This window comes from Dipodomys merriami, unplaced genomic scaffold, assembly GCF_024711535.1.
Source record: "Dipodomys merriami isolate MVZ:Mamm:240054 unplaced genomic scaffold, mDipMer1.0.p SCAF_16, whole genome shotgun sequence".
Classification (NCBI taxonomy): domain Eukaryota; kingdom Metazoa; phylum Chordata; class Mammalia; order Rodentia; family Heteromyidae; genus Dipodomys; species Dipodomys merriami.
In genome coordinates, this window is record NW_027202937.1 from 12,070,488 (window position 1) to 12,209,082 (window position 138,595).

Here is a 138,595-nt window from a genome sequence, read left to right on the forward strand (position 1 = left end):
GCGCACTACCACTTTCAGCACAGCACTACTCCTGGTTTAATGATAGTTAATTGGAAATAAGTCTCATGAACTCCTGCCCAGGCTGGCTTTGAACTTTGACCTTCAGATTTCAGCCTCCTGAATAGACCAAATTACAGGCATGAGACATCAATACCCAGCTTTTATAATCTTTTCTAAGCACAAAAAAATGGTTACCATGCAAACCACAAAAGTACAAATGTAATCCTAGCTATACTACAAGTGAGGCAGAGATTGGGAAGAGCAAGGTCTGAGACCAGCCTAGACAAAGTTTGCCAAATTCCATCGCAAGCATTCAAAGCTGGGCAAGGTATGGTGGTGGTACATGCCAATCGTCCCAGTTAAGTGGATGTGTAAATGCAGTGATTTTGGTCTGTGATAATCTAGAAATAATTTGAGATCTTCACCACAAAATAACTAAGGCATAAAGGACTCAGATTGTGTTTCAAGTTATAAACCTGTGTAGTAAGGACGAGCCCTTGAGTTCAAAACCCATTATTGCAAAAATTTAAAAAAATTTGAAAAGCAAATGAATGCTGGGTGCTGGTGGCTCACCCCTGTAATCCTAGCTATTCAGGAGGCTGAGATCTGAGGTTTGAGGTTCAAAGCCAGCCCAGGCAGGAAAGTCCATGAGACTCTCATTCCAATTAACCACCTGAAAACTGGAAGAGGCATGGCAGCTCAAGTGGTAGAATACTTGCCTTGAGCTGAAAAGCTGAGGGACAGCGCCAGGCCCAGAGTTCAAGCCCTACGATTGACCAAAAAAGAAAAAGAAAAGAAAAAAAGCAAATGAATTCTCTTAGAATGATGACTTTTTCCCCCTGGGGCTTGAACTCAGGGCCTGTCCTTGAATTTCTTTTGCTCAAGGCTAGCACTCTACTTGAGCCACAGTGCTACTTCTGGCTTTTTCTGTTTATGTGGTACTGAGGAATCAGTATGCATGCTAGTATGCATGCACTCTATCAGTAAGCCACATTCCTAGCCCTGTAACTTTCACCTTATTATATTCTTTCCTCCTACATAAGATCAAGAAGGCTAATCATAGAATCATTCTGCTTTTTAAATTTTATTTGGGACAGGGTCTCACTATATAGCCTAATTTGGCCTTGAACTTACTATCCTGCTTGTCTCCCAAGTGCTAGGATTAAAGCATGCTCCACCATGCCTGGTTGCTCATGCTTGACAGCATACTCTTTGAAATCACATGGTTCCCAAAGAACTAGTTATTAGCCACAGTAAAATACAAGTCAGACTGGGAAGGTGGCTCAGTGGTAGAGCGCTTGCCTTGCATGCATAAGGCCCTGGGTTCAATTCCTCAGCACCACATAAGCAAAAAAAGAAAAAAGCCAGAAGTGGCGCTGTGGCTCAAGTGGTAGAGTGCTAGCTTGAGCTGAAGAGATGAGGGACAGCGCCCAGGCCCAGAGTTCAGGCCCCACGACCGGACCCAAAAAAAAAAGTTAAAAATACAGCTACATTTCTGGGGCTGGGAAGGTGGCTCAGTGGTAGAGTGCTTACCTTGCATGCATGCCATAGGCTAACTTTTGAGGAAAGTTCCTCAAAAGTTTTTCTGCCCTTTATCCAGTCTTTGAAATAGAGGAGGAACTAGAGCTTTACTTTGGACCATGAATAAGTTTATGGTCTGGGTTATAGACTACAAAACACAAAGCTGGGGTTAGTGTTTAGAATGCCTGAGGACCTTGTGATGACTGTCACATGACTTCTTTGACTGTCTACTTCTTTTTATTGTTGTTGGTTGTGGGGCTTGAACTCTAGGCCTGGGCGCTGTCCCTGCGCGAGCATTCTACCACTTGAGCCACACCACCACTTCCGGTTTCTAGGGGCTTATTGGAGATAAGAGTCTCACAGAGTTTCCTGCCCGGGTTGGCTTTGAACCGTGATCCTCAGATCTCAGCCTCATGAGTAGCTAGGATTACAGAAGTGAGCCACCGGTGCCCAGCTGCCTACTTTTTAAATTGTAACTATGTTAAGACTTTTTTTTTTTGGTACCAATTCTGGTACCCTACAGGTCTTAGGGCTTAGGCATTGTCCCATAGCTTTTTTTTTTTGGTCCGGTCGTGGGTCCTGAACTCTGGGCCTGAGCACTGTCCCTCAGCTCGTCAGCTCAAGGCAAGCACTCTACCACTTGAGCCACAGTGCCACTTCCGGCTTTTTTCTTTTTGCTTATGTGGTGCTGAGGAATCGAACCTAGGGCCTCAGGCATGCAAGGCAAGCACTCTACCACTGAGCCACCTTCCCAGCCCTCCCTTAGCTTTTACACTCAAGGCTGGCACTCTTACCAATCTGAGCCACAGCTCTATTTCTGGCCTTCTGGTGATTATTTAGAGATTAAGTCTCACAGACTTTCTTGTCCAGGCCAGCTTCAAACCATGATCTTCAGATCTTAGCCTTCTGAGTAGCTAGGATTACAGGTGTGAGCCACCAGCACCCAGCTTCCCCACAGTCTTTTTTTTTTTTTTCTTTTTCTGTTGGTTATGGGGCTTGAACTCTGTCCCTCAGCTCTTCAACTCAAGACTAGCACTCTACTGCTTGAGTCACAGCACTACTTCTGGTGTTTTAGTGGTTAATTGGAGATGAGTCTCATAGACTTTCCTGCCCAGGCTGGCTTCGAACCGTGATTTTCAGATCTCAGCCTCCTGAATAGCTAGGAGTACAGGTGTGAGCCATTGGCGTCCAGCTTCTTCAAAGTCTTAAGAGCCAGGCCATGGTAGTCTATGCCTATAATTGTAGCTACTCAAAAGGCTGAAATTTGAGGATTATGGTTTGAAGCCAGCCTGGACAGTAAAGTCTGAGACTCTTATCTTCAATAAATCATGCAGAAAAAGCCAGAAGTGGTGTTGTGGCTCAAGTGGTATAGTGCTAGCCTTGAGCCAATAGAAACTCAGGGACAGAGCCCAGGTGAGTTCAAGGCACAGGACTGGGAAAAGAAAAAAACTTTGGGAAGTCTTTTTTTGTTTTTGGTTGGTTGTGAGGCTTGAACTCTGGGCTTGGGCGCTGTCCCTATGCTCTTCAGCTCAAGGCGAGCACTCTACAGCTTGAGTCACAGTGCCACTTCTGGTTTTCTAGTGGTTTATTGGAGATAAGAGTCACACAGACTTTCCTGCCCAGGCTGGCTTTGAACCGAGATCCTCAGATCTCAGCCTCCTGAGTAGCTAGGATTACAGGTGTGAGCCACCAGCGCCCAGCTTTGGGAAGTCTTTTGCTCCCATTTCTGGTGTGGGAAAATGTTTCTCTTCTTCATTTCTTCTTATTATAACAGTATGATATACTAAAAACAAATCCTTGTTAAAAAACAAAACAACCACACACAAAAAATGTATCTCTAGTAGTAGAGCACTAGCCTTGAGTACAAATAGGCTCAAGGATAGCACCCAAGCTCCGAGTTCAAGCCCCACAACCAACAACAAAAAGCTGGGAGCAGGGCGTCAGGGGCTCACACTTGTAATCCTAGCTACTCAGGAGGCTGAGATCTGAGGATCATGTTCAAAGCTAGCCCCAGCAGGAAACCTTGTGACTCTTTATCTCCAATATTCTCCTTAGAAAAAGCCAGAAGTGGTGCTGTGGCTCAAGTGGTAGTGCTAACCTTGAGCAAAGAGAGGTTCAGGGACACTGCCCAGCCCAAGTTGAAACCCCAGGCTTTTTTACTTAAAAATAAAAAACAAGCTGGTTTTGTTATGACTACTTAAAATTGACAATCTGGGATGACAAGTGCTTAATATGAAGATAAATAACAAATGTCAGTGAATATCAAAACTTGCATATCCAACTCACAGATCCACTTCCAGCTTTTTCTGGTGGTTCACTGGAGATGTCTCTTGGCCTTTCCTGCCCGTTCTGGCTTTGAACTGTGATCCTCAGATCTAAGCCTCCTGAGTAGCTAACATTACAGGCATGAGCCAGTGCTGCCTGCCTTAAGCACATTTCTCTATTGACAAATGAGACCTGACTCATTCTCTCAAGATGAGAATGGACTTAAGCATCGCATTTTACATCAGTATTGTGCATGAACTAAAAACATCTGCACTTTCAGAGGGCTGGAATACAGAGATGAAAGAAAATGCTTGTTTCCACTGTGTTTATTACTAATATAAAAAAATGTTAAAAAGAAAAAAAAATCATTCTCAGTTCTCCAACAGCACTCATCCTTCCCTCTTGCCTACACAACTCCTGACCCATTTCCTCAGGGCCAGTTCAGAACTGAACCTGTTCACTGCCGTTTTCACAGAAAACAACCAGTATCAGGGATGTGAGGGAAGAGGGGGACAGGTTCCATCCAAAGACAGGCCAGGTAGAGATTCACAGAATTCAAATGAAAGGGCTGGTGGCCTCACAATGACAGAGCCTAACTAAAATAGGCTGGAGAGGAAGGCTTGTTGTCTGAGGCCTTACAAGACATTACTGGCCCATGTCAGACTCAGAACAACCAACACCAAAATGGGGAGGACCAGGCTGGGGGAAATTTCACAATTCTTCCATGTTGGGAGATAGGGAAAGGCTAGAAGGTACTAAGAAAAAACTTATTCTAGTGTTGGGAAGTCACAAAAATGCCACGGACACTGAGAAAGGCTACAGGGGGATGCACAGTTTCACAAAGCACAGTGATCACAGACCATAGTGGTGGGGATCATGCTACTGACAGAAACTACAAAATCCAAAAGTAGGGGGATGGCTGTTCAGGAAGTAACTGTGGGTCGGCCAGATAACCTGGCAAGTTTCCCAAGCAGCTGAAAACACTGGGGTGTCACGTAAAGAGGACAACCAGCTAGAGAGGATAGCAAACTGCTCCAGGGCTCTCAGGAATCGAGGGCAATACTGGGGAACAGGTGGACAGATGCACAAGAAAGAGCACCAAAGGTTTCCTGTTAAGCAGTCACTTGGCGAAGGAGAAGATCCGAGTGAAGGGAACAAGATGGGGTCCTGAAGGTGAGTCTCTGGAGCCTGTATCAGAGCCAGTGCGCACTGTGCGCTGGTGATGAATGGGTCACTTGACTGAGGGTACTGGGTGGAAGAGCCTCGGAGTAGCTGTCACTAGGCCACAGGGAAATACATGGCCATTAGGTTAGAGGACTCTTTCCAGTCTGGATGGGAAGGCACAGTCTCACAGAGGAGGTCCATTGACGCCTGGATGGTAGAAGGCACAGAGGTCTTCATATCGACAGTGACCCTTTTTGGAAAAGTGTCGGCAGACAGGGCGGCTGGATTTGTCTGTGGACAAGTGATAATTGAGTGGTTTAAAAATCCGAGTAACAAAAAAAACAGAAATGGAGTGGAAAGCAGAAATAAAAGTCCAATTTCCTACCCCCTACCACTTCCAGGTATTCTGGCTTCAGGCATACTAAATACAATGCACACTGACCTTTATTTTTAACACCTCCAGGTACTATGGAATAGTACTCTTTCTTCTGGGGGAAAAAACAATCAGGGCTGTCTTACTTCATAAGATAGCTGGGAGATTAGCCTTAGGTTCAATCCCTTGCACTGCAGCTCAGGGTCACAGGTATCCTGGGAATTAGGCCACTATGGGAGTGATGGGTATGAAATGTGTATAGGCATCACAACATGGACCTCACCTTCCATAACCTGGGGGCCATCCTTAGGTGGGCAGGTATTCTTGATAAGAGACCAGCTTTTGAGCCTTCGAGGGTTTCTCTGCTCTTTGTGAAAGCTTTCCCTGGAGGGACCCCCATGGCCCGGCCCCGGAAAAGGAGGTTCAGCATTAATTCCCCACCATCCACGACCATATGGACCAGACCTGGGGCCTAGGCCTCCCCGAATTGGGCCTCTGCCCCGGGGAGGAGGAGGGAGGCTCAGCAGTGGTGGAATCATTGGTCCCCTTGATCCTGGAGGGCCTCTGTGAAGAGCTGGAGAAAGACACAGAACAGTCACCAAATGAGCATGACAACCTAGTCTTGAAACAGAAGCCCTTATTTGCCCCCATCTTTATTGAAGTAGAACATATAAAGACACATCAATTTTAAGTGCTTAATTACCACAAAATAACCATTTGTGTTTCCACCACCTAGGTGAAGAGATAGAGCCTTATCCGTACTTCAAAAGACCCTTCCAGGTGCCCCTCCTTCCTCCCCTGTCTTCTAACATCATAGATTATTAATCTTTGCCTGTTTTTGAACTTTGGCTCCTTTCGCTCAACGTGTTTGCGAGATTCATTCAGGTTGCCTGTAGCAGTGTTCGTTCATTTTCATTGCAGCGTGGTATCCCATTGCATGCACACGCAACAACTGATTTATCCACTCTACTGATGATGAACATGTGGGTGGTTTCCAGTTTGGGGCTATAAGGAAAAATGCTGCTATGAACATTTTTATACATGTTTTTATTACACTTATGAATGCATTTCTCTTGAGTATATATGTAGTCTAGGAATCCTTGGTAAAAGAGTCCATGTATGTTCAAGTTTAATAATGTTAAGTTTTGTTTCAAAGTTGTAACCAATTTATACTCCTAGCCAGCTGTTCCCTGGCTAAACAACACTTGCTATCCTGTCTTTTTCTTTGTCATTATTTTGAGTGGTGGGTTTTGTTTTTGTGGTTAAAAAAAAAAAAACAAAACATAAAAATTTGTCATTTAGGGCTGGGAAGGTGGCTCAGTGGTAGAGCGCTTGCCTTGCATGCATGAGGTCCTGGGTTCGATTCCTCAGCACCACATAAGCAAAAAGAAAAAAGCCGGAAGTGGCGCTGTGGCTCAAGTGGTAGAGCCCTAGTCTTGAGCTGAAGAGCTGAGGGACAGCGCCCGGGCCCAGAGTTCAGGCCCCACAACCGGACCCCCCCTCCAAAAAAAAAATTGTTATTTAGCCAGATTTTTTCTTTTGTTTCTTTTTTTGGGGGTCTTGTTTCTTTAGTTCTGGGTCTTGAACTTAGGGCCTAGGCACTCTCCTTGAGCTCGTATAGAACTCCAAAACTTGAGCCAGAGCTTCCAGTTCTGGCCTTTTGGTGGTTAAATGGAGATGAGAATCTCATGGAGGGCTAGAAGGTGGCTCATTGGTATAGTGTTTGCCTTGCATACATGAAGCCCTGGGTTCAATTCCTCAACACCACATAAACAGAAAAAGCCGGAAGTGGTGCTGTGGCTCAAATGGTAGAGTGCTAGCCTTGAGACAGTGTCTAGGCCCAGACAGGCCCCACGACTGACCAAAAAAAACAAACAAAAAAACCCCCTCAATCTCATGGACTTTCTTGCCTGAAGTGGCTTCAAACTGTGAGTCTCAAGTATCAGCCTCCTGAGTAGCTAGAATTATAGGCAAAAGCCACTGCTTCCCCCTCCTCCTCACTTAGTCAGTTTTAAGTCTACAAAGCGTTAAGTATATTCATGCTGTGAAATATATCCCCTGAACTTTACTTTATAAAACTGAAACACTGTAACCATTAAACTCTCTTTCCTCCTTTTCTTCACTAGTAATCATCATTCTATTATTTCTCTCTCTTTTATTTTTGGGGGGAGGGGGTGGTCAGTCATGGGGCTTGAACTCAGGGCTTGAGTGCTGTCCCTGAGCTTTTTCACTCAAGGCTAGAGTTCTACCATGTCTAGCCATAGCACCACTTCTAAGGTTCTGGTGGTTAATTGGCAGTAACAGGCTCACAGACTTTCCTGCCCAAGCTAGCTCTGAACTGTAATCCTCAGATCTCAGCCTCCTGAGTAGCTAAGGATTATAGGTGTGAGCCACCAGAGGCTGGCTATGTATTGATTTTAGACAGTTCATGTGAAGGGAACTTACAGCAATTATTTCAGTTTATGTCACTTAGCATAATGTACTCAAGGTTCATCTATGTTATATAGAATCTAAGGGCACTTTTCTTCCTTTACAAGGTCAAGCAAGTCTGCTGAATGTATACACATTTTGCTTAACTATTCTTCTGTCAATGGACATTGGATTCCTTCTATCTAACTCTTAAGTATTGTGAATGTGCTGCTATCTATGAATGAGTGTGCAAATCTTGTTTTCTTCTGGATATATACCTAGCTGGGATCTGTTGAATCATATAGCACTTTTTTTGATAAATTTTCAAACTGTTTAACATAGTGGTTACAGTCTTTTTAATGAGTTGTCTGGAGAAATTATTTTATTCATTTTCTAAATTTGGGTGCTGGTACTGAGATTTGAACTTAGCTTTTTTTGCTCAAGGCTGGTACACCTCTACTTCCATCTTTTTGCTGGTTAACTGGAAATAAGTCTCTCATATATGTATGTTTTTATACCTTGATAGGCAGATCTCAGCCTCCCAAGTAGCTAGGATTATAAGTTTGAGCCACTGGAACCTGACCCCGAAGAAACTCCTTATATAGTTCTAGATATGACACCGGGTGCCAGGGGCTCATGCCTAAGCTGAGGGGCAATGCTAAAGCCACGAGTTCAAGCCCCATAACTGACCAAAAAAAAAAAAAATTCTAGATATGAACCTGTTTATTGTTATTGAAAATATCTTCTATGCTATGTTTCCTGTTCATTTCTTTATGAGTGTATGTGTGTTGGCCCTGGGGTTTGAACTCAGGGCCTAGGAGCTGTTTCTGTGCTTTTATGCTCAAGACTAGCACTCTACCACCTGAGCCACAGCACTAGTTCTAGCTTTTTGGTGGTTAATAGGAAACAAGAGTTTTACAGACTTTCCTGCCCCAGCTGGATTTGAACCATGATCCTCTTTTGAGTGAGGTGTGAGCCACTGGCACTCAGCTCCTGTTAAAGTTTCTAGTGTTATCTGACTAATATAAATTTATACTATCTGATGCAGTTCAATATATCAATCTTCCTTTTAACTTTAGAGTAAGCATGTGTATTTCTTTATATATTTACTTTTTAGAGAATGATTCTTCTGCTTTTTACATGTGTGAAATTGATGTTATCAATGAGAATAAGAGGTCAAATTTCATTTTTTCCCCAAAAATGTCCAGCACCATTCATTGAAAAGAAGACCACTTCCTCAGTTCTGTTTCCACATTCAAGTGTCACTACATCTGTGGGCCTTTTATTAGACTCTATAAGCTGACTTATACATCTATATGTGTCCAAACTAGTGTCATAACTACTGTGGTGTTGTAGCGTCCTGATGTTCAGAATAAAGCCTCCCCTTTTTAAGAATGTCTTGCCAGTCTCTACCCAGAGCTTCTGCATTTGTATATAATGAGGTAAAATGCTTACTTTCACACAAACATTATAGGGATTGATTGGGAATGTATTGAACATATGGGACAATTTGGGAAATATTTTGTAACACTGTGTTTTCAAACTTATCAACATACAATTTCTCTTCATTTACTTAGGTACAAATGCCTAACCTTTTGATTTTTGTTTGTTTTTGTTTTTTGGCCAGTTCTGAGGCTTGAACTCGGGGCCTGGACACTGTCCCTGAACTTTTTTGCTCAAGGCCAGCATTCTACCACTTAAGCTCAGTACCACTTCTGGCCTTTTCTGTTTATGTGGTACTGAGGAATAGAACCCAGGGCTTCATACACGCTAGGCACGCACTCTACAGCTAAGCCACATTCCCAGCCCGAACCTTCTGATTTTTAAATCTCCATTGGTTTTACTCTCTCCTCTAGGACAAAAAAAAACCAAGAATTCAGAGTCCTTACTCCTCACCTGACTTGGGTTCACCAGGCTTTCCATTGGCCATGGGGGGAGGGCCCAGAAGGCTGGGTGGTCCTAAGAACAGATACAAAAGTATGGTCATTAGGATAGACTAAGGGGGTGACAATCCTGTTCTCAGGCTATTTTGTTCTGCTACTCATTTTTAAGACGCAACCAGAAGTCAAGTATGTTTTCAGCGTTATTATAAGTCTTCGTTTCATCTTTCCGCCCTTTCCACTGCAAAGCTGTTTCAGGCTTGACAGAAAGTGGAGACTCCAACAAAGGGGCGATACAAGATATTGACAACTTTTTTTCCCCTCATGATGCCATTAACACAATCCCATACCTTAACCGCTGGCCTTTCTCTCTCTCTCTCCCACCCCTTTCTCCTTACTTCTGAAAAGTCTACACGTCCACCTTCGCAGTGAAGTATGGTCACAAATTGTCATCCCAGCCATCACAATCTGTCACATCCCTTACAGTCTCTCTCCCCTGCCATTCTGCGGCTGCGCACAAGAGCTCTTTATCCTCACCTCCTCCGCCTTCTCTAGAAAGGTTTTTGGGGGTTAGAATAAGTTGGAAGGGTTAAGTCAGAGAACTCCTCGATGAAAGGTTCCTTCCAGAGCAGACCTCTCCCACCTTCGCCCCAGCGCCTGTGCCCCCTCTTCCTTCCGCCTGAGCCCCTCTCCCCGCACTACCAGCTTCTCGCTCCTCGCCCTGACCAGGCTGACAAGCGTGTGCCCACCCTTCTCCAGCCCCTCACCGATGGGACTCTCATCTTCCTCATCTCCAGTCTCATCCCGCTCAGACAGTGGAGGCTGTTGGGGCGGCGGCGGCTGCTGCTGCTGCTGATTCTGCTTCTTTCGTTTCGGCATCGTGGCTGCGGCAATGGCTGCAGAGGGATTTGGAGGGCAGTGGGGAAGGGGCACACTGGGATTCTGTTTCCGTTTCCGGGGGCGGGGGTCCGTGAGACCGAGGCTCCCACCGTCCCACTTCCGGAAGGCTGCGGGGAATCTTGGCTTCGGCCGCGTTCTCATGTAAACTGCCTTCGCCGGTCTCTGCCAGGCGTGGCGGCAAGCTCGGGCCGTCCCTTGGCTGCGTTTCTAAAAGTGGCTAATTTTTTCTCCGCTTTTCTCCTCATGCTGAAAAGCACCACAACCCGCAACTTACGGCGTGCCATAGAGTCGACGGGCTTTTCGAGGGGCCTGAAGGCCTGAGACGAGAAGGCTCGTCGCATCCTAAAATCGCCACATCCGGTCCCCTGGTTACTATGGTAACAGCTGCAGGCACAACTTGGTGCCCTCTGACCTCTCTCCAAAGTCCTTGTCCCGCCTGGGTTTTTCTTCTCGTGCGGGCTTGCACTTAGGAGCTCCTGTAAGCCCGGTTCTTCTCGTCGTTCCCACGAGGGACTCGGGTCACAGCAGGTTGGCACTCAGGACTCTTCCGACCTGTGATCGTGCCCCCCGCCTAGCCAGGCAGAGCGGCTTCATCCCCCGGGGCCTGGCAGCTGGGGCTTGGCACTGAGGTTGGACCGCGGGCCCGCGCCCCGCTCTGGTCCAGGTGGTAGGGCCCGCCCTCCGCCGCTCCGCCCCCTCCAGGTGAGTGGTAGCTTCCCCCGGGAGCGCAAGCTAGTGATGACACGCACACCCCCTCCTCCAGGCGCCAGTTGGTAGCGCCCGTGACGGAGTTAGCCCGGTCCTCCCACGCGCGCCTCCTTCCCCTCAGCCGCCGCGCTTGTCGGTCCCACTGGCTCTCCCGTGCCGGTAGCTCACCCCCGCATCACCCCCTCGCCCGGTTCCTGGAGGGAAGTGACTCCGTTCCCCTCCCACCCCCACCCCTGTCCGCCTTTTCCTTTCAGGCAGCCGCGGCACCTCGGTCGGGCCCGCCCGCTGACGTCACCTAGCCCCGCCTCCTCCAGGGTCCCGGGCCCTTGCGGCGGGGGCTGCCCCGGGGGGAGTCAGTTGAGGCGGCGGGAGCTCGGCGGAGGGCGGGCCAGGTTGACTGGTCCGGGCCATGCCGAGGAAGAAGCCCTTCAGCGTGAAGCAGAAGAAGAAGCAGTTGCAGGATAAGCGGGAGCGGAAGCGAGGTCAGTGCGGGAGGAGGGGGCGGGGCTCGGGCTCCCGCACCTCTGGAAGGAGGGGTGTGCCCGCCGCACCTCTGGAAGGGGGGAGCGTGGGAGGGGTGGTCGGCCGGTGAGGATCTGCGTGGGAGACCGCAGAGGGGATTCCCCGACTCCAGTCCCCTGCACCTCGGGAAGGAGTGGGAAGGAGTTGGGGGAGGGGGGGTCCCTCCTAGCTCCAACGGGGCGCCATCCTCCAAGTTCCCCGGCGGAGTGACTACCCGCCCCCCTCCAGCATCCCGGGAGGGTCCGCCCGGGAAGGGAGCTGGGAGGTCTGAGGCCCAAGAGAAGTTGGGTAGGCTGGAGACCTGGCTGGCCGGGTTGGGGGTCCTTCAGTCCCTGAAGAGTGGGCCAGCACTGGCGTCACCGGCCCCTCCCCGCAGGGCTTCAAGATGGGCTACGCTCCAGTTCCAACAGCCGCAGCGGGAGCCGGGAGCGGCGGGAGGAGCAGACCGACACCTCGGACGGGGAATCTGTGACCCATCATATCCGTAGGCTCAACCAGCAGCCTTCCCAGGGCCTGGGGTCGAGAGGCTACGATCCAAATCGGTGAGGGAGGGAATGGGGCGCCCACCTGGAAATCGGAGTGTGGGCAGGAAAGGTGGCTGCTTCTGCTACTGCTACTGTTACTGCTACTACTACTGCTACTGCTTCTACTGGAGGCTCGAAAGAGGAGACAGTGGGGTTCTTTCTGGAGCAGCCTATAATCCTCCCTTCTAGAGGGGCTGCAGAGTTTTGCTTTTAAAAGTGGTTGAAAGGATCTTTTTTGACAGACAGACTAGTGGGTAGTGGGGGGGGAGGCGGTGTGTTAGGCCTACAGAAAGAGACTTGAACAGGTTGAGATTGGAAGGTTTATGAAGTTGCCCGACAAGGGAGAAAACTGGGAGTGTGTGGCTGCATGTGTGGTCCCTGTTCTTCTAGGTACCGACTGCATTTTGAAAGGGACAGTCGGGAAGAGGTGGAGAGAAGAAAGAGAGCAGCCAGAGAACAAGTACTAACTCCTGTCAGTGCGGAAGTGCTGGAGCTGGATATCCGAGAAGTCTATCAGCCAGGCTCAGGTAAGTGAGAGCAAGGCATCTGGATGTTTCTCATCAGCAGTGCTCTTGGGGAAGAGTAAGAGCTGTCTCATATCTGCTTGGACTTTTTCCTAATTTCCTAGTCTTGGACTTTCCCCGACGTCCTCCTTGGAACTATGAGATGTCCAAGGACCAACTAATGAGCCAAGAGGAACGGAGCTTCCAGGAATATCTTGGGAAGATACATGGAGCTTACACTTCTGAGAAGCTCAGCTACTTTGAACACAACCTGGAGGTGACAGTGGAGTGGGGTCCAGCAGTTGGGGCATTATGAGCCTGGAAAAATAGCCTGGGGTCAGTTTGGACAGGACTCTAGGTTAGATTCTCTTCCATTGGTCTTGTCTTTTTAGACATGGAGGCAGCTGTGGCGGGTGTTAGAGATGTCTGACATTGTCCTGCTCATCACTGATATCCGGCATCCAGTGAGTACTTGGTTTGAGAGTGGGCAAAGGGGAAGAGGGAGGAAAGTTCTTGTAGGGGAAGGTGAGCGGCAGGAATCAGAACATGGAGAGGTACCTTTTCCTAGTCATTCATTTTTGTTTTTTTCTTTCAGTACTGGGATTTGTACTCAGCTTGGTGCTTGCTAGGCAAGTACTTTACCACATAAGCCATATCCTAAGCCTTTTTGCTTTAGTTTCAGATGAGGTTTTGTATTTTTTGTCTTGGGTCAGCTTTAGACTGAGATCCTTCTACATATACTTCTCTCATTATTAGCCCCAGCTTGTTTTTTGAGATATGGTCTCACTGTTTCTGCCCAGGCTGGCCTCAGTCCATGATCTTCTTATCTCTGCTTCCCGCAAAACTGGGGCCTCCTTTGTTTTTCCAGCTTCCTTTAATGTCTACAATCAGGAATTTAGTCCCATTCAACCCCAGGTGTGTTGTGCCGGTACCAGGGTTTAAATTCATGCTTTCAGTTACCTTTTTCCACTCAAGGCTGACATTCTACCACTTAAGCCACAACTCCACTTTCAAAGTGCTCATTTTGTTTTTGTTGTTTTGTTTTTGTTTTTGTCCTAGTACTGGAGCTTGAAATTGGCCTGGGTGCTTTCCCTTAAGTTTTTTGCTCAAGGCTGCCTGATATTCTGCTAGTTGTGTCACAGCTCTACTTACAGCTTTTTGGTAGTTAATTGGAGATAAGAATCTTAGTCTTCCCATGTAATTGTAACTCCTCTGTATGGTATTTTCACAATAAAAAAATAAAAATAAAAAACAATCACAAATAAAAAAAGAATCTTAGTCTTTTGAACTGCATTCCTCAGATCTTAGCTTCCTGAGTATCTAGGATTATAGGCATGAGCCACTAATGCCTGGCTGGAAACTCAGTTTTTTTTTTTTTTTGGGGGGGGGTCTAGTCGTGGGGCCTGAAATCTGGGCCTGGGTGCTGTCCCTCAGCTCTTCAGCTCAAGGCTAGCACTCTACCACTTGAGCCACAGCGCCACTTCTGGCTTTTTTCTTTTTGTTTATGTGGTGCTGAGGAATCGAACCCAGGGCCTCAGGCATGCAAGCCAAGCACTCTACCACTGAGCCACCTTCCCAGCCCGGAACTCAGTTTTTTATTCATCTCTTGTCATATCCTTTCACTTCTCCCCTGTCCCGATGACTTTCTTTTGTACTTCCCTTGATGAAAAACTGCATGTCCTGTCTTCTATTCTACCAGAACTAGACCAACAGAAAATTCCAGGGATTCTGTGGAGGCAGCTGGGGACTTCCCCTGCCCATCCCAAAGATGCCCTTTCTTCCTTATCTCATTTCTCTAGTGCGGCCACATCAACTGCTACAGAATCCACCTGGAATGCTAGGGTAGTGGTTAAGGCCATAGACTGCTGCTGTGAATCCTGACTCTGCCACTTCATTGTTGTCCTTCAGTAGAAAGAGGAAGGTCTGTGGAGGACATTTTAGGTTGGAGTTTATAAATGAACCTACACGCACATACAAATACACGTGTGCATGTGTACATCCATATACACAAGCACATTCACACACTCATGTTCACAGTCATTCATACTGAGCACATCACACGTGCACATACCTGCATGCATGCTTGTATGCATGTCTACCCACTTGTACAGATTTTTGCACACAAAAACAGGTATTACTTTCTACCTCAACTTCCATTCCTGTTTTGATCCTAGCCTTTATCTCAGTATGCTAGGTGCTGCTATTTCCTTTTCATATCTTTCATTGATTTTTATATTTAATCATGATCTCTAGGAAGCTCCATGAGACTTGCACAGGTATTACTAACCCCTGCTTCGTCTTTTTCGTTCAGTTTGGCTGGTTTACTGTTTTTACTCCAGAATCTGCTACTGCCAGGGTCTTGTCTGGGAGCTGTGCCTTGTGATTGGGGAGCTGGAGGCAGAGATCTCTGGGTGGATCTCTCTTCACCCTATTCCCTTAACTACTTTGTCCTAGGTTGTGAATTTCCCACCAGCACTTTATGAATATGTGACTGGAGAACTTGGGTTGGCCTTGGTGCTGGTCTTGAACAAGGTGGATCTGGCCCCACCAGCTCTCGTGGTTGCCTGGAAGCATTATTTCCACCAACACTATCCCCAGCTCCACATCGTCCTTTTCACTTCTTTCCCTCGGGACCCTCGAACTCCGCAAGAGCCTAGTAGTGGTGAGTGGGCAAGGAGGAATATATCATGGAAGAAATGGGTGGCAGGAGATAAAGGGAAGAGGAGAGAAACATACTGGCCAGGGGTAATTTGATCTTGGGCCCAAAGGAGGTGGGAGAGATGGGCTGTAGAAGCCCATTTGCTAATCCTCCGGTGCCATCTCATCTCAGTCTTGAAGAAGAGTCGGAGGCGGGGAAGAGGATGGACTCGAGCCTTGGGGCCAGAGCAATTGCTGAGAGCCTGTGAAGCCATCACTGTGGGAAAAGGTATGTGCTTGTTGGAGTGGGGATGGCGGGGGAGGTGGGAGCTCACAGGCGAGACCTGAGGCTTGGAGTCATTTTGCTCATCTTTCTGGAAGTCAGTCTCTATTATAGATATGCAGAGGGATGAAATAAGGAGCAAACAGGCACAAGGTAAGCAGGAGCCACATTGCCTTTGTTACCTTACATCTTCCATGAACTCTTTAGAAACTCAGACAAAAATGCACATGATTCCAGAGTGGGGTCAAATGAAGGCTGGAATTCTCTGGCTTGAAGTTGTACAGGTTGGCACTCTATGATTCCAGAGGATGCTAGTGATGTCAGCTGTGCAGGGCACAGTTTGTCCCACCCTCCACAGTGACTTTAGTGGACCTCTTTTATTTCTTTCTCTGAGCAGTGGACTTGAGCAGCTGGCGGGAGAAGATTGCTCGGGATGTGGCTGGGGCCACCTGGGGCAATGGCTCTGGGGAGGAGGAGGAAGAAGAAGATGGGCCTGCAGTCCTGGTGGAACAGCAGACTGACTCAGCAATGGAGCCCACTGGCCCAACTCGGGAACGCTACAAGGATGGTGTGGTGACCATCGGCTGTGTGGGTAAGGACAGGATAACCTGTGTCCAGTGGCCTACAGGAGGCACTGTGTTTGAGTACAAAGAAGGCCTTCAGATCTCTTGAGAGTAGCCTCTACTAATAGTCCTCACAAGGCTGACAAGGTGATATGTTGGAGTTAAATTCCACCTTTTCTCAACTGGATAATTGTGAACGAGTCCTTTAACTACTGAGTCTTACTTTTTTTGATTATAAAAATGAAAAGGTTGGGCTGAAGGTGTAACTCAAGTGATAGAGTACCTGCCTGGCAAGCACCAGGCCCTGAGTTCAGACACCAATACTGCCAGAAATAAATACATGAAAACAGTCATGCCATACTGAGTGTCAGTAGCTCATGCCTGTAATCCTAGCTACTCAAGAGGCTGAGATCTGAGGATCAAGGTTCAAAGCAAGCCCAGACAGGAAAGTTGGTGAGATTCTTATCTCCAATTAACTACGAAAAAAAAAAAAAAAAAAAAAAAAGCTAGAAATGGAGCTGTGGCTCAAAGTGGTAGAACACTAGCCTTGAGCAAAAAAAGCAAAACCAAAAACAAACATGTTTATACCCAGTTCAAGAAAATGGATGTGAGGAATGAAGGAAATGGTATTGAAAGAGTGTGACAATGATTGGCAGGTAGTGATAACAGTAATAATGGTTATTAATTTAACTGATTGTTAAATTTTTACCATTTATGTGGTACATAACCACATGCCAACCATGTTCTGAGGTGATAAGTGAATATTCATTGTCCCATTGTGGTTCTTATTTCCTAGTGCAGGGATCGCTGTCATAGCAGGAACGCAGCAAGTATTAGTTCCCTTCTGGATCTGAGCCCTTTCAGTCTGGTCAGAGACAGTCTCCCCTTGACTAAGGGCTTTGTCTCAGCTCCCATTGTGGGCAGAGGCTGTTTGATTTAGTTCCAGGGTCCCCTTACATTGTGGATGGGAGAGGTGACAAGACCTTGGCAAAGTTGTGGTGTCAGATGCTTTTGGAACCAAGAAGAGCCCATGCCAGAAAAATAGTAGGGATGCCAGATAGACGCCTCCTTTTCACTGTCTTTTTTTGTTTTGTTGAAAACCTCCCTGCCTGGTGGGCAGTTGCTTCTCTTCCCGGCCATTTCACCCTGGCTTTCCATCTTCCCATTTCTGACATACACCGTCTTTCCCAGGGGCCTCTGCTGTCCCTCTCAGGGGCCTCTGTGCTAACTTGGTGTTGTGAAAGGAAGAGTGTTTGCTATGGTACAGGCAGCCCTGAGTTGGGATTTCTCTCAATTCTCATTCATTTATTCATTGAGTAAATACTTTATTAAGCACCTACAGGTGCCAGATGCCATTCTAGGGATGGAAAATGCCTCTGTGAAGATGGCAAAAAGGTCCCTACACTTATGGAGCATGTTTCTTTGTGAGTAAGTAGATGTGTGAACTGAAGTCAGACTAGGAGCAATGAAGTAAAGCCCTGAAGAAGGAAAGAGTACTTAGAGGGGAGGGGTCCCCAGGGTAGACACCTGGTAAGGATATGAAGTTCTGGGAAAAGGATCTTGAGAGCCAGAAGGCCAGTGAGTGACAGGGTCTTGAGGTGGGAGTAAGCTTGGTGATTCTGGTTAGCAAGACTTGCGGGATGTGGAGGATGGAGGATGGAGACAGGAAAATGAGGGAAGATGGTCACAAGGGGCCACATCATTTTGGGTCTCATGGTTGTGGACTTTAGTCTCAGTATCATGAGAAGCCCATGGTAGATTTAGAACAAGGAGTGACAGTATTTGATTTCCTTTTTCAGAAGTTCCTTTTGCCTACTAAATGGAGTATGAATGGTAGAAGATGAGCAAGAAAGGAAGCTGAGAGAGCAGTCAGAGACTTCCTCATTAGTCTAGAGCAGAAATGAGAGCTGCTCATAGCAGTTGGTAATGGGTAGACAAGGTCAAAAACATATTTTGAAGGTGGAGAGAAAAAGATTGTTGATGGCTTATATTTCATACATAAGAGAAAGCAAGGAATAAAGAACTTCCAGCCTGGCACTGGTGGCTCAAATCTGTAATCCTGACTACTCAGGAGACTAAAGATCAAGGATTTTGGTTTGAAGCCCAGTGGGGTCAGGAAAGTCCATGAGACTTTTAGTTCCAGTTACTCATCACAAAAGCTGAAAATGGAACTGTGGCTCAAATGGTAGAAAACTAGACTTGAGCAAAAAAGTTCAGGGACAGTGCCTAGGTCCTGAGTTCAAGTCCTGAGTTCAAACAAAAAAAACCCCACAAAACTGAACTGGGAGGACTAGGGAAGGGAATAATCTTTGAGAGTGAAGTATAAGCAGTGAGGACCAAAGTGCTGGACTAGAGATCTGGGTAGGCCCCGGACTTGGCTAGAAAGATGGAAGAGGAGTAGTGAGTCTCAAGGGGTGCTAGGTTTCTCATTATACAGGTCATGATATTATTATGAGATGCTAGGACTGAGATAGGATGTATCTGTTCTGTGAAAAGAAGAAACAGGCTTGAAAAGTTCAGTATATTGCCTTGAGATCACAGAGCTGCAAGTGAAAGGCTAAGATTCATTGTTGGCGGCCAAATCCTTATTCATAGTTTGCAGTGTTACATCACTTCCTTATTTTCTAAGCCTTGGTTCCTCTTCATCTACAGCAGGGATGGGATTTTTTTTTTTTTTTTTTTGGTCGTGAGGCCTGAACTCTGAGCTTGGGCACTGTCTCTCAACTCTTCAGCTCAAGGCTAGTGGTCTACCACTTGAGCCACAGCACCACTTCCAGGTTTTTCTCCTTATGTGGTACTGAGGAATTGTACCCAGGGCCTCATGCATGCCAGGCAGGCTTTGTACCACTGAGCCACCTTCATAGCCCGAGATGGGACTTTTTTTCCTGCCAAGGACCATTTAGACATTTATGACATGATTTTCAGGTGATACAAAATTACCTGGTGGCAGATAGGACTGGGCAACAAAGGAACAGAGCTGCTGGGCACCGGTGGCTCACATCTGTAATCCTAGCTACTCAGGAGGCTGAGATCTGAGGATCTGAGGATCACAGTTCAGAGCCAGCCTGGCAGGAAAGTCCATGAGACTCTTATCTTCAATTAGCCACTAGAAAACCAGAAGTGGAGCTGTGGCTTAAGTGGTAGAGTGCTTGCCTTGAGCTGAAGAGCTCAGGGACAGTGCCCAGGCCCAGAGTTCAAGCCCCACCATCAACCAAAAAAAAAAAAAAAAAAGGAACAGAGCATGTGTCTGTGCTATCATGTACCAAATGATTTTACAGGTCTTACACAGTTGTCAGGACAGTCTTCTGATCTCCAGCCTCGCTACAGCGCTACTTGCCAGAGCAAGGGCCTGACAGACACTGGTTTCCTTTCATTTCTCAGGTTTCCCCAATGTTGGGAAGTCCTCGCTGATCAATGGACTGGTGGGGAGGAAGGTCGTGAGCGTCTCCAGAACCCCCGGCCATACCCGATATTTTCAGACCTACTTCCTTACCCCCTCTGTGAAGCTCTGTGACTGTCCCGGCCTCATCTTCCCCTCTCTGCTGCCTAGGCAGCTGCAGGTATGTGGCAGAAGGGTGGGAGGAGGCTGAGAAGGTGTCCACTGTAGAAGGCACTGAGTGCTGTTCCCGCAGGTTCTTGCTGGGATTTACCCCATCGCCCAGATTCAAGAGCCCTACACTGCTGTAGGCTATCTGGCCTCCAGGATCCCTGTGCAGGCAATCCTCCACCTACGCCACCCAGAGGCTGAGGATCCCTCTGCTGAGCACCCCTGGTGTGCCTGGGACATCTGTGAAGGTGAGTTCCCCACCTGGCCTGGCTGCTGTGACCTTGCTTCCCTGTCCCTTTCTCGTGTCCTCCTCCAGATTTTGCACTTAATGAAGCCTTTGTTCACTCACTTGTAGATTTTTGTTTTTTTGGGGGGGTTGTGCCAGTCCGCGGGTTTGAACTCAGGGCCTGGATGCTATCCCTTAGCATTTTTGTTCAAAGCTAGTGCTCTACCACTTGAGCCACAGCCCTACTTTTGACCTTTTTGGTAGCTAATTGGAAATAAGAGTGTCATGGACTTTGCTGCCTGGTCTGGCTTTGAACTGTGATCCTCAGATCTCAGCTTCCTGAGAAGCTAAGATTATAAGCATGAGCCTCCAGCACCTGCTCCTTTCAGGTTTTTGTTTTTGTTTTTTGTTTTGCTAGTTTTAATTAGAGATAACTGAGTCTCAAGGTTTGTCTGCTTGGGTGGGTTTTGAACCTTAATCTTCAGGATTCAGCTTCCTGAGTAGTTAGGACTACAGGTGTAAGCCACTGGGGTCTGGCCACTGGCCTGGAATGTTTTGAGGAAAACTGGTAGGACTTTGATGGGAGTGACTGGAGCCTGATGCACATGTTTCTCTCCTTTCTCCTTGCAGCCTGGGCAGAGAAACGTGGGTACAAGACAGCCAAAGCAGCTCGCAACGATGTATACAGAGCGGCTAACAGCCTCCTGAGGCTTGCAGTGGATGGTCGCCTCAGCTTATGTTTCTATCCCCCGGGCTACAGCGAACAGAAAGGTCAGAACCCAGATATTCTCCCCATCCCCTGCTACAGGATAGGCAAAAGAATGTGGGCTTTGGTGACCAGACAAGAGAGGGTTAAATGTGGGTCTGTATCTGCTGGCCAGCTGTGTTTATTAACATCACTCAGATGTTTTCCAGATTTACACTCCTACCTAAAGGTGGTTGTGAGGTTTAGTATGAACAAGCTTCCACTCAGTGCTCTTCACGTGAGGTTGGATGAATGAATGAATTGAATGAATGAATGCCAGCTACAAGAATCATTGTTTTTTGCAGTCTTTGCCTTTTCCTCATCTTTCTCTGGTTTTAATCCCTTGGTCAAAAATCTCCATTTTCTCTTCTTTATGTTCCCCAGGCACCTGGGAGTCTCATCCAGAGACCACGGAGCTGGTGGTTTTACAGGGCAGGGTGGGGCCAGCTGGTGACGAGGAAGAGGAGGAGGAGGAAGAGCTGAGCAGCTCCTGTGAGGAGGAAGGAGAGGAGGACCGAGATGCTGATGAGGAGGGAGAAGGGGATGAAGACACCCCAACCTCAGCTCCAGGGTCCTGCCTGGCTGCCCGAAACCCTTATGCCCTGCTGGGTGAGGATGAGTGCTGAGTCCCCATCTAGAGCCATCTTTCCTCCCAATATCTTTGCTTTTGGACTGATCTGGAGGCATCTCCCGTCTGCCACCCCGATTGTGAATAAAGATTGTCTGCTTTGTAGCCCCTTCCCAAGGTGACGTGAGCTTGACAGCGGCTGTTTTGGGCTGACAGCTATGGGAGGTTTCTCTCCTCTTCTCCCTTCTTTTCTCGTGCCTTCTCTTTTCAAGGCAAGTTCTTAATTCATTGAGTTTTTAGCCACTCTCCGCTGCGCACCCCATCCATGAGGACAGGAGGCCTCAATCCAAACCTCCTGTGTAGTTTGTGTCCTCCACTCTGATTTGAGTAGTAGCCCTTTGTGCCCCCTGCTGGCACACCTGGGATATACCAGGATCTTCTGGAAGGAGTCTTCAGAGCTGAGGTCCAAATGAAGTTTTTTGGTTTTTTTTGGGGGGGTCGTTCGTGGGGCTTGAACTCTGGGCTTGGGCGCTGTCCCTGCGCTGTTCAGCTCAAGGCGAGCACTCTACTGCTTAAGTCACAGCACCACTTCCAGTTTTCAAGTGGTTTAATGGAGATAAGAATCTCCAGAACTTTCCTGTCCAGGCTGGCTTTGAACCGCGATCTTCAGATCTCAGCCTCCTGAGTAGCTAGGATTACAGGTGTGAGCCACCAGCACCCGGCTCAAATGAAGTTTCTGTAGGAAATTATCAAATTCAACGAATATTCATTGAGAGTCTTACTATGTGCCTAGAAGGTGATAAACACTGAATGTGTAAAGATGCACAAGCAAGGCTTGGCCAAAGCTTATAGTCAAGACCCCAAAGGGCACCCAAGGTGAGGTATAATGTTTTCTATGTCCAGAGTCTCATACAATATAATTCTAGGACTTCCTATTTATATAAAGTTTTAGTTAAGACCCACCTGCTTATAAGAATATTAAATGTGCATGAGTAGAGACTTAATAGCTAGCACACAACTTGTGTGAACATTTATGATTTGCACAGAACAGCCCTTTAAGGGTTCTGTTAAGTTTCATTATTTACAGGTCTTGGAGCTAGTGGACAGCACAGAACCAACTTCCTATGACCTATTTAGTCTGGTCTGGAAATAGAGCAAAGATGGCCCACTGTAGAATCTGAGCCAGAGTTGGCAGGTAGCACCACCTTAGAGAGGCATCTGTCTTTCAGCAAAGATCTCCCTTGTGAAGCAACCAAAGCTAGACATTTAGGTTGAATTCCTGGAGAAAGAGGAAAATGGACTTTGTAGTATTGATTGTCACGGCATTGTCTAGGTTGGCTGGTAGCAAAAAGCATAGCTTGACAGGTTGACTGTTGAGGAGAGGCAAGATGGAGAGGGAGTACTACTAGATTCCTTTTTCACTTTACCTGTATCACTGGGAAGTTTCTCTAATGCCCGCAGAAACCTTGTCAACCAAAGAACAAAGGAAACTACATTAAAGACAGGCTGAGGTATTTTAGCCATTCCTTCCTGCACCTTCCTGCTCCTGTTAGTGCCGGTGAGGACTTAAGTACTGGAATTTACACTCCAGTGGAAAGTTTAAATACTGCTAGTCTGTGAATGTGCTTGAAGGTTACTCAGAATGTGCTAGAAAAAAAGGTCTGGTTGGAAAAAGTTGAGTTGCATTGGGACTCTAGCCTCACAGATGAAGGCCAGCTGAGCTTCCCTTGAGAGTTCATGATGTTCAGAGGTGCTCAGGGATTTCTCTGTTGCAGGCGTGGATATTATGTTCACGTCTTCAAGGGAAGAAAGGAAAAGCAGGATTGTTGGTACTCCTGCTTCCTCCTCAGCTGCTTCTCACTTGTGTATTATCTTCTGCTCTTGTTTTACCAGGGGAGGACATGGGAGGGGCTGAGGCTAAGGATGGAGAGACCAGGTGCTGGATGGGCATGGGGAGCTAGAGACAGGACAAAAGGTAGTCCCATCAGATGAACTTCCAGGCGCTATCCGTGACTTGGACTTGACAGGAAAGTAATGTGAGGAAAAGCACCATGTGAAGAGACAATCAGGAAGGGGTGGGAGACATGATGCAACAAGTGCCAGAAGCTTCTGTTGAAACTGAAAGGCCAAGAGAAACCAGGGTTCAGTTGCCCATGCCAGCTGAGCTTCCTTGCCTGGGTCAGTCATGTCTACTATGTGGATACTTAGCCAGTGAGGTCTGGAGAACTCCAGCCCAGAGAAGACAGGGCTTCTCTTCCTATGCTAGAACTTCATTGAAACCATCCCATTCCCTTTTGCCAGACTAGGTTCCATTCTTGGTTCTGGAGCTGGTAGTTATGTATGTTCCAGGGCAGTTTAATCATCTAAGCTTCTGGATTTTTTTTTTTGTCAGTTGTGGGGCTTCCAGATTTTTGAGTGGTTAATTATAGATAAGCACCTCATGGGAACTTTTTCTGCCCAGGCTGGCTTCCAACAGTAATCCTCAGATCTCAGCCTCCTGAGTAGCTGGGATTACAGATGGAAGCCAGCACCCAGCTGGTGGTTGTTTTTGTTTTCTTTTTAAAATCAGTATGGTCAACACAAGTTTGTTGGAAACAGTATATGCCAAATGTTAAATTCTGGGACAATAGAAATTGAACAAAGTTCCTACTCTCAAGGACTGGAACAGCCAGATACTACTAATACAATAGAGAAAGATTCTGTAGCCCTAGGTAAGTTACACATTGTCGTATTGCGCTGTTGTAACCAAGGTAGATGGATATACTATAATCAAGTATTCGTTCACCCTTTGAACATGTTGGGCATTGAGCATTTGTTGCCAATCACTGCTAAATGGCAAGGATAGAATGCGTCCTTTGTGGAGCTTGTTATTGGAGAATGAGAACAAATTGGTAATTATCAGAGTGCCATGAGGAGAGTGGTGGAGACCTCATAAGTGGTAGTTCCATATGGAGAAAATTTGGGATACTGGTGGGAAAGAAATGGGGGTAGGGGGTAGACATCAGGGCTGAGTTAAATTCCAGGACTGCCCCCCCCCCAAAAAAAAATCCTTGGGGGAAGAGTAAGAGTATGCATCCCTCAGCTGTCTCCAGTGGAGACTATCTGAATCCTTATCAGAGACCACAGTTACTGAGAGGGTAACATTTTGCTTTTCACAAGGTACCTTAGGATCTTTTTTCTTTTTTCTAACTTTGCTCATATAATTGTAAAAAAAGCCATTCCATTTGCTAGGTGCTGGTGGCTCACACATGTAAACCTAGCTACTCAGGAGGCTGAGATCTGAGAATTGTGTAAAATCCAGCCCTGGTAGGAAAGTCCTTGGTGAGTCTTATCTCCAGTTAACCACCATAAAACCAGAAGTGGCACTGTAACTCAAAGTGGTAAATCACTACCCTGAGCAAGAGATTTGGGACAGTGGCCAGGTCCTGAGTTCAAGCCCCACAACTGACAAAGAACTCATTCTATTGGATTATCCTTGGATTTCCTACTGGATGTGCCATTTGACTACTGCTGATACCTTGACAGGTACAGTATTTTGGACCAGATCCTCATTGGATTAGGTTACTAATACATGCTTGAGAAGAGGGGCCAGGTAGTATCACTATGAACTTGACAGGGGACACTGGTAATCTACAGCATGGCAGGCAGGGCCCAGCAAGGAAAACATCCAAGTTACCAACAGTGATGGCTTGGAATGAGGTGCAAGGCATTGGGAGATCAACACACCACCCTGGGAGGTGTGACTTGGAAAGATCAAGATTGTAAAATGGGTAACAAACTTGAAGGAGGAAGGATTTCTTGGAAATGTGTGGGAACAAATGCATTCATGATTCCCCAAATGTCCACTAGAGGGCAACCACGGGGCTGGAAAAGATGGTTATCCCCAGTCACCCTTTATCTAGCTGCTCCTGGGCTTGTTCAAGAAGTTCATGTTGGAAGAATCAGTCCATGGCTGAGAAAACAGACCAGGTGCAGGAAGAGAAGTCAGGAGCACCTGATGTCCCAGAAAGGAGGAGGAGAGGCAGGAACAAGCATACATCTCAGTCCCATGCAATGAAGTCATTTCTCACTGAAGGAGAGATCAGTCACTGAGACACATTCTGAGCAGGCCACCTAACACCCCAGTCCTTACACCCTGCAACCATGACACAGCCTTCCCTATGCCTCAGCCTTGCCTCTCACTTAGAGTGTAGAATGCTTGCCTAGCATGCATGAAGCCCTGGCTTTGATTCCTCAGTACCACATAAACAGAAAAGGCCAGAAGTGGTGCAGTGGCTCAAGTGGTAGAGTGCTAGCCTTGAGTGAAAGAAGCTCAGGGACAGTGCCCAGGCTCTGAGTTCAAGCCCCAGAATTACTGTGTTGCAGTATCCTGGGCTTCTCCAGGAACATATGTGCCTCTCAGTGCCGCACAAAGCAGCTGTATCTCATTGTAGAAAAAATTCAGATCAGTCACATCAGGACACACCCTGAGCAGGCCACCTAACACCCCAATCCATAGGACCTACAACCATAACAGTCTTCCCTGTGCCTCAGCCCTGCCCCCCACTTTGGGTCATCAGGTTGTCACCTTTTTTAGCTCTGAGGGAAGCATCAGAACCCTGGTCACTGTCGTCTCCTGTGGTGGAAGAGAGGAACTGGTTAAAGAACACAGGCATCACTGGAGGAATTCCGGGGTGCATGAGCTCCCACAGGTCCTGTCTGCACCACAACAAAGGTCACCTCCTCCCCCATGGCACTCAGTTGCAGCCTTATCATAGCCTTCTCTCTTGTCACCTGTAGGAGAAACACCATGTGAGAGGCAGGACACAAGCAGTGCCATGAGGGCCTGGATGAACCTCTAGCCTTGACCTCATGGGAAGTTTCTAGAAATGTGACCATAGAACCAAGGAAGCATCAGGAGAGAGGAGTCCAACAGTTGGGAAGAGAGACCCCAGGACCTCCTGGAGTGTGACCTCAGTGGGCACCTGAGTCCCTGTGGGCCTGAGTGCTGCAATCAGTTCCCATCACCACCCTCAGGAGGGGGAATTTTGTGTCCTTCGTTTTGCAGGTGATTTACAGAAGAGGAGCTGTCAGGCTGGGGAAGGCCCTGAGTGTGCTGCAACTTCCCATTAGGAGTGCAGCTCACCCTTCTGCCTGGGGCCTGAAACCCACAAGTGGCCCAGGAACTCAGACCTCCACCTTCCTACCTCCAGTCCTCTTCCTCCACAGCACAAAAACCACCACAGCTATAATAACCAGTACTGCAAAGATGCCCAAGACAATGAAAATTACAGTGTTGGCAATGGCGGGCTGAGCAGGCGGCTCTGGGAAGAGAAGGGAAAGGAGGATGAGCGCTGTGAGCCCAGCTCTCAGTCCTTACCTGATGAGAGCTGCACATGCCTCCTGCTGTCTCTGAGCACAGCTGTGCTCTGTGCCCTCAGCCCTGCTTACCCCATGTCAGGCTGAGGGGCTCAGGCAGCCCCTCATGCTGCACATGGCATGTGTATCTCTGCTCCTCCCCAGAAGGCACCACCACAGCTGCCCACTTCTGGAAGCTTCCATCTCCTGCAGGCCTGGTCTCCACCAGCTCCATTTCCTGGGTCTGTTCCTCTCCATCCCGCAGCCAGGTCAGGGTGATCTCCGCAGGGTAGAAGCCCAGCGCCCAGCACCTCAGGGTCATCTTATGTTCAGAGGTGGGATGGAGGGTGATGTGTGCCTTTGGGGGATCTGAGAAGAACCCAGAAATTCAGATGCATCTCCTTGCCTCCCATGGACCACCGTGCAGGTCAGTTGACCATGATGAGGATACACAGCACAGCTGGTGGGGGCAGGGATGGATAATCCAGGCTGGAACTAGGCTTCTGGAATCATCTTCTAAACCTTGCAGAGTCCTAGACTCAGTTGAGATCACCATGGGCAGAAGCCCCTGATCTCTCAAGAGTTACTTTGCTCTGTCCTGGGTGGAGATAAGAGAGACTTTCCCCACAAATGTGGAAGAGACTTCTAGCCACAATGGGTCCTGGTTGAGGACAAATGCTGAGAGCCTCCTGGTGCTGCCCAGGGCCACTGTCAGTGTGGAAGGGGCCAGCTGCACACTTGTTTCAGGACAGGCTTCCCCTCTATGCATGGAGAGATGGGGAGAGGGAAGAGAGGAAGATGGGGAGACAGAGAGAGAGAGGAGAGAGAGAGAGAGAGAGAGAGAGAGAGAGAGAGAGAGAGAGAGAGAGAGAGAGAGAAAGTGTGTGTCTTTCAGTGTCTTGAGGTCAGGGTGGATTCCAGAGCCACTGTGTGACACAGCATGTAAAAGGCAGGGGCTCATGGTCCTCTGGGCAGGGGAAGGGGTGTGGTGGGCTGGGTCCCTTTTCCTCTCTGGCTGTGGGAGTGGAGGGGGACTTCCACAGGAGATGGAGGAGTCCCCGGGCCCTGGTACCTGTGCGCTGCAGCGTCTCCTTGCCGTGCTCCAGGTATCTGCGCAGCCACTCCACGCACCTGCCCTCCAGGTAGGCCCTCCTGAGCTCTGCCACACCGGCCTCCTCCCACTTGCGCCTGGTGATCTGAGCCGCCATGTCGGCCGCGGTCCAGGAGCTCAAGTCCTCGTTCAGGGCGATGTAGTCCTGGCCATCGTAGGCTTCCTGGTGGTACCCGCGGAGGAGACGGCCGTCTGCGCTCACGTCGCAGCCAAACATGGTCTGGATGGTGTGAGAAGCTGCCCCGCCCCCACGGTCAGCCCGCGCCCCGCGGGGACTTTGTCCGACACGGAGAGGACACCGGCCCCACCCCGCGGCTCTTTCCCGGGGTGCCGGTCCCCCCGCAGCGCCCGCAGCCTGGGCTGAGCCTCAGTCCTGAGACCCCGGGGGCTCGGGCTGGTCAGCGGGAGGCGGGGAGGGGTCGTGACCTCCGACCCGGCGGCGTCGCTCACCGTCCGCGCTCTGGTTGTAGTAGCGGAGCGCGGTCTGCAGGTTCACTCGGTTAATCTGTGTATAGTCCTTGCACCTCACTGTCTCCCGCTCCCAGTACTCGGGCGGCTCCCGCTCCACCCACGGCGCCCGCGGCTCCATCCTGGGGTTCGCGGCGTCGCTGTCGAAGCGCACGAACTGCGTGTCGTCCACGTAGCCGACTTCGATGTAGCGGGGCTCCCCGAGGCCGGGCCGGGACATGGCGGTTTCGAAAAACCGCAGGGAGTGGGGGCCTGCGGGCGGGCGCGGGTGAGAGCCGGGAGCGCGGCGGGAGCGGAGAAGGGGTTCGGCACGCGAGAGAGGCAAAGGGGGTCCGAATGACCCCGGCGGCGCCCAGCGAGGGCCCCCGAGGACGGGTCAGGCGGAGGGGACGGGGACGCGGCTGCCCGGGCCCTGCCCCCCGACGGCGCCCTCACCTCACCGCCACCCCTCGCTCTACCCTGCAGACTCGTGTTGCCCACGGGTCCCAGACTCACCCGCCCAGGTCCCGGCCAGCGCCAGCACCCACGACAGCAGCCGCAGGACGGATCCGGGCGCCATGAGCACAGCCTCAGAATCTGGGGAGAATCTGAGTGCGGGTAGCTCCGCTGGGGACTTTAGAACCCGGAACCCCAGTGACACTGATTGGCTTCTCTAGAACGCCACAGCCAATAGAAGCGATAGGAGTGGCCGCGTCACTAGTGTCCGGGCAGAAGCGGCCGACACAGGTTGGAGAAGAAGTGAAACTGGGGAGACCGGGAATCCCCAGTGCTGAGCTTCCCCACCCAGAGCAGCTCTGGCTCTATGATGACATCTAGGTCCGTGCACCTTGGGTTTCGTCCTAGTCCCTGACCCCCGCACCAGCACTCTGTCCCAGCCACTTAAGGTTTGGCCTGAGGGCCAAGTCAGAGATTCTCAGAGACTTTGCTTCTATGATCTCTGCACACATTGATGTCTACCCCTAAGGTATTTGTATCATATGGGTTCTGTCACTATTCACTGTTAGGGCTGGGCATGTGCTTAGTAGTAGAGTGCTTACCTCACATGTTTGAAACTGGGGATCCATTTCTCAGCACCACATATACAAGAATGCCAGAAGTGGTGCTGTGGCTCAAGTGTTAGAGTGCTAACTACCTTGAGGAAAAGAAGCTCAGGGACAGTGCCCAGGACCTGAATTCAAGGCCCAGAACTGGCCAAAAAATAATAATAATAACTTCTAGATATGAAACAGTCTTTAAACCTAATGGCTCATGTCCTTTTTCCTAGCTACTTGGGAAGCAAAAATATGAGGACAGAGGTTCAAAGCCAGCCAGAACAAGAAAGTCCCTGAGACTCATATCTCCAATTAACTACCAGAAACTCAGAAGTGGTGCTGGGTTCTAAGTGCTGGAGTGCTAGCTTTGAGTATACAAGCTCAGGGACAGCACCCAGGTCTGAGCTCAATCCCCCTTGACCAAAACAACAAGAGGCCTTCACAGTACTTGGCTTGGGGCTGGGATTGTAGATTAGGGGAAGAGTGCTTGCCTAGCATGCATGAAGCCCTGGGTTCAATTTCTCAGCACTACATAAAAAGCCAGAAGTGGCACTATGGATCAAGTAGTAGAATGCAAACCTTGAGCAAAAAGAAGTTCAGGGACAGAATCCAGCCCATCTCAGCCATACTGCACCATCTTCAGGATTACAGAGATTGTGGCCTTGGTGTTGACTAGGGAGTACTGGTCTTGTTTTGTTTTGTTTTCTGTTTTGTGTGGTTGTGGTGCTTCAACTGTGGGCCTGAGTGCTGTCTCTGAGCTCTTCAGCTCAAGGCAAGCACTCTAAGACTTGAGCCATAGTTTCATTTCCGGTTTTCTGGTGGTTTATTGGAGAAAAGAGTCTCAGGGACTTTCCTGCCCAGGCTGGCCTTGAACCATGATCTTCCGACCTTGCCTCCGTGGTAGCTAGGATTACAGATGTGAGCCACTGGTCCCAATTTTTTTTTTCTTTTCTAGACCTGAGGCTTGAATTGAGGGCTTGGGCTCTGTCCCTGAGCCTCTTTTTTTACTCAAGGCCAGCACTCTTCCACTTCAGCCACAGTGCCATTTCTGGCTTTTTCTGTTTATGTGGTACTGTATTGAACCAAGGCTTCATGCAAGCACTCTACCACTAAGCAACATTCAAAGCCCCAAACTTTTTTTAATATTAAAATACCTACCAAGGGGCTGGGAAGGTAGCTCAGTGGTAGAGTGCTTGCCTTGCACGCCTGAGGCCCTGGGTTCTATTTCTCAGCACCACATAAGCAAAAAGAAAAAAGCTGGAAGTGGCGCTGTGGCTCAAGTGGTAGAGCACTAGCCTTGAGCTGAAGAGCTGAGGGACAGCTCCCAGGCCCAGAGTTCAGACCCCATGACCGGACCCAAATAAAAAAAAAAATAAATAAAGTACCTACCAATAAGCCTCTACCATGAAACTTACACAACACCAAAGAAATTGATAGTACAGACCTCCCATGTTCATGAATGGGCAGAGTTAAAACTGTTGAGCTGCTTGGAATATGTGGGTTTTTAGGAAGAGAAGGGCAGGAAGTGGCGCCGTGACACAAAATGATAGAGCACTAGCCTTGAGTACAAAAGCTCAGAGACAGTGTCCAGACAGTCAGTTCAAGTCCAGGACAACATCCAGCCATCAAAATGGGGGGGAAAAAGAATGAAAGAAAGAAAAGAAAAGAAAGGAAAAAAAAAAGGAAGAGAAGGAAAAGGAACCGGTTGGAATCAGCCTGTGTGAATCCTCTGTAGCTCTCAGGGTTAAGGAGCCTTTAGTTGGCTGCTCTTTGGCCCTGAGGCAAGTAGGGTCTCAGCAATTGAATCAGGTGGGTTGGATAATTTGCATATCAAAGGTGCTCACTGGAGATTGTATTACTTTCTTTTTTTCTTTTTCTTTTTGTCCTTGTGGGGCTTGAACTCTGGACTTTGGCACTGTCCCTCAGCTCTTCAGCTCAAGGCTAGCGCTCTACCATTTGAGCTACAACGCCACTTAGAGTTTCTCCAACTTTCTTGCCCAGGCTGGCTTTGAACCGTGATCCTCAGATCTCAGCCTTCAGAGTAGCTAGGATTACAGCCGTGAGCCACTGGTGCCCGGTTGTTCTTTTGGTTGCTAAAGTTTCTTGCCTACTTTGCTAGGTTTTGAAGTCAAACTATCAGTGCAGTTAAAGCACTCTAACCCAAACATTTCAAGGTTAGCTTGGTGCAGGCCAGGCCTCTGGGAGGGCAGGGCTTTAGTCCCTGCACTTCCTTGTTCCACATTGCTTAGATTACACTCCTCCTCCTCCCACCCCCAGCCAGGAATGTGTCAGTATGAAGCCCAGGCTGGCTTTGAACTCATTCCTCCTGCCTCCACCTCCCCAGTACTGGGATTACAGGCATGTGTCCTCACACCTGCTGGCCCACACTGCTTCAGGGGCTGCCCTGAGTCTGGGTTGAAGTTCTGCCAGGCCCAGAGCCAGCTAAGTAATGCTGCCCCTGCTTCCATGCTGACATCTCACAGCATGATGTCTACTCAAGGCAGCAAAGGCTGACACATTTCACTAAAACAGGAGGTAAGCAGGAGATCTTGTACTTATCTCTATCACTCTGTCACTGTCTCTTTGTCTTTCTCAGTCTCTCTCTCCCTCTTCTCTCCTCTCTCCATCTGTCTGGAACCTAGGCCTTCTTACAAACTGAGCTTGCTTGCCTAGCTGGCACTCTACCACTAGAGCCACAAGTTGAGCCCAGCCATTTTACTGGTTACTTGAAGATGAAATCTCTCAGATTTTACTGCCCAGGCTGGCTTTGAACTATGATCCTCACATCTCAGCCTCCTCAGTAGCTATGATTACAAGAGTGAGCCAGCAGTGCCTAGCCAGTGCATAGTTTTCTTAGTAATCTCAGTAAGATATACTTCACATAAAACAACCATTTTAATCCCTCAGCATTAACTAATTCACAGTATTATAAAATAAATCATATTATATTTCATTTAAAAGGTATTAATATAGTGTAACTTGTACTATTTCATTTACATTACTATATATTTTCTCCTTCCTGGGGCTTGAACTGAGGGCCTTGGCACTGTGCCTGAGCTTCTTTGGCTCAAGGCTAGGTTAGCAGTCTACACTTACACCACAGTCCACTTCAGCTTTTTCTAGTACTTTTTTGGAGATAAGAGTCTCATAGACTTTCTTTTCAGGGCTGGCTTTGAATCACCAACCTCAGATCTGAACCTCCTGAGTGCCTAGGATGACAGCTGTGAGCCACCAGCCCCTGGCTGATTGTCATGATTATAAAGCTAACTACTCAGGAGGCTGAGTGCAGAAGTATCAAGGCTTGAGACCAGCCTGACCAGAAAAGTTGAAGAGACTGTTTCTCAGAAACTACCTGAAGGGGCTGGGAAGGTGACTCAGTGGTAGAGCGCTTGGTAGAGCGCTGGCCTCGCATGCATGAGGCCCTGAGTTTGATTCCTCAGCACCAAATAAGCAAAAAGAAAAAATCTGGAAGTGGTGCTGTGGCTCAAGTGCTAGAGTGCTAGCCTTGAGCTGAAGAGCTCAGGGACAGTGCCAGGCCCAGAGTTCAGCCCCCATGACAGGATCTCCCCCTCCCTCCCCAAAATGTAAAAACTTACACGAAGATATAATAGGACTCCACGTGAGTGTCAAGACTCCACGTGAGTGTCAAGGGGGAGCGCACCAGCCTAGCAAGCTGGACACCTGAGTTCCAGCTCCAGAAACACCGCCCCTCCGCGGCCCGGCCTTAAGAGGGCGGGTGGCGCCCTCTAGCGTCGCGGCTCCCGCACAGCCCTGGTTGCCAGCTTTGCAGAGCTGTTGAGAGGCAGATGCCAGCTTCACTTTCACTAAGGCCCCTGTAGCCTTCCTCCTCCTCCAGGCCTGCAGGTCGGTTCCCGCTGACTCCAGCCGCCCACGGCCCCTGCCCTCGCCTCCCTGCCGAGCAAGCCCGCTCAAGTGGCTGGGTTGCGCCGTGCCCTCCCTGCTGCCTCCCGCCCAGCCCGCAGCTGCTGTCCACACCCCAAGCCAATGCTGCTCCTTGTGGGTTCCAAGCTGCCTGGCTGGTGGCCTTCACTCCAGGCAGCTGGACATGGGGCGGGGACGGACTCCAGCAGGGAAGGAAAATCTCTGCCAACACCACAGGTCTTTTAGAGGAAAGAAACTTTCAGCTTGGGGCTTGCTATGGCCTAGCAGGATCCATGCTCCAACAGACCTTAACAGTGCTCCAACAAAGCTCCACTCTGCCTGTGCTCCCGGGCGCGGGGTCCCTGCTTCTGCTTCTGGAGCTGGCGCTGCTGGTGTTGGTGGGGATGGTGGTGGGGGTGGAATCCCGGGGTCTGGCTAGAACATGGGTGAGGGTTATGTGTCCATAGAGACCATGTGAGGATGAGCAGGTGTCAGGCATGGATTGTTAGGAAGCAGATCATCATCATCCACCTGCCTTGCTGGGCTAGTCCTGCTTGCTGCCTCTTAAAGCACTTGTCCACACAGGCAGCGCTGAAGCTGTTCTCAGAGTTCTGCCTTCTTTTGCAAAATATACTGTATCGTGTCATTGCTGGGGTTTTTTGTTTCTTTGTTGTTGTTGTTGTTTACACATTCTGGCACTTTTCTTGTTCTCTCTGCATGTTAAGCACAGAACATCATTAGATTTCCTCTCTCAGCTGCTGTACTCAGGTTCTGCTCTTTCTTCCTGTCTCATTGCTTAAGGATTGGGAAGCATTTCCCTAGGGCACAGGGAATCTCCTTCAGATCAGAGCTCAGTGTAAATGACTGCATTAGGTGAGCCAAACCCTAGAGACTGATGGGGTCATAACATACACTTCCAGAGGGGATTTTCTTCTACTTTCATTTTTATAAGGCTGGGATTTGTACCCAGAGCCTAGCACAAGTCTTCTTCCACTGAGCTGCATCCACAGCCCTTGGTTATTCACCGAGGCACTGGTGCCTCATAGCTGTATTCCTAGCTACTCAGGAGGCTGAGATTTGAGGATTGAAGTTTGAGGCTTACCTGAACAAGAAATCTGTGACTATTACCTTCAATTACCTACCAACAAATCCAGAAGTGCAACTGTGACTCTAGTTACAGAGTGCTAGCCTTGAGAGAGAGAGAGAGAGAGAGAGAGAGAGAGAGAGAGAGAGAGAGAGAGAGAGAGAGAGAGAAAAGAATCAGGGACAGTGCCTAGGCCCTGAGGTAAAGACCCAGGTCAGCCACAAAATAGTGTTTTGTTTGTTCATTTGTTTTTAAATTACTCAGCCTTGTGGCACCGACTGGCCTTGAACTTGCTATGCAGCTCATGCTGGCCTCTGATCATACTTGTCCCACCTGGTATTACAGGCAGGCCTCACCACATTGGCACCAGAAGAATGTGTTTTGCTGAAATGAATGATGCTAATGTGTTATGAGTTTGATAATGCTACAAGTGCAAATTCCGGGTTGACTCTGGGAATGCTGAGACTTATTACTCACCCAGAGCTGGGAAGCATTTGGAAATTCCTTTCCTGGGCAGCTACCCGAATTTGTGTGTGACACTGCAAATATGTTTCTAGAACAGAAGTTCCAACCTATCAAAGAGAACTTTGCAAAGCCAGACAAACTGGGGCTGATGGGGTCAGGTGGCCAGGATAGTGAGAACTAGGGAGACAGCAGGAGAGTGCACTGAGCCCAAGAGACCACAGCTGCTCAGGGGTTCCAAGGGGAGAATGAACCACAAGCTGACCTGCACAGGGCTGCAGCACAGCAGGGAGCAGCCTGCAGGTGGCAGGCCTGTCCCTGGACACTGGCCCAGCTAGATGTGGACAGAGAGGTCTCCTTGACAGAAGGGGTTTCCTGTATTCTGTGCAGTGCAGCCCAGGGGTTGGCAGGCAGAGGACACTTCATCAATGTTAGTTGCTGGAAGGAAGGAGTTCTGTTGTCTGCATTGCAAAGTGGAGAAAATGACAACCCCAAGACCTTCTAGCTCTCCTTCCAGTTGCGCAGATTCTTCTCTTGCCTTTCCTTGCACTTCTCAACATCCCTGAGAACTCTTGTACATTCTGAACTGCTTGAGATTTATTACATTCTGTGTGTGTGTGTGTGTGTGTGTGTCTGTGTGTGTGTGTGAGTGTGTGTGCTGATCCTGAGACTTGAACTCAGGGCCCTGAGTCTTTTTACTGTAGGCTAGTCCTCTACCACTTGACTCACAAGATCACTTTCAGGTTTTGGGGGTTTAACTGGGGATGGAAGTCGTCAGGACTTCCCTACCTAGGCTGATGCCAAACCACAATCTTCAAATCTCAGCCTCCTAGGTGACTAGAATTAGTAATGTGAGCCACCAGCACTTAGCTCAGACCTGAATGTTTTAGTTCTATCCATAAATTAGATGTCAAGAAAGGCTTTAAATAATGATTTTACCACCCACGGTGCCACTGCACCTGTTGAGAGTATAAATTGGAATTGACCACAATGGCATCCAAACCACTTACTGAGAAAAAGTGAACAGGGGTCATGAATTTGTTACTTGCTGTGTGAATATTCTGGGAAGCACAATGCAGCCTCATACCTCCAAATTGGGATAAGGCCAACAGACCCAAAGACTTAACACAGATTTTAATGGATGAGATAAACTGAGTGTAATACCAGCCATGTACAAAGCAACAGAGGCCTGTGCCTCCAAAGGGCTGTATTTACCCAAAGGTTTCCAAGCACCAAAGTTGACATCTCCCTGCCTACTCAGTACTATGGGGGAGGGGTTGTGTTTGTTTGTTTTTGGGGTGTTTTTTACATCTGTTCTGAGTCTTGAACTCAGAGCTCTTTTGCTCAAGGCTAGTTTTAGCCACAGCAGTTCCTTGGGTTTTCTTATGGCTCATTGGAAATGTGTCTCATGGACTTCTCTGCCTGGGTTGGCTTTGAATAGGAATTCTTAGATCTCAGCCTCCTGAGTGTGTAGGATACTGGGCATAATCCACCAGAGTCAGGTTTCAGCACTTATTTATATGGTTCTACATTGATAAAAAACAAAACAAAACAAAACAAACCAACAACGAAAAAGCTGGACTTGGGTCTGGGAAGACTTGGACTTGGCTCAGTGGTAGAGCGCTTGCTTTGTATGCATGAGGCCCTGGTTTTGAATCCTCAACACCACATAAGCAAAGTGAAAAAAAGCCGGAAGTTGCGCTGTGGCTCTAGAGGTAGAGCGCTAGCCTTGAGCTGAAGAGCTGAGGGACAGTGCCCAGAACCAGAGACCAGGCCCCAGGACTAAACAAAAAAAAGAAAGAAAGAAAGAAAAAAAGGCCTGACTTATATCGCCATCGTGTAGTCACATTTGGAAACTACAGGCCCGGATAGATTAAACCTATACTCTGGGACATTTGTATGTCTACCGTTTTTTTTTCTTCTTCAGTAAACATCTTCTTCGACTTAAAAAAAAATATATATATATATATCAGAGATAAAAAAAAATATATATCAGAGATTGAAAATGTGGCTTAGTGGTAGAATGCTTGCCAACATGCATGAAGCCCTGGCTTTGATTCCTCCAACCACATGGAAAAGGCTGGAAGTGGCAGTATGGTTAAAAAGGTGGACTTCTAGCTTTGAACAAAGGAAGCTCAGGGACAGTGCCCAGGCCCTGAGTTCAAGCCCCAGAACTGAAAATAAATAAATATATCTCAACTGAGAGCAAGTGGCTCATGCCAGAAGTGATGTTGTGGCTCAAATTGGTAGAGTATTAACTTTGAGTGATAAAAGCTTTGAGTGCCCAAGCCCTGAGTTCAAGCCCCAAGGAATGACACAAAAAGAAAATCACTATCAAAGTCAGGTAGTGTGGACCCTGCTATACTCCTACCTACTCAGGAGGCAGACTTCTCCCATTCATGGCTTGACACCAGCACTGATAGGAAAGTCTGGGGAATTCTTATTTCCCAAAAGCAGGAAGGGAATCTGTGACTCAAACAGCACAGTAACCTTGACCAAGAACAAGCTGAGGGACAGCACACAAGCCATGAGTTCAAGCCCCAGGACTAGCACATACACACAAAGAAAAATCCCTCAAGTGAGAATCTTGTCTTCAGGTCTCTTCTCAAAAGCTCAACTCAGCAACAGCTCTGCACAGTCCACAGAAGAGGTAAGGACTTTGTACAAGGAGATCCTCCAGTTTACCAACACGTTCTCTAGATATCTTTTGGTGAATTTCACAACTCAGAAAATTTCCCTCCAGGTCATGATGAACACCTAGTACCACAGTCAGCTCTGTCCCCACGCCCACACCATGTCACCTGTCCTGCAGCACTGCCTTCCTCCTGCATGTCATGGTCCTTCCTTGCTCTCTTACACACCTGCCACCTGTCTCTTCTGCTAGCACACATGCTGCACAAGCATGACAGTTCTGACCTCCTTTGACTTTCTGAGCGATTCCAAATTCAATCTGCAGAACAAGCCAAAGGCCTAAGAACCACATTGTTAAGGAGTCAGAGCACAGGCCCTGCTGTCTGGCAGGCGATTCCTGTCTTAATTTCTTTCTGAGAATGAAGCTGAGCTTAGTGTTTTGGTCAGGGTTGAAAGGACCAAGTCAGCCTTAGAGGGAAGGCAGGGCACAGCAGGAAGCACAGCGCCTCTCATGGCAGCAGGAGGCAGAGCAGGGCAGTAACAGGGTCCAGAGAAAAACACAATCCCCAAGGAACCATACACACCGTGGAGTCCTAACTACCACAGTGCACTAGCTTCCAGGACTCTGTTCAGGTTTACAATCTACCACCTAATAACATTCTCTGTAGGTCAGAGCCCTCATGACCCATTCTCCTTGAAATGCCCCGACACTCACATGTGGACATGAACTCCACTAAGTTCCAGATCCTCTCAGCCAATCAAGATGGGGATCATAATCCCTTCCTGACTCTGCTCTTCAATCCAGGAATTTGGGTGGGAGCAGAGCTGGGACTAACCAGAGCTGAGGGCAGGTGGAGGGAAGGTGGGCAGAGCAGATGCAGAGCATCAGGAAGGGAGCTCACAGGAGAAACCTGACATCCCTCCTCTCTGCTCTTCCCACAGGTGGCTCCCTTGAGGGCACTGGGGACAGCACAGACCCACACTGGAGGCAGCAGTGCTAGCAGGAAAGCAAGCTGCTCACATTGCCTTTCTCCTCACCACACACACCCTGTGCAAGGCTGCCTGGTGCTTTGGGAGGCAGTGACAGGAACACACCCCTGCTGCTGTCACAGGGACACCCAGAAGGCCAACAAGACACCAGCTCATGCAGGATGACAAGAAGGGACAGAAGTATGGAGGAACAACTGATGGTGCCTTAGTAGAGGACTCAGGCCTGAGCCTAGTCTCACCTGCACAGTCTGTGCTGTGTCCTAGACAAAGGAAAAGCCCCTCTGATCATAGGTGCCCATGGAGAAGGTTCTAGGCAAACAACACAACTGAGGAGCAGGAAAGACAACCCAGGTGAGGACTGAATACATGACAGTCCAGAATGGACTGAGCTCCTATCCACACCTGCCTGTTCTCAGGCTAACCCTGGCCCCGCCCACAACACAGCTCAGCATACATGATGATTCTGGAATTTAATCATCTTTTATTTTCTATCTCAATTTTGGGACTCATTCATTGAATTATTCAATCTTTTTCCATGACAATTTGAAACACAGACCCACATCCACATTCTCTTTATCAGTGGGGAAGCAAGCAGCTGCAGCTCAGAGCAAGGGAAAGTGAAGTCAGGGATGGGGAAGCCCTGGCCCCGCCTCTGCTGGAGCAGCAGGTGGAGGGGAAAGAGACCCAGGTCAGTGTGGGGAGGGTCCTGGTGCTCAGGGCTGGGCTGGCTCCTCAGTTCCTCACAGGAGGCTGACAGCACACAGAAGCCTGGACACGGTCAGAACCCAGGTACAGGAAGAGAAGTCAGGAGCTCATGATGTCCCAGGAGGGAGGAGGAGAGGCAGGAACAAATGCTGTGCCTCTCAGACCACACAAAGCAGCTGTGTCACACTGCAGGAGAAAAGAACACGCACAACAATGCAGATCAGTCACTGTTAGCCACACACTCTGAGCAGGCCACTAACACCCAATGCACAGACCCTGCAACTACAACACAGCCCTCCCTGGGCCTCAGCCCTGCCCCCCATTTAGGGTCTCCAGGTTGTCACCTTTTTCAGCTCTGAGGGAAGCATCAGAACCCTGGTCACTGTCGTCTCCTGTGGTGGAAGAAAGGAACTGGTTAGAGAACAGAGGCGTCACTGGAGGAATTCCGGGGTGCATGAGCTCCCACAGGTCCTGTCTGCACCACAACAAAGGTCACCTCCTCCCCCATGGCACTCACTTGCAGCCTTATCATAGCCTTCTCTCTTGTCACCTGTAGGAGAAACACCATGTGAGAGGCAGGACACGAGCAGTGCCATGAGGGCCTGGATGAAGCCCTAGCCTTGACCTCATGGGAAGTTTCTAGAAATGTGACCATAGAACCAAGGAAGTATCAGGAGAGAGGAGTGCAACAGTTGGGAAGAGAGACCCCAGGACCTCCTGGAGTGTGACTCAGTGGGCACCTGAGTCCCTGTGGGCCTGAGTGCTGCAATCAGTTCCCATCACCACCCTCAGGAGGGGGAATTTTGTGACCTTCGTTTTGCAGGTGATTTACAGAAGAGGAGCTGTCAGGCTGGGGAAGGCCCTGAGTGTGCTGCAACTTCCCATTAGGAGTGCAGCTCACACTTCTGCCTGGGGCCTGAAACCCACAAGTGGCCCAGGAACTCAGACCTCCACCTTCCTACCTCCAGTCTTCTTCCTCCACAGCACAAAAACCACCACAGCTACAATAGCCAGAACTGCAAAGATGCCCAAGACAATGAAAATTACAGTCTTGGGACTAGTGGGCTGAGCAGGCGGCTCTGGGAAGAGAAGGGAAAGGAGGATGAGCGCTGTGAGCCCAGCTCTCAGTCCTTACCTGCTTAGAGCTGCACATGCCTCCTGCTGTCTCTGAGCACAGCTGTGCTCTGTGCCCTCAGCCCTGCTTACCCCATGTCAGGCTGAGGGGCTCAGGCAGCCCCTCATGCTGCACATGGCATGTGTATCTCTGCTCCTCCCCAGAAGGCACCACCACAGCTGCCCACTTCTGGAAGCTTCCATCTCCTGCAGGCCTGGTCTCCACCAGCTCCATTTCCTGGGTCTGTTCCTCTCCATCCCGCAGCCAGGTCAGGGTGATCTCCGCAGGGTAGAAGCCCAGCGCCCAGCACCTCAGGGTCATCTTATGTTCAAAGGCGGGGTGGAGGGTGATGTGTGCCTTTGGGGGATCTGAGAAGAACCCAGAAATTCAGATGCATATCCTTGCGTCCCTTGGACCACCGTGCAGGTCAGTTGACCATGCTGAGGATATGCAGCACAGTGAGTGGGGACAGGGATGGATGATCCAGGGTGGAACTAGGCTTCTGGAATCATCTCCTAAACCTTGCAGAGTTGAGATCACCATGGCCAGAAGCCCCTGATCTCTCAAGAGTTACTTTGCTCTGTTCTGGGTGGAGATACGAGACACTTTCTCCAAAAATGTGGAAGAGAGTTTTAGCCACAATGGGTCCTGGTTGAGGACAAATGCTGAGAGCCTCCTGGTGCTGCCCAGGACCACTGCCAGAGTGGAAGGGACCAGCTGCACACTTGTTTCAGGACAGGCTTCCCCTCCATGCATGGAGAAATGGGGAGAGGGAAGAGAGGAAGATGGGAAGAAAGAGAGAGAGAGAGAGAGAGAGAGAGAAAGAGAGAGAGAGAGAGAGAGAGAGAGAGAGAGAGAGAGAGAGAGAGAGAGAGAGAGAGAGAGAGAGAGTGTGACTTTCACTGTTGTGAGGTCAAGGTGGATTCCAGAGCCACTGTGTGACACAGCATGTGAAAGGCAGGGGCTCATGGTTCTCTGGGCAGGGGAAGGGGTGTGGTGGGCTGGGTCCCTTTTCCTCTCTGGCTGTGGGAGTGGAGGGGGACTTCCACAGGAGATGGAGGAGTCCCCGGGCCCTGGTACCTGTGCGCTGCAGCGTCTCCTTGCCGTGCTCCAGGTATCTGCGCAGCCACTCCACGCACGTGTGCTCCAGGTAGGCCCTGTGGCGCTCTGCATCACCGGCCTCCTCCCACTTGCGCCTGGTGATCTGAGCCGCCATGTCGGCCGCGGTCCAGGAGCTCAAGTCCTCGTTCAGGGCGATGTAGTCCTGGCCATCGTAGGCGTGCTGTTCGTACCCGCGGAGGAGACGGCCGTCTGCGCTCACGTAGCAGCCATACATTCTCTGTACTGTGTGAGAAGCTGCCCCGCCCCCACGGTCAGCCCGCGCCCCGCGGGGACTTTGGCCTACACGGAGAGGACACCGGCCCCACCCCGCGGCTCTTTCCCGGGGTACCGGTCCCCCCGCAGCTCCCGCAGCCTGGGCTGAACCTCAGTCCTGAGACCCCGGGGGCTCGGGCTGGTCAGCGGGAGGCGGGGAGGGGTCGTGACCTCCGACCCGGCGGCGTCGCTCACCGTCAGCGCTCTGGTTGTAGTAGCCGAGCAGCGTCTGCAGGTTCACTCGGTTAATCTGTGCGTTGTTCTTGCACCTCCCTGTCTCCCGCTCCCAGTACTCGGGCGGCTCCCGCTCCACCCACGGCGCCCGCGGCTCCATCCTGGGGTTCGCGGCGTCGCTGTCGAAGCGCACGAACTGCGCGTCGTCCACGTAGCCGACGGAGATGAAGCGGGGCTCCCCGAGGCCGGGCCGGGACACGGCGGTGTAGAAATACCGCAGGGAGTGGGGGCCTGCGGGCGGGCGCGGGTGAGAGCCGGGAGAGCGGCGGGAGCGGGGAAGGGGTTCGAGACGCAAAGGGGGTCCGAATGACCCCGGCGGCGCCCAGCGAGGGCCCCCGAGGACGGGTCAGGCGGAGGGGACGGGGACGCGGCTGCCCGGGCCCTGCCCCCCGACGGCGCCCTCACCCCACCGCCACCCCTCGCTCTACCCTGCGGACTCGTGTTGCCCACGGGTCCCAGACTCACCCGCCCAGGTCCCGGTCAGCGCCAGCACCCACGACAGCAGCCGCAGGACGGATCCGGGCGCCATGAGCCCTACCCCAGAATCCGGGGAGAATCTGAGTGCAGGTAGCTCGGCGGGGGACTTTAGAACCCGGAACCCCAGTGACACTGATTGGCTTCTCTAGAACCCGACAGCCAATAGCAGCGAGAGCTCATGCCACTTCACCAGTGTCCGGGCAGGAGCGGCCGACACAGGTTGGAGAAGAAGTGAAACTGGGGAGACTGGGAATCCCCAGTGCTGAGCTGCCCCACCCAGAGCAGCTCTGGCTCTGAGATGATGACATCTAGGTCCGTGCACCTTGGGTTTCGTCCTAGTCCCTGACCCCCGCACCAGCACTCTGTCCCAGCCACTTAAGGTTTTGCCTGAGGGCCAAGTCAGAGATTCTGAGAGCGTTTGCTTCTATGATCTCTGCACACATTCATGTCGACCCCAAAGGTATTTGTATCATATGGGTTCTGTCACTATTCACTGTTAGGGCTGGGAATGTGCTTAGTAGTAGAGTTCTTGCCTTGCATGTTTGAAACTGGGGATCCATTTCTCAGCACCACATATACAAGATTGCCAGAAGTGGGGCTGTGGCTCAAGTGTTAGAGTACTAACTAACTTGAGCAAAAGAAGCTCAGGGACAATGCCCAGGACCTGAATTCAAGGCCCAGAACAGGCCAAAAAAAAAAAAAAGTAACTTCTAGATATGAAACAGTCTTTAAACCTAATGGTTCATGTCCTATAATCCTAGCTACTTGGGAAGCAAAGATATGAGGATAGAGGTTCAAAGCCAGCCAGGACAGGAAAGTCCCTGAGACTCTCATCTCCAATTAATTACCAAAAACTCAGAAGTGGTGCTGGGGTTCTAAGTGCTGGAGTGCTAGCTTTGAGTATCAAAACACAAGGAGAGCACCCAGGTCTGAGCTCAATCCCCCTTGACCAAAACAACAAGAGGTCTTCACAGTACTTGACTTGGGGCTGGGAATGTGGCTTAGGGGTAGAGTACTTGCCTAGCATGCATGAAGTCCTGGGTTCAATTCCTGAGTACTACATAAAAAGAAAAAGCCAGAAGTGGCGCTATGGATCAAATAGTAGAATGCTAACCTTGAGCAAAAAGAAGTTCATGGACAGAATCCAGCCCATCTCAGCCATACTGAACCATCTTCATGATTATAGAGATTGTGGCCTTGGTGTTGAATAGGGTGTACTGATCTTGTTTTGTGTTTTGTTTGGTTGTGGTGATTCAACTGTGGGCCTGAGTGCTGTCTCTGAGCTCTTCAGCTCAAGGCAAGCACTGTAAGACTTGAGCCACAGATTCATTTCTGGTTTTCTGGTGGTTAATTGGAGAAAAGAGTCTCAGGGACTTTACTGCGCAGGATGGCCTTGAACCATGATCCTCAGACCTTACCTCCTGAGTACCTAAGAGTACAGGAGTGAGCTACTGGCCCCCAACTTTTTTTTTCTTTGCTATTCCTGAGGCTTGAATTCAGGGCTTGGGCTCTGTCCCTCAGCTTCTTTTTTTACTCAAGGCTAGCACTCTACCACTTCAGCCACAGTGCCACTTTTGATTTTTTCTGTTTATGTGGTACTGTACTGAACCAAGGCTTCATGCATGCCAGACAAGCACTCTACCACTAAGCAACAATCACAGCCCCAAACGTTTTTTTAATATTAAAATACCTACCAATAAACCTAACCAAGAAGAATAAAGACCTTTACCATGAAACTTCTACAACACCAAAGGAATTGATAGGACAGACCTCCCATCTTCATGAATGGGCAGAGATAAAACTGTTGAGCTGCTTGGAATGTGTGGGTTTTTTGGAAGAGAAGGCCAGGAAGTGGCGCTGTGACAAAAAATGGTAGAGCGCTAGCCTTGAGTACAAAAGCTCAGAGAGAGCCTCCAGAGACAGCGTCCAGGCCCTCAGTTCAAGTGCAGGACAACCTCCAGCTATCAAAATGGGGGGAAAAATGAAAGAAAGAAAAGCAAAGAAAGGGGGAAAAAAAGGAAGAGAAGGAAAAGAACTGGTTGGAATCAGCCTGTGTGAATCCTCTGTAGCTGTCAGGGTTAAGGAGCCTTTTGTTGGCTGCTCTTTGGCCCTGAGGCAAGTAGAGTCTCAGCAATTGAATCAGGTGGGTTGGATGATTTGCATAGCAAAGGTGCTCACTGGAGATTGTATTACTTTCTTTTTCTTTTTCTTTTTTTTTGTCCTTGTGGTGCTTGAACTCTGGGCTTGGGTGCTGTGCCTTAGCTCTTCAGCTCAAGACTAGGTCTTGAGCTGGGAAGTTGGCTCAGTGGTAGAGTGCTTGCCTTGCATGACTTAGGCCCTGGGTTAGATTTCTCAGCACCACATAAGCAAAAAAGAAAAGAAAAAAATCCGGAAGTGGCGCTGTGGCTCAAGTGGTAGGGCACTAGCCTTGAGCTGAAGAGCTAAGGGACAGTGCTCAGGCCCAGAGTTCAGGCCCCACAACAGGACCAAAAAAAAAGGCTAGGCCACTTCCGGTTTTCGAGTGGATTTTTTTTTCCAGATAAGAGTTTCTCCAACATTCTTGCCCAGGCTGGCTTTGAACCGTGATCCTCAGATCTCAGCCTCAGGAGTAGCTAGGATTACAGCCATGAGCCACTGGTGTCCGGCTGTTCTTTTGGTTGCTAAACACGGGAGGAATATTTCTTGCCTAGTTTGCTAGGTTCTGAAGTCAAACTATCAGTGCAGTTAAAGCACTCTAACCCAAACATTCCAAGGTTGGCTTGGTGCAGGCCAGGTCTCTTGGAGGGCAGGGGTCTAGTCCCTGCTCTTCCTTGTTCCACATTGCTTAGATTACACTCCTCCCCCTCCCACCCTCAGCCAGGAATGTGTCAGTATGAAGCCCAGGCTGGCTTTGAACTCATTCCTCCTGCCTCCACCTCCCCAGTCCTGGGATTACAAACATATGTCATCACACCTGCTGGCCCACACTGCATCAGGATCTGCCCTGAGTCTGGGTGGAAGTTCTGCCAAGCCAAGAGCCAGCTGCTTCCATGCTGACATCTCACAGCATGATGTCTACTCAAGGCAGCAAAGGCTGACACATTTCACTAAAACAGGAGGTAAGCAGGAGATCTTTTACTTATCTCTATCACTCTGTCACTGTCTCTTTCTCTTTCTCTGTCTCTCTCTCCCTCCTCTCTCCTCTCTCCATCTGCCTGGAACCTAGGCCTTCTTACAAACTGAGCTTGCTTGCCTTGCTGGCACTCTACCACTAGAGCCACAAGTCGAGCCCAGCTTTTTATTGGTTACTTGAAGATGAAATCTCTCAGATTTTACTGCCCAGGCTGGCTTTGAACTATAACCCTCACATCTCAGCCTCCTCACTAGCTAGGATTCCAAGTGTGAGCCAGCAGTGCCTAGCTGGTGCAGTTTTCTTAGTAATCTCAGTAAGATATACTTCACATAAAACAACCATTTTAATCCCTCAGCATTAACTAATTCACAGTATTATAAAAACAAATAATATCATATTTCACTCAAGCTGTATTAATATAGTGTAACTTGTACTATTTCATTTACATTACTATATATTTTTGCTTTTGTGAAGCTTGAACTGAGGGCCTTGGCACTGTCCCTGATCTTCTTTGGCTGAAGAATAGGCTAGCAGTCTACCACTTACACACCACAGTCCACCTCAGCTTTCTGAGTACTTTATTGGAGGTCAGAGTCTCATAGACTCTTTTTTTTTTTTTTTTTTTGCCAGTCATGGTGCCTGAACTCTGGACCTGGGTACTGTCCTTCAGCTCCTAGCACAAGGCTAGTGCTCTACCACTTGAGCCCCAGCACCACTTCCACCTTTTTCTGTTTATGTGCTGCTGAGGAATCGAACCCAGGGCCTCGTGCATGCAAGGCAAGCACTCTACCACTGAGCCACCTTCCCAACCCCTAGACTTTTTTTTTTTCATGGCTGCCTTTGAATCACAAACCTCAGATCTGAACCTCCTGAATGCCTAGGATGACAGCTGTGAGCCACCAGCCCCTGGCTGATTGTCATGATTATAAAGCTAACTACTCAGGAGGCTGAGTGCAGAAGTATCAAGGTTTGAGACCAGCCTGACCAGAAAAGTTGAAGAGACTCTTTCTCAGCAATTACACGAAGATATAATAGGACTGCACGTGAGTGTCAAGGGGGAGAGCACCAGCCTAGCAAGCTGGACACCTGAGTTCCAGCTCCAGAAACACCGCCCCTCCGCGCCCGGCCTTCAAATTGCGGGTGGCGCCCTCTAGCGTCGCGGCTCCCGCACAGCCCTGGTTGCCAGCTTTGCAGAGCTGTTGAGAGGCAGATGCCAGCTTCACTTTCCCTATGGCCACTGATGCCTTCCTCCTCCTCCAGGCCTGCAGGTCGGTTCCTGCTGACTCCAGCCGCCCACGGCCCCGCCCTCGCCTCCCCGCCGAGCAAGCCTGCTCCTGTGGCTGCGATGCGCTGTGCCTTCCAGGCTGCCTCCTGCCCCGCCCGCAGCTGCTGTCCACACCTCAAGCCAATGCTGCTCCTTGTGGGTTCCAAGCTGCCTGGCTGGCGGCCTTCACTCCACGCAGCTGGACATGGGGCGGGGACGGACTCCAGCAGGGAAGGAAAATCTCTGCCAACACCACAGCACGTTTAGAGGAAGGAAACTTTCAGCTCCGGGCTTGCCAAGGCCTAGCAGGAACCATGCTCCAACAGACCTTAACAGTGCTCCAACAATGCTCCACTCTGCCTGTGCTCCCGGGCGCGGGGTCCCTGCTTCTGCTTCTGGAGCTGGCGCTGCTGGTGTTGGTGGGGATGGTGGTGGGGGTGGAATCCCGGGGTCTGGCTAGGACATGGGTGAGGGTCATGTGTCCATTGGGCCCATGTGAGGATGAGCAGGTGTCAGGCATGGATTGTTAAGGAAGCAGATCATCATCATCCACCTGCCTTGCTGGGCTAGTCCTGCTTGCTGCCTCTTAAAGCAGCGCTGAAGCTGTTCTCAGAGATCTCCCTTCTTTTGCAAAAAATAATGCATCCTGTCATGCTGGGGTTTTTGTTTCTTTGTTGTTGTTGTTATTTACGCATTCTGGCACTTTTCTTGTTCTATCTGCATGTTAAGCACAGAACTGATGGCTGGATGCTGCACTCAGGTTGTGTCCTTTCTTCCTGTCTCATTGCTTAAGGATGGGGAAGTATTTCCCTAGAGCACAGGGAATCTCCTTCAGATCAGGGCTGAGTGTAAATGATTGCATTAGGTGAGCCAAACCCTAGAGACTGATGGGGTCATAACATCCATTTCCAGACGGGATTTCATTCTACTTTTATTTTTCTAGGGCTGGGGATTTGTACCCAGAGCTTAGCACAAGTCTTCTTCAAATGAGCTACATCCAGAGCCCTTGGTTATTCACTGGACATGGTGGCTCACACCTGTAATCCTAGCTACTCAGGAGGCTGAGATTTGAGGATTGCAGTTTGAGGCTAACCTGAGAAGAAAGTCTGTGACTATTACCTCCAATTACCTACTAAAAAATCCAGAAGAGCAACTGTGATTCTAGTGGTAGAGTGCTATCCTTGAGAGAAAGAAAAAACAATCAAGGACAGTGCCCAGTCCCTGAGGACAAGACCCAGGACAGCCACAAAATAGTTTTTTGTTTATTTGTTTGTTTTTAAATTTCTCAGCGATGTGGCACTGGCTGGCCTTGAACTTGCTATGCGGTCATGCATACTTCTCCCACCTGGTGTTACAGGCAGGCCCCTCCACATTGGCACCAGAAGAATCTGTTTTGCTGAAATGAATGATGCTAATGTGTTGTGAGTTTGATGATGCTACAAGTGCAAATTCCTGGTTGACTGTGGGAATGCTGAGACTTATTACTCACCCAGAGCTGGGAAGCATTTGGAAATTCCTTTCCTGGGTAGCCACCCGTGTTTGTGTGTGACACTGCAAATATGTTTCTAGAGCAGAAGTTCCAACCTATCAGAGAGGACTTTGAGTAGCCAAAGAAACTGGGGCTGATGGGGTCAGGTGGCCAGGATAGTGCGAACTAGGGAGACAGCAGGAGAGTGCACTGAGTCCCAAGAGACCGCAGCTGCTCATGGGTTTCCAGGGGAGAATGAACCACAAGCTGACCTGCACAGGGCTGCAGCACAGCAGGGAGCAGCCTGCAGGTGGCAGGCCTGTCCCTGGACACTGGCCCAGCTAGATGTGGACAGAGAGGTCTCCTTGAGGGAAGGGGTTCCCTGCGTTCTGTGCAGTGCAGCCCAGGGTTGGCAGGCAGAGGACACTTCATCAATGTTAGTTGCTGGAAGGAAGGAGCCCTGTTGTCTGCATTGCAAAGAAGAGAAAATGACAACGCCAAGCCCTTCTAGCTCTCCTTCCAGTTGCTCAGATTCTTCTCTTGCCTTTCCTTGCACTTCTCAGCATCCCTGAGAACTCTTGTACATTCTGAACTGCTTCAGATTTATTACATTCTCTCTCTCTCTCTCTCTCTCTCTCTCTCTCTCTCTCTGTGTGTGTGTGTGTGTGTGTGTGTGTGTGTGTGTGTGTGTGTGTGTGTGTGTGTGCTGATTCTGGGACTTGAACTCAGGACCTGTCCCTGAGCTTTTTTGCTTTAGACTAGTTCTCTACCACTTGACTCACAAGTCCACTTCCAGCTTTTGGGGGGTTAATTGGGGATAGAGGTCTTCAGGACTTCCTTACTTGGGCTGATGCTCAACCACAATCTTCAAATCTCAGCCTCCTAGGTGACTAGAATTAGTGTTGTCAGCCACCAGCACTTAGCTCAGACCTGAATATTTACTCCTATCAGTAAATTAGATGTCAAGAAAGGCTTTAAAGAATGATTTTACCACACTCGGCGCCACTGCACCTATTGAGAGTATAAACTGGAGTTGACCAGATGGGATCCAAACCACTTCCTGAGAATAAGTGAAGAGGGGTCATGAATTTGTTACTTGCTGTGTGAATTTTCTGGGGAAGCACAATGCACCCTTATACCCCAAATTGGGATAAGGCCAACAGACACAAAAACTTACACAAATTTTAATAGATGAGATAAACTGAGGTATTAGTAGCCATGTACAAAGCAATACATGCCTATGCCTAAAAAGGGCTGTATTTACCCAAAGGTTTCCAAGTACCAAAGTTGACATCTTCCTGCCTACTCAGTATTATTGGGGAGGGAGGGGTTGTGTTTGTTTGGTTTTGGGGTGTTTTTTTCATCTGTTCTGAGTCTTGAACTTTGAGCTCTTTTGCTCAAGGCTAGTGTTGTACCACTTTGAGCCACAGCAATACCTTGGGTTTTGGTATGGTTCATTGGAGATGTGTCTCATGGACTTCTCTGCCTGGGCTGGCTTTGAATGGCGATTCTCAGATCTCAGCCTCCTGAGTAGTTAGGATACTGGGCATGATCCACCAGAGCCAGGCTTTAGCACTTATTTATATGGTTCTACACTGATAACAGAAACCAAGAATAAAAAGTTGGACTTATATCACCATCATGTAGTCAAATTTGGAAACTACAGGCCTGGATATATTAAATCTAAACTCTGGGACATTTGTATGTCTACCCATTTTTTCCCCTCTTCATTAAGCATCATCTTTGACTTAAAAAATATTTCAGAGATTGGAAATGTGACTTAGTGGTAGAATGCTTGCCAACATGCATGAAGACCTGGTTTTAATTCCTCCAACCACATACAAAATGCTGGAAGTGGCACTATGGTAAAAAGAGTGGAGTTCTAGCCTTGAACAAAGGAAGCTCAGGCACAATGTCCAGGCCCTCAGTTCAAGCCCCAGAACTGGCGAGTGACTCATGCCAGAAGTGGTGTTGTGGCTTAAATTCGTAGAGTACTAGCTTTGAGTGATAAAGCTCAGAGACAGTGCCCAAGCCCTGAGTTCAAGCCCCAAGGAATGACACAAAAAGAAAATCACTATCAGCATTAGATAGTGTGGATCCTGCTATACTCCTACCTACTCAGGAGACTTAAGTCCCAGCATCATGACTTGAAACCAGCACTGACAGGAAAGTCTATGGCCTTCTTATATAGCACTCTAATCTTGACCAAGAACAAGCTGAGAGGTAGCACAGAAGCCATAAGTACAAGACTAGCACATATACAAAAAAAAAATCCCGGGGCTGGGAAGTTGGCTCAGTGGTAGAGCGCTTGCCTTGCATGCATGAGGCCCTGGGTTCGATTCTTCAGTACCACATAAGCACAAAGAACAAAGCCGGAAGTGGCGATGTGGCTCAAGTGGTAGAGCGCTAGCCTTGAGCTGAAGAGCTGAGGGACAGCGCCCAGGCCCAGAGTTCAGGCCCCACGACCGGACTCAAAAAAAAAAAAAAATCCCTGGGGCTGGGAAGGTGGCTCAGTGGTAGAGCGCTTGCCTTGCATGCATGAGGCCCTGGGTTCAATTCCTCAGCACCACTTAAGGAAAAAGAAAAAAGCCAGAAGTGGCACTGTGGCTCAAGTGGTAGAGCATTATCATTGAGCAGAAGTGCTGAGGGACAGTGCCCAGGCCCAGAGTTCAGGCCCCACGACTGGACCCACAACAAATTAAAATTTAAAAAAATCCCTCAAGTGAGAATCTATGCTTCTGGTCTCTTCTCAAAGGCTCAACTCAGCAAATCCCAGATTCAGGGCAGTCCACAGAACAGGTAAGGACTTTGCACAAGGAGATCTTCCAGTTTACCAACACTTTCTCTAGATATATTCTTGGCCATTGTCACTACAACTCAGAAAAGTTCCCCCGTTGGTCATGATGAACACCTAGTACCACAGTCAGCTCTGTCCCCACACCCACACCATGTCACCTGTCCTGTAGCACTGCCTTCCTCCTGCATGTCATGGTCCTTCCTTGCTCTCTTACACACCCTGCCACCTGTCTCTTCTGCTAGCACACATGCTGCACAAGCATGACAGTTCTGACCTCCTTTGACTTTCTGAGGGATTCCAAATCCAATCTGCAGACCAAGCCAAAGGCCTCAGAACCACATTGTTAAGTAGTCAGAGCACAGGCCCTGCTGTCTGCCAGGAGATTCCTGTCCTAATTTGTTTGTGAGAATGAAGCTGAGCAGAAGGGAGTGTTTTGGTCAGGGTTGAAAGGACCAAGTCAGCCTTAGAGGGAAGGCAGGGCACAGCAGGAAGCACAGCCCCTCTCGTAGCAGCAGGAGGCAGAGCAGGGCAGTAACAGGGTGCAGAGAAAACACAATCCCCAAGGAACCCCACACACAGTGGGCTCCCAACTACCACAGTCCACGAGCTTCTAGAACTCTCTTCAGGTTTTCAATCTACCACCTGATGCCACTCTCCCTAAGTCAGAGCTCTCATGACCCATTCTCCATGAAATGCCCTAACACACCATGTGGACATGAACTCCACCAACTTCCAGATCCTCTCAGCCAATCAAGATGGGGATCATAATCCCTTCCTGACTTGGCTCTTCAATCCAGGAAGTTGGGTGAGAGCAGAGCTGGGACTAACCAGAGCTGAGGGCAGGTGGAGGGAAGGTGGGCAGAGCAGATGCAGAGCATCAGGAAGGGAGCTCACAGGAGAAACCTGACATCCCTCCTCTCTGCTCTTCCCACAGGTGGCTCCCTTGAGGGCACTGGGGACAGCACAGACCCACACTGGAGGCAGCAGTGCTAGCAGGAAAGCAAGCTGCTCACATTGCCTTTCTCCTCACCACACACACCCTGTGCAAGGCTGCCTGGTGCTTTGGGAGGCAGTGACAGGAACACACCCCTGCTGCTGTCACAGGACACCCAGAAGGCCAACAAGACACCAGCTCATGCAGGATGACAAGAAGGGACAGAAGTATGGAGAAGAACTGATGGTACCTTATTAGAGGACTCAGGCCTGAGCCTAGTCTCACCTGCACAGTCTGTGCTGTGTCCTAGACAAAGGAAAAGCCCCTCTGATCATAGGTGCTCATGGAGAAGGCTCCAGAAAAACAACACAACTGAGGAGCAGGGAAGACAACCCAGGTGAGGACTGAATACATGGCAGTCCAGAATGGACTGAGCTCCTATCCACACCTGGCTGTTCTCAGGCTAACCCTGGCCCCGCCCACAACACAGCTCAGCAAACAGGATAATTCTTGAATTTAATCATGTTTGATTTTCTACCTCAAGTTTTGGGAATCATTCAGTGATTTATACAATCTTTTTCCATGACAACAATTTGAAACACAGACCCACATCCACATTCTCTTTATCAATGGGGAAGCAAGCAGCTGCAGCTCAGAGCAAGGGAAAGTGAAGTCAGGGATGGGGAAGGCCTGGCCCCACCTCTGCTGGAGCAGCAGGTGGAGGGGAGAGAGACCCAGGTCAGTGTGGGGAGGGTCCTGGTGCTCAGGGCTGGGCTGGCTGCTCAGATCCTCACAGGAGGCTGACAGCACACAGAAGCCTGCACACGGGCAGAACCCAGGTGCAAGAAGAGAAGCCAGGAGCTCATGATGTCCCAGGAGGGAGGAGGAGAGGCAGGAACAAATGCTGTGCCTCTCAGACCACACAAAGCAGCTGTGTCACACTGCAGGAGAAAAGAACACGCACAACAATGCAGATCAGTCACTGTTAGTCACACACTCTGAGCAGGCCACTAACACCCAATGCACAGACCCTGCAACTACAACACAGCCTTCCCTGGGCCTCAGCCCTGCCCCCCATTTAGGGTCTCCAGGTTGTCACCTTTTTCAGCTCTGAGGGAAGCATCAGAACCCTGGTCACTGTCGTCTCCTGTGGTGGAAGAGAGGAACTGGTTAGAGAACACAGGCATCACTGGAGGAATTCCGGGGTGCATGAGCTCCCACAGGTCCTGTGTGCACCACAACAAAGGTCACCTCCTCCCCTATGGCACTCACTTGCAGCCTTATCATAGCCTTCTCTCTTGTCACCTGTAGGAGAAACACCATGTGAGAGGCAGGACACAAGCAGTGCCATGAGGGCCTGCATGAATCCAGGGAAGTTTCTAGAAATGTGACCATAGAACCAAGGAAGCATCAGGACAGAGGAGTCCAACCGTTGGGAAGAGAGACCCCAGGACCTCCTGGAGTGTGACCTCAGTGGGCACCTGAGTCCCTGTGGGCCTGAGTGCTGCAATCAGTTCCCATCACCACCCTCAGGAGGGGGAATTTTGTGTCCTTCGTGTTCCAGGCGATTTAAAGAAGAGGAGCTGTCAGGCTGGGGAAGGCCCTGAGTGTGCTGCAACTTCCCATTAGGAGTGCAGCTCACCCTTCTGCCTGGGGCCTGAAACCCACAAGTGGCCCAGGAACTCAGACCTCCACCTTCCTACCTCCAGTCCTCTTCCTCCACAGCACAAAAAGCACCACAGCTACAATAAACAGAACTGCAAAGATGCTCAGGCCAATGACAATTCCAGTCTTGGGACTGGTGGGCCAAGCAGGCGGCTCTGGTAAGAGAAGGGAAAGGAGGATGAGCGCTGTGAGCCCAGCTCTCAGTCCTTACCTGCTGAGAGCTGCACATGCCTCCTGCTGTCTCTGAGCACAGCTGTGCTCTGTGCCCTCAGCCCTGCTTACCCCATGTCAGGCTGAGGGGCTCAGGCAGCCCCTCATGCTGCACATGGCATGTGTATCTCTGCTCCTCCCCAGAAGGCACCACCACAGCTGCCCACTTCTGGAAGCTTCCATCTCCTGCAGGCCTGGTCTCCACCAGCTCCATTTCCTGGGTCTGTTCCTCTCCATCCCGCAGCCAGGTCAGGGTGATCTCCACAGGGTAGAAGCCCAGCGCCCAGCACCTCAGGGTCATCTTATGTGCAGAGGTGGGGTGGAGGGTAATGTGTGCCTTTGGGGGATCTGAGAAGAACCCAGAAATTCAGATGCATCTCCTTGCCTCCCATGGACCACCGTGCAGGTCAGTTGACCATGATGAGGATACACAGCACAGGGAGTTGGGGCAGGGATGGATAATCCAGGCTGGAACTAGGCTTCTGGAATCATCTCCTAAACCTTGCAGAGTCCTAGACTCAGTTGAGATCACCGTGGCCAGAAGCCCCTGATCTCTCAAGAGTTACTTTGCTCTGTCCTGGGTGGAGATAAGAGAGACTTTCCCCAAAAATGTGGAAGAGACTTCTAGCCACAATGGGTCCTGGTTGAGGACAAATGCTGAGAGCCTCCTGGTGCTGCCCAGGGCCACTGCCAGAGTGGAAGGGGCCAGCTGCACACTTGTTTCAGGACAGGCTTCCCCTCCATGCATGGAGAGATGAGGAGAAGGAAGATGGGAAGAGAGACACAGAGAGAAAGAGAGAGAGAGAGAGAGAGAGAGAGAGAGAGAGAGAGAGAGAGAGAGAGAGAGAGAGAGAGAGAGAGAGAGAGTCAGTCTTTTACTGTTGTGAAGTCAAGGTGGATTCCAGAGCCACTGTGTGACACAGCCTGTGAAAGGCAGGGGCTCATGGTTCTCTGGGCAGGGGAAGGGGTGTGGTGGGCTGGGTCCCTTTTCCTCTCTGGCTGTGGGAGTGGAGGGGGACTTCCACAGGAGATGGAGGAGTCCCTGGGCCCTGGTACCTGTGCGCTGCAGCGTCTCCTTGCCGTGCTCCAGGTATCTGCGCAGCCACTCCACGCACATGTGCTCCAGGTAGGCCCTCCAGTGCTCTGCCCCACCGGCCTCCTCCCACTTGCGCCTGGTGATCTGAGCCGCCATGTCGGCCGCGGTCCAGGAGCTCAAGTCCTCGTTCAGGGCGATGTAGTCCTGGCCATCGTAGGCGCCCTGACGGTACCCGCGGAGGAGACGGCCGTCTGCGCTCACGTCGCAGCCATACATGTTCTGGAGGGTGTGAGAAGCTGCCCCGCCCCCACGGTCAGCCCGCGCCCCGCGGGGACTTTGGCCTACACGGAGAGGACACCGGCCCCACCCCGCGGCTCTTTCCCGGGGTGCCGGTCCCCCCGCAGCGCCCGCAGCCTGGGCTGAACCTCAGTCCTGAGACCCCGGGGGCTCGGGCTGGTCAGCGGGAGGCGGGGAGGGGTCGTGACCTCCGACCCGGCGGCGTCGCTCACCGTCCGCGCTCTGGTTGTAGTAGCCGAGCAGATTCTGTAGGCTCCGTCGGTTACTCTGTGCGTTGTCCTTGCTGATCCGCGTCTCCCGCTCCCAGTACTCGGGCGGCTCCCGCTCCACCCACGGCGCCCGCGGCTCCATCCTGGGGTTCGCGGCGTCGCTGTCGAAGCGCACGAACTGCGCGTCGTCCACGTATCCGACGACGATGAAGCGGGGCTCCCCGAGGCCGGGCCGGGACACGGCGGTGTGGAAATACCGCAGGGAGTGGGGGCCTGCGGGCGGGCGCGGGTGAGAGCCGGGAGCGCGGCGGGAGCGGAGAAGGGGTTCGGCACGCGGGAGACGCAAAGGGGGTCCGAATGACCCCGGCGGCGCCCAGCGAGGGCCCCCGAGGACGGGTCAGGCGGAGGGGACGGGGACGCGGCTGCCCGGGCCCTGCCCCCGACGGCGCCCTCACCCCACCGCCACCCCTCGCTCTACCCTGCGGACTCGTATTGCCCACGGGTCCCAGACTCACCCGCCCAGGTCCAGGTCAGCGCCAGCACCCACGACAGCAGCCGCAGGACGGATCCGGGCGCCATGAGCCCAGACCCAGAATCCGAGGAGACTCTGAGTGCCGGTAGCTCCGGGGCGGACTTTAGAACCCGGAACCCCAGTGACACTGATTGGCTTCTCTAGAACCCGACAGCCAATAGCAGCGAGAGCTGATGCCACTTCACCAGTGTCCGGGCAGAAGCGGCCAACACAGGTTGGAGAAGAAGTGAAACTGGGGAGACTGGGAATCCCCAGTGCTGAGCTTCCCCACCCAGAGCAGCTCTGGCTCTGAGATGATGACATCTAGGTCCGTGCACCTTGGGTTTGGTCCTAGTCCCTGACCCCCGCACCAGCACTCTGTCCCAGCCACTTAAGGTTTGGCCTGAGGGCCAAGTCAGAGATTCTCAGAGAGTTTGCTTCTATGATCTCTGCACACATTGATGTCTACCCCTAACGTATTTGTATCATATGGGTTCTGTCACTATTCACTGTTAGGGCTGGGCATGTGCTTAGTAGTAGAGTGCTTGCCTCACATGTTTGAAACTGGGGATCCATTTCTCAGCACAACATATACAAGAATGCCAGAAGTAGTGCTGTGGCTCAAGTGGTAGAGTGCTAACTACCTTGAGCAAAAGAAGCTCAGGGACAGTGCCCAGGACCTGAATTCAAGGCCCAGAACTGGACAAAAAATAATAATAATAACTTCTAGATATGAAACAGTCTTTAAAGCTAATGGCTCATGTCCTTTTTCCTAGCCACTTGGGAAGCAAAAATATGAGGATAGAGGTTCAAAGCCAGCCAGGGCAGGAAAGTCCCTGAGACTCATATCTCCAATTAACTACCAGAAACTCAGAAGTTGTGCTGGGTTCTAAGTGCTGGAGTGCTAGCTTTGAGTATACAAGCTCAGGGAGAGCACCCAGGTCTGAGCTCAATCCCCCTTGACCAAAACAACAAGAGGCCTTCACAGTACTTGACTTGGGGCTGGGATTGTAGATTAGGGGGAGAGTGCTTGCCTAGCATGCATGAAGCCCTTGGTTCAATTTCTCAGCACTACTTAAAAAGCCAGAAGTGGCACTATGTATCAAATAGTAGAATGCTAACCTTGAGCAAAAAGAAGTTCAGGGACAGAATCCAGCCCATCTCAGCCATACTGCATCATCTTCAGGATTAGAGAGATTGTGGCCTTGGTGTTGACTAGGGAGTACTGGTCTTGTTTTGTTTTGTTTTCTGTTTTGTTTGGTTGTGGTGCTTCATCTGTGGGCCTGAGTGCTGTCTCTGAGCTCTTCAGCTCAAGGCAAGCACTCTAAGACTTGAGCCATAGTTTCATTTCCGGTTTTCTGGTGGTTAATTGGAGAAAAGAGTCTCAGGGACTTTCCTGCCCAGGCTGGCCTTGAACCATGATCTTCCGACCTTGCCTCCTTAGTAGCTAGGATTACAGATGTGAGCCACTGGTCCCATTTTTTTTTTTTTTTCTTTGCTAGACCTGAGGCTTGAATTCAGGGCTTTGGCTCTGTCCTGAGCCTCTTTTTTACTCAAGGCTAGCACTCTACCACTTCAGCCACAGTGCCATTTCTGGCTTTTTCTGTTTATGTGGTACTGTATTGAACCAAGGCTTCATGCAAGCACTCTACCACTAAGCAACATTCAAAGCCCCAAACTTTTTTAAATATTAAAATACCTACCAAGGGGCTGGGAAGGTAGCTCAGTGGTAGAGTGCTTGCCTTGCACGCCTGAGGCCCTGAGTTCTATTCCTCAGTACCACATAAGCAAAAAGAAAAAAGCTGGAAGTGGCACTGTGGCTCAAGTGGTAGAGCACTAGCCTTTAGCTGAAGAGCTGAGGGACAGCTCCCAGGCCCAGAGTTCAGACCCCATGACCGGACCCCCAAAAAAAAATAAATAAATAAAGTACCTACCAATAAACCTCTACCATGAAACTTACACAACACCAAAGAAATTGATAGTACAGACCTCCCATGTTCATGAATGGGCAGAGTTAAAACTGTTGAGCTGCTTGGAATATGTGGGTTTTTAGGAAGAGAAGGGCAGGAAGTGGTGCCGTGACACAAAATGATAGAGTGCTAGCCTTGAGTACAAAAGCTCAGAGACAGTGTCCAGACAGTCAGTTCAAGTCCAGGACAACCTCCAGCCATCAAAATGGGGGGGAAAAAGAATGAAAGAAAGAAAAGAAAAGAAAGGGAAAAAAAAAGGAAGAGAAGGAAAAGGAACCGGTTGGAATCAGCCTGTGTGAATCCTCTGTAGCTGTCAGGGTTAAGGAGCCTTTAGTTGGCTGCTCTTTGGCCCTGAGGCAAGTAGGGTCTCAGCAATTGAATCAGGTGGGTTGGATAATTTGCATATCAAAGGTGCTCACTGGAGATTGTATTACTTTCTTTTTTTCTTTTTCTTTTTGTCCTTGTGGGGCTTGAACTCTGGGCTTTGGCACTGTCCCTCAGCTCTTCAGCTCAAGGCTAGCGCTCTACCATTTGAGCTACAACGCCCTTAGGGTTTACTAGTGGTTTTTTTACGATAAGAGTTTCTCCAACTTTCTTGCCCAGGCTGGCTTTGTACCGTGATCCTCAGATCTCAGCCTTCAGAATAGCTAGGATTACAGCCGTGAGCCACTGGTGCCCGGTTGTTCTTTTGGTTGCTAAAGATGGGAGGAATATTTCTTGCCTACTTTGCTAGGTTTTGAAGTCAAACTATCAGTGCAGTTAAAGCACTCTAACCCAAACATTTCAAGGTTAGCTTGGTGCAGGCCAGGCTTCTGGGAGGGCAGGGCTCTAGTCCCTGCACTTCCTTGTTCCACATTGCTTAGATTACACTCCTCCCCCTCCAACCCCAAGCCAGGAATGTGTTAGTATGAAGCCCAGGCTGGCTTTGAACTCATTCCTCCTGCCTCCACCTCCCCAGTACTGGGATTACAGGCATGTGTCCTCACACCTGCTGGCCCACACTGCTTCAGGATCTGCCCTGAGTCTGGGTGGAAGTTCTGCCAGGCCCAGAGCCAGCTAAGTAATGCTGCCCCTGCTTCCATGCTGACATCTCACAGCATGATGTCTACTCAAGGCAGCAAAGGCTGACACATTTCACTAAAACAGGAGGTAAGCAGGAGATCTTGTACTTATCTCTATCACTCTGTCACTGTCTCTTTCTCTTTCTCAGTCTCTCTCTCCCTCTTCTCTCCTCTCTCCATCAATCTGGAACCTAGGGCTTCTTACAAACTGAGCTTGCTTGCCTAGCTGGCACTCTACCACGAGAGCCACAAGTTGAGCCCAGCCATTTTACTGGTTACTTGAAGATGAAATCTCTCAGATTTTACTGCCCAGGCTGGCTTTGAACTATGATCCTCACATCTCAGCCTCCTCAGTAGCTACGATTACAAGAGTGAGCCAGCAGTGCCTAGTCAGTGCATAGTTTTCTTAGTAACCTCAATAAGATATACTTCACATAAAACAACCATTTTAATCCCTCAGCATTAACTAATTCACAGTATTATAAAATAAATCATATTATATTTCATTTAAAAGGTATTAATATAATGTAAATTGTACTATTTCATTTACATTACTATATATTTTCTCCTTCCTAGGGCTTGAACTGAGGGCCTTGGCACTGTGCCTGAGCTTCTTTGGCTCAAGGCTAGGCTAGCAGTCTACACTTACACCACAGTCCAACTCAGCTTTTTCTAGTACTTTATTGGAGATCAGAGTCTCATAGCCTTTCTTTTCAGGGCTGGCTTTGAATCACCAACCTCAGATCTGAACCTCCTGAGTGCCTAGGATGACAGCTGTGAGCCACCAGCCCCTGGCTGATTGTCATGATTATAAAGCTAACTACACAGGAGGCTGAGTGCAGAAGTATCAAGGCTTGAGACCAGCCTGACCAGAAAAGTTGAAGAGACTCTTTCTCAGAAACTACCTGAAGGGGCTGGGAAGGTGGCTCAGTGGTAGAGCGATTGCCTTGCATGCATGAGGCCCTGAGTTTGAATAGTCAGCACCAAATAAGCAAAAAGAAAAAATCTGGAAGTGGTGCTGTGGCTCAAGTGCTAGAGTGCTAGCCTTGAGCTGAAGAGCTCAGGGACAGCGCCCAGGCCCAGAGTTCAGGCCCGACGACAGGATCCCCCCCCCCCCAGCCCCCAAATGTAAAAACTTACACGAAGATTTAATAGGACTCCACGTGAGTGTCAAGGGGGAGAGCACCAGCCTAGCAAGCTGGACATCTGAGTTCCAGCTCCAGAAACACCGCCCCTCCGCGGCCCGGCCTTCAAAGGGCGGGTGGCGCCCTGTAGCGTGCGGCTTCCGCACAGCCCTGGTTGCCAGCTTTGCAGCGCTGTTGAGGGGCAGATGCCAGCTTCACTTTCACTATGGCCGCTGCTGCCTTCCTCTTCCTCCAGGCCTGCAGGTCGGTTCCCGCTGACTCCAGCAGCACACGGTCCTCCCTTGACTCCCCGCCGAGCAAGCCCGCTCCTGTGGCTGCAATGCGCTGTGCCATCCCCCCCGCTGCCTCCCGCCCTGCCCGCAGCTGCTGTCCACACCCCAAGCCAATGCTGCTCCTTGTGGGTTCCAAGCTGCCTGGCTGGCGGCCTTCACTCCAGGCAGCTGGACATGGGGCGGGGACGGGCTCCAGCAGGGAAGTAAAATCTCTGCCAACACCACAGGTCTTTTAGAGGAAGGAAACTTTCAGCTTGGGGCTTGCTAAGGCCTAGCAGCAACCATGCTCCAACAAAGCTCCACTCTGCCTGTGCTCCTGGGCGCGGGGTCCCTGCTTCTGCTTCTGGAGCTGGCGCTGCTGGTGTTGGTGGGGATGGTGGTGGGGGTGGAATCCCGCGGTCTGGCTAGAACATGGGTGAGGGTCATGTGTCCATAGGGTTCATGTGAGGATGAGCAGATGTCAGGCATGGCTTGTTAAGGAAGCAGATCATCATCATCCACCTGCCTTGCTGGGCTAGTCCTGCTTGCTGCCTCTTAAAGCAGTTGTCCACACAGGCAGAGCTGAAGCTGTTCTCAGAGTTCTGCCTTCTTTTGCAAAAAATACTGTATCCTGTCATTGCTGGGGTTTTTTGTTTCTTTGTTGTTGTTTTTGTTTACGCATTCTGGCACTTTTCTTGTTCTCTCTGCATGTTAAGCACAGAACATCATTACATTTCCTCTCTCAGCTGCCGCACTCAGGTTCTGCTCTTTCTTCCTGTCTCATTGCTTAAGGATTGGGAAGCATTTCCCTAGGGCACAGGGAATCTCCTTCAGATCAGAGCTCAGTGTAAATGACTGCATTAGGTGAGCCAAACCCTAGAGACTGATGGGGTTATAACATACACTTCCAGAGGGGATTTTCTTCTACTTTCATTTTTCTAGGGCTGGGATTTGTACCCAGAACCTAGCACAAGTCTTCTTCCACTGAGCTGCATCCACAGCCCTTGGTTATTCACCGAGGCACTGGTGCCTCATAGCTGTATTCCTAGCTACTCAGGAGGCTGAGATTTGAGGATTGAAGTTTGAGGCTTACCTGAACAAGAAATCTGTGACTATTACCTTCAATTACCTACCAATAAATCCAGAAGTGCAACTGTGACTCTAGTTACAGAGTGCTAGCCTTGAGAGAGAGAGAGAGAAAAAAAAAAAAAGAATCAGAGACAGTGTCTAGGCCCTGAGGTAAAGACCCAGGTCAGCCACAAAATAGTGTTTTGTTTGTTCAATTGTTTTTAAATTACTCAGCCTTGTGGCACCGACTGGCCTTGAACTTGCTATGCAGCTCATGCTGGCCTCTGACCATACTTGTCCCACCTGGTATTACAGGCAGGCCCCACCACATTGGCACCAGAAGAATGTGTTTTGCTAAAATGAAAGATGCTAATGTGTTATGAGTTTGATAATGCTACAAGTGCTAATTCCGGGTTGACTCTGGGAATGCTGAGACTTATTACTCACCCAGAGCTAGGAAGCATTTGGAAATTCCTTTCCTGGGTAGCCACCCGAGTTTGTGTGTGACACTGCAAATATGTTTCTAGAGCAGAAGTGCCAACCTATCACAGAGGACTTTGCAAAGCCAGAGAAACTGGGGCTGATGGGGTCAGGTGGCCAGGATAGTGAGAACTAGGGAGACAGCAGGAGAGAGCACTGAGCCCAAGAGACCACAGCTGCTCATGGGTTCCAAGGGGAGAATGAACCACAAGCTGACCTGCACAGGGCTGCAGCACAGCAGGGAGCAGCCTGCAGGTGGCAGGCCTGTCCCTGGACACTGGCCCAGCTAGATGTGGACAGAGAGGTCCCCTTGACAGAAGGGGTTTCCTGTATTCTGTGCAGTGCAGCCCAGGGTTGGCAGGCAGAGGTCACTTCATCAATGTTAGTTGCTGGAAGGAAGGAGCCCTGTTGTCTGCATTGCAAAGTGGAGAAATGACAACCCGAAGCCCTTCTAGCTCTCCTTCCAGTTGCTCAGATTCTTCTCTTGCCTTTCCTTGCACTTCTCAACATCCCTGAGAACTCTTGTACATTCTGAACTTCTTGAGATTTATTACATTCTGTGTGTGTGTGTGTGTGTGTGTGTGTGTGTGTGTGTGTGTGTGTGTGTGTGTGTGTGTGTGAGTGTGTGTGCTGATCCTGAGACTTGAACTCAGGGCCTGTCCCTGAGCCTTTTTACTCTACGCTAGTCCTCTACCACTTGACTCACAAGATCACTTTCAGCTTTTGGGAGGTTAACTGGGGATGGAAGTCTTCAGGAATTCCCTACCTAGGCTGATGCCAAACCACAATCTTCAAATCTCAGCCTCCTAGGTAACTGGAATTAGTGATGTGAGCCACCAGCACTTTAGCTCAGACCTGAATCTTTTAGTTCTATCCATAAATTAGATGTCAAGAAAGGCTTTAAATAATGATTTTACCACCCACGGTGCCACTGCACCTGTTGAGAGTATAAATTGGAATCGACCACAATGGCATCCAAACCACTTATTGAGAAAAAGTGAACAGGGGTCATGAATTTGTTACCTGCTGTGTGAATATTCTGGGAAGCACAATGCAGCCTTATACCTCCAAATTGGGATAAGGCCAACAGACCCAAAGACTTAACACAGATTTTAATGGCTGAGATAAACTGAGTGTAATACCAGCCATGTACAAAGCAATACATGCCTGTGCCTCCAAAGGGCTGTATTTACCCAAAGGTTTCCAAGTACCAACGTTGACATCTTCCTGCCTACTCAGTACTATGGGGGAAGGGTTGTGTTTGTTTGTTTTTGGGGTGTTTTTTACATCTGTTCTGAGTCTTGAACTCAGAGCTCTTTTGCTCAAGGCTAGTGTTGCACTAGTTTGAGCCACAGCAGTTCCTTGGGTTTTCTTATGGCTCATTGGAGATGTGTCTCATGGACTTCTCTACCTGGGTTGGCTTTGAATAGCAATTCTTAGATCTCAGCCTCCTCAGTGAGTAGGATACTTGGCATAATCCACCAGAGCCAGGTTTCAGCACTTATTTATATGGTTCTACATTGATTTAAAAAAAAAAAAAACCAACAACGAAAAAGCTGGACTTGGGTCTGTGAAGACTTTGACTTGGCTCAGTGGTAGAGCGCTTGCTTTGTATGCATGGAGGCCCTGGTTTTGAATCCTCAGCACCACATAAGCAAAATGAAAAAAAGCCGAAAGTTGCGCTGTGGCTCAAGAGGTAGAGCACTAGCCTTGAGCTGAAGAGCTGAGGGACAGTGCCCAGGCCCAGAGATCAGGCCCCAGGACCAGACAAAAAAAGAAAGAAAGAAAAAGAAAAGGCCGGACTTATATCGCCATCGTGTGGTCGCATTTGGAAACTACAGGCCTGGATACATTAAACCTATACTCTGGGACATTTGTATGTCTACCTTTTTTTTTTTCTTCTTCATTAAACATCTTCTTCGACTTAAAAAAAAAAAATATATATATATATATATATCAGAGGTTGAAAATGTAGCTGAGTGGTAGAATGCTTGTCACCATGCATGAAGCCCTGGCTTTGATTCCTCCAACCACATGGAAAAGGCTGGAAGTGGCACTAAGGTTAAACGGGTGGAATTCTTGTCTTGAACAAAGGAAGCTCAGTGACAGTGCCCAGGCCCTGAGTTCAAGCCCCAGAACTGAAAACAAATAAATATATCTCAACTGAGAGCAAGTGGCTCATGCCAGAAGTGATGTTGTGGCTTAAATTGGTAGAGTATTAACTTTGAGTGATAAAAGCTTTGAGTGTCCAAGCCCTGAGTTCAAGCCCCAAAGAATGACACAAAAAGAAAATCACTATCAAAGTCAGGTAGTGTGGATCCTGCTATACTCCTACCTACTCAGGAGGCAGACTTCTCCCATTCATGGCTTGAAACCAGCACTGCTGGGAAAGTCTGGGGAATTCTTATTTCCCCAAAGCAGGAAGGGAATCTGTGACTCAACCAGCACAGTAACCTTGACCAAGAACAAGCTGAGGGACAGCACACAAGCCATGAGTTCAAGCCCCAGGACTAGCACATACACACAAAGAAAAATCCCTCAAGTGAGAATCTTGTCTTCAGGTCTCTTCCCAAAGGCTCAACTCAGCAACAGATCTGCGCAATCCACAGAAGAGGTAAGGACTTTGTACAAGGAGATCCTCCAGTTTACCAACACTTTCTCTAGATATCTTTTGGCGAATTTCACAACTCAGAAAATTTCCCTCCAGGTCATGATGAATACGTCGTACCACAGTCAGCTCTGTCCCCACGCCCACACCATGTCACCTGTCCTGCAGCACTGCCTTCCTCCTGCATGTCATGGTCCTTCCTTGCTCTCTTACACACCTGCCACCTGTCTCTTCTGCTAGCACACATGCTGCACAAGCATGACAGTTCTGACCTCCTTTGACTTTCTGAGGGATTCCAAATTCAATCTGCAGACCAATGCCAAAGGCCTAAGAACCACATTGTTAAGTGGTCAGAGCAAAGGCCCGGCTATCTGCCAGGAGATTCCTGTGTTAATTTGTTTTTGAGATTGAAGCTGAGCAGAAGGGAGTGTTTTGGTCAGGGTTGAAAGGACCAAGTCAGCCTTAGAGGGAAGGCAGGGCACAGCAGGAAGCACAGCGCCTCTCGTGGCAGCAGGAGGCAGAGCAGGGCAGTAACAGGGTACAGAGAAAACACAATCCCCAAGGAACCCACACACAGTGGAGTCCCAACTACCACAGTCCACCAGCTTCCAGAACTCTCTTCAGGTGTTCAATTTACCACCTAATGACATTCTCTCTAGGTCAGAGCCCTCATGACCCATTCTCCTTGAAATGCCCTGACACACACATGTGGACATGAACTCCACTAACTTCCAGAATTTCTCAGCCAATCAAGATGGGGACCATAATCCCTTCCTGACTCTGCTCTTCAATCCAGGAATTCTTGTGGGAGTAGAGCTGGGAGTAACCAGAGCTGAGGGCAGGTGGAGGGAAGGTGGGCAGAGAAGATGCAGAGGAGCAGGAAGGGAGCTCACAGGAGAAACCTGACATCCCTCCTCTCTGCTCTTCCCACAGGTGGCTCCCTTGAGGGCCCTGGGGACAGCACAGACCCACACTGGAGGCAGCAGTGCTAGAAGGAAAGCAAGCTGCTCACATTGCCTTTCTCCTCACCACACACACCCTGTGCAAGGCTGCCTGGTGCTTTGGGAGGCAGTGACAGGAACACACCCCTGCTGCTGTCACAGGGACACCCAGAAGGCCAACAAGACACCAGCTCATGCAGGATGACAAGAGGGACAGAAGTATGGAGAAGAACTGATGGTGCCTTGGTAAAGGACTCAGGCCTGAGCCTAGTCTCACCTGCACAGTCTGTGCTGTGTCATAGACAAAGGAAAAGCCCCTCTGATCATAGGTGCTCATGGAGACGGTTCTAGGAAAACAACACAACTGAGGAGCAGGGAAGACAACCCAGGTGAGGACTGAATACATGACAGTCCAGAATGCACTGAGCTCCTATCCACACCTGGCTGTTCTCAGGCTAACCCTGGCCCCGCCCACAACACAGCTCAGCAAACATGATGGTTCTAGAATTTAATCATGTTTCATTTTCTACCTCAAGTTTTGGGAATCATTCAGTGATTTATTCAATCTTTTTCCATGACAACAATTTGAAACACAGACCCACATCCACATTCTCTTTATCAGTGGGGAAGCAAGCAGCTGCAGCTCAGAGCAAGGGAAAGTGAAGTCAGGGATGGGGAAGCCCTGACCCCACCTCTGCTGGAGCAGCAGGTGGAGGGGAGAGAGACCCAGGTCAGTGTGGGGAGGGTCCTGGTGCTCAGGGCTGGGCTGGCTCCTCAGTTCCTCACAGGAGGCTGACAGCACACAGAAGCCTGGACACGGTCAGAACCCAGGTACAGGAAGAGAAGTCAGGAGCTCATGATGTCCCAGGAGGGAGGAGGAGAGGCAGGAACAAATGCTGTGCCTCTCAGACCACACAAAGCAGCTGTGTCACACTGCAGGAGAAAAGAACACGCACAACAATGCAGATCAGTCACTGGTAGCCACACACTCTGAGCAGGCCACTAACACCCAATGCACAGACCCTGCAACTACAACACAGCCTTCCCTGGGCCTCAGCCCTGCCCCCCATTTAGGGTCTCCAGGTTGTCACCTTTTTCAGGTCTGAGGGAAGCCTCAGAACCCTGGTCACTGTCGTCTCCTGTGGTGGAAGAGAGGAACTGGTTAGAGAACACAGGCGTCACTGGAGGAATTCCGGGGTGCATGAGCTCCCACAGGTCCTGTCTGCATCACAACAAAGGTCACCTCCTCCCCCATGGCACTCACTTGCAGCCTTATCATAGCCTTCTCTCTTGTCACCTGTAGGAGAAACACCATGTGACAGGCAGGACACGAGCAGTGCCATGAGGGCCTGGATGAACCCCTGGCCTTGAACTCATGGGAAGTTTCTAGAAATGTGACCATAGAACCAAGGAAGCATCAGGAGAGAGGATTCCAACAGTTAGGAAGAGAGACCCCAGGACCTCCTGGAGTGTGACCTCAGTGGGCACTGAGTCCCTGTGGGCCTGAGTGGTGCAATCAGTTCCCATCACCACCCTCAGGAGGAAGAATTTTGTATCCTTCGTTTTGCAGGTGATTTACAGAAGAGGAGCTGTCAGGCTGGGGAAGGCCCTGAGTGTGCTGCAACTTCCCATTAGGAGTGCAGCTCACACTTCTGCCTGGGGCCTGAAACCCACAAGTGGCCCAGGAACTCAGACCTCCACCTTCCTACCTCCAGTCCTCTTCCTCCACAGCACAAAAACCACCACAGCTACAATAACCAGAACTGCAAAGATGCCCACGCCAATGACAATTCCAGTGTTGGGACTGGTGGGCCAAGCAGGCGGCTCTGTGAAGAGAAGGGAAAGGAGGATGAGCACTGTGAACCCAGCTCTCAGTCCTTACCTGCTGAGAGCTGCACAAGCCTCCTGGTGTCTCTGAGCACAGCTGTGCTCTGTGCCCTCAGCCCTGCTTACCCCATGTCAGGCTGAGGGGCTCAGGCAGCCCCTCATGCTGCACATGGCATGTGTATCTCTGCTCCTCCCCAGAAGGCACCACGACAGCTGCCCACTTGTGGAAGCTTCCATCTCCTGCAGGCCTGGTCTCTACCAGCTCCATTTCCTGGGTCTGTTCCTCTCCATCCCGCAGCCAGGTCAGGGTGATCTCCGCAGGGTAGAAGCACCTCAGGGTCATCTTATGTTCAGAGGGGGGTGGAGGGTGATGTGTGCCTTTGGGGGATCTGAGAAGAACCCAGAAATTCAGATGCATCTCCTTGCCTCCCATGGACCACCGTGCAGGTCAGTAGACCATGTTGAGGATACACAGCACAGCGAGTTGGGGCAGGGATGGATGATCCAGGCTGGAAGAAGGCTTCTGGAATCATCTCCAAAACCTTTCAGAGTCTTAGACTCAGTTGAGATCACCCATGGCCAGAAGCCACCGATCTCTCAAGAGTTACTTTCTCTGTCCTCGGTGGAGATAAGAGAGACTATCTGTAAAAATGTGGAAGAGACTTGTAGCCACAATGGGTCCTGGTTGAGGACAAATGCTGAGAGCCTCCTGGTGCTGCCCAGGGCCACTGCCAGAGTGGAAGGGGCCAGCTGCACACTTGTTTCAGGACAGGCTTCCCCTGCAAATTGAGGGACGGAGAGAGGAGAAGAGAGGAAGATGGAGAGAGAGAGAGAGAGAGAGAGAGAGAGAGAGAGAGAGAGAGAGAGAGAGAGAGAGAGAGAGAGAGAGAGAGAGAGAGAGAGAGAGATACTGTGTGTGTTTTCACTGTGGTGAGGTCAAGGTGGATTCCAGAGCCACTGTGTGACACAGCATGTGAAAGGCAGGGGCTCATGGTTCTCTGGGCAGGGAAGGGGTGTGGTGGGCTGGGTCCCTTTTCCTCTCTGGCTGTGGGAGTGGAGGGGGACTTCCACAGGAGATGGAGGAGTCCCCGGGCCCTGGTACCTGTGCGCTGCAGCGTCTCCTTGCCGTGCTCCAGGTATCTGCGCAGCCCCTCCACGCACCTGCCCTCCAGGTAGGCCCTCCTGCTCTCTGCCGCACCGGCCTCCTCCCACTTGCACCTGGTGATCTGAGCCGCCATGTCGGCCGCGGTCCAGGAGCTCAAGTCCTCATTCAGGGCGATGTAGTCCTGGCCATCGTAGGCGTGCTGAAGGTACCCGCGGAGGAGACGGCCGTCTGCGCTCACGTAGCAGCCATACATGCTCTGGAGGGTGTGAGAAGCTGCCCCGCCCCACGGTCAGCCCGCGCCCCGCGGGGACTTTGGCCTACACGGAGAGGACACCGGCCCCACCCCGCGGCTCTTTCCCGGGGTACCGGTCCCCCTTCCGCGCCCGCAGCCTGGGCTGAACCTCAGTCCTGAGACCCCGGGGGCTCGGGCTGGTCAGCGGGAGTCGGGGAGGGGTCGTGACCTCCGACCCGGCGGCGTAGCTCACCGTCCGAGCTCTGGTTGTAGTAGCCAAGCAGCGTCTGTAGGCTCCCTCGGTGAATCTGTGCGTTGTCCTTGTTGATCAGCGTCTGCCGCTCCCAGTACTCCGGCGGCTCCTGCTCCACCCACGGCGCCCGCGGCTCCATCCTGGGGTTCGCGGCGTCGCTGTCGCAGCGCACGAACTGCGCGTCGTCCACGTAGCCGACGGCGATGTAGCGGGGCTCCCCGAAGCCGGTCCGGGACACGGCGTTGTGGAAATACCGCAGGGAGTGGGGACCTGCGGGCGGGCGCGGGTGAGAGCCGGGAGCGCGGCGGGAGCGGAGAAGGGGTTCGGCACGCGGGAGACGCAAAGGGGGTCCGAATGACCCCGGCGGTGCCCAGAGAGGGCACCGAGGACGGGTCAGGCGGAGGGGACGGGGACGCGGCTGCCCGGGCCCTGCCCCCCGACGGCGCCCTCACCCCACCGCCACCCCTCGCTCTACCCTGCGGACTCGTGTTGCCCACGGGTCCCAGACTCACCCGCCCAGGTCCCGGTCAGCGCCAGCACCCACGACAGCAGCCGCAGGACGGATCCGGGCGCCATGAGCCGAGCCCCAGAATCCGGGGAGACTCTGAGTGCCAGTAGCTCCGCGGGGAACTGTAGAACCCGGAACCCCAGTGACACTGATTGGCTTCTCTCGAACGCGACAGCCAGTAGCAGCGAGAGCTGGTGCCGTGTCACCAGTGTCCGGGCAGAAGCGGCTGACACAGGTTGGAGAAGAAGTGAAACTGGGGAAACCCGGAATCCCCAGTGCTGAGCTTCCCCACCCAGAGCAGCTCTGGCTCTGAGATAATGACATCTAGGCCTGGACACCTGGGACATTGTCCTGGTCCCTGTCCCCCCGCACCAGCACTCTGTCCCAGCTACTTCTGGCTTTTGCCTGAGGGCCAAGTCAGAGATTCTGAGAGAGTTTGCTTCTATGATCTCTGAACATATTCATGTCGAACCCAAAGGTATTTGTATCATATGGGTTCTGTCATTATTCACTGTTAGGACTGGGAATGTGCTTAGTAGTAGAGTACTTGCCTCCCATGTTTGAAACTGGGGATCCATTCCTCAGCACCACATATACAAGAATGCCAGAAGTGGTGCTGTGGCTCAAGTGGTAGAATGCTAACTACCTTGAGCCAAAGAAGCTCAGGGACATTGCCCAGGACCTGAATTCAAGGCCCAGAACTGGCCAAAAAAATAATAAAAATAACTTCTAGATAGGAAACAGTATTTAAACCTATTGGCTCATATCCTGTATCCTAGCTACTTGGGAATCAAAGATATGAGGATAGAGGTTCAAAGCCAGCCAGAACAAGAAAGTCCCTGAGACTCATATCTCCGAATAACTCAGAAGTGGTGCTGGGTTCTAAGTGCTGGAGTGCTAGCTTTGAGTGTAAAAGCTCAGGGACAGCACCCAGGTCTGAGCTCAATCCCCCTTGACCAAAACAACAAGAGGCCTTCACAGTATTTGACTTGGGGCTGGGAATGTGGCTTAGGGGAAGAGTGCTTGCCTAGCATGCATGAAGCCCTGGGTTCAATTCCTCAGTACTACATAAAAAGGAAAAGCCAGAAGTGGCACTATGGATCAAGTAGGAGAATGATAATCTTGAGCAAAAAGAAGTTCAGGGACCGAATCCAGCCCATCTCAGCCATACTGCACCATCTTCAGGATTACAGAGATTGTGGCCTTGGTGTTGAATAAGGAGTACTGGTCTTGTTTTGTTTGGCTGGGGTGCTTGAACTGTGGGCCTCAGTGCTGTCTCTGAGCTCTTCAGCTCAAGGCAAGCACTCTAAGACTTGAGCCATAGTTTCATTTCCGGTTTTCTGGTGGTTAATTGGAGAAAAGAGTCTCAAGGACTTTCCTGCCCAGGCTGGCCTTGAACCATTGTTGGGAGCCAAAAGTTAAGTCTCTCAAACTTGATAGGCTTAACTATCTCACTGGAACAACCTGAGGCTGAGTTTACAGAATCCCACCTTTTCACCACGCCCTAAGTCCAAGCATATAAATACCCTTGTGTGAAAAATAAAAATTGGCAGCTTGATCAGAATCCTTGTCTTGCTGTCTTTCTTCGTGTCTCTTGTCCCTTCATTCCTTCTCGCTTAGGTTCACTGCCCTCGTTGAAGTCCTGCAAGTCGGGACAACCATGATCCTCTGACCTTGCCTCCTTAGTAGCTAGGATTACAGATGTGAGCCTCTGGTCCCAATTTTTTTTTTCTTTGCTATACCTGAGGCTTGAATTCAGGGCTTGGGCTCTGTCCCTGAGCCTCTTTTTTTACTCAAGGGTAGCACTCTACCACTTCAGCCACAGTGCCATTTCTGGCTTTTTCTGTTTATGTGGTACTGTATTGAACCAAGGCTTCATGCAAGCACTCTACCACTAAGCAACATTCAAAGCCCCAAACTTTTTTTTAGTATTAAAATACCTACCAAGGGGCTGCGAAGGTAGCTCAGTGGTAGAGTGCTTGCTTCGCACGCCTGAGGCCCTGGGTTCGATTCCTCAGCACCTCATATGCAAAAAGAAAAAAGCTGGAAGTGGCGCTGTGGCTCAAGTGGTAGAGCTCTAGCCTTTAGCTGAAGAGCTGAGGGACAGCTCCCAGGCCCAGAGTTCAGACCCCATGACCGGACCCAAATAAATAAATAAATAAATAAAGTACCTACCAATAAACCTCTAACATGAAACTTACACAACACCAAAGATATTGATAGTACAGACCTCCCATGTTCATGAATGGGCAGAGTTAAAACTGTTGAGCTGCTTGGAATATGTGGGTTTTTAGGAAGAGAAGGGCAGGAAGTGGCGCTGTGACACAAAATGATAGAGTGCTAGCCTTGAGTACAAAAGCTCAGAGACAGCGTCCAGGCCCTCAGTTCAAGTCCACGACAACCTCCAGCCATCAAAATGGGGGGGAAAAAGAATGAAAGACAGAAAAGAAAAGAAAGGAAAAAAAAAAAGGAAGAGAAGGGAAAGGAACGGGTTGGAATCAGCCTGTGTGAATCCTCTGTAGCTCTCAGGGTTAAGGAGCCTTTTTGGCTGCTCTTTGGCCCTGAGGCAAGTAGGGTCTCAGCAATTGAATCAGGTGGGTTGGATAATTTGCATAGCAAAGGTGCTCACTGGAGATTGTATTACTTTCTTTCTTTTTCTTTTTGTCCTTGTGGGGCTTGAACTCTGGGCTTTGGCACTGTCCCTCAGCTCTTCAGCTCAAGGCTAGCACTCTACCATTTGAGCTACAACGCCACTTAGGGTTTACTAGTGGTTTTTTTCACGATAAGAGTTTCTCCAACTTTCTTGCCCAGGCTGGCTTTGAACCGTGACCCTCAGATCTCAGCCTTCAGAGTAGCTAGGATTACAGCCGTGAGCCACTGGTGCCTGGCAGTTCTTTTGGTTGCTAAAGATGGGATGAATATTTCTTGCCTAGTTTGTTAGGTTCTGAAGTCAAACTGTCAGTGCAGTTAAAGCACTCTAACCCAAACATTTCAAGGTTAGCTTGGTGCAGGCCAGGCTTCTGGAAGGGCAGGGCTCTAGTCCCTGCACTTCCTTGTTCCACATTGCTTAGATTACACTCCTCCCCCTCCCACCCCCAGCAAGGAATGTGTCAGTATGAAGCCCAGGCTGGCTTTGAACTCATTCTTCCTGCCTCCACCTCCCCAGTACTGGGATTATAGGCATGTGTCCTCACACCTGCTGGCCCATACTGCTTCAGGATCTGCCCTGAGTCTGGGTGGAAGTTCTGCCAGGCCCAGAGCCAGCTAAGTAATGCTGCCCCTGCTTCCATGCTGACATCTCACAGCATGATGTCTACTCAAGGCAGCAAAGGCTGACACATTTCCCTAAAACAGGAGGTAAGAGGAGATCTTGTACTTATCTCTATCACTCTGTCACTGTCTCTTTCTCTTTCTGTGTCTCTCTCTCCCTCTTCTCTCCTCTCTCCATCTGTCTGGAACCTAGGGCTTCTTCTAAACTGAGCTTGCTTGCCTAGCTGGCACTCTACCACTAGAGCCACAAGTTGAGCCCAGCCATTTTACTGGTTACTTGAAGATGAAATCTCTCAGATTTTACTGCCCAGGCTGGCTCTGAACTATGATCCTCACATCTCAGCCTCCTCAGTAGCTAGGATTACAAGAGTGAGCCAGCAGTGCCTAGTCAGTGCATAGTTTTCTTAGTAACCTCAATAAGATATACTTCACATAAAACAACCATTTTAATCCCTCAGCATTAACTAATTCACAGTATTATAAAATAAATCATATTATATTTCATTTAAAAGGTATTAATATAATGTAAATTGTACTATTTCATTTACATTACTATATATTTTCTCCTTCCTGGGGCTTGAACTGAGGGCCTTGGCACTGTGCCTGAGCTTTGGCTCAAGGCTAGGTTAGCAGTCTACACTTACACCACACTCTACTTCAGCTTTTTCTAGTACTTTATTGGAGATAAGAGTCTCATAGACTTGCTTTTCAGGGCTGGCTTTGAATCACCAACCTCAGATCTGAACCTCCTGAGTGCCTAGGATGACAGCTGTGAGCCACCAGCCCCTGGCTGATTGTCATGATTATAAAGCTAAATACTCAGCACGCTGAGTGCAGAGGTATCAAGGCTTGAGACCAGCCTGACCAGAAAAGTTGAAGAGACTCTTTCTCAGAAACTACCTGAAGGGGCTGGGAAGGTGGCTCAGTGGTAGAGCGATTGCCTTGCATGCATGAGGCCCTGAGTTTGAATAGTCAGCACCAAATAAGCAAAAAGAAAAAATCTGGAAGTGGTGCTGTGGCTCAAGTGCTAGAGTGCTAGCCTTGAGCTGAAGAGCTCAGGGACAGCGCCCAGGCCCAGAGTTCAGGCCCGACGACAGGATCCCCCCCCCAGCCCCCCAAATGTAAAAACTTACACGAAGATTTAATAGGACTCCACGTGAGTGTCAAGGGGGAGAGCACCAGCCTAGCAAGCTGGACACCTGAGTTCCAGCTCCAGAAACACCGCACCTCCGCGGCCCGGCCTTCAAAGGTCGGGTGGCGCCCTCTAGCGTGCGGCTTCCGCACAGCCCTGGTTGCCAGCTTTGCAGCGCTGTTGAGGGGCAGATGCCAGCTTCACTTTCACTATGGCCGCTGCTGCCTTCCTCTTCCTCCAGGCCTGCAGGTCGGTTCCCGCTGACTCCAGCAGCACACGGTCCTCCCTCGCCTCCCCGCCGAGCAAGCCCGCTCCTGTGGCTGCAATGCGCTGTGCCATCCCCCGCTGCCTCCCGCCCGCCCGCAGCTGCAGTCCACACCCCAAGCCAATGCTGCTCCTTGTGGGTTCCAAGCTGCCTGGCTGGCGGCCTTCACTCCAGGCAGCTGGACATGGGGCGGGGACGGACTCCAGCAGGGAAGGAAAATCTCTGCCAACACCACAGGTCTTTTAGAGGAAGGAAACTTTCAGCTTGGGGCTTGCTAAGGCCTAGCAGCAACCATGCTCCAACAAAGCTCCACTCTGCCTGTGCTCCTGGGCGCGGGGTCCCTGCTTCTGCTTCTGGAGCTGGCGCTGCTGGTGTTGGTGGGGATGGTGGTGGGGGTGGAATCCCGCGGTCTGGCTAGAACATGGGTGAGGGTCATCTGTCCATAGGGTCCATGTGAGGATGAGCAGGTGTCAGGCATGGATTGTTAGGAAGCAGATCATCATCATCCACCTGCCTTGCTGGGCTAGTCCTGCTTGCTGCCTCTTAAAGCAGTTGTCCACACAGGCAGAGCTGAAGCTGTTCTCAGAGTTCTGCCTTCTTTTGCAAAAAATACTGTATCCTGTCATTGCTGGGGTTTTTTGTTTCTTTGTTGTTGTTTTTGTTTACGCATTCTGGCACTTTTCTTGTTCTCTCTGCATGTTAAGCACAGAACATCATTAGATTTCCTCTCTCAGCTGCTGCACTCAGGTTCTGCTCTTTCTTCCTGTCTCATTGCTTAAGGATTGGGAAGCATTTCCCTAGGGCACAGGGAATTTCCTTCAGATCAGAGCTCAGTGTAAATGACTGCATTAGGTGAGCCAAACCCTAGAGACTGATGGGGTTATAACATACACTTCCAGAGGGGATTTTCTTCTACTTTCATTTTTCTAGGGCTGGGATTTGTACCCAGAACCTAGCACAAGTCTTCTTCCACTGAGCTGCATCCACAGCCCTTGGTTATTCACCGAGGCACTTGTGCCTCATAGCTGTATTCCTAGCTACTCAGGAGGCTGAGATTTGAGGATTGAAGTTTGAGGCTTACCTGAACAAGAAATCTGTGACTATTACCTTCAATTACCTACCAACAAATCCAGAAGTGCAACTGTGACTCTAGTTACAGAGTGCTAGCCTTGAAAGAGAGAGAGAGAAAAAAAAAAAAGAATCAGGGACAGTGTCTAGGCCCTGAGGTAAAGACCCAGGTCAGCCACAAAATAGTGTTTTGTTTGTTCAATTGTTTTTAAATTACTCAGCCTTCTGGCACCAACTGGCCTTGAACTTGCTATGCAGCTCATGCTGGCCTCTGACCATACTTGTCCCACCTGGTATTACAGGCAGGCCCCACCACATTGGCACCAGAAGAATGTGTTTTTCTAAAATGAATGATGCTAATGTGTTATGAGTTTGATAATGCTACAAGTGCTAATTCCGGGTTGACTCTGGGAATGCTGAGACTTATTACTCACCCAGAGCTAGGAAGCACTTGGAAATTCCTTTCCTGGGTAGCTACCCAAATTTGTGTGTGACACTGCAAATATGTTTCTAGAGCAGAAGTTCCAACCTATCACAGAGGACTTTGCAAAGCCATAGAAACTGGAGCTGATGGGGTCAGGTGGCCAGGATAGTGAGAACTAGGGAGACAGCAGGAGAGTGCACTGAGCCCAAGAGACCACAGCTGCTCATGGGTTCCCAGGGGAGAATGAACCACAAGCTGACCTGCACAAAGCTGCAGCACAGCAGGGAGCAGCCTGCAGGTGGCAGGCCTGTTCCTGGACACTAGCCCAGCTAGATGTGGACACAGAGGTCTCCTTGAGGGAAGGGGTTCCCTGTGTTCTGTGCAGTGTAGCCCAGGGTTGGCAGGCAGAGGACACTTCATCAATGTTAGTTGCTGGAAGGAAGGAGCCCTGTTGTCTGCATTGCAAAGTGGAGAAATGACAACCCCAAGCCCTTCTAGCTCTCCTTCCAGTTGCTCAGATTCTTCTCTTGCCTTTCCTTGCACTTCTCAACATCCCTGAGAACTCTTGTACATTCTGAACTTCTTGAGATTTATTACATTCTGTGTGTGTGTGTGTGTGTGTGTGTGTGTGTGTGTGTGTGTGTGAGTGTGTGTGTTGATCCTGAGACTTGAACTCAGGGCCTGTCCCTGAGCCTTTTTACTCTAGGCTAGTCCTCTACCACTTGACTCACAAGTTCACTTTCAGCTTTTGGGAGGTTAACTGGGGATGGAAGTCTTCAGGAATTCCCTACCTAGGCTGATGCCAAACCACAATCTTCAAATCTCAGCCTCCTAGGTAACTAGAATTAGTGATGTGAGCCACCAGCACTTAGCTCAGACCTGAATCTTTTAGTTCTATCCATAAATTAGATGTCAAGAAAGGCTTGAAATAATGATTTTACCACCCACGGTGCCACTGCACCTGTTGAGAGTATAAATTGGAATCGACCACAATGGCATCCAAACCACTTACTGAGAAAAAGTGAACAGGGGTCATGAATTTGTTACTTGCTGTGTGAATATTCTGGGAAGCACAATGCAGCCTTATACCTCCAAATTGGGATAAGGCCAACAGACCCAAAGACTTAACACAGATTTTAATGGATGAGATAAACTGAGTGTAATACCAGCCATGTACAAAGCAATACATGCCTGTGCCTCCAAAGGGCTGTATTTACCCAAAGGTTTCCAAGCACCAAAGTTGACATCTTCCTGCCTACTCAGCACTATGGGGGAGGGGTTGTGTTTGTTTGTTTTTGGGGTGTTTTTTACATCTGTTCTGAGTCTTGAACTCAGAGCTCTTTTGCTCAAGGCTAGTGTTGCACTACTTTGAGCCACAGCAGTTCCTTGGGTTTTCTTATGGCTCATTGGAGATGTGTCTCATGGACTTCTCTGCCTGGGTTGGCTTTGAATAGGAATTCTTTGACCTCAGCCTCCTGAGTGTGTAGGATACTGGGCATAATCCACCAGAGCCAGGTTTCAGCACTTATTTATATGGTTCTACATTGATAAAAACAAAACAAAACAAAACGAACCAACAATGAAAAAGCTGCACTTGGATCTGGGAAGACTTGGACTTGGCTCAGTGGTAGAGCGCTTGCTTTGTATGCATGAGGCCCTGGTTTTGAATCCTCAGGACCACATAAGGAAAATGAAAAAAAGCCGGAAGTTGCGCTGTGGCTCTAGAGGTAGAGCGCTAGCCTTGAGCTGAAGAGCTGAGGGACAGTGCCCAGGCCCAGAGATCAGGCCCCAGGACCAGACAAAAAAAAGAAAGAAAGAAAAAAAAAAAAGGCCTGACTTATATCGCCATCGTGTAGTCACATTTGGAAACTACAGGCCCGGATAGATTAAACCTATACTCTGGGACATTTGTATGTCTACCATTTTTTTTTTCTTCTTCATTAAACATCTTCTTCGACTTAAAAAAAAATATATATCAGAGATAAAAAAATATATATTAGAGATTGAAAATGTGGCTTAGTGGTAGAATGCTTGCCAACATGCATGAAGCCCTGGCTTTGATTCCTCCAACCACATGGAAAAGGCTGGAAGTCGCAGTAAGGTTAAATGGGTGGAATTCTAGTCTTGAACAAAGGAAGCTCGGGACAGTGCCCAGGCACTGAGTTCAAGCCCCAGAACTGAAAATAAATAAATATATCTCAACTGAGAGCAAGTGGCTCATGCCAGAAGTGATGTTGTGGCTCAAATTGATAGAATATTAACTTTGAATAGTAAAAGCTTTGAGTGCCCAAGCCCTAAGTTCAAGCCCCAAGGAATGACACAAAAAGAAAATCACTATCAAAGTCAGGTAGTGTGGATCCTGCTATACTCCTACCTACTCAGGAGGCAGACTTCTCCCATTCATGGCTTGAATCCAGCACTGATGGGAAAGTCTGGGGAATTCTTATTTCCCAAAAGCAGGAAGGAAATCTGTAACTCAAACAGCATAGTAACCTTGACCAAGAACAAGCTGAGGGACAGCACACAAGACATGAGTCCAAGCCCCAGGACTAGCACATACACACAAAGAAAAATCCCTCAAGTGAGAATCTTGTCTTCAGGTCTCTTTCAAAGGCTCTACTCAGCAAGAGATCTGGGCAGTCCACAGAAGAGGTAAGGACTTTGTACAAGGAGATCCTCCAGTTTACCAACACGTTCTCTATATATCTTTTGGTTTTTTTTTTTTTTTTGTTTGTTTGTTTTTTTTGTTTTTTTTTGTTTTTTTTTTGGTCCGGTCGTGGGCCTGCACTCGGCCTGGGCGCTGTCCCTCAGCTCTTCAGCTCAAGGCTAGCGCTCTACCAATTGAGCCACAGAACCACTTCCAGCTTTTTTTTTCTGCCTATGTGGTGCTGAGGAATCGAACCCAGGGCCTCACGCATGCAAGGCAAGTGCTCTACCACTGAGCCACCTTCCCAGCCCCTCTATATATCTTTTGGCGAATTTCACAACTCAGAAAATTTCCCTCCAGGTCATGATGAACACCTGGTACCACAGTCAGCTCTGTCCCCACGCCCACACCATGTCACCTGACCTGCAGCACTGCCTTCCTCCTGCATGTCATGGTCCTTCCTTGCTCTCTTACACACCTGCCACCTGTCTCTTCTGCTAGCACACATGCTGCACAAGCATGACAGTTCTGACCTCCTTTGACTTTCTGAGCGATTCCAAATTCAATCTGCAGACCAATGCCAAAGGCCTAAGAACCACATTGGTAACTAGTCAGAGCACAGGCCCTGCTGTCTGGCAGAAGATTCCTGTCCTAATTAGTTTCTGAGAATGAAGCTGAGCAGAAGGGAGTGTTTTGGTCAGGGTTGAAAGGACCAAGTCAGCCTTAGAGGGAAGGCAGGGCACAGCAGGAAGCACAGCGCCTCTTGTGGCAGCAGGAGGCAGAGCAGGGCAGTAACAGGGTGCAGAGAAAACACAATCCCCAAGGAACCCCACACACAGTGGAGTCCCACTACCATAGTCCACCAGCTTCCAGGACTCTGTTCAGGTTTACAATCTACCACCTAATGACATTCTCTCTAGGTCAGAGCCCTCATGACCCATTCTCCTTGAAATGCCCTGACAATCACATGTGGACATGAACTCCACTAACTTCCAGAATCTCTCAGCCAATCAAGATGGGGATCATAATCCCTTCCTGACTCTGCTCTTCAATCCAGGAATTCCTGTGGGAGTAGAGCTGGGACTAACCAGAGCTGAGGGCAGGTGGAGGGAAGGTGGGCAGAGAAGATGCAGAGGATCAGGAAGGGAGCTCACAGGAGAAACCTGACATCCCTCCTCTCTGCTCTTCCCACAGGTGGCTCCCTTGAGGGCACTGGGGACAGCACAGACCCACACTGGAGGCAGCAGTGCTAGAAGGAAAGCAAGCTGCTCACATTGCCTTTCTCCTCACCACACACACCCTGTGCAAGGCTGCCTGGTGCTTTGGGAGGCAGTGACAGGAACACACCCCCGGCTGCTGTCACAGGGGCACCCAGAAGGCCAACAAGACTCCAGCTCATGCAGGATGACAAGAAGGGACAGAAGTATGGAGAAGAACTGATGGTGCCTTGGTAGAGGACTCAGGCCTGAGCCTAGTCTCACCTGCAAAGTCTGTGCTGTGTCCTAGAAAAAGGAAAAGCCCCTCTCATCATAGCTGCTCATGGAGAAGGCTCCAGAAAAACAACACAACTGAGGAGCAGGGAAGACAAGCCAGGTGAGGACTGAATACATGACAGTCCAGAATGGACTGAGCTCCTATCCACACCTGGATGTTCACAGGCTAACCAGGGCCCCCCCCACAACACAGCTCAGCAAACAGGATGATTCTGAAAGTTAATCATGTTTTATTTTCTATCTTAATTTTGGAAATCATTCATTGATTTATTCAACATTTTTCCATGACAACAACTTGAAACACAGATCCACATCCACATTTTCTTTATCAGTGGGGAAGCAAGCAGCTGCAGCTCAGAGCAAGGGAAAGTGAAGTCAGGGATGGGGAAGCCCTGGCCCCGCCTCTGCTGGAGCAGCAGGTGGAGGGGAGAGAGACCCAGGTCAGTGTGGGGAGGGTCCTGGTGCTCAGGGCTGGGCTGGCTCCTCAGTTCCTCACAGGGGGCTGACAGCACACAGAAGCCTGGACACGGTCAGAACCCAGTACAGGAAGAGAAGTCAGGAGCTCATGATGTCCCAGGAGGGAGGAGGAGAGGCAGGAACAAATGCTGTGCCTCAGACCACACAAAGCAGCTGTGTCAACACTGCAGGAGAAAAGAACAAGCACAACAATGCAGATCAGTCACTGTTAGCGACACACTCTGGGCAGGCCACTAACACCCAATGCACAGACCCTGCAACTACAACACAGCCTTCCCTGCGCCTCAGCCCTGCCCCCCATTTAGGGTCTGCAGGTTGTCACCTTTTTCAGGTCTGAGGGAAGCATCAGAGCCCTGGTCACTGTCGTCTCCTGTGGTGGAAGAGAGGAACTGGTTAGAGAACACAGGCGTCACTGGAGGAATTCCGGGGTGCATGAGCTCCCAAAGGTCCTGTCTGCACCACAACAAAGGTCACCTCCTCCCCCATGGCACTCACTTGCAGCCTTATCATAGCCTTCTCTCTTGTCACCTGTAGGAGAAACACCATGTGAGAGGCAGGACACAAGCAGTGCCATGAGGGCCTAGATGAACCCCTAGCCTTGACCTCATGGGAAGTTTCTAGAAATGTGACCATAGAATCAAGGAAGCATCAGGAGAGAAGAGTCCAACAGTTGGGAAGAGAGACCCTAGGGCCTCCTGGAGTGTGACCTCATTGGGCACCTGAGTCCCTGTGGGCCTGAGTGGTGCAATCAGTTCCCATCACCACCCTCAGGAGGGGGAATTTTGTGTCCTTCGTTTTGCAGGTGATTTACAGAAGAGGAGCTGTCAGGCTGGGGAAGGCCCTGAGTGTGCTGCAACTTCCCATTAGGAGTGCAGCTCACACTTCTGCCTGGGGCCTGAAACCCACAAGTGGCCCAGGAACTCAGACCTCCACCTTCCTACCTCCAGTCCTCTTCCTCCACAGCACAATAACCACCACAGCTACAACAACTAGAACTGCAAAGATGGCCATACCAATGAAAATTCCAGTCTTGGGAATGGTGGGCTGAGCAGGCGGCTCTGGGAAGAGAAGGGAAAGGAGGATGAGCACTGTGAGCCCAGCTCTCAGTCCTTACCTGCTGAGAGCTGCACATGCCTCCTGCTGTCTCTGAGCACAGCTGTGCTCTGTGCCCTCAGCCCTGCTTACCCCATGTCAGGCTTAGGCAGCCCCTCATGCTGCACATGGCATGTGTATCTCTGCTCCTCCCCAGAAGGCACCACCACAGCTGCCCACTTCTGGAAGCTTCCATCTCCTGCAGGCCTGGTCTCCACCAGCTCCATTTCCTGGGTCTGTTCCTCTCCATCCCGCAGCCAGGTCAGGGTGATCTCCGCAGGGTAGAAGCCCAGCGCCCAGCACCTCAGGGTCATCTTATGCTCAGAGGTGGGGTGGAGGGTGATGTGTGCCTTTGGGGGATCTGAGAAGAATCCAGAAATTCAGATGCATCTCCTTGCCTCCCATGGACCACCGTGCAGGTCAGTTGACCATGATGAGGATACACAGCACAGCGAGTGGGGGCAGGAATGGATGATCCAGGCTGGAACTAGGCTTCTGGAATCATCTCCTAAAACTTGCAGAGTCCTAGATTCAGTTGAGATCACCATGGCCAGAAGCATCTGATCTCTCAAGAGTCACTGTGCTCTGTCCTGGGTGGAGATAAGAGACACTTTCTCCAAAGCACTGAAAGAGAGTTCTAGCCATAATAGGTCCTGGTTGAGGACAGATGTTGAGAGCCTCCTGGTGCTGTCTGAGTGGAAGGGGCCAGCTACACACTTGTTTCAGGGACAGTCTTCATCTCCATGTGTGGAGAGGGGGGGGAGGGGGTAGTGTGTGACTTTCACTGTTGTGAGGTCAAGGTGGATTCCAGAGCCACTGTGTGACACAGCATGTGAAAGGCAGGGGCTCATGGTTCTCTGGGCAGGGGAAGGGGTGTGGTGGGCTGGGTCCCTTTTCCTCTCTGGCTGTGGGGGTGGAGGGGGACTTCCACAGGAGATGGAGGAGTCCCCGGGCCCTGGTACCTGTGCGCTGCAGCGTCTCCTTGCCGTGCTCCAGGTATCTGCTCAGTGACTCCACGCACCTGCCCTCCAGGTAGGCCCTGTGGCGCTCTGCCACACCGGCCTCCTCCCACTTGCGCCTGGTGATCTGAGCCGCCATGTCGGCCGCGGTCCAGGAGCTCAAGTCCTCGTTCAGGGCGATGTAGTCCTGGCCATCGTAGGCGCCCTGACGGTACCCGCGGAGGAGACGGCCGTCTGCGCTCACGTCGCAGCCATACATGCTCTGGAAGGTGTGAGAAGCTGCCCAGCTCCCACGGTCAGCCCGCGCCCCGCGGGGACTTTGGCCTACAAGGAGAGGACACCGGCCCCACCCCGCGGCTCTTTCCCGGGGTGCCGGTCCCCCCGCAGCGCCCGCAGCCTGGGCTGAACCTCAGTCCTGAGACCCCGGGGGCTTGGGCTGGTCAGCGGGGAGGCGGGGAGGGGTCGTGACCTCCGACCCGGCGGCGTCGCTCACCATCCGCGCTCTGGTTGTAGTAGCCGAGCAGATTCTGTAGGCTCACTCGGTAACTCTGTGCATAGTCCTTGCTGATCAGCGTCTGCCGCTGCCAGTACTCGGGCGGCTCCCGCTCCACCCACGGCGCCCGCGGCTCCATCCTGGGGTTCGTGGCGTCGCTGTCGAAGCGCACGAACTGCGCGTCGTCCACGTAGCCGACGGAGATGAAGCGGGGCTCCCCGAGGCTGGGCCGGGACATGGCGGTGTGGAAATACCGCAGGGAGTGGGGGCCTGCGGGCGGGCGCGGGTGAGAGCCGGGAGCGCGGCGGGAGCGGAGAAGGGGTTCGGCACGCGGGAGACGCAAAGGGGGTCCGAATGACCCTGGCGGCGCCCAGCGAGGGCCCCCGAGGACGGGTCAGGCGGAGGGGACGGGGACGCGGCTGCCCGGACCCTGCCCCCCGACGGCGCCCTCACCCCACCGCCACCCCTCGCTCTACCCTGCGGGCTCGTGTTGCCCACGGGTCCCAGACTCACCCGCCCAGGTCCTGGTCAGCGCCAGCACCCACGACAGCAGCCGCAGGACGGATCCGGGCGCCATGAGCCCAGCCCCAGAATCCGGGGAGAATCTGAGTGCCAGTAGCTCCGCGGGGGACTTTAGAACCCGGAACCCCAGTGACACTGATTGGCTTCTCTAGAACGCGACAGCCAATAGCTGCGAGAGCTTGTTATGCGTCACCACTGTCTGGGCAGAAGCGGCCGACACAGGTTGGAGAATAAGTGAAATTGGGGAGACTGGGAATCCCCAGTGCTCAGCTTCCCCACCCAGAGCAGCTCTAGCTCTGAGACACTGAGATGTAGACCCGGACACCTGGGCTTCATCCTGGTCCCTGTCCCCCCGTGCCAGCACTCTGTCCTAGCCTCTTCTGGGTTTGGCCTGAGGGTGAAGTAAGAGGTCCTCAGAGAAGTTTGTGTCTAGGATGTTTGCACACATTCGTATCGACCCCAAAGGTATTTGTATCATATGGGTTCTGTCACTATTCACTATTAGAGCTGGGAATATGGTGTAGTGGTAGAGTGCTTAGCATGTTTGAAACTCTGGGTTCCATTCCTCAGCACCACATATGCAGAAAAAGCTGGAAGTGGTGCTGTGGCTCAAGTGGTAGAGTGCTAACTAGACTTGAGCAAAAGAAACTCAGGGACAGTGCCCAAGCCCTGAGTTCAAGGCCTAGGATTGGCCAAAACAAAAAATGACTTTTAGATATGAAAGTCTTTAAAGCTGATGGCTGATGCCCTGTAATCCTCTCTACTTGGGAAGCAAAGATATGAGGATAGAGGTTCAAAGCCAGCCAGGGCAGGAAAGTTCCTGAGACTCATATCTCCAATTAACTACCAGAAACTCAGAAGTGGTGCTGGGATTCTAAGTGATGGAGTGCTAGCTTTGAGTATAGATGCTCAGGGACAGCACCCAGGTCTGAGCTCAATCCTGCTTGTCCAAAACAACAACAAGCCTTCAAAGTACTTGACTTGGGGCTGGGAAGGTGGCTTAGTGGTAGAGCACTTGCCTTGCATGCTTGAGGCACTGGGTTCCCTTCCTCAGCACCACATAACAAAAGGGGGAAAAAAAGCCAGAAGTGGTGCTGTAGCTCCAGTGGTAGAGCACCAGCCTTGAGCTGAAGAGCTGAAGGACAGTGCCAGGCCCAGAGTTCAGGCCCATGACTGGACACAGAAAAAAACAAAGTACTTGACTTGGGGCTAGGAATGTGGATTAGTGGGAGAGTGTACTTGACTTGGGGCTAGGAATGTGGATTAGTGGGAGAGTGATTGCCTTAGCATGCATGAAGCTCTGGGTTTAATTCCTTAGTTCCACATTAAAAGAAAAAGCCAGAAGTAACATTATGGCTCAAGTAGTACAATGCTAACCTTGAGCAAAAAGAAGTTCAGGGACAGAGCCCAGACCCTGAGTTCATCAAGCCCCAAGATTGGAACAAACAAACAAACAAACAAACAAAAAACTTGACATTTTCTGTTGCTAGTGGCTCATGATTTTAATCATAGTTATTCAGGAGTCAGAGATCTCAGAATCCAAGTTGGAAGTCAGTTGGGTCAGGAAACTGGGAGATGCTTTTCTTTTTTCTTTTTCTTTCTTCTTTCTTTCTTTCCTCTTCCTCCTCCTCTTGCTCCTCTTCCTCCTCCTCCTCCTTCTTCTCCTTCTTTTTTTTTGGCAGTCCTGTTGCTTAGACTCAGGGCCTGGGTACTGTCTCTGAGTGGCTTTTGCTCTGGCTCACACTCTACCACTTGAGCCACAGCACCACCCCTTGCTTTTTCTCTGTATGTGGTACTGATGAATCCAACCCAGGGCTTCATGCATGCTAGGCAAGCATACCAGTAAACCACATTCCCAGCCCTTTCCTCTTCAATGAACTACTGAAAAAACCAGAAGTGGTGCTGTGGCTCAAATGTTAGAGAGAGCACTAGCCTTAAGCAAAAGAAGCTCATGGACCAGCAAAGATAAATAAATACATGACTTAACATGGAGGGACAGAGGGTGAACAAATGCAGCAGTGCTATGCACTTGATGTGCATGTGAAAAATAAATTATACAACTAGTGGGTGAGGCCAGAAGGGAAAAACTGGGAAAGCAAGAGATGGGCTGACATTGTCCAAAAAGAAATGTTCTCTTCACCTGACTTCTGAAACTGTAACCGCTGTGCGCTCACCTTTAACATAACAATAAAACCTTGAATTGTTTATAATTCTAATAAGTAATTTCAAGTTAACAGAAGCAATTGTTTATTAGTCTTGTGTGGTTTTGTGTGTTGGTGCTAGTTTCAGGCCCTGGGTGCTGTCTCTCAGCTATTTTGCTGAAGGCTACCACTCTGCCAACTGAGCCACACAGCTGAACTTTTGGCTATTTAATCATAATTAATCATAATTTGCAGTCTAGAATATCATGATTTTGCTATTCTGATTGGCTCTGAACTTTGGAATGGCACCAACATGGAGAGAATCCACTTGGCTTTTTCACTCACAGCTGGCACTCTACCACTTGAGCCATACATCCAGTGCCACGTTTTTGCTGGTTAATTGTAGGTAACAGTCTCAGATTTGTCTGCAAATCTGGCTGGCTTCAAATCTTCATCCTCAGACTTCAGTCTGATTATAAGTGTGAGCCCACAGTGTCTAGTTGGTTCTGTGATATTTTGAGGTGTACCACCCTAAAATCTGAAGAGCTTACTTGCAAAGAGAAACTCTTCTTCATAAGGAAAATGTAGAACTGGGAAGGTGTCAGTTCTGTAATAGACAGGATGTTGACATTCCACAGCTCACGCTGCCTCATCATCGCCAGGGCTGGGTTCCAGGAGGCTGCTTATACACCAAACTGTTCCTGTGACCATCTCTAGGAGGTATCCCCAGCACAGCCACTCACCCTTTGTCTGGAGAATTCCTTTCCCTTAAGCTAGCTTGATTCAATTCTAGTACGCAGAACCAAAACCTCTCAATAATGTTTTAATGTTTCTCTTCTGCTTTCCCATCAAACTGTTGGCTCTATAAGGGAGAGTAACTTTTTTGAGTGTGTGTGTGTGGAGGGGGGTTAGTTGTGGCGCCTGAACTCTGGGCCTGGGCGCTGTCCCTCAGCTCTTCAACTCAAGGCGAGCACTCTACCACGTGAGCCACAGCGCCACTTGCAGTTTTCTGGAAGTGGAGATAAGAGTCTCATGGACTTTTCTGTCCAGGCTGGCTTTGAACCGTGATCCTCAGATCTCAGCATCCTGAGTAGCTAGGATTACAGGCCTGAACCACTGGCACCCAGCTAGGAGCATATTTTTTGTCTGTTTTGTTCACTTGTGGTAATCTAAATACTTATAATAATGCCTGACCCATCATTGATGCTCAAAAGTGTTTACTGAATAACAAATATTAGCCTTTCTTAACAGTATTTTCTTGCTAAGTTTTATTCAGTGTATACTTCCCATTTACTGAAGAAAGAAAGTTCAGCCCTGCAATTTGGTCTTTATTATCTGTCTACACCACTTCTGAAAGATTTTCAAAGTCACTGTTTCCAACTATCTTCCTCCTCCTCCTTCGCATGGTTGAAGGTGATGAAGGTGTTTTCTTTTCTTTTCTTTATGTCGGTCGTGGGGCTCGAACTCTGGGCCTGGGCGCTGTCCCTCAGCTCTTCAGCTCAAGGCGAGCGCTCTACCACTTGAGCTACAGCGCCACTTCCGGTTTTCTGGTGGTTTATTGGAGATAGGAATCTCACGGTCTCTCCTGGCTTTGAACCGCGATCCTCAGATCTCAGCCTCCTGAGTAGCTTGGATGAAGAAGGTGTTTTCTTTGGCCGGACTCACATGCCTTGTCTAGGGAAGACAAAGATCAGCAACGCCCTCCAGTGGAGCAGGGCTTTGTAGGTCAGAACCCCAGGCAGGTGTGGTTTACAGAAATCCAAGAGCACTAGGGGCTGAGATATTCTTCAGCTGTGGTCAGGGCCAAGCAGACAGCAGCAATTTGTAATGGAGGCTAGAGATGGGACTACAAGAGGGGTCAACAAGAGAGGGAAAACTGGGTTACCACAGCTTCAATCCTCATATCTCGGCTTCCTGAGGAACTACAGTTACAGCTTTGCTTCTGACTTTAATGGGAAATTGGAGAAAAGTCTCTCCGATTTGTCTGCCCAGGATGGCTGCAAACCACAATCCTCAGATTTCAGCCTCCTGAGGATTACAGGTGTGAGCCACCATCTCTCAGCTGATTCCATGTTATTTTCTCAGAACTGAAAGAAAAAGAGAGCTGTTGAGGGATGCGAAGTTGAAGCCCTCCACTAGACCAGTGGCCTTTGTCTATATGTTCTTGGCTGACTTCACTCAAAATAATTTGCTCTAGGGCTGGGAAGGTGGCTCAGTGGTAGAGCGCTTGCCTTGCATGCTGAAGGCCCTGGGTTCGATTCCTCAGCACCACATAAGCAAAAAGAAAAAAGCTAGAAGTGGCGCTGTGACTCAGCTGGTAGAGCACTAGCCTGGAGCTGAAGAGCTGAGGGATAGCGCCCAGGCCCAGAGTTCAGGCCCCACGACTGGAACCAAAAACTAATAATAACAATAATTTGCTCTAGCTAGACCCTGGTGGCTGATAGCTGTAATCCTAGCTACTCAGGAGGCTGAGATCTGAGAATCGTGGTTTAAATCTAGCCCGAGCAAGAAAGTTTGTGAAACTCTCCAATAAACCACTAGAAAACTGGAAGTGGCGCTGTGGCTCAAGCAGTAGAGCATTTGCCTTTAGCCCAAAACACTGCTGGGACAGCACCCAAACCCAGAGTTCAAGCCCCATGCTCTATCTAAAAAAAATTGCTCTTGTTCCATCCATGTCCTTGCAAATTCCATTATTTTGTCCTTTGGAATGGCTGCATAATATTCCATTGTATATAGGTACCACAATTTTTGGATCCACTCCTCAGGAGTGGGGCATCTGGGTTGTTTCCAAAACTTCTGCCATCTAATATGGAGTGTGAAAAAGTAAGCAGAGTCCAAGCCATGGAAGAGTGCTTCTTGTTGAGGAGTAGGCTTCTTCAGTGATGGGAACAAGGAACAGCTTTGCCACCAGGCCTCATTGTCCTAAACCCACTAAGCAATTGTCACTTGTCACCAATTAGTTCTAGTTTCCTGTCTGTTTACAGACACATACAGCCCCATCTCTTCATCAGCTGCATGCACATGCACACGAATGCACAAGTACACACACACACACACACTCACACACACACACACACCTGCTTATCTTCATGAAAACTTGCAGCCTATGCCTGCAAGTCACTTAGTCAGAGCTAAGTCCCTCTCTTTTTTGCTTTAATAAAACCTCCTGTCTCTTAATCTCATTGCTCATTCAAACCTTAAGCCCTTTTCTGACAGACTTATTGGATGCAAAACCAGTGACACATAAAAAGAGATCTCAGAAACAGCAATGTGCACAACACAGTGCCAATATCTGTTACCTTTCAGGTCATCCAAATCAGGAAAAGCCATACTTTAACCCTAGTCCAGTCCAATGCATAAGGATAGATGAGTTGGCCTTGGTCCTTGTGTCTGGCACGAGAATCCAGCAAGACAGGAACATCATAAAGGTCAGAGGAAAGCTTGTTAAAAGAAAAACTATGGAAAAGATGGCACCTGCGTGTCCTCCCTGCCAAGAGCACCTGCAGCCAAGAGCACAGGGCCAGCCCACTGGAACCATCTGCTGGTCCAGCAGGGAAGGGCGGATGTGTGCATCCCCTGGCTGAAAGGAGGCACAGAGCACAAACAAGCATGGCACCAAGCGGTGTGTGCCCCTCCTCCAGAAATTTAACAAGCCATCACTTCACCAAAATATCCAGTGTTGGGCCAACGTCCAATGATCAGAACCCACAACCAGCAGCAGTGACAGTTCTGATGCAGATCCCAGCGAGACCCAACCGCTCCACAGCCTGAAGAACAGGAAGAAAGAAAACTTGCACCACCCAGCAGAGGCAAATCCAAAGTCTAGCAAAATCCCTGCTTAGGAATCCACTAGTGCTCAAAGAGTGAGAAGGAGCTAGCCCAAATGTCCCTTGCGCCTCATGCTAACTGCATTGCTGGCCCAAAAGGAGATGCCATTTGTGAATGAAGAAGCTATGTTCATCCAGCAGGTTCTTCATGAGAAGCTGATGTTTTGTTTGTTTTTTCCATCAGATTATCTGCTTAAACCACCAAAGGTTACTTTCCACACCAGAATCTACCACTGCAACAGCAGTCAAGAGCCAGGGAGCCTCAGACCCAACATCCTTACACACGTATACAGGATTAGCTGCATCTTGTTCCCTTCTGATACACTACAGCCTTGCAGATAATGTGGTTGGAAGCACAGCCACTCAGTATTTGACCAACAGAGCAGAATATGGCAGGATAGCCAGACAGTGGACACAGAGATACTCCACTGAATTCAAACCATTTGTATGTAGTGTAAAGGAACCAAAGTCATCTTCTCACTCTGCTGCAAATCTTTATACCCTTTAAAATGTGGACTTCTGTGTATGTGTTATACTGACTCTACTCTTTGCTTTTAGGCTTTGAAGAGTGGGAGACTCGCTCAAAAGGTAAATGTTATTAAGAGTAGCACTTTGTAGTTGTAGACTAATTATGTTTAAAATGTCTAATTAGCCAGTTCTGATGGCATTAGCCACCAGTTGCTTAAATTTGAGGATAGAGGTTCAAAGCTAGCCCGGCAGAAAGTCTGTTAGATTCATATCCCCACTTATCTTCCAGAAAACCAGAAGTAGTACTGTGGCTCAGAGTGGTAGAGCAATAGCCTTGAGTAAAAGATCTCAGGGACAGTTCTCACATCCTGTGTTCATGTTCCTTGACCAACAAAAAAAAAAAAAGAAAAGAAAAAAGAAAAAGAAAATATCTCTTTGTAGCTGGTTGCTAGTGGCTCATGCCTGGAATCCTAGTGACTCCAAGGAACAAGGTTCAGTCTGTGAGACTAGTATCTTCCATGAACTACCAAAAAGTCAGAAGTGGTGCTGTAGCTTAAGTAGTAGAGTATTAGTGTTGTGAGGGAACTCAGGTCAAGAAACACAGAAGCCACCATTTAAGAGGCCCAATTAGGAGTCTTTATTGGAGAGCAGGTAGACTGCTGATAAAGTCTTTCTCAAAGACCAGCAGCTGCAAATGCAGCTAGCATAAAGCTTATACAGTCCAAATCCACATAAGTTGTGAGGAATTTATGGTAACAAAAGTAGTGTACAGAAGCAAAGATAACCAGATGAAGACACTTATACCTAATAAAGGTGTGAAAAAGAAGCAAAGACAATTATCTAAGGGAAGGAAGACTTTCCTGGAGCTTAGCAACTCAGCACACCTGTGAATCCCAAGAATGTCCTCTATCACCTCTAGAGATTTTCAGAGCTGTGTGGAAAGCCCCTGTGTCCAGCAAGGCACCAAGATGGCTGTAAGGACAAGGCCTGTTGCTTCAATCATATTGCTTATTCCCAACCTCCTAACTTCACTAGTTTTTTTGTTTGTTTGGTTAGTTGTGGGGCTTGAACTCTGGGCTTGGGTGCTGTCCCTGTGCTCTTCAACTCAAGGCAAGTGCTTTACTGCTTGAGCCAGAGCACCACTTCTGGTTTTTTAGTGGTTTATTGGAGATAAGAGTCTCACAGACTTTCCTGCCCAGGCTGGCTTTTTATTATTATTATCATTGTGAAAATACTGTACAGAGGGGTTACAATTACATGAGCAAGGTAATGAGTACATTTCCTTTTTTTTCGGGGGTGGGGGTGGGGATCCAGTCGTGGGGCCTGAACTCTGGGCCTGGACACTGTCCCTTAGCTCTTCACCTCAAAGCTAGCACTACCACTTGAGCCACTGTGCCACTTCCGGCTTTTTTTTCTGCTTATGTGGTGCTGAGGAATCAAACCCAGGGCCTCCTGCATGCAAGGCAAGCGCTCTACCACTGAGCCACCTTCCCAGCCCATGACAAGGAGGATGCCTCCTTGTCACGACCACCTCGACTAGCAAGGAAGACGCAACACCGAGCTCTTCTCTCAGCACCTTACTCAGGACCTTTGAGCAATCTTCTGAACCCGGGGAGAATCCCACACAGCCTTAAGTACCCGCTGTGTAGCCAACCCTGATACGCCACGTGGGAACCACCAATAGGTCCAGGTACTCTGAAGCAAGCCAGAGTCTTTGCCTTAGCCAAATAAGGAGTTGTTTACCACAGAGGGCACTCGCCATCGGGAAGGCGGAGGGCGGAAGCCGGCGCCATCTTTAAGGTGCGGCTGCACGCAGCTCTCTACACCTCCTCCTTTGTTTCCCCTTACCATTCTTGCCCTCCCATTCCCCCAACCCCCATACAGGAGTTTCTTTCTTTTTTTTTTTTTTTTTGGCAGGCCTGGGGATTGAACTCAGGCCTGGGCACTATCCCTGAGCTTCTTTTGCTCAAGGCTACCACTCTACCACTTGATCCACAGTGCCACTTCCAGCTTTTTCAGTTTATGTGGTACTGAGGAATCGAACCCAGGGCTTCATGCATGCTGAGCAAGCACTCTACCACTAAGTCAGATTCCCAGCCCTACCGGGCTGGCTTTGAACCAGAACCCACAGATCTCAGTCTCCGGAGTAGCTGGGATTATATGCATGAGCCATTGTCGCCCAGCCTTATTTATTATTTTAAGTCTAGTACCCTATCACTTGAACCACAGGTACACTTGCAGCTTTTTTTTGGGGGGGGGGCGTCCTGTTGTGGGGCCTGAACTCTGGGCCTGAGCGCTGTCCATCAGCTCTTCAGCTCAAGGCTAGCGCTCTACCACTTGAGCCATAGCACCACTTCCGCCTTTTTCTTTTTGCTTATGTGGTGCTGAGGAATCGAACCCAGGGCCTCAGGCATGCAAGGCAAGCGCTCTACCACTGAGCCACCTTCCCAGCCCCTACTTGGAGCTTTTTGTGGTTAATTAAAGATAAGAATCTTACGGGCTTTACTACCTTAGTTGACTCTGAACCACAATCCTCAGATTTCAACATCCTGAGTAGCTAGGATTAATGACATGAGCCACTGGGGCTTGGTTTCAATATTTTTTTTGTGATATATATTTTTTGAGGACAATTGTCCTCCAGTTTACAAAATGTGTGTGTGTGTGTGTGTGTGTGTGTGTATGTGTGTGTGTGTGTAGCCAGTCCTGGGGGCTGGAACTCAGGGCCTAAGCACTTTCCATGAGTGTCTTTTACTTAAGAGTAGCACTCTACCACTTGAGCCACAGCACCATGTCTAGCTTTTTCTGTTTATGTGGTACTAAGGAAACAAATCCAGGGCTTCATGCATGCTAGCTAGGCAAGCACTCTACCACTAAGCCACATCCTCAGCCCTACTAAATGTTTTTTTTTTTTTTTTTAAAACACATGACATAGGTTTTACTGAAATGATTCAGTAATATGTAATAAGTTCTTAAGTCCTACCATCTAGTCATTTTGATTAAGGTAAACTAACAGCAGCCCAAACAATACATTAGGACTCATTGCTCTAACACTTACCCAGAATAGACTGTTTAAGGCTGGCTGCTGCTTTGTACCAGTTACAAATCACCACTTACTACTTTTGCATAGATAAAGCCCCTGACAATTAAGAAGGTGTGAGGGAAAACATTCCTTGATCCCTTCTTTCTTCATAGCATTATACTTTTTGGTTTGATCCTATTAAGATCTAAGAAAGAAAAAGTGACACCCATTGCTTGAACTGAAAGACCTAGGAAAACAGACAACATATACTCATTGAATCCCTGAGAAATAAGAGGCAAAAAGATGACCCTTAGGATAAATATCAAATTTATACAAAGAACCTAGACTGGCTACTCTGCAAACAGTGCAGGGACCTGCTACAGCATCCAGAAATGATGGAATGTCTCCCAGAACAGAGCGGAGGGCGTCTACACACCACCCACAGAAAGGAGCTTCTCCTGTCCTATCCATGCATGTGACAGTGCTTGTGGATTTCTGATTGGATGTCACACACAAAGGCCAGGAGGTTTTCTAGAACTTGCTCCCTGTTCTGCTGGAAGTCATTCTAGAGGATGCTCATCTTCTCCTTGGTCTCCTTCTCCTCCTGACTGCTGCAGCTGCCATGGGATCCCAGTGCCCAGCTTCCTTGGCCTTGAACTCTATCTCCCTCTGCAGGCCGTGCTGTGCCATTTCAGCCTGGGCTTCCCTCTGGCCTGCCTCACCCTTTGGTTCTTTAGTTTGTGGGCCTTGGACACCTTCTCCATGGCATGCATCTCAGCCTGCAGCAGCTGCAAAATCCCCTGTGATTCACTAGCCATGGTGGAGGGGACGCAGAGGCAGAGCAAAGGCCCTACTAAATATTATGGTGCAGGGCTGGGAAGGTGGCTCAGTGGTAAAGCGCTTGCCTTGCACACATGAGGCCCTGGGTTCCATTCCTCAGCACCACATAAGCAAAAAGAAGAAAAGCCAGAAAGTGGCGCTGTGGCTCAAGTGGTAGAGCACTAGCCTTGAGTTGAAGAGCTGAGGGACAGTGCCCAGGCCCAGAGTTCTGGCCCCAAGCCCGGACCCCCTCCCCCCCAAAATATTATAGTGCATCTTAGCTAATTCAATTTCTGTATGCAGTCATGAAAGTAGCTGTAGATGAGTGGAAATGAGGACATTGTACTAAGCCCAGATCTCTTTCTCCATTCCTTGGTTCATGCACTATGGCAACGTTTAACCTTTGTCAGTTTGTAATGGAGGATTTCCTTTTATTTTTTTGTAGCTCAGTGAACACTGATGCTTATCAAAAACAATGACTTTGCTCCTGAAGGCACAGTGTCTGTCCTAACGTTTCCTGCAGTCTTGAGAGAGATGATTGCTGATGAAACACAAGTTGTGGATGTGAAGACAACAGCAGCTCAGCCCATCTCAGCCATCCTGCCCCATCTTCAGGAATACAGAGATTGTGGCCTTGGTGTAGAATAGGCACAACTGGTCTTTTTTTTTTTTTTTTTCTTTCTTGTTTCGTTGTGGTGCTTGAACTGTGGGCCTGAGCACTGTCTCTGAGCTCTTCAACTCAAGGCAAGCACTCTAACACTTAAGACACAGTTTCATTTCTGGTTCTTTGGTGGTTGGTTAATTGGAGAAAAGAGTCTCAGGGACTTTCCAGCCCAGACTGGCCTTGAACCATGATCCTCAGACCTTGCCTCCTGAGTCCCTAGGATTACAGGAATGAGCCACTAGCCTCCAACTTTTTTTTTTTTTTTTTTTTTTTTGCCAAACCTGAGTCTTGAATTCAGGGCTTGGGCTCTGTCCCTGAGCTTCTTCTTTTGCTCCAGGCTAGCACTCTACCACTTCAGTCACAGTGCCACTTCTTGCTTTTTCTGTGTATGTGGCAATGTGTTGAAGGAAGGCTTCATGCATCTTAGGCAAGCACTTTACCACTAAGCGACATGCACAGCCCCAGACTATTTTTATACTAAAATACCTACCAATAAACCTAACCAAGAAGAATGAAGACCTCTACCGTGAAACTTCCACAGACCAAAGGAATTGATGGAAGAGACCTCCCATGTTCATGAATGGGCAGAGTTAAAACTGTTGAGCTGCTTGGAATGTGTGGGTATTTAGGAAGAGAAGGGCAGGAAGTGGCGCTGTGGCTCAAAATGGTAGAGTGCTAGTCTTGAATACAAAAGCTCAGAGACATCGTCCAGCCCCTTAGATCAAGTCCAGGACAACCTCTAGCCATCAAAATGGAAAAAAAAAAAAAAAAAGAAAGAAAAAAAGAAAAAAAAAAGGAAGAGAAGGGAAAGGAACCGGTTGGAATCAGCCTGTGTGAATCCTCCGTAGCTGTCAGGGTTAAGGAGCCTTTAGTTGGCTGCTCTTTGGCCCTGAGGCAAGTAGGGTCTCAGCAATTGAATCAGGTGGGTTGGGTAATTTGCATATCAAAGGTGCTCAATGAGGGTAGCTAAGCTTGGGAGGAATATTTCTTGTGTAGTTTGCTAGGTTCTGAAGTCAAACTCAGTGCTAAAAACAGTTAAAGCACTCTAACCTAAACATTTCAAGGTTAGCTTGGTGCAGGCCAGGCCTCTGGGAGGGCAGGGCTCCAGTCCCTACACTTCCTTGTTCCACATTGCTTATATTACACTCCCACCCCCCCCAGCCAGGAATGTGTCAGTATGAAGCCCAGGCTAGCTTAGAAGTCATTTCTCCTGTCTCCACCTCACCAGTGCTGGGATTACAGGCATGTGCCATCACACCTGCTGGCCTACACTGCTTCAGGATCTGCCCTGAGTCTGGGTGAAAATTCTGCCAGGCCCAGAGCCAGCTAAGTAATGCTGCCCCTGCTTCCATGCTGACATCTCACAGCATGATGTCTACTCAAGGCAGCAAAGGCTGACACATTTCACTAACACAGGAGGTAAGCAGGAAATCTGTTACTTATCTCTTTGTGTCACTCTGTCACTGTCTCTTTCTCTGTCTCTTTCCCTCCTCTCTTCATCTGTCTGGAACCTAGGGCTTCTTAACAAACTGACCTTGCTTGCCTAGCTGGCACTCTACCACTAGAGCCACAAGTCAAGCATAGCCTTTTACTGGTTACTTGAACATGAAATGTCTCAGATTTTATTGCCCAGGGTGACTTTGAACTATGATCCACAGATCTCAGACTCCTCAGAAGCTAGGATTAAAAGGGTGAGTCGGCAGTGCCTAGCCCGTGCATAGTTTACTTTTTAGGTTTTTAAAAAGAGGTAGCCAAGGGGCTGGGAAGGTGGTTCAATGGTAGAGCACTTGCCTTGTATACATGAGGCCCTGGGTTTGATTTCTCAGCACCACATAAGCAAAAAGAAAAAAGCCAGAGGTGGCACTGTGGCTCCAGTTGTAGAGCACAATCCTTGAGCTGAAGAGCTGAGGGACAGCGCCCAGGCCCAGAGTTCAGGCCCCACGACCGGACCGCCCCCCCCAAAAAAAGAGGTAGCCCAGTAATAACAGCACCATGCAGGTGGTATTCAGGTAAGGGGTAAGTTTATTCAGTAGACCGGCTGGGACCCGGCCAGGTTGGCACTCCATGCAGCTGGGAAAGTCCTGGGAGAGACCTGAGAAAGACAGCGCAGGGAAAAGAGGTGGGAAAGAGGTGGGAAAGAGGTGGGAAAGAGAGAGAGTTGGGAAAGAGAGCTAAGAGAGCTGGGAAAGAGCTGAGAGAGAGCATTGGAACCTTGGCTAGACCTTAACTAGTGTATGGGAGGAGAAAGGTGTGGCCACATCAAATTCAGAGGTAACCTCAGCACATGCAGATATGATCTCTTCCAGGTGTGCCAGTTGTCTAGGTAACACAGGTACTGGGTGGAGACTTTGCTTGAAGGAGGGTGGAGTCTGCTCACCATTAAGGAGCCAACCTTACTTACTTAGTAATCTCAGTAAGATATATTTGACATAAAACAACCATTTTAATCCCTCAGCATTAACTAATTCACATTAGTATGAAAGCAAATCATGTTATATTTCACTTAAAATGTATTAATATAGTGTAAATTGTACTATTTCATTTACATTACTATATATTTTCTCCTTCCTTGGACTTGAACTGAGGGCCTTGGCACTGTCCCTGTTCTTCTTTGGCTCAAGCCTAAGCTAGCAGTCTACACTTACACCACAGTCAACTTCAGCTTTTTCTAGTACTTTATTGGAGATCAGAGTCTCATAGACTTTCTTTTCGGGGCTAGCTTTGATTCACAAACCTCAGATCTGAACCTCCTGAATGCCTAGGATGACAGCTGTGAGCCACCAGCCCCTGGCTGATTGTCATGATTATAAAGCTAACTACTCAGGAGGCTGAGTGCCGAAGTATCAAGGTTTGAGACCAGCCTGACCAGAAAAGTCGAAGAGACTCTTTCTCAGCAATTACACGAAGATAGAATAGGACTGCACGTGAGTGTCAAGGGGGAGAGCACCAGCCTAGCAAGCTGGACACCTGAGTTCCAGCTCCAGAAACACCGCCCCTCCGCGGCCCGGCCTTAAGAGGGCGGGTGGCGCCCTCTAGCGTCGCGGCTCCCGCACAGCCCTGGTTGCCAGTTTTGCAGCTCTGTTGTGGGGCAGATGTCAGCTTCACCTTCACTATGGCCACTGATGCCTTCCTCCTCCTCCAGGCCGGCAAGTGGGTTCTCGCTGACTCCAGGCGCCCACGGCCCCAGCCCTCGCCTCCCCACCGAGCAAGCCCGCTCCTGTGGCTGCAATGCACAGTACCTTCCCACTGCCTCCCGCCCTGCCCGCAGCTGCTGTCCACACCCCAAGCCAATGCTGCTTCTTGTGGGTTCCAAGCTGCCTGGCTGGCGGCCTTCACTCCAGGCAGCTGGACATGGGGCGGGGACGGACTCCAGCAGGGAAGGAAAATCTCTGCCAACACCCCAGCACGTTTAGAGGAAGGAAACTTTCAGCGCGGGGCTTGCCAAGGCCTAGCAGGAACCATGCTCCAACAGACCTTAACAGTGCTCCAACAAAGCTCCACTCTGCCTGTGCTCCCGGGCGCGGGGTCCCTGCTTCTGCTTCTGGAGCTGGCGCTGCTGGTGTTGGTGGGGATGGTGGTGGGCGTGGAATCCCGGGGTCTGGCTAGAACATGGGTGAGGGTCATGTGTGCATAGGGCCCATGTGAGGATGAGCAGGTGTCAGGCATGGATTGTTAGGAAGCAGATCATCATCATCCACCTGCCTTGCTGGGCTAGTCCTGCTTGCTGCCTCTTAAAGCACTTGTCCACACAGGCAGCGCTGAAGCTGTTCTCAGAGTTCTGCCTTCTTTTGCAAAAAATAATGTATCCTTTCATTGCTGGGGTTTTATGTTTTTGGTTTTTTGTTCTTGTTGTAGCTTACACATTCTGGCACCAGCTCATGCAGGATGACAAGAAGGGACATAAGTATGGAGAAGAACTGATGGAGCCTTAGTAGAGGACTCAGCCTGTGGAGCACATGGGCAGCAAAGATGGCGCTGAGAGAGAGTAGAGTGGGCAGAGCCCAATTGACCTGCCGATCAGTGCCCAACCAGCCCATGAAGGCTCAGGTGAATGATAGGGTGTGGCCTTGACAGTGATTGGTTCCTCTTCCTCCCTTACCATGCCACCCACCCTTTTTGTCTTTAAAAGGGGCTGCTCTCTGTTAAAAAACCAGTTTTCTACCTGCTGGATTTGGCTCCCTGCTGTGTCTGATTGTCTCCCAGGCTGAGGGAGGAAAGGGCTAGCACAGCACTTACCTTTCCTCAGACCCCGTCCATCTTTTGTGGGACTGACAAAGACCCAACATCAGCCCTGAGCCTAGTCTCACCTGCACAGTCTGTGCTGTGTCCTAGACAAAGGAAAAGCTGCTCTGATCATAGGTGCTCATGGAGAAGGTTCTAGGCAAACAACACAACTGAGGAGCAGGGAAGACAACCCAGGTGAGGACTGAATACATGACAGTCCAGAATGGACTGAGCTCCTATCCACACCTGGTAGTTCTATCTACATTTTTAAGCACAGAACTGATCACTAGATTCCTCTGTCTCCGCTGCTGCACTCAAGTTGTGCCCTTTCTTCTTGTCTCATTGTTTAAGGACTGGGAAGCATTTCTCCAGGGCACAGGGAATCTCCTTCAGATCAGGTCTGAGTGTAAATGACTGCACTAGGTGAGCCAAACCTTATAGAGTGACGGGGTCATAACATATACTTCCAGAGGGATTTTCTTCTACTTTTATTTTTCTGGGGCTGGGGATTTGTACCCAGAGCCTAGCACAAGTCTTCCACTGAGCTACATCCACAGCCCTTGGTTATTCACCAAGGCACTGGTATTCATACTTGTAATCTTAGCTACTCAGGAAGCTGAGATTTGATGATAGCAGTTTGAGGCTAACCTGAGCAAGAAAGTCTGTGACTATTACCTCCAATTACCTACCAACAAATCCAGAAGTGCAACTGACTCTAGTAGTAGAGTGCTAGCCTTGGTCAGGGTTGGAAAGGACCAAGTCAGCTTTAGAGGGAAGGCAGAGCACAGCGCCTCTCGTGACAGCAGGAGGCAGAGCAGGGCAGTAACAGGGTGCAGAGAAAACACAATCCCCAAGGAACCATACACACAGTGGAGTCCCAATTACCACAGTCCACCAGCTTCCAGGACTCTCTTCAGGTTTTCAATTTACCACCTGATGATACTCTCCCTAGGTCAGAGCTCTCATGACGCATTCTCCTTGAAATGCCCTGACACACACATGTGGACATGAACTCCACTAACTTCCAGATCCTCTCAGCCAATCAAGATGGGGATCATAATCCCTTCCTGACTCTGCTCTTCAACCCAGGAATTTGGGTGGGAGCAAAGCTGGGACTAACCAGAGCTGAGGGCAGGTGGAGGGAAGGTGGGCAGAGAAGATGCAGAGGATCAGGAAGGGAGCTCACAGGAGAAACCTGACATCCCTCCTCTCTGCTCTTCCCACAGGTGGCTCCCTTGAGGGCACTGGGGACAGCACAGACCCACACTGGAGGCAGCAGTGCTAGAAGGAAAGCAAGCTGCTCACATTGCCTTTCTCCTCACCACACACACCCTGTGCAAGGCTGCCTGGTGCTTTGGGAGGCAGTGACAGGAACACACCCCTGCTGCTGTCACAGGACACCCAGAAGGCCAACAAGACTCCAGCTCATGCAGGATGACAAGAAGGGACAGAAGTATGGAGGAACAACTGATGGAGCCTTAGTAGAGGACTCAGGCCTGAGCATAGTCTCACCTGCACAGTCTGTGCTGTGTCCTAGACAAAGGAAAAGCCCCTCTGATCATAGGTGCTCATGGAGAAGGTTCTAGGCAAACAACACAACTGAGGAGCAGGGAAGACAACCCAGGTGAGGACTGAATACATGACAGTCCAGAATGGACTGAGCTCCTATCCACACCTGGCTGTTCTCAGGCTAACCCTGGCCCCGCCCACAACACAGCAAACCTGATGATTTTGGAAGTTAATCATGTTTTATTTTCTATCTTAATTTTGGAATCATTCATTGATTTATTCAACATTTTTCCATGACCACAATTTGAAACACAGACCCACATCCACATTCTCTCTATCAGTGGAGAAGCAAGCAGCTGCAGCTCAGAGCAAGGGAAAGTGAAGTCAGGGATGGGGAAGCCCTGGCCCCGCCTCTGCTGGAGCAGCAGGTGGAGGGGAGAGAGACCCAGGTCAGTGTGGGGAGGGTCCTGGTGCTCAGGGCTGGGCTGGCTCCTCAGTTCCTCACAGGAGGCTGAGAGCACACAGAAGCCTGGACACGGTCAGAACCCAGGTACAGGAAGAGAAGTCAGGAGCTCATGATGTCCCAGGAGGGAGGAGGAGAGGCAGGAACAAATGCTGTGCCTCTCAGACCACACAAAGCAGCTGTGTCACACTGCAGGAGAAAAGAACACGCACAACAATGCAGATCAGTCACTGTTAGCCACACACTCTGAGCAGGCCACTAACACCCAATGCACAGACCCTGCAACTACAACACAGCCTTCCCTGCGCCTCAGCCCTGCCCCCCATTTAGGGTCTCCAGTTGTCACCTTTTTCAGCTCTGAGGGAAGCATCAGAACCCTGGTCACTGTCGTCTCCTGTGGTGGAAGAGAGGGACTGGTTAGAGAACACAGGCGTCACTGGAGGAATTCCGGGGTGCATGAGCTCCCACAGGTCCTGTCTGCACCACAACAAAGGTCACCTCCTCCCCCATGGCACTCACTTGCAGCCTTATCATAGCCTTCTCTCTTGTCACCTGTAGGAGAAACACCATGTGAGAGGCAGGACACAAGCAGTGCCATGAGGGCCTGCATGAACCCCTAGCCTTGACCTCATGGAAAGTTTCTAGAAATGTGACCATAGAACCAAGGAAGCATCAGGAGAGAGGAGTCCAACCGTTGGGAAGAGAGACCCCAGGACCTCCTGGAGTGTGACCTCAGTGGGCACCTGAGTCCCTGTGGGCCTGAGTGCTGCAATCAGTTCCCATCACCACCCTCAGGAGGGGGAATTTTGTGTCCTTCGTTTTCCAGTTGATTTACAGAAGAGGAGCTGTCAGGCTGGGGAAGGCCCTGAGTGTGCTGCAACTTCCCATTAGGAGTGCAGCTCACACTTCTGCCTGGGGCCTGAAACCCACACGTGGCCCAGGAACTCAGACCTCCACCTTCCTACCTCCAGTCCTCTTCCTCCACAGCACAAAAAGCACCACAGCTACAATAACCACAACTGCAAAGATGCCCACGCCAATGACAATTCCAGGCGGCGGGAACTCGGCGGAGGGCGGGCCAGGTTGACTGGTCCAGGCTATGCCGAGGAAGAAGACCTTCAGTGTGAAGCAGAAGAATAAGCAGTTGCAGGATAAGCGGGAGTGTTAGCGAGGTCAGTGTGGGAGGAGGGGGCGGGGCCCGGGCTCCCGCACCTCTTGAAGGAGGGGTGTGCCCGCCGCACCTCTGGAAGGGGGGGGTCGTGGGAGGGGTGGTAGGCCCCTGAGGATCTGCGTGGGAGACCGCAGAGGGGATTCCCCGACTCCAGTCCCCTGCACCTCGGGAAGGAGTGGGGAAGGAGTTGGGGGAGGGGGGTCCCTCCTAGCTCCAACGGGGCGCCAACCTCAAAGTTCCCCGGCGGAGTGACTACCCCCCCCCCCCTCCCAGCATCCCGGGAGGGTCCGCCCGGGAAGGGTGCTGGGAGGTCTGAGGCCCAAGAGAAGTTGGGTAGGCTGGAGACCTGGCTGGCCGGGTTGGGGGTCCTTCAGTCCCTGAAGAGTGGGCCAGCACTGGCGTCACCGGCCCCTCCCCGCAGGGCTTCAAGATGGGCTACGCTCCAGTTCCAACAGCCGCAGCGAGAGCCGGGAGCGGCGGGAGGAGCAGACCGACACCTCGGACGGGGAATCTGTGACCCATCACATCCGTAGGCTCAACCAGCAGCCTTCCCAGGGCCTGGGGTCGAGAGGCTACGATCCAAATCGGTGAGGGAGGGAATGGGGCGCCCACCTGGAAATCGGAGTGTGGGCAGGAAAGGCGGCTACTTCTGCTACTGCTACTGTTACTGCTACTACTACTGCTACTGCTTCTACTGGAGGCTCGAAAGAGGAGACAGTGGGGTTCTTTCTGGAGCAGCCTATAATCCTCCCTTCTAGAGGGGCTGCAGAGTTTTGCTTTTAAAAGCGGTTGAAAGGATCTTTTTTGACAGACTAGTGAGTAGTGGCGGGGGGGGGGGGGGGGGGATGCGGTGTGTTAGGCCTACTGAAAGAGACTTGAACAGGTTGAGATTGGAAGGTTTATGAAGTTGCCCAACAAGGGAGAAAACTGGGAGTGTGTGGCTGGATGTGTGGTCCCTGCTCTTTTAGGTACCGACTGCATTTTGAACGGGACAGTCGGGAAGAGGTGGAGAGAAGAAAGAGAGCAGGCAGAGAACAAGTACTAACTCCTGTCAGTGCGGAAGTGCTGGAGCTGGATATCCGAGAAGTCTATCAGCCTGGCTCAGGTAAGTGAGAGCAAGGCATCTGGATGTTTCTCATCAGCAGTGCTCTTGGGGAAGGGTAAGAGCTGTCTCATATCTGCTTGGACTTTTTCCTGATTTCCTAGTCTTGGACTTTCCCCGACGTCCTCCTTGGAACTATGAGATGTCCAAGGACCAACTAATGAGCCAAGAGGAACGGAGCTTCCAGGAATATCTTGGGAAGATACATGGAGCTTACACTTCTGAGAAGCTCAGCTACTTTGAACACAACCTGGAGGTGACAGTGGAGTGGGGTCCAGCAGTTGGGGCATTATGAGCCTGGAAAAATTGGTCTGGGGTCAGTTTGGGCAGGACTCTGGGTTAGGTTCTCTTCCATTGGTCTTGTCTTTTTAGACATGGAGGCAGCTGTGGCGGGTGTTAGAGATGTCTGACATTGTCCTGCTCATCACTGATATCCGGCATCCAGTGAGGACTTGGTTTGAGAGTGGGCAAAGGGGAAGAGGGAGGAAAGTTCTTGTAGGGGAAGGTGAGCGGCAGGAATCAGAACATGGAGAGGTACCTTTTCCTAGTCATTCATTTTTGTTTTTTTCTTTCAGTACTGGGATTTGTACTCAGCTTGGTGCTTGCTAGGCAAGTGCTTTACCACAATAGCCACATCCTAAGTCTTTTTGCTTTAGTTTCAGATAAGGTTTTGTATTTTTTGTTTTGGGTCAGCTTTAGACTGAGATCCTTCTACATATACTTCTCTCATTATTAGCCCCAGCTTGTTTTTTAAGATATGGTCTCACTGTTTTTGCCCAGGCTGGCCTCAGTCCGTGATCTTCTTATCTCTCCTTCATGCAAAACTGGGGCCTCCTTTGTTTTTCCAGCTCCCTCTAATGTCTACAATCAGGAATTTAGTCCCACTCAACCCCAGGTGTTTTGGGCCGGTACCAGGGTTTAAATTCATGCTTTCAGTTACCTTTTTCCACTCAAGGCTGACATTCTACCACTTAAGCCACAACTCCACTTCCAAAGTGCTCATTTTGTTTTTGTTTTTGTTTTTGTTTTTGTCCTAGTACTGGAGCTTGAAATTGCCCTGGGTGCTATCCCTTAACTTTTTTGTTCAAGGCTGCCTGATACTCTGCTAGTTGAGTCACAGCTCTATTTACAGCTTTTTGGTAGTTAATTGGAGATAAGACTCTTAGTCTTCCCATGTAATTGTAACTCCTCTGTATGGTATTTTCACAATAAAAAAATAAAAATAAAAAAAAGAATCTTAGTCTTTTGAACTGCATTCCTCAGATCTCAGCTTCCTGAGTATCTAGGATTATAGGCATGAGCCACTAGTGCCTGGCTGGAAACTCAGTTTTTTTTTGTTTTTGAGTCCAGTCGTGTGGCCTGAAATCTGGGCCTGGGTGCTGTCCCTTAGCTCTTCAGCTCAAGGCTAGCGCTCTACCACTTGAGCCACAGCACCACTTCCAGCTTTTTTCTTTTTGCTTATGTGGTGCTGAGGAATCGAACCCAGAGACTCATGCATGCAAGGCAAGCACTCTACCACTGAGCCACCTTCCCAGCCCGGAACTCAGTTTTTTATTCATCTCTTGTCATATCCTTTCACTTCTCCCCTGTCCCGATAACTTTCTTTTGTACTTCCCTTGATGAAAAACTGCATGTCCTGTCTTCTATCCTACCAGAACTAGACCAACAGAAAATTCCAGGGATTCTGTGGAGGCAGCTGGGGACTTCCCCTGCCCATCCCAAAGATGCCCTTTCTTCCTTATCTCATTTCTCTAGTGCGGCCACATCAATTGCTACAGAATCCACCTGGAATGCTAGGGTAGTGGTTAAGGCCATAGACTGCTGCTGTGAATCCAGACTCTGCCACTTCACTGTTGTCCTTCTGTAGAAAGAGGAAGGTCTATGGAGGACATTTTAGGTTGGAGTTTCTAAATGAACCTACACGCACATACAAATACACGCATGCATGTGTACATCCATATACACAAGCACATTCACACACTCATGTTCACAGTCATTCATACTGAGCACATCACATGTGCACATACCTGCATGCATGCTTGTATGCATGTCTACCCACTTGTACAGATTTTTGCACACAAAAACAGGTATTACTTTCTACCTCAACTTCCATTCCTGTTTTGATCCTAGCCTTTATCTCAGTATGCTAGGTGTTGCTATTTCCTTTTCATATCTTTCATTGATTTTTATATTTAATCATGACCTCTAGGAAGCTCCATGAGACTTGCACAGGTATTACTAACCCCTGCTTTGTCTTTTTCGTTCAGTTTGGCTGGTTTACTGTTTTTACTCCAGAATCTGCTACTGCCAGGGTCTCGTCTGGGAGCTGTGCCTTGTGAGTGGGGAGCTGGAGGCAGAGATCTCTGGGTGGATCTCTCTTCACTCTATTCCCTTAACTACTTTGTCCTAGGTTGTGAATTTCCCACCAGCACTTTATGAGTATGTGACTGGAGAACTTGGGTTGGCCTTGGTGCTGGTCTTGAACAAGGTGGATCTGGCCCCACCAGCTCTCGTGGTTGCCTGGAAGCATTATTTCCACCAACACTATCCCCAGCTCCACATCGTCCTTTTCACTTCTTTCCCTCGGGACCCTCGAACTCCACAAGAGCCTAGTAGTGGTGAGTGGGCAAGGAGGAATATATCATGGAAGAAATGGGTGGCAGGAGATAAAGGGAAAAGCAGAGAAACATACTGGCCAGGGGTAACTTGATCTTGGGCCCAAAGGTGGTGGGATATATGGGCTGTAGAAGCCCATTTGCTAATCCTCCGGTGCCATCTCATCTCAGTCTTGAAGAAGAGTCGGAGGAGGGGAAGAGGATGGACTCGAGCCTTGGGGCCAGAGCAATTGCTGAGAGCCTGTGAAGCCATCACTGTGGGAAAAGGTATGTGCTTGTTGGAGTGGGGATTGGGGGGGAGGTGGGAGCTCACAGGCGAGACCTGAGGCTTGGAGTCATTTTGCTCATCTTTCTGGAAGTCAGTCTCTATTATAGATATGCAGAGGGATGAAATAAGGAACAAACAGGCACAAGGTAAGCAGGATCCACATTGCCTTTGTTACCTTACATCTTCCATGAACTCTTTAGAAACTCAGACCAAAATGCACATGATTCCAGAGTGGGGTCAAATGAAGGCTGGGATTCTCTGGCTTGAAGTTGTACAGGTTGGCACTCTATGATTCCAGAGGATGCTAGTGACATCAGCTGTGCAGGGCACAGTTTGTCCCACTCTCCGCAGTGACTTTAGTGGGCCTCTTTTATTTCTTTCTCTGAGCAGTGGACTTGAGCAGGTGGAGGGAGAAGATTGCTCAGGATGTGGCTGGGGCCACCTGGGGCAATGACTCTGGGGAGGAGGAGGAAGAAGAAGATGGGCCTGCAGTCCTGGTGGAACAGCAGACTGACTCAGCAATGGAGCCCACTGGCCCAACTCGGGAACGCTACAAGGATGGTGTGGTGACCATCGGCTGTGTGGGTAAGGACAGGATAACTGTGTCCAGTGGCCTACAGGAGGCACTGTGTTTGAGTACAGAGAAGGCCTTCAGATCTCTTGAGAGTAGCCTCTACTAGTAGTCCTCGCAAGGCTGATAAGGTGATATGTTGGAGTTAAATTCCACCTTTTCTCAACTGGATGATTGTGAACAAGTCCTTTAACTACTGAGTCCTAGTTATTTTGATTATAAAAATGAAAAGGTTGGGCTGAAGGTGTAACTCAGGTGATAGAGTACCTGCCTGGCAAGTACCAGGTCCTGAGTTCAGACTCCAATACTGCCAGAAATAAATACATGAAAACAAACATGCCATACTGAGTGTCAGTGGCTCATCCCTGCAATCCTAGCTACTCAAGAGGTTGAGATCTGAGGATCAAGGTTCAAAGCCAGCCCAGACAGGAAAGTTTGTAAGATTCTTATCTCCAATTAATTACAGAAAAAAAAAAAAGCTAGAAATGGAGCTGTGGCTCAAAGTGGTAGAACACTAGCCTTGAGCAAAAAAGCAAAACCAAAAACAAACATGTTTATACCCAGTTCAAGAAAATGGATGTGAGGAATGGAAGGCATGGTATTGAAAGAGTGTGACAATGATTGGCAGGTAGTGATAACAGTAACAATGGTTATTAATTTAACTGATTGTTAAATTTTTACCATTTATGTGGTACATAACCACATGCCAACCTTGTTCTGAGGTGATATGTGAATATTCATTGTCCCATTGTGGTTCTTATTTCCTAGTACAGGGATCACTAAGTCATAGCAGGAGCGCAGCAAGCATTAGCTCCCTTCTGGATCTGATCCCTTTCAGTCTGTGGTCAGAGACAGTCTCCCCTTGACTAAGGGCTTTGTCTCAGCTCCCATTGTGGGCAGAGGCTGTTTGATTTAGTTCCAGGGTCCCTTTACATTGTGGATGGGCGAGGTGACAAGACCTTGGCAAAGTTGTGGTATCAGATGCTTTTGGAACCAAGAAGAGCCCATGCCAGAAAAATAGTAGGGATGCCAGGTAGACGCCTCCTTTTCACTGTCTTTTTTGTTTTGTTGACAACCTCCCTGTCTTGTGGGCAGTTGCTTCTCTTCCTGGCCATTTCACCCTGGCTTTCCATCTTCCCATTTCTGACATACACCGTCTTTCCCAGGGGCCTCTGCTGTCCCTCTCAGGGGCCTCTGTGCTAACTTGGTGTTGTGAAAGGAAGAGTGTTTGCTATGGTACAGGCAGCCCTGAGTTGTGATTTCTCTCAATTCTCATTCACTTATTCATTGAGTAAATACTTTATTAAGCACCTACAGGTGCCAGATGCCATTCTAGGGATGGAAAATGCCTCTGTGAAGATGGCAAAAAGGTCCCTACACTTATGGAGCATGTTTCCTTGTGAGTAAGTAGATGTGTGAACTGAAGTCAGACTAGGAGCAATGAAGTAAAGCCCTGAAGAAGGAAAGAGTACTTAGAGGGGAGGGGTCCCCAGGGTAGACACCTGGTAAGGAGATGAAGTTCTGGGAAAAGGATCTTGAGAGCCAGAAGGCCAGTGAGTGACAGGGTCTTGAGGTGGGAGTAAGCTTGGTGATTCTGGTTAGCAAGACTTGAGGGATGTGGAGGATGGAGGATGGAGACAGGAAAATGAGGGAAGATGGTCACAAGGGGCCACATCATTTTGGGTCTCATGGTTGTGGACTTTAGTCTTAGTATCATGAGAAGCCCATGGTAGATTTAGAACAAGGAGTGACAGTATTTGATTTCCTTTTTCAGAAGTTCCTTTGGCCTACTAAATGGAGTATGAATGGTAGAAGATGAGCAAGAAAGGAAGCTGAGAGAGCAGTCAGAGACTTCCTCATTAGTCTAGAGCAGAAATGAGAGCTGCTCATAGCAGGTGGTAATGGGTAGACAAGATCAAAAACATATTTTGAAGGTGGAGAGAAAAAGATTGTTGATGGCTTATATTTCATACATAAGAGAAAGCAAGGAATAAAGAACTTCCAGCCTGGCACTGGTGGCTCAAATCTGTAATCCTGACTACTCAGGAGACTAAAGATCGAGGACTTTGGTTTGAAGCCCAGTGGGGTCAGGAAAGTCCATAAGACTTTTAGTTCCAGTTACTCCTCACAAAAGCTGAAAATGGAACTGTGGCTGAAATGGTACAAAACTAGACTTGAGCAAAAAAGTTCAGGGACAGTGCCTAGGTCCTGAGTTCAAGTCCTGAGTTCAAACAAAAAAAACCCCACAAAACTGAACTGGGAGGACTAGGGAAGGGAATAATCTTTGAGAGTGAAGTATAAGCAGTGAGGACCAAAGTGCTGGACTAGAGATCTGTGTAGGCCCCGGACTTGGCTAGAAAGATGGAGAGAGGAGTAGTGAGTCTCAAGGAGTGCTAGGTTTCTCATTATACAGGTCATGATATTATTATGAGATGCTAGGATTGAGATAGGATGTATCTGTTCTGTGAAAAGAAGAAACAGGCTTGAAAAGTTCAGTATATTGCCTTGAGATCACAGAGCTCTAAGTGAAAGGCTGAGATTCATTGTTGGCAGCCAAATCCTTATTCATAGTTTGCAGTGTTACATCACTTCCTTATTTCTAAGCCTTGGTTCCTTTTCATCTACAGCAGGGATGGTATTTTTTTTTTTTTTTTTTTTTTTTTTTGGTCGTGAGGCCTGAACTCTGAGCTTGGGCACTGTCTCTCAACTCTTCAGCTCAAGGCTAGTGGTCTACCACTTGAACCACAGCGCCACTTCCAGTTTTCTGCTTATGTGGTACTGAGGAATTGTACCCAGGGCCTCATGCATGCCAGGCAGGCTTTGTACCACTGAGCTACCTTCCTAGCCCGGGATGGGACTTTTTTTTCCTGCCAAGGACCATTTAGACATTTATGACATGATTTTCAGGTGATACAAAATTACCTGGAGGCAGATAGGACTGGGCAACAAATGAAAAGAGCAACCGGGCACCGGTGGCTCACATCTGTAATCCTAGCTACTCAGGAGGCTGAGATCTGAGGATCTGAGGATCACAGTTCAGAGCCAGCCTGGCAGGAAAGTCCATGAGACTCTTATCTTCAATTAGCCACCAGAAAACCAGAAGTGGAGCTGTGGCTTAAGTGGTAGAGCGCTTGCCTTGAGCTGAAGAGCTCAGGGACAGTCCCCAGGCCCAGAGTTCAAGCCCCACAATCAACCAAAAAAAAAAAAAAAAAAAGGAACAGAGCATGTGTCTGTGCTATCATGTACCAAATGATTTTACAGGCCTTACACAGTTGTCAGGACAGTCTTCTGATCTCCAGCCTCGCTAGAGCGCTACTTGCCAGAGCAAGGGCCTGACAGACACTGGTTTTCCATTCCTTTCTCAGGTTTCCCCAATGTTGGGAAGTCCTCGCTGATCAATGGACTTGTGGGGCGGAAGGTCGTGAGCGTCTCCAGAACCCCCGGCCATACCCGATATTTTCAGACCTACTTCCTTACCCCCTCTGTGAAGCTCTGTGACTGTCCCGGCCTCATCTTCCCCTCTCTGCTGCCTAGGCAGCTGCAGGTATGTGGCAGAAGGGTGGGAGGAGGCTGAGAAGGTGTCCACTGTAGAAGGCACTGAGTGCTGTTCCCGCAGGTTCTTGCTGGGATTTACCCCATCGCCCAGATTCAAGAGCCCTACACTGCTGTAGGCTATCTGGCCTCCAGGATCCCTGTGCAGGCTATCCTCCACCTATGCCACCCAGAGGCTGAGGATCCCTTCGCTGAGCACCCCTGGTGTGCCTGGGACATCTGTGAAGGTGAGTTTCCCACCTGGCCTGGCTGCTGTGACCTTGCTTCCCTGTCCCTTTCTCGTGTCCTCCTCCAGATTCTGCACTTAATGAAGCCTTTGTTCACTTACTTGTAGATTTTTGTTTTTTTTGGGGGGGTGTGCCATTACTGGGGTTTGAACTCAGGACCTGGATGCTATCCCTTAGCATTTTCGTTCAAAGCTAGTGCTCTACCACTTGAGCCACAGCTCTACTTTTGACTTCTTTGGTAGCTAATTGGAAATAAGAGTGTCATGGACTTTGCTGCCTGGTCTGGTTTTGAACTGTGATCCTCAGATCTCAGCTTCCTGAGAAGCTAAGATTATAAGCATGAGCCTCCAGCACCCTGCTCCTTTCAGTTTTGTTTTTGTTTTTTGTTTTGCTAGTTTTAATTAGAGATAACTGAGTCTCAAAGTTTGTCTGGTTGGGTGGGTTTTGAACCTTAATCTTCAGGTTTCAGCTTCCTGAGTAGTTAGGACTACAGGTGTGAGCCACTGGCATCTGGCCACTGGCCTGGAATGTTTTGAGGAAAATTGGTAGGACTTTTATGGGAATAACTGGAGCCTGATGCACATGTTTCTCTCCTTTCTCCTTGCAGCCTGGGCAGAGAAACGTGGGTACAAGACAGCCAAAGCAGCTCGCAACGATGTATACAGAGCGGCTAACAGCCTCCTGAGGCTGGCAGTGGATGGTCGCCTCAGCTTATGTTTCTATCCCCCGGGCTACAGCGAACAGAAAGGTCAGAATCCAGATATTCGCCCCAGCCCCTGCTATAGGATAGGCAAAAGAATGTGGGCTTTGGTGACCAGACAAGAGAGGGTTAAACGTGGGTCTGTACTTGCTGGCCAGTTGTGTTTATTAACATCACTAAGATGTTTTCCAGATTTACACTCCTACCTAAAGGTGGTTGTGAGGTTTAGTATGAACAAGCTTCCACTCAGTGCTCTTCATGTAAGGTTGGATGAATGAATGAATGCCAGCTACAAGAATCATTGTTTTTTGCAGTCTTTGCCTTTTCCTCATCTTTCTCTGGTTTTAATCCCTTGCTCAAAAATCTCCATTTTCTCTCTTCTTTATGTTCCCCAGGCACCTGGGAGTCTCATCCAGAGACCACGGAGCTGGTGGTTTTACAGGGCAGGGTGGGGCCAGCTGGTGACGAGGAAGAGGAGGAGGAGGAAGAGCTGAGCAGCTCCTGTGAGGAGGAAGGAGAGGAGGACCGAGATGCTGATGAGGAGGGAGAAGGGGATGAAGACACCCCAACCTCAGCTCCAGGGTCCTGCCTGGCTGCCCGAAACCCTTATGCCCTGCTGGGTGAGGATGAGTGCTGAGTCCCCATCTAGAGCCATCTTTCCTCCCAATATCTTTGCTTTTGGACTGATCTGGAGGCATCTCCCGTCTGCCACCCCGATTGTGAATAAAGATTGTCTGCTTTGTAGCCCCTTCCCAAGGTGACGTGAGCTTGACAGCGGCTGTTTTGGGCTGACAGCTATGGGAGGTTTCTCTCCTCTTCTCCCTTCTTTTCTCGTGCCTTCTCTTTTCAAGGCAAGTTCTTAACTCATTGGGTTTTTAGCCACTCTCTGCTGCGCACCCCATCCGTGAGGACAGGAGGCCTCAATCGAAACCAACCTCCTGTGTAGTTTGTGACCTCCACTCTGATTTGAAGAGCAGCCCTTTGTGCACCCTGCTAGCACACCTGGGATATACCAGGATCTTCTGGAAGGAGTCTTCAGAGCTGAGGTCCAAATGAAGTTTTTTGGGTTTTTTGCGGGGGTTGGTCATGGGGCTTGAACTCTGGGCTTGGGCGCTGTCCCTGTGTTCTTCAGCTCAAGGCGAGCACTCTACTGCTTAAGCAACAGCACCACTTCCAGTTTTCAAGTGGTTTAATGGAGATAAGAATCTCCAGGACTCTTTCCTGTCCAGGCTGGCTTTGAACCGCGATCTTCAGATCTCAGCCTCCTGAGTAGCTAGGATTACAGGCGTGAGCCACCAGCATGTGGCTCAAATGAAGTTTCTGTAGGAAATTTTCAAATTCAACGAATATTCATTGAGAGTCTTACTATGTGCCTAGAAGGTGATAAACACTGAATGTGTAAAGATGCACAAACAAGGCTTGGTCAACGCTTATAGTCAAGACCCCATAGGGCACCCAAGGTGAGGTATAATGTTTTCTATGTCCAGAGTCTCATACAATATAATTCTAGGACTTCTTATTTATATAAATTTTTAGTTAAGACCCACCTGCTTGTAAGAATATTAAATGTGCATGAGTAGAGATTTAATAGCTAGCACAAAACTTGTGTGAACATTTATGATTTGCACAGAACAGCCCTTTAAGGGTTCTGTTAAGTTTCATTATTTACAGGTCTTGGAGCTAGTGGATAGCACAGAATCAACTTCCTATGACCTATTTATTCTGGTCTGGAAATAGAGCAAAGATGGCCCACTGTAGAATCTGAGCCAGAAGTTGGCAGGTAGCACCATCTTAGAGGGGCATCTGTATTTCAGCAAAGATCTCCTTTGTGAAGCAACCTAAGCTAGACATTTAGGTTGAATTCCTGGAGAAAGAGGAAAATGGACTTTGTAGTATTGACTGCCACGGCATTGTCTAGGTTGGCTGGTAGCAAAAAGCATTGCTTGACAGGTTGACTGTTGAGGAGAGGCAAGATGGAGAGGGAGGACTACTAGATTCCTTTTTCACTTTACCTGTATCACTGGGAAGTTTCTCTAATGCCAGCAGAAACCTTGTCAACCAAGGAACAAAGGAAACTACATTAAAGACAGGCTGAGGTATTTGAGCCATTCCTTCGTGCACCTTCCTGCTCCTGTTAGTGCCGGTGAGGACTTAAGTACTGGAATTTACACTCCAGTGGAAAGTTTACATACTGCTAGCCTGTGAATGTGCTTGAAGGTTACTCAGAATGTGCTAGAAAAAAAGGTCTGGTTGGAAAAAGTTGAGTTGCATTGGGACTCTAGCCTCACAGATGAAGGCCAGCTGAGCTTCCCTTGAGAGTTCATGATGTTCAGCGGTGCTCAGGGATTTCTCTGTTGCAGGCGTGGACATTAGGTTCACGTCTTCAATGGAAGACGTGGTACTCCTGCTTCCTCCAGCTGCTTCTCACGAGTCTATTATCTTCTGCTGTTGTTTTACCAGGGGAGGACATGGGAGGGGCTGAGGCTGAGGATGAAGAGACCAGGGGCTGGATGGGCATGGGAGCTAGAGACAGGACAAGAGGTAGTCCCATCAGATGAACTTCCAGGCGCTGTCCGTGACTCGGACTTGATAGGAAAGTAATGTGAGGAAAAGCACCATGTGAAGAGACAATCAGGAAGGGGTGGGAGACCAGTGCAACAAGTGCCAGAAGCTTCTGTTGAAACTGAAAGGACAAGAGAAACCAGGGTTCAGTTGCCCATGCCAGCTGAGCTTCCTTGCCTGGGTCAGTGATGTCTACTATGTGGATACTTAGCCAGTGAGGTCTGGAGAACTCCAGCCCGGAGAAGACAGGGCTTCTCTCCCTATGCTAGAACTTCATTGAAACCATCCCATTCCCTTTTGCAGATTAGGTTCCAGTCTTGGTTCTGGAACTGGTAGTTATGTATGTTCCAGGGCAGTTTAATTATCTAAGCTTCTGGATTTTTTTTTTTGTCAGTTGTGGGACTTCCAGATTTTTGAGTGGTTAATTATAGATGAGCACCTCATGGGAACTTTTTCTGCCCAGGCTGGCTTCGAACAGTAATCCTCAGATCTCAGCCTCCTGAGTAGCTGGGATTACAGATGGAAGCCAGCACCCAGCTGTTTTTCTTTTTAAAATCAGTATGGTCAACACAAGTTTGTTGGAAACAGTATATGCCACATGTTAAATTCTGGGACAATAGAAATTGAACAAAGTTCCTTCTCTCAAGGACTGGAACAGCCAGATACTACTAATACAATAGAGAAAGATTCTGTAGCCCTAGGTAAGTTACACATTGTCGTACATATACTGATTGCATTTTTGTAACCAAGGTAGATGGATATACTATAATCAAGTATTCGTTCACCCTTTGAACATGTTGGGCATTGAGCATTTGTTGCCAATCACTGCTAAATGGCAAGGATAGAATGGGTCCTTTGTGGAGCTCGTTATTGGAGAATGAGAACAAGTTGGTAATTATCAGAGTGCCATGAGGAGAGTGGTGGAGACCTCATAAGTGGTAGTTCCATATGGAGAGAATTTGGGATACTGGTGGGAAAGGAATGGGGGTAGGGGGTAGACATCAGGGCTGAGTTAAACTCCAGGACTGCCCCCCCAAAAAAAATCCTTGGGGGAAGAGTAAGAGTATGCATCCCTCAGCTGTCTCCAGTGGAGACTATCTGAATCCTTATCAGAGACCACAGTTACTGAGAGGGTAGCATTTTGCTTTTCCCAAGGTACCTTAGGATCTTTTTTCTTTTTTCTAACTTTGCTCATATAATTGTAAAAAAAGTCATTCCATTTGCTAGGTGCTGGTGGCTCACACATGTAATCCTAGCTACGCAGGAGTCTGAGATATGAGAATTGTGTAAAAGCCAGCCCTGGTAGGAAAGTCCTTGGTGAGTCTTATCTCCAGTTAACCACCATAAAGCCAGAAGTGGCACTGTAACTCAAAGTGGTAAATCACTAGCCTTGAGCAAAAGAGCTTTGGGACAGTGCCCAGGCCCTGAGTTCAAGCCCCACAACTGACAAAAAAAGAAGTCATTCTATTGGATTATCCTGGGATTTCCTACTGGATGTGCCATTTGACTACTGCTGCTACCTTGACGGGTACAGTATTTTGGACCAGATCCTCATTGGATTAGGTTACTAATACATACTTGAGAGGAGTGGCCAGGTAGTATCATTATGAAGTTGATAATGGGACACTACAGCATTGCAGGCAGGGCCCAGCATGGAAACCATCCAAGTTATCAACAGTGATGGCTTGGAATGAGGTGCAAGGCATTGGAAGATCAACACACCACCCTGGGAGGTGTGACTTGGAAAGATCAAGATTGTAAAATGGGTAACAAACTTGAAGGAGGAAGGATTTCTTGGAAATGTGTGGGAATAAATGCATTAATGATTCCCCAAATGTCCACTAGAGGGCAACCACGGGACTGGAAAAGATGGTTAGTCCCCAGTCACCCTTTATCTAGCTGCTCCTGGTCTTGTTCAAGAAGTTCATGTTGGAAGAATCAATCCATGGCTGAGAAAACAGACCAGGTGCAGGAAGAGAAGTCAGGAGCACCTGATGTCCCAGAAAGGAGGAGGAGAGGCAGGAACAAGCATACATCTCAGTCCCATGCAAAGGAGTCATTTTTCACTGAAGGAGAGATCAGTCACTGGGACACATTCTGAGCAGGCCACCTAACACCCCAGTACTTACACCCTGCAACCATGACACAGCCTTCCCTGTGCCTCAGCCTTGCCTCTCACTTAGAGTGGTAGAATGCTTGCCTAGCATGCATGAAGCCCTGGCTTTGATTCCTCAGTACCACATAAACAGAAAAGGCCAGAAGTGGCGCAGTGGCTCAAGTGGTAGAGTGCTAGCCTTGAGTGAAAGAAGCTCAGCGACAGTGCCCAGGCTCTGAGTTCAAGCCCTAGAATTACGGTGTTGCAGCATCCTGGGCTTCTCCAGGAACAAATGTGCCTCTCAGTGCCGCACAAAGCAGCTGTTCCTCACTGTAGGAAAAATTCAGATCAGTCACATCAGGACACACCCTGAGCAGGCCACCTAACACCCCAATCCATAGGACCTACAACCATAACAGTCTTCCCTGTGCCTCAGCCCTGTCCGCCACTTTGGGTCTCCAGGTTGTCAACTTTATCAGCTCTGAGGGAAACATCAGAACCCTGGTCACTGTCATCTGTGGTGGAAGAGAGGAACTGGTTAGAGAACACAGGCATCACTGGAAAAAATCTGGGGTGGATGAGCTCCCACAGATCCTGTCTGCACCACAACAAATGTCACCTCCTCCCCCCATGCAGCCTTATAGCCTTCTCTCATCACCTGTAGGGAGAAACACCATGTGAGAGGCAGGACACAAGCAGTGCCATGAGGTCATGGAAGAATCCCTAGCCTTGAACATATGAGAAGTTTCCAGAAGTGTGACTAGACCCAGGGAAGCACAGGAGAGAGGAGTACAACAGTTGGGAAGAGAGACCCCAGGACCTCCTGGAGTGTGACCTCAGTGGGCACCTGAGTCCCTGTGGCCTGAGTGCTGCAATCCGTTCCCATCACCACCCTCAGGAGGGGGAATTTTGTGTCCTTCGTTTTGCAGGTGATTTACAGAAGAGGAGCTGTCAGGCTGGGGAAGGCCCTGAGTGTGCTGCAACTTCCCATTAGGAGTGCAGCTCACACTTCTGCCTGGGGCCTGAAACCCACAAGTGGCCCAGGAACTCAGACCTCCACCTTCCTACCTCCAGTCCTCTTCCTCCTCAGCACAAAATGCACCACAGCTCCAATAACCAGAACTGCAAAGATGCCCAAGACAATGACAATTCCAGTGTTGGCAATGGTGGGCTGAGCAGGCGGCTCTGGGAAGAGAAGGGAAAGGAGGATGAGGGCTGTGAACCCAGCTCTCAGTCCTTACCTGCTGAGAGCTGCACATGCCTCCTGCTGTCTCTGAGCACAGCTGTGCTCTGTGCCCTCAGCCCTGCTTACCCCATGTCAGGCTGAGGGGCTCAGGCAGCCCCTCATGCTGCACATGGCATGTGTATCTCTGCTCCTCCCCAGAAGGCACCACCACAGCTGCCCACTTCTGGAAGCTTCCATCTCCTGCAGGCCTGGTCTCCACCAGCTCCATTTCCTGGGTCTGTTCCTCTCCATCCCGCAGCCAGGTCAGGGTGATCTCCGCAGGGTAGAAGCCCAGCGCCCAGCACCTCAGGGTCATCTTATGTTCAGAGGTGGCCTGGAGGGCCACATGTGCCTTTGGGGGATCTGAGAAGAACCCAGAAATTCAGATGCATCTCCTTGCCTCCCATGGACCACTGTGCAGGTCAGTTGCCCATGATGAGGATACACAGCACAGCGAGTGGGGGCAGGGACATTTGATCCAGTCAGGAACTAGGCTTCTGGAATCATCTCCTAAACCTTGCAGAGTCCTAGACTCTGTTGCCATCACCATGGCCAGAAGCTCCCCATCCCTCAAGTGTCACTTTACTCTGTCCTAGGTGTAGATAAGAGAGACTTTCTCCAAAAACCTGGAAGAGACTTCTAGCCACAATGGGTCCTGGTTGAGGACAAATGCTGAGAGCCTCCTGGTGCTGCTCAGGGCCACTGCCAGAATGGAAGGGCCAGCTGCACACTTGTTTCAGGGACAGTCTTCACCTCCATGTGGAGGGAGGGAGGGACTTTGGGAAGGAGAGAGAGGGAGAGAGAGACAGAGACAGAAACAGAAACAGAGAGATACAGAGAGAAAGTGTGTATCTTTCACTGTTGTGAGGTCAAGGTGGATTCCAGAGCCACTGTGTGTCACAGCATGTGAAAGGCAGGGGCTCATGGTCCTCTGGGCAGGGGAAGGGGTGTGGTAGGCTGGGTCCCTTTTCTTCTCTTGCTGTGGGAGTGGAGGGGGACTTCCACAGGAGATGGAGGATTCCCCCGGGCCCTGGTACTTGTGTGCTGCAGCGTCTCCTTGCCGTGTTCCTGGTACCAATATCTGTTTCCTTTCAAGTCATCCAAATCAGAAAAAGACATACTTCATCCCTACTCCAGTCCAATGCATAGGATAGATAAGTTGGCCTTGGTCCCTGTGTCTGGCAAGAGAATTCCAGCAAGATAGGAACATCATAAAAGTCAGAGGAAAGCTTGTTAGAAGAAACACTATGGAAAAGATGGCACCTGCATGTCCTCCCTGCCAAGAGCACCTGCAGCCAAGAGCACAGGGCCAGCCCACTGGAACCATTTGCTCATCCAGCAGGGAACGGTGGATGTGAGCATCCCCTGGCTGAAAGGAGGCACAGAGCACAAACAAGCATGGCACCAAGCGGTGTGTGCCCCTCCTCCAGAAATTTAACAAGCCATCACTTCACCAAAATATCCAGTGTTGGGCCAACCTCCAATGATCAGAACCCACAACCAGCAGTGACAGTTCTGATGCAGACCCCAGTGAGACCCAACTGCTCCACAGCCTGAAGAAGAGGAAGAAAGAAAACTTGCACCACCCAGCAGAGGCAAATCCAAAGTCTAGCAAAATCCCTGCTAAGGAATCCACTAGTGCTCAAAGAAGTGAGAAGGAGCTAGCCCAAATGACCCTTGCTCCTCATGCTAACTGCATTGCTGGCCCAAAAGGAGATGACATTTGTGAATGAATCAGCTATATTGATCCACCAGGTTCTGCTGTTGTTTTGTTTGTTTTTTCCATCAGATTATCTGCTTAAACCAGCAAAGGTTACTTTCCACACCAGCATCTACCACTGCAACAGCAGTCAAGAGCCAGGGAGCGCTCAGACCCAACATCCTTACGCACGTATACAGGGTTAGCTGCATCTTGTTCCCTTCTGATACACTACAACCTTGCAGATAATGTGGTTGGAAGCACAGCCACTCAGTATTTGACAAACAGAACAGAATATCATAGGATAGCCAGACAGTGGACACAGAGATACTCCACTGAATTCAAACCATTTGTATGCAGTGTAAAGGAACCAAAGTCTTCTTCTCACTGTGCTGCAAATCTTTATACCCTTTACAATGTGGGCTTCTTTGCTTTTATGCTTTGGAGACTGGGAGACTCACTGAAAAGATAAATGCTATCAAGAGTAGCACTTTGTAGCTGTCGACTAATTATGTTTAAAATGTCTAATTAGCCAGTTCTGGTGGCATTAGCCACCAATTGGCTTCAATCTGAAGATAGAGGTTGAAAGTCTGTTAGATTCATATCCCCAATTATCAGCCAGAAAACCAGAAGTAGTATCATGGCTTAGAGAGGTAGAGCGTTAGCCTTGAGCAAAAGATCTCAGGGACAATTTTCAGGACCTGTGTTCAAGTTCCTAGATCAACAAAAAATAAAAAAGAAAGAAAATATCTTTTTGTAGCTGGTTAGTAGTGGCTCATGCTTGGAATCCTAGTGACTCAGGAAATCCCAGTGAGTCTAAGGAACAAGGTTCAGTCTGTGAGACTGGTATCTTCAATTAACTACCAAAAAGGCAGAAGTGGGGGCTGGGAAGGTGGCTCAGTGGTAGAGCGCTTGCCTTGCAAGCCTGAGGCCCTGGGTTTGATTCCTCAGCACCACATAAGCAAAAATAAAAAAGGCGGAAGTGGCGCTGTGGCTCAGGTGGTAGAGCGCTAGCCTTGAGCTGAAGAGCTGAAGGAGTGTGCCCAGGCCCAGAGTTCAGGCCCCACGACCTGACCAAAAAAAAACCACAAAAAACAAAAAGGCAGAAGTGGTGCTGTAGCTTAAGTAGTAGAGTACTAGTGTTGTAAGGGAATTCAGGCCGAGAAACAGAGAAGCCATCACTTAAGAGGCCCAATTAGGAGTCTTTATTGGAAAGCAGGTAGACTGCTGATAGACTCTTTCTCAAAAACCAACAGCTGCAAATGCAGCTAGCACAAAGCTTATATGACCAAATGCACATAATGTATGAGGAATTGATCCTAACAAAAGTAGTGTTCAGAAGCAAAGATAACCAGATGAAGACATTTAAACCTAATAAAGGTGTTAAAAAGAAGCAAAGACAATTATCTAAGGGAAGGAAGACTTTCCTGGAGTTTAGCAACTCAGCACACCTGTGTAATCCCACGTATGTCCTCTGTCACCTCTAGAGTGTTTCAGGGCTGTGTGCAAAGCCCCTGTGCCCAGCAAGGCACCAAGATGGCTGTAAGGACAAGGCCTATTGCTTCAAGCATATTGCTTATTCCCAACCTCCTAACTTCACTGGCTTTAAGAGAAAAAAAACCTCAGGGACAGCTCCCAGGCCCTGAGTTTAAGTTCAAGACCAGGCCCATATTCTACTAACAAGTCTTGCTTTTGAGGAGCTATCTATCTGTCTGTCTGTCTATCTGTCTATCTATCCATCTATCTGTCTATCTATCTTGATGCTGATCCTGGTGCTTAAACTAAGATTTTTAGTGCTGTCTCAGAGTTTTTGGGGTTTTTTTTGGTCAGTCATGGGGCTTAAACCCTGGGCTTGGATACTGTCCCTGAGCTCTTCAGCTCAAGGTGAGCACTCTATTGCTTGAGCCACAGAGCCACTTCTGGTTTTCTAGTGGATAATTGGACATAAGAGTCTCATGGACTTTCCTGCCCAGGCTGGCTTTTTTTTTTTTTTTTGAAAATACTATACAGAGGGGTTACAATTACATAAGCAGGGTAACGAGTACATTTCTTATCAAGCATTGTTGCTTCCTCCTTTGTTTCCCCTTACCATCCCTGCCCTCCCATCTGCTCATCCCCTATACATGAGTTCCTTTTGTTGCCAGTTCTGGGGATTGAATGTAGGGTCTGGGCACTGTCCCTCAGCTTCTTTTGCTCAAGGTTAGCACTCTATCACTTGATCCACAGCGCCACTTCCAGCTTTTTCTGTTTCTGTGGTACTGAGGAATGGAACCCAGGGCTTCATGCATGATAGGCAAGCACTCTACCACTAAGTCACATTCCCAGCCCCTCAGGCTGGCTTTGAACCATGATCCTCAGATCTCAGCCTCCTGAGTAGTTGGGATTATATGCGTGAGCCACTGGTGCTCGGCCTTATTTTTTTTTTTTTTGGGGTCCAGTCGTATGGCCTGAACTCTGGGCCTGGGCGCTGTCCCTCAGCTCTTCAGCTCAAGGCTAGCCCTCTACCACTTAAGCCACAGCCCCACTTCTGGCTTTTTTTCTTTTTTGCTTATGTGGTGCTGAGGAATCGAACCCAGGGCCTCAGGCATGCAAGGCAAGCGCTCTACCACTGAGCCACCTTCCCAGCCCCATCGGCCTTATTTTTTATTTTAAGGCTAGCACCCTATCACTTGACCCACAGCTACACTTGGAGCTTTTAGTGGTTAATTAGAGATAAGAATCTCCTGGGCTTTACTGCCCTAGTTGACTTTGAACCATAATCTTCAGATCTCAAACTCCTGAGTAGCTAGGATTACTGGCATGAGCCACTGGGACTTGGTCTCAATGTATTTTTTGTGATGTACTAAGGACACTTGTGCTCAAGTCTACAAAGTGTGTGTGTGTGTGTGTGTGTGTGTGTGTGTGTGTGTGTGTGTGTGTGTGTGTGTGTGTGTGTTTGTAGCCAGTCCTGGGGGCTGGAACTCAGGGCCTGAGCACTGTCCCTGAGTGTCTTTTGCTCAAGGCTAGCACTCTACCACTTGAGCCACAGCGCCACATCTAGCTTTTTCTGTGTAGGTGGTATGGAGGAATTAAATCCAGGGCTTCATGCATGCTAGTTCTACCACTAAGCCACATCCTCAGCCCTATCAAAAAAAATTTTTTTTACACATGACATAGGTTTAATTCTTTTTTTTTTTTTGCCAGTCATGGTGCCTGAACTCTGGGCCTGGGCACTGTCCCTCAGCTCTTCAGCTCAAGGTTAGTACTCTACCACTTGAGCCACAGCACCACTTCCAGCTTTTTTTGCTTATGTGGTGCTGAGGAATCGAACCCAGGGGCTCATGAATGCAAGGCAAACACTCTACCACTGAGCCACCTTCCCAGCCCCATAGGTTTTATTCTTAAATGATTCAGTAATATGTAATAAGTTCTTAAGTCCTACCATCTAATTATGCCACGCCACGTACACTTGGTTGAAACTTTTGGAATAAAAGGTTCTGGACAGGAGTGGAGCCTGGCATAGACTCAAGCCCCAGGCATCCCCCAGGAGTTGGTGGAGAACTGGATTCCCTAAAAAAGACAATCTGGTCAGAATTAACCCGTTGTTCTCTGAGAAAGAGAAGTTCCAGTGTGACTGCTGCCCACCACAGTGACCCAGGGCCCAGTGGCAGGATGCCTGCCCTGTGCCCTGACAAGTCCCACCTGGGAGAGCGTCTGTCCTGCCTCCAGGCCAATTCAGGCCTGCCATTGTGTACAACTCTTGTTTCCTCCTCTAACAAGCAGCTCAGTATCCAACCACTATGGGAACCCAGTCCGAGAGGCACAATGGAGAGGAAGCTGCCGAAGCAAGCGTTTGGAAAGGAGCAGAGATCACAGCAGGCAAAGCAGCCATGAAGATGTGTCTGCAAGGAGTCCTTAGCTGGGTTCAGCAAAGAGAAGCCAGCGCAGGTGGGCGGAGCACTTCCATAAAGCTGCCTGTGGTGGACAGATGGACTGATTTGACCTCGACAACAAAATAAGGGACTGCAAGTTCAATGAATAGTCTCTGGCCAGAGAAACAAGGTCAAACACTTAAGTTTCTTCATTTCCAGTGGTTCCTGGTATTTCCAGCTGAGTGGACATCTTTCTGTGACCAGTGGGTGCCACCCCACCTTCTGCGGAGTCTGCGTGAGAGATTGTGTTGGACAAAGAGCTTCAAGGAAGCATGCCCCCAGGAAGGGGGTGTTGGTTCAAGGCTTCCCATACACTTGGCTGCACCTTTATAGCCTCTACCTTTATTCTTACTATATTCTTCTTGGCTGTACATTCGTTGTCTTTATTCTCATTTTGGCTATTTTTCCATTGATCCGTGAACAGAGCATGTTGTATTTTTCCAGTCCAATAGAGATGGCTTCTCTAAGTAATAAAGACTAAGGCCAAAGATTAAATGTGGGCAATCCCCCAATCAATCTATCATCTGATGTGACGTTGCCTCCAGAAACTCCTACAACTTCACAAGCGGTTTTGCAGCTCATAAATAGTAAATATAAAGACTTAAAATTTCTAGATATGTCTAATAGACAAAATCAATAAACTAAACTAAGTTAGAAAGAGTTATCCCAGTAGTTTAGAGAGTTCTAAAAAGAAGGGACCTCTGATTATAAAAGAAAAAGAAAGATTCTCCCAACAGTTATGATTAAGTTTAGTCCAACTTACATTATAGGGAATAGATGGTGTTTTCACACAAAATATAAAGTTAGTAACATATTTCCTGAACCAACCAAGAACCATTTCCTTATACAGGAGCTTATAAAGATGAAATTAGTTGGATAAAATTAAAAAGAGTATAATTTAAGTACAGCCCTGTCTTAGGTTTGTTAATTATTAAACATAAAAAAGGCTGAATAGATGACGTATTCTATTAAACAATATGCTAGACTTGTTTCGCACCACTTAGCTTAAACAGTTGGTGGGATAGTCATTAATTTTCATGTAATTCATCAATGCTTTGCCTTTAAAAAATTGATTACGTGCTTAAATAAACAAAGAATCTATGTCACAATCACACACTGTATAAAAATGTTAATTCTCCTCAATAAAGATACACTCAGATGCAACTCTTTTGAGTCTGTGTCTGTTTGTCACTTCGCCGACTCCTTTGCCCACCTATCCCGAGATCCCTGTCCCGTCGGTCCCAGTGCTCCGGCCGAGCTGGTCCGTCGCATAATTATTTTGATTAAGGTAAACTAACAGCAGCCCAAACAATACATTAGGACTCATTGCTCTAACACTTATCCAGAATAGACTGTTTAAGGCTGGCTGCTGCTTTGTATCAGTTACAAATCACCACCTACTACTTTTGCATAGATTAAAGCCCCTGACTATTTAGAAGGTGTGAGGGAAAACATTCCTTAATCCTTTCTTTCTTCATAGCATTATACTTTTTCGTTTGATCCTATTAAGAGCTAAGAAAGAAAAAGTGACAGTAACACATTGCTTGAACTGAAAGACCTAAGAAAACAGACAACATATACTCATTGAATCCCTGAGAAATAAGAGGCAAAAAGATGACCCTTTGGATAAATACCAAATTTATACAAAGAACCGAGACTGGCTACTCTGCAAACAGTGCAGGGACCTGCTACAGCGTTCAGAAATGATGGTATGTCTCCCAGAACAGAGCGGAGAGCGTCTACCCACCATCCACAGAAAGGAGCTTCTCCTGTCCTATCCATGCATGTGACAGTGCTTGTGGATTTATGATTGGATGTCACACACAAAGGCCAGCAGGTTTTCTAGAAAGTTCTCCCTGTTCTGCTGGAAGTCATTCTAGAGGATGCTCATCTTCTCCTTGGTCTCCTCCTCCTCACTGCTGCAACTGCCATGGGATCCCAGTGCCCAGCTTCCTTGGCCTTGAACTCTATCTCCCTCTGCAGGCCGTGCTGTGCCATTTCAGCCTGGGCTTCCCTCTGGCCTGCCTCACCCTTTGGTTCTTTAGTTTGTGGGCCTTGGACACCTTCTCCATGGCATGCATGTCAGCCTGCAGCAGCTGCTGATTCCCCTGTGACTCACTAGCCACGGTGGAGGGGACGCAGAGGGAGAGCAACGACCCTACTAAATATTATGGTGCATCTTAGCTAATTCATTCTCTGTATGTGGTATGTGGTCACAAAAGTAGCTGTGGATGACTGGGAATGAAGGCATTTGTATTAAGCCCGGATCTCTTTGTCCACTCCTTGGTTCACTCCTTGCCAGTATGAGAGTGTTTAACCTTTGTCAGTTTGTAATGGGAGGATTTCCTTTTATTTTTTGTAGCTCAGAGAACACTGATGTATCATCTCAAACACAATGACTTTGCTCCTGAAGGCACAGTGTCCTGTCCTAACGTTTCCTGCAGTCTTGAGAGAGATGATTGCTGATGAAGCACAAGTTGTGGAGGTGAAGACAACAGCAGCTCAGCCCATCTCAGCCATCCTACACCACCTTCAGGATTACAGAGATTGTGGCCTTGGTCTTGAATCTGGAGAACTGAAGTCTTTTTGTTTTTCTCTTGGTTAGTTGTGGTGCTTGAACTGTGGGCCTGAGTGCTGTCTCTGAGCTCTTCAGCTCAAGGCAAGCACTCTAACACTTGAGCCACAGTTCATTTCTGGTTTTCTGGTGGTTAATTGGAGAAAAGAGTCTCAGGGACTTTCCTGCCCTGGCTGGCCTTAAACTATGACTCTCAGACCTTACCTCCTGAATACCTAGAATACAGGTGTTAGCTACTGGCCCCTGACTTTTTTTTCCCCCAGACTTGAGGTTTGAATTCAGGGCCTGGGCTCTGTGGTTGAGCTGCCGCCTCCTCCTCCTCCTCCTCCTGCTCCTCCTCCTCCTCCTCCTCCTCCTCCTCTTCCTCCGCCTCCTCTTCTTCTTCTTCTCAAGGCTAGCACTCTACCACTTCAGACACAGTGCCACTTCTGGCTTTTTCTGTTTATGTGGTACTGTGTTGAACCAAAGCTTCATGCATGCCAGGCAAGCACTCTACCACTAAGCAACATTCACAGCTCCCAAATTTTTTGTATTGAAATACCTACCAATAAACCTAACCAAGAAGAATAAAGACCTCTACCATGAAACAAGAGGAGTTAATAGGCCAGACCTCCCATGTTCATGAATGGGCAGAGTTAAAACTGTTGAGCTGCTTGGAATGTGTGGGTTTTTAGGAAGAGAAAGGCAGGAAGTCGCGCTGTGGCTCAAAATGAGAGCGATAGCCTTGAGTACAAAAGCTCAGAGACAGCGTCCAGACCCTCAGTTCAAGTCCAGGAAACCTCCAGCCATCCAAAAAAAAAAAAAAGAGAAAGAGAAGGGCCAGGAACCGGTTTGAATGAGCCTGCTTGAATCCTCTGTAGCTGTCAGTTGGGTGCTCTTTGGCCCTGAGGCAAGTAGGGTTAAGGATTAGAGTCTCAGCAATTGAATCTGGTGGCTTGGATAATTTGGATATCCCCAGTGCTGGGATTACAGGCACATGTCATCACACCTGCTGTACCACACTGCTTCAGGTTCTGCCCTGAGTCTGGGTGGAAGTTCTGCCAGAGCCAGCTAAGTAATGCTGCCCCTGCTTCCATGCTGACATCTCACAGCATGATGTCTACTCAAGGCAGCAAAGGCTGACACATTTCACTAAAACAGGAGGTAAGCAGGAGATCTTGTACTTATCTCTATCACTCTGTCACTGTCTCTTTCTCTTTCTCTGTCTCTCTCTCCCTCCTCTCTCGTCTCTCCATCTGTCTTGAACCTAGGGCTTCTTACAAACTGAGCTTGCTTCCCTAGCTGGCACTCTACCACTAGAGCCACAAGTGGAGTCCAGCCTTTTTACTGGTTACTTGAAGATGAAATCTCTCAGATTTTACTGCCCAGGCTGGCTTTGAACTATGACCCTCACATCTCAGCCTCCTCAGTAGCTAGGATTCCAAGTGTGAGCCAGCAGTGCCTAGCTGGTGCAGTTTTCTTAGTAATCTCAGTAAGATATACTTCACATAAAACAACCATTTTAATCCCTCAGCATTAACTAATTCACAGTATTATAAAAACAAATAATATATTTCACTCAAATTGTATTAATATAGTGTAATTTGTACTATTTCATTTACATTACTGTATATTTTTGCTTTCGTGAAGCTTGAACTGAGGGCCTTGGCACTGTCCCTGATCTTCTTTGGCTCAAGAATAGGCTAGCAGTCTACCACTTACACCACAGTTCACCTCAGCTTTTTCTGAGTACTTTATTGGAGGTCAGAGTCTCACAGATTTTTTTTTTTTTTGCCAGTCATGGTGCCTGAACTCTGGGCCTGGGTACTGTCCTTCAGCTCCTCAGCACAAGGCTAGCGCTCTACCACTTGAGCCCCAGCACCACTTCCAGCTTTTTCTGTTTATGTGGTGCTGAGGATTCGAACCCGGGGCCTTGTGCATGCAAGGCAAGCGCTCTACCACTGAGCCACCTTCCCAACCCCTAGCCTTTTTTTTTTCATGGCTGCCTTTGAATCACAAACCTCAGGTCTAAACCTCCTGAGTGCCTAGGATGACAGCTGTGAGCCACCAGCCCCTGGCTGATTGTCATGAATATAAAGCTAACTACTCAAGGAGGCTGAGTGTAGAAGTGTCAAGGATTGAGACCAGCCTGACCAGAAAAGTTGAAGAGACTCTTTCTCACCAATTACACGAAGATAGAATAGGACTCCACGTGAGTGTCAAGGGGGAGAGCACCAGCCTAGCAAGCTGGACACCTGAGTTCCAGCTCCAGAAACAGCGCCCCTCCGCGGCCCGGCCTTCAAAGGGCGGGTGGCGCCCTCTAGCGTCGCGGCTCCCGCACAGCCGTGGTTGCCAGCTTTGCAGCTCTGTTGAGAGGCAGATGCCAGCTTCACCTTCACTATGGCCGCTGATGCCTTCCTCCTCCTCCAGGCCTGCAGGTCGGTTCCCGCTGACTCCAGCCGCCAAGGGCCCCGCCCTCGCCTCCCCGCCAAGCAAGCCCTCTACTGTACCTGCGATGCACTGTGCCCTCCCAGCTGCCTCCAGCCCCGCCCGCAGCTGCTGTCCACACCCCAAGCCAATGCTGCTCCTTGTGGGTTCCAAGCTGCCTGGCTGGCGGCCTTCACTCCAGGCAGCTGGACATGGGGCGGGGACGGACTCCAGCAGGGAAGGAAAATCTCTGTCTGCCAACACCACAGCACGTTTAGAGGAAGGAAACTTTCAGCGCGGGGCTTCCAAAGCCTAGCAGGAACCATGCTCCAACAGAACTTAACAGTGCTCCAACAAAGCTCCACTCTGCCTGTGCTCCTGGGCGCGGGGTCCCTGCTTCTGCTTCTGGAGCTGGCGCTGCTGGTGTTGGTGGGGATGGTGGTGGGGGTGGAATCCCTGGGTCTGGCTAGAACATGGGTGAGGGTCATGTGTCCATAGGGCCCATGTGAGGATGAGCAGGTGTCAGGCATGGATTGGTAATAAAGCAGATCATCATCATCCACCTGCCTTGCTGCCTCTTAAAGCAGCGCTGAAGCTGTTCTCAGAGTTCTGCCTTCTTTTTCAAAAAATAATGTATCCTGTCATTGCGGGTTTTTTTTTTTGTTTCTTTGTTGTTGTTGTTGTTTACACATTCTGGCACTTTTCTTGTTCTGTCTGCATGTTCTCTTTCTTCCTGTCTCATTGCTTAAGGATTCGGAGCATTTCCCTAGGGCACAGGGAATCTCCTTCAGATCAGAGCTGAGTGTAAATGACTGCATTAGGTGAGCCAAACCCTAGAGACTGATGGGGTTATAACATACACTTCCAGAGGGGATTTTCTTCTACTTTCATTTTTCTAGGGCTGGGATTTGTACCCAGAGCCTAGCACAAGTCCTCTTCCACTGAGCTACATCCACAGCCCTTGGTTATTCACCGAGGCACTGGTGCCTCATAGCTGTATTCCTAGCTACTCAGGAGGCTGAGATTTGACGATTGAAGTTTGAAGCTAACCTGAACAAGAAAGTCTGTGACTATTACCTTCAATTACCTACCAACAAATCAAGAAGTGCAACTGTGATTCTAGTTATAGTGTGCTAGCCTTGAGAGAGAGAGAGAGAGAAAAAAAAGAATCAGGGACAGTGCCCAGGCCCTAAGGTAAAAACCCACGTCAGCCACAAAATAGTTTTTTGTTTGTTCATTTGTTCTTAAATTATTCAGCATTGTGGCACCGACTGGCCTTGAACTTACTATGCAGCTCATGCTGGCCTCTGATCATACTTCTCTCACCTGGTATTACAGGCAAGCCCCAACACATTGGCACCAGAAAAATGTTTTGCTGAAATAAATGATGCTAATGTGTTGTGAGTTTGATACTGCTACAAGTGCAAATTCCGGGTTGACTCTGGGAATGCTGAGACTTATTACTCGCCCAGAGCTGGGACGCATTTGGAAATTCCTTTCCTGGGTAGCTACCCGAGTTTTTGTGTGACACTGCAAATATGTTTCTAGAGCAGAAGTTCCAACCTATCACAGAGGACTTTGAAAAGCCAGAGAAACTGGGGCTGATGGGCTCAGGTGGCCAGGATAATAAGAACTATGGAGAGAGCAGGAGAGTGCACTAAGTCCCAAGAGACCACAGCTGCTCATGGGTTCCAAGGGAAGAAAGAACCACAAGCTGACCTGCACAGGGCTGCAGCACAGCAGGGAGCAGCCTGCAGGTGGCAGGCCTGTCCCTGGACACTGGCCCAGCTAGATGTGGCCAGAGAGGTCTCCTTGAGGGAAGGGGTTCCCTGTGTTCTGTGCAGTGCAATCCAGGGGTTGGCAGGCAGAGGACACTTCATCAATGTTAGTTGCTGGAAGGAAGGAGCCCTGTTGTCTGCATTGCAAAGTGGAGAAATGACAACCCCAAGCCCATCTAGCTCTCCTTCCAGTTGCTCAGATTCTTCTCTTGCTTTTCCTTGCACTTCTCAGCATCCCTGAGAACTCTTGTACATTCTGAACTGCTTGAGATTTATTACATTCTCCGTGTGTGTGTGTGTGTGTGTGTGTGTGTGTGTGTGTGTGTGTGCTGATCCTGAGACTTGAACTCAGGGCCTGTCCCTGAGCCTTTTTACTCTAGGCTAGTCCTCTACCACTTGACTCACAAGATCACTTTCAGGTTTTGGGGGGTTAACTGGGGATGGAAGTCTTCAGGACTTCCCTACCTAGGCTGATGCCAAACCACAATCTTCAAATCTCAGCCTCCTAGGTAACTAGAATTAGTGATGTGAGCTCAGACCTGAATGTTTTAGTTCTATCCATAAATTAGATGTCAAGAAAGGCTTTAAATAATGATTTTACCACCCACGGTGCCACTGTACCTGTTGAGAGTATAAATTGGAATTGACCACAATGGCATCCAAACTACTTACTGAGAAAAAGTGAACAGGGGTCATGAATTTGTTACTTGCTGTGTGAATATTCTGGGGAGCACAATGCAGCCTTATACCTCCAAATTGGGATAAGGCCAACAGACCCAAAGACTTAACACAGATTTTAATGGATGAGATAAACTGAGTGTAATACCAGCCATGTACAAAGCAACAGAGGCCTGTGCCTCCAAAGGGCTGTATTTACCCAAAGGTTTCCAAGCACCAAAGTTGACATCTCCCTGCCTACTCAGTACTATGGGGGAGGGGTTGTGTTTGTTTGTTTTTGGGGTGTTTTTTACATCTGTTCTGAGTCTTGAACTCAGAGCTCTTTTGCTCAAGGCTAGTGTTGCACTAGTTTGAGCCACAGCAGTTCCTTGGGTTTTCTTATGGCTCATTGGAGATGTGTCTCATGGACTTCTCTGCCTGGGTTGGCTTTGAATAGCAATTCTTAGATCTCAGCCTCCTGAGTGTGTAGGATACTGGGCATAATCCACCAGAGCCAGACTTCAGCACTTATTTATATGGTTCTACATTGATTAAAAAAAAAAAAAACCAACAATGAAAAAGCTGGACTAGGGTCTGGGAAGACTTGGACTTGGCTCAGTGGTAGAGCGCTTGCTTTGTATGCATGAGGCCCTGGTTTTGAATCCTCAGCACCAAATAAGCAAAATGAAAAAAAGTCGAAAGTTGGGCTGTGGCTCAAGAGGTAGAGTGCTAGCCTTGAGCTGAAGAGCTGAGGGACAGTGCCCAGGCCAAGAGATCAAGCCCCAGGACTAGACAAAAAAGAAAGAAAAGGGCTGGGAAGGTGGCTCAGTGGTAGAGCGATTGCCTTGCATGCCTGAGGCCCTGGGTTCAATTCCTCAGCACCACATATGCAAAAAAGAAAAAAAAACCGGAAGTGGCGTTGTGGCTCAAGTGGTGGAGCACTAGCCTTGAGCTGAAGAGCTGAGGGACAGCGCCCAGGCCCAGAGTTCAGGTTCCACAACCAGACCAAAAGAAAGAAAGAAAAAAAAAAAAGGCCTGACTTGTATCGCCATCGTGTGGTGACATTTGGAAACTACAGGCCGGGATAGATTAAACCTATACTCTGGGACATTTGTATGTCTACACTTTTTTTTCTTCTTCATTAAACGTCTTCTTCGACTTAAAAAAATATATATATCACAGATTGAAAATGAGGTTTAGTGGTACAATGCTTGTCAACATGCACGAAGCCCTGGCTTTGATTCCTCCAACCACATGGAAAAGGCTGGAAGTGGCAGTATGGTTAAACGTGTGGAATTCTAGTCTTGAACAAAGGAAGCTCAGGGACAGTGCCCAGGCCCTGAGTTCAAACCCCAGAACTGAAAATAAATAAATATATCTCAACTGAGAGCAAGTGGCTCATGCCAGAAGTGATGTTGTGGCTCAAATTGGTAGAGTATTAACTTTGAGTGATAAAAGCTTTGAGTGCCAAAGCCCTGAGTTCCAGCCCCAAGAAATGACACAAAAAGAAAATCACTATCAAAGTCAGGTAGTGTGGACCCTGCTACACTCCTACCTACTCAGGAGGCAGACTTCTCCCATTCATGGCTTGAAACCAGCACTGATAGGAAAGTCTGGGGAATTCTTATTTCCCAAAAGCAGGAAGGGAATCTGTGACTCAAACAGCACAGTAACCTTGACCAAGAACAAGCTGAAGGACAGCACACAAGCCATGAGTTCAAGCCCTGGACTAGCACATACACACAAAGAAAAATCCCTCAAGTGAGAATCTTGTCTTCAGGTCTCTTCTCAAAGGCTCAAAGCAATAGATCTGGACAGTCCACAGAAGAGGTAAGGACTTTGCACAAGGACATCTTCCAGTTTACCAACACTTTCTCTAGATATCTTTTGGCGAATTTCACAACTCAGAAAAGTTTCCCCTCAGGTCATGATGAACACATAGTACCACAGTCAGCTCTGTCCCCACGCCCACACTATGTCACCTGTCTTGCAGCACTGCCTTCCTCCTGCATGTCATGGTCCTTCCTTGCTCTCTTACACATCTGCCACCTGTCTCTTCTGCTAGCACACATGCTGCACAAGCATGACAGTTCTGACCTCCTTTGACTTTCTGAGCGATTCCAAATCCAATCTGCAGACCAAGCCAAAGGCCTCAGAACCACATTGTTAAGTAGTCAGAGCACAGGCCCTGCTGTCTGGCAGGAGATTCCTGTCCTAATTTGTTTCTGAGAATGAAGCTGAGCAAAAGGGAGTGTTTTGGTCAGGGTTGAAAGGACCAAGTCAGCCTTAGAGAGAAGGCAGGGCACAGCAGGAAGCACAGCGCCTCTCGTGGCAGCAGGAGGCAGAGCAGGGCAGTAACAGGGTCCAGAGAAAACACAATACCCAAGGAACCCCACACACAGTGGAGTCCCACTACCACAGTCCACCAGCTTCCAGAACTCTCTTCAGGTTTTCAATCTACCACCTGATGACACCCTCCCTAGGTCAGAGCTCTCATGACCCATTCTCCTTGAAATGCCCTGACACTCACATGTGGACATGAACTCCACTAACTTCCAGATCCTCTCAGCCAATCAAGATGGGGATCATAATCCCTTCCTGACTCTGCTCTTCAATCCAGGAATTTGGGTGGGAGCAGAGCTGGGACTAACCAGAGCTGAGGGCAGGTGGAGGGAAGGTGGGCAGAGAAGATGCAGAGGATCAGGAAGGGAGCTCACAGGAGAAACCTGACATCCCTCCTCTCTGCTCTTCCCACAGGTGGCTCCCTTGAGGGCCCTGGGGACAGCACAGACCCACACTGGAGGCAGCAGTGCTAGAAGGAAAGCAAGCTGCTCACATTGCCTTTCTCCTCACCACACACACCCTGTGCAAGGCTGCCTGGTGCTTTGGGAGGCAGTGACAGGAACACACCCCTGCTGCTGTCACAGGACACCCAGAAGGCCAACAAGACACCAGCTCATGCAGGATGACAAGAAGGGACAGAAGTATGGAGAAGAACTGATGGAGCCTTAGTGGAGGACTCAGTCCTGAGCCTAGTCTCACCTGCACAGTCTGTGCTGTGTCCTAGACAAAGGAAAAGCCCCTCTGATCATAGGTGCTCATGGAGAAGGTTCTAGGAAAACAACACAACTGAGGAGCAGGGAAGACAACCCAGGTGAGGACTGAATACATGACAGTCCAGAATGCACTGAGCTCCTATCCACACCTGGCTGTTCTCAGGCTAACCCTGGCCCTGCCCACAACACAGCTCAGCAAACAGGATGATTCTGGAAGTTAATCATGTTTTATTTTCTATCTTAATTTTGGAAATCATTCATTGATTTATTCAACATTTTTCTATGACAACAATTTGAAACACAGACCCATATCCACATTCTCTGTATCAGTGGGGAAGCAAGCAGCTGCAGCTCAGAGCAAGGGAAAGTGAAGTCAGGGATGGGGAAGCCCTGGCCCCGCCTCTGCTGGAGCAGCAGGTGGAGGGGAGAGAGACCCAGGTCAGTGTGGGGAGGGTCCTGGTGCTCAGGGCTGGGCTGGCTCCTCAGTTCCTCACAGGAGGCTGACAGCACACAGAAGCCTGGACACGGTCAGAACCCAGTACAGGAAGAGAAGTCAGGAGCTCATGATGTCCCAGGAGGGAGGAGGAGAGGCAGGAACAAATGCTGTGCCTCTCAGACCACACAAAGCAGCTGTGTCACACTGCAGGAGAAAAGAACAAGCACAACAATGCAGATCAGTCACTGTTAGCCACACACTCTGAGCAGGCCACTAACACCCAATGCACAGACCCTGCAACTACAACACAGCCTTCCCTGCGCCTCAGCCCCGCCCCCCATTTAGGGTCTCCAGGTTGTCACCTTTTTCAGCTCTGAGGGAAGCATCAGAACCCTGGTCACTGTCGTCTCCTGTGGTGGAAGAGAGGAACTGGTTAGAGAACACAGGGGTCACTGGAGGAATTCCGGGTGCATGAGCTCCCACAGGTCCTGTCTGCACCACAACAAAGGTCACCTCCTCCCCCATGGCACTCACTTGCAGCCTTATCATAGCCTTCTCTCTTGTCACCTGTAGGAGAAACACCATGTGAGAGGCAGGACACAAGCAGTGCCATGAGGGCCTGCATGAACCCCTAGCCTTGACCTCATGGGAAGTTTCTAGAAATGTGACCATAGAACCAAGGAAGCATCAGGAGAGAGGAGTGCAACAGTTGGGAAGAGAGACCCCAGGACCTCCTGGAGTGTGACCTCAGTGGGCACCTGAGTCCCTGTGGGCCTGAGTGCTGCAATCAGTTCCCATCACCACCCTCAGGAGGGGGAATTTTGTGTCCTTCGTGTTGCAGGTGATTTACAGAAGAGGATCTGTCAGGCTGGGGAAGGCCCTGAGTGTGCTGCAACTTCCCATTAGGAGTGCAGCTCACACTTCTGCCTGGGGCCTGAAACCCACAAGTGGCCCAGGAACTCAGACCTCCACCTTCCTACCTCCAGTCCTCTTCCTCCACAGCACAAAAACCACCACAGCTACAATAGCCAGAACTGCAAAGATGCCCACGCCAATGACAATTCCAGTCTTGCGACTGGTGGGCCAAGCAGGCGGCTCTGGGAAGAGAAAGGAAAGGAGGATGAGCACTGTGAATCCAGCCCTCAGTCTTTACCTGCTGAGAGCTGCACATGCCTCCTGCTGTCTCTGAGTACAGCTGTGCTCTGTGCCCTCAGCCCTGCTTACCCCATGTCAGGCTGAGGGGCTCAGGCAGCCCCTCATGCTGCACATGGCATATGTATCTCTGTTCCTCCCCAGAAGGCACCACCACAGCTGCCCACTTCTGGAAGCTTCCATCTCCTGCAGGCCTGGTCTCCACCAGCTCCATTTCCTGGGTCTGCTCCTCTGCATCCCGCAGCCAGGTCAGAGTGATCTCCCCAGGGTAGAAGCCCAGCGCCCAGCACCTCAGGGTCATCTTATTTTCAGAGGTGGTGTGGTGGGTGATGTGTGCCTTTGGGGGATCTGAGAAGAACCCAGAAATTCAGATGCATCTCCTTACCTCCCATGGACCACCGTCCAGGTCAGTTGACCATGATGAGGATACACAGCACAGTGAGTGGGGGCAGGGATGGATAATCCAGGCGGGAAGTAGGCTTCTGGAATCATCTTCTAAACCTTGCACAGTCCTAGACTCAGTTGAGATCACCGTGGCCAGAATCCCCTGATCTCTCAAGAGTTACTTTGCTCTGTCCTGGGTGGAGATAAGAGAGACTTTCCCCACAAATGTGGAAGAGACTTCTAGCCGCAATGGGTCCTGGTTGAGGACAAATGCTGAGAGTCTCCTGGTGCTGCCCAGGGCCACTGCCAGAGTGGAAGGGGCCAGCTGCACACTTGTTTCAGGACAGGCTTCCCCTCTATGCATGGAGAGATGGGGAGAGGGAAAAGAGGAAGATAGGGAGACAGAGAGAGGAGAGAGAGAGCTAGAGCGAGAGACACATATAGACAGACAGACAGACAGAGAGAGAGAGAGAGAGAGAGAGAAAGTGTGTGTGTTTCACTGTCTTGAGGTCAGGGTGGATTCCAGCGGCACTGTGTGACACAGCATGTGAAAGGCAGGGGCTCATGGTTCTCTGGGCAGGGGAAGGGGTGTGGTGGGCTGGGTCCCTTTTCCTCTCTGGCTGTGGGAGTGGAGGGGGACTTCCACAGGAGATGGAGGAGTCCCCGGCTCTGGTACCTGTGCGCTGCAGCGTCTCCTTGCCGTGCTCCAGGTATCTGCGCAGCCCCTCCACGCACCTGTGCTCCAGGTAGGCCCTCCTGAGCTCTGCCACACCGGCCTCCTCCCACTTGTGCCTGGTGATCTGAGCCACCATGTCGGCCGTGGTCCAGGAGCTCAAGTCCTCGTTCAGGACGATGTAGTCCTGGCCATCTTAGGCGTCCTGACTGTACCCGCGGAGGAGACGGCCGTCTGCGCTCACGTCGCAGCCATACATGCCCTGGAGGGTGTGAGAAGCTGCCCCGCCTCCACGGTCAGCCCGTGCCCCGTGGGGACTTTGGCCTACACGGAGAGGACACCGGCCCCACCCCGCGGCTCTTTCCCGGGGTGCCGGTCCCCCCGCAGCGCCCGCAGCCTGGGCTGAACCTCAGTGCTGAGACCCCGGGGGCTCGGGCTGGTCAGCGGGAGGCGGGGAGGGGTCGTGACCTCCGACCCGGCGGCGTTGCTCACTGTCCGCCCTCTGGTAGTAGTAGCCGAGCAGCGTCTGCAGCCACACTTGGTAAATCTGTGCGCTGTCCTTGCAGCTCAGCATCTCCGGCTCCCAGTACTCGGGCGGCTCCCGCTCCACCCAAGGCGCCCGCGGCTCCTTCCTGGGGTTCGCGGCGTCGCTGTCGAAGCGCACGAACTGCGCGTCGTCCACGTAGCCGATGGTGATGAAGCGGGCTTCCCCGAGGCCGGGCCGGGACACGGAGGTTTCGAAATACTGCAGGGAGTGGGGGCCTGCGGGCGGGCGCGGGTGAGAGCCGGGAGCGCGGCGGGAGCGGAGAAGGGGTTCGGCACGCGGGAGACGCAAAGGGGGTCAGAATGACCCCGGGGCGCCCAGCGAGGGCACCGAGGACGGGTCAGGCGGAGGGGACGGGGACGCGGCTGCCCGGGCCCTGCCCCCCGACGGCGCCCTCACCCTACCGCCACCCCTTGCTCTACCCTGCGGACTCGTGTTGCCCACGGGTCCCAGACTCACCCGCCCAGGTCCCGGTCAGCGCCAGCACCCACGACAGCAGCCGCAGGACGGATCCGGGCGCCATGAGCCCAGATTCGTCCCAGAATCCGGGGAGAATCTGAGTGCCCATAGTTTCGCGGGGGACTTTAGAACCCGGAACCCCGGTGACACTGATTGGCTCCTCTAGAACCCGACAGCCAGTAGCAGCGAGATCTGCGGCGACGTCACCAGTGTCCGGGCAGAAGTGGCCGAAACAGGTTGGAGAAGTGAAACTGGGGAGACTGGGAATCCGCAGTGCTGAGCTTCCCCACCCAGAGCAGCTCTGGCTCTGAGATGATGACATCTAGGTCCCTGCACCTTGGGTTTCGTCCTGATCCCTGTTCCCCCCGCACCAGCACTCTGTCCCAGCCTCTTCTGGGTTTGGCCTGAGGACAAAGTTAGAGGTTCTCTGAGAGTTTGCTTCTCTGATCTCTGCACACTCATACATTCATGCTGACCCCAAAGGTATTTGTATCACTTGGGTTTTGTCAGTATTCACTGTTAGGGCTGGGAATACGGTGTAGTGGTAGAGTGCTTGCCTAGCATGTTTGAAACTCTGCGTTCCATTCCTCAGCACCACATGTGAAGAAAAAGCTGGAAGTGGTGCTGTAGTTCGAGTGGTAGAGTGCTAACTAGCCTTGAGCTAACGAAGCTCAGGGACGGTGTCCAGGCCCTGAGTTCAAGGCCCAAGACTGGCCAAAATAATCACTTCTAGATATGAAAGTATTTTTTTTTCTTTTTTTTTGGCTGGGGGTGGGGGGGTTTCAGTCGCGGTCCTGAAGTCTGGGCCTGGGCACTGTGTCCTTAGGTGCTTTAGCTCAAGTCAAGTTAGCACTCTAGTACTTGAGCCACAGCACCACTTCCAGCTTTTTCTTCATATGTGGTGCTGAGGAATTGAACCCAGGGCCTCATGCATGCAAAGCAAGTGATCTACCACTGAGCCACCTTCTCAGCCCATGAAACAGTCTTTTTTTTTTTTTTTTTGGTCCAGTTGTGGGGCCTGAACTCTGGGCCTGGGTGCTGTCCCTCAGCTCTTCAGCTCAAGTCTAGCGCTCTACCACTTGAGCCACAGCACCACTTCCGGCTTTTTTCTTAATGTGGTGCTGAGGAATCGAACCCAGAGACTCATGCATGCAAGGCAAGCAATCTACCATTGACCCACCTTCCCAGCCCATGAAACAGTCTTTAAAGCTAATGGCTCATGCCCTGTAACCCTCTCTACTTGGGAAGCAAAAATATGAGGATAGAGGTTCAAAGCCAGCCAGGGCAGGAAGGTCCCTGAGACTCTTATCTCCAATTAACTACCAGAAACTGGGAAGTGGTGCTGGGATTCTAGATGATGGAGTGCTAGCTTTGAGTATAAATGCTCAGGGACAGCAACCAGGTCTGAGCTCAATCCCCTTGACCAAAACAACAACAGGCCTTCAAAATACTTGACTTGGGGCTAGGAATGTGGCTCAGTGGGAGAGTGCTGGCCTAGCATGCATGAAGCCCTGGGTTCAATTCCTTAGTTCCACATAAAAAGAAAAAGCCAGAAGTAGCACTATGGATCAAGTAGTACAATGCTAACCTTGAACAAAAAGAAGTTCAGGGACAGAGCTCAGACCCTGAGTTCATCAAGCCCCAAGACAGGAACAAACAAACAAAAAGCTTAAGTTTTCCTGCTCCTAGTGGCTCATGATTTTAATCCTGGTTACTCAGGGATCAGAGATCTCAGAATCCCAGTTGGAAATCAGTTGGTTCAGGAAACTGGGAGACATTTTTCTTTTTTCTTTTTTTTTTGCCAGTCCTGTGGCTTTGACTCAGGGCCTGGGCACTGACCCTGAGTTCTTTTACTCTAGGCTAGCACTCTACCACTTGAGCCACAGCACCACTCCTTGCTTTTTCTGGGTATGTGGTACTGAGGAATCCAACCCAGAGCTTCATGCATGCTAGGCAAGCATACCAGCCCTCTTATCTCCAATGAACTACTCAAAAAACCAGAAGTGGTGCTGTGGCTCAAATGTTAGAGAGAGCACTAGCCTTGAGCAACAGAAGCTCATGGACCATGCCTGGTCCAAAGACCAGCAAATATAAATAAATACATGACTTGACAAAAATGGAGGCACAGAGGATGAACAAATGCAGCAGTGCTATGCACTAGATGTGCATGTGAAAAATAAACTATACAACTAGTGGGTGAGGCCACAAGGGAAAAACTGGGAAAGCAAGAGAAGGGCTGACATTGTCCAAAAAGAAATGTTCTCTTCACCTGACTTCTGAAACTGTAACCGCTGTGCGCTCACCTTTAACATAACAATAAATCCTTCAATTGTTTATAATTCTAATAAGTTTTTTCATGTTAACAGAAACAATTGTTTATTAGTCTTGTGTGGTTTTGTGTGTTGGTGCTAGTTTCAGGCCCTGGGTGCTGTCTCTCAGCTATTTTGCTGAAGGCTACCACACTGCCAATTGAGCCACAGCTGCACTTTTGGCTATTTTGCTGATTAATTTGCAATCTAGAATATCATGGTTTTCCTATTCTGATTGGCTCTGAACTTTGGAATGGCACCAACGTGGAGAGAATCCACTTGGCTTTGTCACTCACAGCTGG

The 138,595-nt window shown here is 49.6% G+C and overlaps 5 protein-coding genes, 1 long non-coding RNA gene and 5 pseudogenes across 29 annotated transcripts; 2 read left to right on the forward strand and 9 right to left on the reverse strand.

Annotated features, from left to right (window-relative positions):
- Positions 1–4,097: 4,097 nt before the first annotated feature.
- On the reverse strand, positions 4,098–10,653 carry Prr3 (proline rich 3). The gene is made up of 4 exons (XM_070024268.1): positions 10,380–10,653; positions 9,629–9,691; positions 5,607–5,897; positions 4,098–5,241 (listed from the first exon to the last, which is right to left on the reverse strand). Exons 1-4 carry the CDS (start codon positions 10,651–10,653, stop codon positions 5,135–5,137), a joined length of 735 nt encoding a protein of 244 aa, XP_069880369.1. The 3' UTR covers positions 4,098–5,134.
- A 472-nt stretch (positions 10,654–11,125) lies between these two features.
- Gnl1 (G protein nucleolar 1 (putative)) lies at positions 11,126–21,511 on the forward strand. 2 transcript variants are annotated; one of them, XM_070024242.1, is made up of 13 exons: positions 11,126–11,214; positions 11,475–11,702; positions 12,119–12,284; positions 12,657–12,793; positions 12,895–13,046; positions 13,162–13,233; positions 15,224–15,431; positions 15,600–15,695; positions 16,084–16,281; positions 19,634–19,812; positions 19,885–20,047; positions 20,656–20,796; positions 21,155–21,511. In XM_070024242.1, exons 2-13 carry the CDS (start codon positions 11,630–11,632, stop codon positions 21,394–21,396), a joined length of 1,827 nt encoding a protein of 608 aa, XP_069880343.1. In that variant the 5' UTR covers positions 11,126–11,214; positions 11,475–11,629; the 3' UTR covers positions 21,397–21,511. The 2 variants fall into 2 exon arrangements, with proteins under 2 accessions (XP_069880343.1, XP_069880344.1); XM_070024243.1 differs by having other exon boundaries at positions 16,087–16,281.
- Positions 21,512–21,799: 288 nt separating this feature from the next.
- On the reverse strand, positions 21,800–42,340 carry LOC138828279 (patr class I histocompatibility antigen, A-2 alpha chain-like). Of its 22 annotated transcripts, none has more exons than XM_070024257.1 (8): positions 28,750–28,847; positions 28,237–28,506; positions 27,748–28,023; positions 26,769–27,044; positions 26,610–26,641; positions 26,079–26,111; positions 25,906–25,953; positions 21,800–22,074 (listed from the first exon to the last, which is right to left on the reverse strand). In XM_070024257.1, the coding sequence occupies exons 1-8, from the start codon at positions 28,811–28,813 to the stop codon at positions 22,012–22,014; spliced, it is 1,062 nt and encodes a 353-aa protein (XP_069880358.1). In that variant the 5' UTR covers positions 28,814–28,847; the 3' UTR covers positions 21,800–22,011. The 22 variants fall into 22 exon arrangements, with proteins under 22 accessions (XP_069880358.1, XP_069880360.1, XP_069880350.1 ...); XM_070024249.1 differs by lacking the exons at positions 26,079–26,111; positions 26,610–26,641; positions 26,769–27,044; ... (1 more) ...; positions 28,237–28,506; positions 28,750–28,847 and adding exons at positions 39,557–39,589; positions 40,002–40,118; positions 40,246–40,521; ... (1 more) ...; positions 41,723–41,992; positions 42,227–42,340 and having other exon boundaries at positions 22,019–22,074; XM_070024250.1 differs by having other exon boundaries at positions 22,019–22,074; positions 26,525–26,641.
- A 9,977-nt stretch (positions 42,341–52,317) lies between these two features.
- Positions 52,318–55,851, reverse strand: LOC138828283 (class I histocompatibility antigen, Gogo-B*0101 alpha chain-like). 2 transcript variants are annotated; one of them, XM_070024270.1, is made up of 8 exons: positions 55,746–55,851; positions 55,234–55,503; positions 54,745–55,020; positions 53,761–54,036; positions 53,517–53,633; positions 53,086–53,118; positions 52,913–52,960; positions 52,318–52,754 (listed from the first exon to the last, which is right to left on the reverse strand). In XM_070024270.1, the coding sequence occupies exons 1-8, from the start codon at positions 55,807–55,809 to the stop codon at positions 52,750–52,752; spliced, it is 1,089 nt and encodes a 362-aa protein (XP_069880371.1). In that variant the 5' UTR covers positions 55,810–55,851; the 3' UTR covers positions 52,318–52,749. The 2 variants fall into 2 exon arrangements, with proteins under 2 accessions (XP_069880371.1, XP_069880372.1); XM_070024271.1 differs by lacking the exon at positions 53,517–53,633.
- A 9,998-nt stretch (positions 55,852–65,849) lies between these two features.
- LOC138828284 (saoe class I histocompatibility antigen, A alpha chain-like) lies at positions 65,850–69,313 on the reverse strand (annotated as a pseudogene).
- Positions 69,314–79,715: 10,402 nt separating this feature from the next.
- LOC138828282 (patr class I histocompatibility antigen, B-2 alpha chain-like) lies at positions 79,716–83,133 on the reverse strand (annotated as a pseudogene).
- Positions 83,134–92,950: 9,817 nt separating this feature from the next.
- Positions 92,951–93,305, reverse strand: LOC138827780 (V-type proton ATPase subunit G 1 pseudogene; annotated as a pseudogene).
- A 6,668-nt stretch (positions 93,306–99,973) lies between these two features.
- On the reverse strand, positions 99,974–101,218 carry LOC138828285 (uncharacterized). The gene is made up of 4 exons (XR_011372224.1): positions 101,132–101,218; positions 100,686–100,718; positions 100,513–100,560; positions 99,974–100,355 (listed from the first exon to the last, which is right to left on the reverse strand). It is a non-coding gene; the product is annotated as an uncharacterized lncRNA (long non-coding RNA).
- A 47-nt stretch (positions 101,219–101,265) lies between these two features.
- On the forward strand, positions 101,266–111,124 carry LOC138827929 (guanine nucleotide-binding protein-like 1). Its single transcript, XM_070023511.1, has 13 exons — positions 101,266–101,329; positions 101,611–101,670; positions 101,759–101,924; positions 102,306–102,442; positions 102,544–102,695; positions 102,812–102,883; positions 104,850–105,057; positions 105,226–105,321; positions 105,713–105,907; positions 109,259–109,437; positions 109,510–109,672; positions 110,280–110,420; positions 110,768–111,124. The coding sequence occupies exons 1-13, from the start codon at positions 101,266–101,268 to the stop codon at positions 111,007–111,009; spliced, it is 1,875 nt and encodes a 624-aa protein (XP_069879612.1). The 3' UTR covers positions 111,010–111,124.
- A 12,514-nt stretch (positions 111,125–123,638) lies between these two features.
- Positions 123,639–125,515, reverse strand: LOC138827930 (V-type proton ATPase subunit G 1 pseudogene; annotated as a pseudogene).
- Positions 125,516–132,588: 7,073 nt separating this feature from the next.
- Positions 132,589–136,120, reverse strand: LOC138828286 (patr class I histocompatibility antigen, A-126 alpha chain-like; annotated as a pseudogene).
- Positions 136,121–138,595: the final 2,475 nt, after the last annotated feature.

Coding starts and splice junctions, on each gene's coding strand:
- LOC138828279 (XM_070024245.1), bottom strand. CDS start 28,813: ATGGCGCCCGGATCCGTCCTGCGGCTGCTGTCGTGGGTGCTGGCGCTG. Junction 26,642..26,768: donor GCCCCTCAGCCTGACATGGG/GTAAGCAGGGCT, acceptor TTCTCTTCCCAG/AGCCGCCTGCTCAGCCCGCC. Junction 25,954..26,078: donor AGGCTATGATAAGGCTGCAA/CTGAGTGCCATG, acceptor CTTCCACCACAG/GAGACGACAGTGACCAGGGT.
- Gnl1 (XM_070024242.1), top strand. CDS start 11,630: ATGCCGAGGAAGAAGCCCTTCAGCGTGAAGCAGAAGAAGAAGCAGTTG. Junction 11,703..12,118: donor TAAGCGGGAGCGGAAGCGAG/GTCAGTGCGGGA, acceptor CCCTCCCCGCAG/GGCTTCAAGATGGGCTACGC. Junction 16,282..19,633: donor GGTGACCATCGGCTGTGTGG/GTAAGGACAGGA, acceptor TTCATTTCTCAG/GTTTCCCCAATGTTGGGAAG.
- Prr3 (XM_070024268.1), bottom strand. CDS start 10,653: ATGAGAACGCGGCCGAAGCCAAGATTCCCCGCAGCCTTCCGGAAGTGG. Junction 9,692..10,379: donor GGAAGATGAGAGTCCCATCG/GTGAGGGGCTGG, acceptor ATCTGTTCTTAG/GACCACCCAGCCTTCTGGGC. Junction 5,242..5,606: donor TGGCCCCCAGGTTATGGAAG/GTGAGGTCCATG, acceptor ACTTGTCCACAG/ACAAATCCAGCCGCCCTGTC.
- LOC138828283 (XM_070024270.1), bottom strand. CDS start 55,809: ATGGCGCCCGGATCCGTCCTGCGGCTGCTGTCGTGGGTGCTGGCGCTG. Junction 53,634..53,760: donor GCCCCTCAGCCTGACATGGG/GTAAGCAGGGCT, acceptor TTCTCTTACCAG/AGCCGCCTGCTTGGCCCACC. Junction 52,961..53,085: donor AGGCTATGATAAGGCTGCAA/GTGAGTGCCATA, acceptor CTTCCACCACAG/GAGACGACAGTGACCAGGGT.
- LOC138827929 (XM_070023511.1), top strand. CDS start 101,266: ATGCCGAGGAAGAAGACCTTCAGTGTGAAGCAGAAGAATAAGCAGTTG. Junction 105,322..105,712: donor AGCCATCACTGTGGGAAAAG/GTATGTGCTTGT, acceptor TTCTCTGAGCAG/TGGACTTGAGCAGGTGGAGG. Junction 110,421..110,767: donor GGGCTACAGCGAACAGAAAG/GTCAGAATCCAG, acceptor TATGTTCCCCAG/GCACCTGGGAGTCTCATCCA.